The sequence below is a fragment of the Ovis aries genome, chromosome 3, assembly GCF_016772045.2.
Source record: "Ovis aries strain OAR_USU_Benz2616 breed Rambouillet chromosome 3, ARS-UI_Ramb_v3.0, whole genome shotgun sequence".
Classification (NCBI taxonomy): Eukaryota; Metazoa; Chordata; class Mammalia; order Artiodactyla; family Bovidae; genus Ovis; species Ovis aries.
In genome coordinates, this window is record NC_056056.1 from 21,218,749 (window position 1) to 21,362,927 (window position 144,179).

The 144,179-nt window shown below is 42.0% G+C and overlaps 2 long non-coding RNA genes across 2 annotated transcripts; one reads left to right on the forward strand and one right to left on the reverse strand.

The window, feature by feature from the left end:
- Positions 1–13,990: 13,990 nt before the first annotated feature.
- Positions 13,991–77,150, forward strand: LOC121819007 (uncharacterized). Its single transcript, XR_009600122.1, has 2 exons — positions 13,991–14,366; positions 72,052–77,150. It is a non-coding gene; the product is annotated as an uncharacterized LOC121819007 (long non-coding RNA).
- A 39,067-nt stretch (positions 77,151–116,217) lies between these two features.
- Positions 116,218–118,244, reverse strand: LOC132659567 (uncharacterized). The gene is made up of 3 exons (XR_009600123.1): positions 118,130–118,244; positions 117,487–117,612; positions 116,218–116,729 (listed from the first exon to the last, which is right to left on the reverse strand). It is a non-coding gene; the product is annotated as an uncharacterized LOC132659567 (long non-coding RNA).
- Between the last annotated feature and the right edge of the window lie 25,935 nt (positions 118,245–144,179).

The following is a 144,179-nucleotide window of genomic DNA, read 5'->3' on the forward strand; positions in this document are numbered from 1 at the left end:
CCCCTGGAGAAGGGAATAGCTACTTACTCCAGTTTTCTTGCCTGGAGAATTCTATGAACAGAGGAGCCTGGCTGGCCAAAAGTCCATAGAGTCCCAAGGAGTCAGACAGTGGAACAAATAACACTTTCAATTTCACTTTTTCTTTCATGTGTGATTGGCTTCTGTACAGCAAGATTCAGGGCAGGTGATCTTTTTAACCTGGTGGCTCAGGGCTCCAAGGTGGAAGCCGTGTTTCTGTTATGGTTTCCAGTCTCAGAAGCCATGCAGAGTATCTTCAGCAGTACTATGCGGTTTGAAGTATTCACAAGCATTCTCAAATTTAATAGGAGGGGGTGTTGATGGTACCTCTCCATGGAAGGAATGTCAAGAAATTTTGGAGTCAGTTTTACAACCCTCTATACATGAGTTGGAATTGCTTACCGAGATGAGCAACACAAGAGTGGGAGGGTATTTGTGGGAAGGATGAGCCAGATCAGATTTGGAAATTTTAAGTCTGAGCAGTCTGTGTGGTTTCTAGTTGGCCACAATGTACAGAAATTTTATTCTCCTTTGGAACTCAGGGTGGATATCAGGACTGAAGTTAAACTTTGAGAAAATGCATTTGAGATTTTAAGTCATTAGAGTGATGAAATTATCCACAGACTTCTGTAAACTCAGAAAAGCAGTCAAAATCATGATTTTTTTAAAAAAGGTGGTGTCCCAGAATTCAAATGAAGGAAGCATTTCAAGAAGGAGGAAGTTAGCAATGCAAACATAATAGGCACATGACTCCAAAAGGTTTAGATGTGAAAACATCCATTTGATTTAGCCACGTGGAGATCATTGGTGACCACAGGGGGAAAAGTTGTTTATTTTAAATGATAAAGTATATAAATAAGTGCAGTGCATAATAAAATAAATAAGAAAATTAAGCATCTTAAATAATGCCTCTCCTTGACCACAGCCTCTCATCATTCCAGCACATTGGCTAAGGCATCTCACCGGGAAGAGTTCCTACACCTAAGGGGGCCATTCCAATTTCACTGCCCTCAACAGTGTTTGGTTGTAAACAAACAAAAAACAATGCTCACCATGTTAGTATTGCTAACACGGTCTTACAAATACTTGTGTCTTCTGGCCCCTCTGTCTTTCCTCTGTTAACACTTGTGCTTGACAAAGCTCCATCCATGGGTAAAGTGGTTACTTACCTTCACTTTACCTTAATTGGCCACCTGATACTAAGAGCTGACATCAGAAAAAAAACCCTGATGCTGGGAAATATTGAAGACAAAAGGAGACAAAAGAATTTTTAGATAGTCACCAACTCAATGGACAGAAATTTGAACAAACTCCAGGAGATAGTAGAGGACAGAGGAGCCTGGTGTGCTACAGTCCATGGGACTGCAAAGAGTTGGACATGACTTAGCAGCTGAATAACAGCTACAGCCTTCACCATGATTATGCCTGGCAATCTTACACTTCCAATAAATTTGCTTTTCACTTTCTCATACTTCTCTCTTTCAGCTTCTGACCTTTCCTCTCCACCTTAGTCTGAGTGGAGACCTCTAACACTTCATAAAGAAAAAGGAAAGCCTCTTTCTAGTGACTGTATGTGACACATTTAAAATCTGAGCCATAATCTCTCAAGAACTATTACCAATTTATCATTATTATTAACTCTGTGTCAGAACATTAAAAGAGCAGCTATGTTTCTGCTGTGGAGGAAAAACAATATCTCAAAAAGACCACTGGAGAACAGGAGTGAGATAGATCCTAGTTCCTTACCCTGAACTCTGTTTGGATGTGATGTTAAGAAGTAGCCAGCGGAGAAGGTGACCAGTTAATACAAAACAGAGGATATGTTAGTAAGGAGGCTGAAGATACAGGACTTGGTGTAATAGGGAATCAAGATTCCAAGGTATACAGTGGAAAGACCTGAAAGTCAGGGAGAAGTGAAGACAGCTGTAGGGGACAAAAGGGAAGAGCATAATATGGAGACAGAGTAGGACAAATCCCTATATGGGCTGTTTATCTTAGAAAGTGAATAGGTATCTTAGCCACTGTGTTTCCATGGTGATGACCCAAACCTTCCCAGAGTGAAGGATGCGTGAGCCCAGAGGACTGGTACTTTTTCCTCAAAGATATGTGCTCAGCATTCCCTCTGTCTTCCTTTGCTGTTCTTTATGTCTTTTCCTTCTTTGCCAAATGAATTCATCCTCACGCTTCAAAGACTAGCAAAATAATACCCAGAAGTGAAAATGCTTCTAATTCTCTAGGCAGAGCTAGCAACTACATTGCAGTACTTATTACACAATAATGTAGTGAATTACTTACTGCCTTTCCCTCCAGTTTTTTTCAGAAATATATACTGCCTCTTATCTCTACATATTCTCACTCTGAGCACAGTTCTTAATCCATAGTAGGTATCTAAAACATATTTTCTGGATGATGCTTCCAACTTACAATGAAGACCAGTGTATTGGCCTTCTCCACTAGTGTGGGCTCTTTAATGTAGGGGATTTTTATCGTATCCATTCATTGATCACAGCTTGGAAAATTATCTGTCACAGAGTAGCTGCCTATTCAAATTTTAGAGGATAATAAATTTGGCTGTATTCTTCTCATCCATGCCACGATTTCAGTGGCCAAAATGGCTTGATGAGTGACAAATAGAACTGATATTGGTACAAATGTTTTTCTCCCAAAGGATCACAGATTGTCCTCCAAATATATAGAGCCCACAAAATGAGAAAGCAAACTGCATTTGTATTCAGAGATGCTGCAGCCTTCCCGATCTGATTCAGGCCGGACTCACACGACTGAGCTACAATGAGGTTTTGGAATTCTGACACTCTGTTCACACAAACTGCAGTGTGTTCCCAGGATGATACCATAGAAATTACAGAATTCCCATGCTTTCTGGCTCCTGTCACCTTTCCTGTTTTTCATCTTGTGGAGATTCATAAGTACCAGGGAGATTTCTCCTGAATGTAATTTTCTTTTCATTAAAATTAGAATTGTCTTGGTAATGAAAGGCTATCCTAACATTTCCACATATAAACCATAAATTTCCAAGAAGTCATTTTGCATTCCTTTACCTAAGAGTAACTTTAGGCTTAAAATCCTTTGAATCCAGTGCAGCAGAAACTCGTGGGTCCTTGACTCCGAGCCAAGTGTGTGTAAATTACAATGAGGCTCATCATGGAACTATATCCTGTGGGAAGCAGCACAAGTGTGGGTGTGGATGTGCATTTACCCCAGGCAAACCTGAGCTTCAGAGAAACACACTCCGACCAAGAGAACTCTATCAGGTACTGTCCTCTCTGGATACAAGGATCATGTCCTGACTTTTCTGGTAAGCTGACTCAATTTCAGTTCAGCTCAGTTCCTCAGTCATGTCTGACTCTTTGCGACCCCATGGACTGCAGCATGCCAGGCCTCCCTGTCCATCACCAACTCCCAGAGTTTACTCAAATTCATGTCCATTGAGTCAGTGAGCCATCCAACCACCTCATCCTCAGTCGTTCCCTTCTCCTCCCACCTTCAATCATTCCTAGCATCAGGGTCTTTTCAATGAATCAGCTCTTCGCATTAGGTGGCCAAAGTATTGGTATTTCAGCTTCAATATCAGTCCTTCCAATGAACATGCAAGACTGATCTCCTTTAGGATGGACTGGTTGGATCTCCTTGCTGCCCAAGGGACTCTCAAGAGTCTTCTCTAACACCACAGTTCAAAAGCATCAGTTCAAAAGCCCTCAGCTTTCTTTATAGCCCAACTCTCACATTCATACATAACCACTGGAAAAACCATAGTCTTGACTAGATAGACTTTTGTTGACTCAATTTAGATATTTCCTAAAGATTGTTCTTCAGAACATTAGCCTTTTAAGATGCTACAGGGGGAAGTCAGAGAGGCCAGTGAGAAACTGGGTTCTTTATGTTTGGAAATGCTGGCTACTATAAATTCATCCTAAAGAAATTTTTAAATGTTTCATGGAATTTTATTGTACACATTTTGAGATACATTATCTGGAAAGCTTCTCTTTATTCTGAAGGGTTGGGGTTTTTTTTGTTGTTGTTGGTGGTGCTTACTTTAAATTACTGGATCTATTACTTTGCCAACAAAGGTCCGTCTAGTCAAGGCTATGGTTTTTCCAGTGGTCATGTATGGATGTGAGAGTTGGCCTGTGAAGAAGGCTGAGTGCCAAAGAATTGATGCTTTTGAACTGTGGTGTTGGAGAAGACTCTTGAGAGTCCCTTGGACTGCAGAGATCCAACCAGTCCATTCTGAAGGAGATCAGCCCTGGGATTTCTTTGGAGGGAATGATGCTGAAGCTGAAACTCTAGTACTTTGGCCACCTCATGTGAAGAGTTGACTCATTGGAAAAGACTCTGATGCTGGGTGGGATTGGGGGCAGGAGGAGAAGGGGATGACAGAGGATGAAATGGCTGGATGGCATCACTGACTCGATGGACATGAATCTGAGTGAACTCCGGGAGTTGGTGATGGACAGGGAGGCCTGGCATGATGTGATTCATGGGGTTGCAAAGAGTCGGACACGACTGAGTGACTGAACTGAACTGAACTGAACATGCCATAATGAATGCAACCACTGTAGCTCCCCAAAACTTTCCCCACATGATTTTAGTATCCATCAGTGATACTTGCCTGAGTCAGTTATTATATTGGTAGTTAGAAAATAGTGATTTCTCTAATTACTATTATTTCTACATTTATCAACTGATTTCTTTCCGTTTCCCCCCTATCTTTTCTTTGCAATACTTATGGGAATATGGCTTTAAAAAATTCAATGTATTATAATTCATTTCCAAATTTAGGCTTTTTCTGTTCAAATTAGCACATATTTAGATAATAAGAGCCTCTTAAACATGGCTTTGGTGTTTCACCTGAGTTTCCAATTTTAGTTTCAATTTCAAGTTTATTTAAGCCATAGCAAAATCTAGTTCTTTAGCCATGGAATGAAGAAGCAGTGTCAAGAAAACATACATACCATTTATAGTCTTTTTCTTAAGAATTTATAAATTCAAGCATCATTTCCTTAAAAAGATAAGTGGCTAATAAGCAAAATTCCAGCATGGTAACGGGATCCATGATTGAACCTCCTGATCAGAATTTCGCTCTCTGCTTTGCCTACCACCTGTCCTCTGCATACTGGTATTCTGACCTTTCCTGGAAAGTCACCACAAACAGAACACAAGGGTTTTTCATGGCAAGTAGCTGGGAAGAGGCCGGGGAAGTGCGGCAGTGCTGTTTGGTGCTAGTTCTCACAGGACCTGAAAGTTATCATATGCCACGCGTTCTATTAGTTGAAAATTACCTCACTGAGTTATATCATTTGGGTTAAATCATTCAGGGTTACATCATTATTCTTGAATGTTCTCATGATCACCACTTTTGTCTCTTTCCTAGGCAAGGTGACTGTATGTTGTTTGGAGTTGCTAAGTCTCATTTGGGGTGACATAACCAGGGATTAAGGGCTGCCCAGGGGCACAGTGGTAAAGAATCTACCTGCCAGTGCAAGAGATACAAAAGGTGTGGATTCAATCCCTGGGTCAGAAAAGTCTCTTGGAGAAGGAAACGGCAATCCACTCCAACATTCTTGCCTGGAAAATCCCATGGTCGGGAGAACCTGGTGGGCTACAGTTCTTCCGGGCACAGAGAGCTGGACAGACTGAGTGACTAAGTACAACAAGACAATAACACAACCAGGAATCACAAACAAACGGATGAAGGAAACTTTATAATGTTTTGAAATACACCTGCCAACCACACTCCTACATTCCTTATTCATGATCCCTCTAGGCTTTGAGCACTTTTCTGCCTTATGGCCCATGATGTTGAAGATTTATCGCAGGTTCTCCCTATCTCAGGCCTGGAATTAGCCATTTCTTAGAGAAGTCTGACTCCCTGACACTTAGAAATGAAGACCTGGATGCCATGGATGCTCATCACTTCTGTGTCATCTCTGGCTCTAAGCCCTTTCAGTAGAAAAGCTAAGATATATTTATATCTTAAGTGACAGGTTCATATTGATATTTCCAATTCAAATTTCATATCATGGAGGTTCCTTTCATTTCTTTTATTTTGTATTTTTATTTTATTTCTCCTATAGCAAAAGCCTTGGATTCTTCTACTATCAACGTGCTTCCTTATTTGCTTATAATAGAAAGAAGTACTTCTAGATTTTTAGTATCAATGTTAATACTGACAATAAACCTACTAAGTAAAGAATAAACTTTTGGTCCTTAAATAATTTTATGCTACAAATGAACATTCAGAGTACCATGTTCTATTTCTTAAATTATTTAGTTTCTCTGATTATGTTAAGAATTAAATAGATTTTTGCAATTTTTATATTTTTCAATTGACTTTTCCAAAATTCCACAAATCAGTTTAATCCTGAAGATGCTTATTTCTTTAAAAGTAGAGAGTTGTCCCTCCTAATTATTTTCTGTATCTTGGTGGTTATTTTCTTTTATCTCTTTCATCTATTCTTTCCCATTGGTGGTGAGTTAGTCACTAAGTCAAGTCCAACTCTTTTGTGACCCCATGGACTGTAGCCCACCAGGCTCCTCTGTCCATGGGATTTCCCAGGCAAGAATTCTGGAGTGTGTTCCCATTCTCTTCTCCAGGGAATCTTCCCAACCCAGGGATCAAACACACGTCTCCTATATTGCAGGTGGATTCTTTATTAAATGAGCCACTAGAGAAGCATGGTTCTTTCCCAATAGAAAAGTAATAATAGAGTAACAATGATAAATGGATTGAGTACTCCATTTAACACTAAAAAGGCTCAAACTACCACACAGTTGCACTCATCTCACACACTAGTAAAAACAATACATGAACCGTGAGTTTCCAGACGCTCAAGCTGGTTTTAGAAAAGGCAGAGGAACCAGAGATTGCCAACATCGGCTGGATCATTGAAAAAGCAAGAGAGTTCCAGAAAAATATCTCTTTCTGCTTTATTGACTTTGCCATAGCCTTTGACTGTATGGATCACAATAAACTGTGGAAAATTCTGAAAGAGATTGGAATACAGACCACCTGACCTGCCTCTTGAGAAATCTGCATGCAGGTCAGGGAGCAACTGTTAGAACTGGACATGGAACAACAGACTGGTTCCAAATAGGAAAAGAAGTATCTCAAGGCTGTATTGTCACCCTGCTTATTTAACTTCTATGCAGAGTATATCATGAGAAACGCTGAGCTGGAAGAAGCACAAACTGGAATCAAGATTGCTGGGAGAAATATCCATAACCTCAGAAATGCAGATGACACCACCCTTATGGCAGAAAGTGAAGAACTAAAGGGCCTCTTGATGAAAATGAAAGAAGAGAGTGAAAAAGTTGGCTTAAAGCTCAACATTCAGAAAACTAAGATTATGTCATCTGGTCCCATCACTTCATGGCAAATAGATGGGGAAACAGTGACAGACTTCACTTTAGGGGGCTCCAATATCACTGCAGATGGTGATTGTAGCCATGAAATTAAAAGATGCTTACTCCTTGGAAGAAAAGTTATGACCAACCTAGACAGCATATTAAAAAGCAGAGACATTACTTTGCCTACAAAGGTCCATCTAGTCAAGGCTATGGTTTTTCCAGTAATCACGTATGAATGTGATAGTTGGGCTATAAAGAAAGCTGAGCATCAAAGAATTGATGCTTTTGAACTGTGGTGTTGGAGAAGACTCTTGAGAGTCCCTTGGACTGCAAGGAGATCCAGCCAGTCCATCCTAAAGGAGACCAGTCCTGGATGTTCATTCGAAGGACTGATGTTGAAGCTGAAACTGCAATACCTTGGTCACCTGATGTGAAGAACTGACTCATTTGAAAAGACCCTGATGCAGGGAAACATTGAATGTGAGAGGAGAAGGGGACGACAGAGGATGAGGTGGTTGGATGGCATCACCGACTCAATGGACACGAATTTGAATAAACTCTGGGAGTTGGTGACGGACAGGGAGGCCTGGTGTGCTGCAGTCCATGCAGTCGCAAAGAGTCAGACACGACTGAGCAACTGAACTGAATAACTTAAATGTCAAAATAGTTACCATATGATGGGCAAGATTCTAAGTGATACATACATGTAATTGTTCCTCAAACAACACAGGTTTGGATTGCATGGGTCAACTTAGACATGGATTTTTTTTTTTTTTTTTTTTTGCCATGGTGTATATGCAGTCCTTCATGATCAGGGGTTGGTTGAATCTGTTGTGATGTGGAACCATGGATGCAGACACAGAAAGCACAGATAATGGAATGTCTGCAGAAATGGAGGACGTACTAGGTTAAACATGGGTTTTGACTGGATGGAGGAATGGAGCCTCTAACCTCAATGTCATTCAAGGGTCAACCGTATGCTTACTTAGATCCCACAAAAGAAATGAAAAATAAAACGCTTATCTTCATTTTGCACATGAGAAAACCAAAGCTTTGTATTCAGTAAGTAATTTACAAAGGATATCCAGCTAAAAACTGACAAAGCTGGGCCATTTATTAGTAATATAAAAGATTTAATATTAAACCATGCTTCTAATCGACCTGGCAGTGAAATGTAATGTGAAATCTGGGATGAGATTCTGGAAGATAAAATGATATTTTTGGTAAAAACTGAGGAAATTTAAATAAAGTATACACTTTGGTTTGTAGTAAAGAGTCCAGCTGCCAGTGCAGGTATTGTAAGAAACAGGGGTTCAGTCCCTGGGTTAGGAATAGCCCCTGGAGGAGGGCATGGCAACCCACTCCAGCATTCTTGCCTGGAGAATCCCACAGACAGAGAAGCTTGGTGGGCTACAGTCCATAGGGTCACATAGAGTCAGACAAGATTGAAGCAATTTAGTACATGTGAGCTCACATTTTGGTTAATAATGTATCAGTATTGTTCTTTTTTTTTTTTTTTGACATACATTGACATGAATCCACCACGGGTGTACATGCGATCCCAAACATGAACCCCCCTCCCCACAACATCCCTCTGGGTCATTCCCATGCACCAGCCCCAAGCATGCTGTATCCTGCTTCAGACATAGACTGGTGATTCGATTCTTACATGATAGTATACATGTTTCAATGCCATTCTCCCAAATAATTTTAACAAATGAGCCACATCAAAGTAAGATGCTAATAATAGGGGAAACTGGGTGTGTAATACATGGGGTTATGTAGGAACACTCCGTATTATCTTTTCAATTATTCCGTAAATTTAAAATTGCTCTAAAAATTAAAGTTTATTTAAAACAAAAACTGTGTCCCTAATCTGTATATTACACTTTTTAGAGATTGTGTTTCTTGGTGAAAAACCTTATAAAAACAGATAAAACAAGGATAAAGACAAATGTAGTTTTGGACTGGAAGAACAGAAGCAGAAACTCTGAATAAAGGTGATTGCTATTGACCTCTGGGGAGACATAGCATATGCCTGGCATATAAAGTTCTCTAGAACATTAATGAAATGGCTGCTTTCATATAATTATCTGACATGCATGCATATGCGCTGTTGGTTCAGTCGTGTCTGACTCTGCGACCTGATGGACTGTAGCCCACCAGGCTCCCCGTCCATGGGATTCTCCAGGCAAAAGTACTGGAGTGGGTTGCCCTGCCCTCCTCCTGGCAATCTTCCTGACCTAGAGATCGAACCTGGGTCTCTTAGGTCTCCACCACTGGTAGGCAGGTTCTTTACTGCTGAACCACCTGGGAAGCCCCAATTATCTGACATAATCATCACCAGAGTTCCTTTAAAAGAGCTTTTATTAACCCCTAGCCAACCCCAATAAGTTAAAAAATGAGATTGCGTACAGGTCAGCCTGAGGCTCTTTTACTAGGATATTATTTCTATAGCTTAAAAGAATGCTGGTGGTCATGGGTGATGCATTTTGGTACCAAGAGAAAACAATAGATCATCTTTAGTAGGAGGGATTTGCACCTCAGTAAAAAGAGAGATACATTCACTACAAACTCGCTCATCTTGCCTACATAGACATGACCATATAACAAGCATCAAAACTTGGAAAATCAGATAATAATTCTCTTCTGGGCTTGAACCTGCAGAGTATACTGATTCTCTGCCAAGTTTTTTCAGAATGATCAGGGGAAGTTGAAAACAGATCAAATTTATTCATTTTAAGATCAAAAGGGTATGGCTATGACATGATTTCATTTAGAATTAAATAATCCACATGATTTCAAGGTTAAAAGCAAAACATAACTACTCCATATAATGGCTTAAGACTCCCAGAAGGAGTTTGAATGAGGAATGATGGCCTTTAACTAACAGCAGGCCCTTCTAGGTTTAATAACAAGTGATTTCTCTTAATTGCAATTGCCTTGAAGAAAGGTATTCAAGGTCTCAGAATCTGACAAGTTGTAGCTAGAATTCACTGAGGGATTTAACTTGGGGGGAAAAATGAATTTTAAAAAATATTCATCCAGCTCTAGGATCTCCTGACAGAACTGAGCAATTTTACTCTTCTTAGTGCAGAGCCTCAGGAGTATCAAGTCAAACTGAGGAAGAATAGTATGTGGGAGCTTCTGAATTCATTGTTTGCAATGCTTTTTCCCATTAGTAGAGGGTGCCAGTGGTAAGGAAACTACCCCCCAATACAGGTAGACATAAGAGAAGAGGGTTCGATCCCTGGGTAGGGAAGATCTCCTGGAGGAGGTCATGGCAACTCACTCCAGTATGCCTGTATTCCTCCAACTCATTCCAGTATGCCTGGAGAGTGCCATGGACAGAGGAGCCTGGCGGGCTACAGTCCATAGGATCGCACAGAGTCAGACAGGACTGAAGCGACTGAGCACGCACCCACAACCCAAGAGCCAGGCTAATGTCTCTGCGTGAGGGGGGCCTTATGGGAGCAGAAAGAGAAGCTTGAGGAGCTCAGATAACAGAGCCTGAGGGTGAGAAGTTCTGAGAAGAGGATACTGAGAGACCAGCGACCACTCAAAGCAGGAGACATTTGGGCAAGACAGATGGACTCTGAAGCAAATGCAGTGAAGATACGGCCACTTACTGTGAGCAGGATGGAGGTGGTTTTGAGCTTAACTCCTTCTAGAAAGCAAACAATCAAATAGATCATTGTCTGAAGTCTATGATTTTTTTTTTTTTTTTTTTTTTTATGTAGAGTGGAGGTGGGCGGCTGCTGCTGCTGCCACTAAGTCGCTTTGGTCGTGTCCAACTCTGTGCGACCCCAGAGACGGCAGCCCACCAGGCTCCCCTGTCCCTGGGATTCTCCTGGCAAGAACACTGGAATGGGTCGCCATTTCCTTCTCCAATGTATGAAAGTGAAAAGTGAAAGTGAAGTCGCTCAGTCGTTTCTGACTCTGTGCAACCCCATGGACTGCAGCCTACCAGGCTCTTCTGCCCATGGGATTTTCCAGGCAAGAGCACTGGAGTGGGGTGCCATTACCTTCTCCAGGAGGTGGGCGGAGGTTGTTTATTTTTATTTTTCAGGTAAGAAAATCATTTGAACATGTTGGGCCCACCATCTCTCTGAAAATCTGAGGAAAAACAGTAACTACTCTACAAAAAATAAATAAATAAATAATGCACATCTTTGTACTTTAAAAAAAATTTTTATGATATCAGGTATGTATAATCTAAAGATCATGCTGTGTACTGTTAAGAACCTCTGATTCATAGAATGAATACAAGCAAGGAACTCCATTCTGGAGGATTTACCATATGATACTCTTACATAAGGGTAGAGTGGGTATCTCTATCTCCATTTATCTAGAGGAAGAAACAAAGTTCAAATAATTAATGCATAAAGTTCATCTGACTAAAAGGATTTTGTTGTTGTCTAGTCACTAAGGTGTCTCTGACCATTTTGAATGACTTATACCATGTACATTGAATTTTGTGTGAAAGGAAAAAAAAATATATGAATAAAGTAACTTAAGCCTAATGTCTAGTCAAGGCTATGGTTTTTCCAGTAGTCATACACAAATGTGAGATTTGGACTATAAAGAACGCTGAGCGCTGAAGAATTGATGCTTTTGAACTGTGGTGTTGGAGATGACTCTTGAGAGTCCTTGGGACTGCAAGGAGATCCAATCAGTCCATCCTAAAGGAGATCAGTCCTGGGTGTTCATTGGAAGGACTGATTTTGAAACTGAAACTCCAATATTTTGGCCACCTGATGAGAAGAGCTGACTCATTTGAAAAAACCCTGATGCTGGGAAAGATTGAGGGCAGGAGGAGAAGGGGATGACAGAGGATAAGATGGCTGGATGGCATCACTGACTCGACGGACATGAGTTTGAGTGAACTCCGGGGGTTGGTGATGGATAGGGAGGCCTGGCGTGCTGCAGTTCATGGGGTCACAAAGAGTCGGATACGATTGAGTGACTGAACTGAACTGAAGGCTAATGTACTCTAATTTTTTCTTTAATTTTTAAAAACTTTTTATTGACTTTTCTATCAAAGTACACAAAATATGTTTTTTTTTACTTGGTAATTTTTATGAACTAAATATATCCATATAACTGGCATGCAAATTAAGAAAGTAAATATCAATATTCTAAGCAATCAACTTTTATTGTACTAAGCTGCTGAAATTTTAGGGTGAATAATTATCCATACTTGTTCTAACCCATCTCACATAATATATAATCCAAGTTGAAATTAGCAATTTATTTGTCTCCAAAGCCAAATAGGTCTTTCCCATTAAAAATGCATACTTTCAAATAAAATGTATGTTACCACTATTATAATAATCATGTTTATTGTTATCATTAAAAACATTTATTAACTGCTTAGAAGCCAGACACTGTGCCAAACATTTTACTTAATGATAATATACATAATAATAATAAAAAGAATGACACTTTTCTATATTTCAGTCACTGGGGTCGAGTTGTCATGGTTTTCTACAGTTCAGTTCAGCTCATTCACTCAGTTGGGTCTGACTCTTTGCAGCCACATGGGCTGCAACATGTCAGGCTTCCCTGTCCATCACAAAACTCACATCCATCGAGTTGGTTATGCCATCCAACCATCTCATTCTCTGTCATCACCTTCTCCTCCTGCCTTCAATCTTTCCCAGTATCAGGGCGTTTTCCAATGAGTCAGTTCTTCACGTCAGATGGCCAAAGCTTCAGCTTCAGCCAGTCCTTCCAATGAATATTCAGGATTGATTTCTTTTAGGATGGATTGGTTTGATCTTGCAGTCCAAGGGACTCTCGAGAGTCTTCTCCAACACCACAGTTCAAAAGCATCAATTCTTCGCTGCTAAGCTTTCTTTATAGTCCAACTTTCACATCCGTACCTGACGACTGGAAAAACCATAGCTTTGACTAGATGGACCTTTGTTGGCAAAGTAATGTCTCTGTTTTTTAATATGCTGTCTAGGTTGGTCACAACTCTCCTTCCAAGGAGTGAGTGTCTTTTAATTTCATGGCTGCAATCATCATCTGCAGTGATTTTGGAGCCCCCCAAAATAAAGTCTGACACTGTTTCCATTGCTTCCCCGTCTATTTGCCATGAAGTGATGAGACCAGTTGCCAGGATCTTCATTTTTGGAAAATTGAATTTTAAGCCAGATTTCTCACTCTCCTATTTCACTTTCATCAGGAAGCTCTTTGGTTCCTCTTCACTTTTTGCCATAAGGGTGGTGTCATCTGCATTTCTGAGGTTATTGATATTTCTCCCGGCAACCCTGATTCCAGCTTGTGCTTCATCCAGCCTGGCAAATCGCATGATGTGCTCTGTGTATAAGTTAAATAAGCAGGGTGACAATATTCAGCCTTAACGTACTCCTTTTCCTATTTGGAACAAGTCTGTTGTTCCATGTCCAGTTCTAACTGTTGCTTCCTGACCTGCATATAGATTTCTCAAGTGGTGGTCTGGTATTCCTATCTCTTTAAGAATTTTCCACAGTTTGTTATGATTCACACAGTCAAAGGATTTGGCATAATCAATAATGCAGAAGTAGATGTTTTTCTGGAACTCTTTTGCTTTTTTGATGATCCAGCAGATGTTGGCAATTTGATCTCTGGTTCCTCTGCCTTTTCTAAAACCAGCTTGAATATCAGGAAGTTCTCAGTTCACATACTGTTGAAGTCTTGCCTGGAGAATTTTGAGCCTTACTTTGCTGGCATGAGATGAGTGCAATTGTGCAGTAGTTTGAACATTCTTTGGCATTGCTTTTGTTTGGGGTTGGGTTGAAAACTGACTTTTTCCAGTCCTGTGGTCACTGCTGAGTTTTCCAAATTTGCTGGCATATTGAGTGCAGCACTTTCACAGCATCATCTTCCAGGATTTGAAATAGCTCAACTGGAATTCCATCACCTCCACTAGCTTTGTTTCTAGTGATACTTCCTAAGGCCCACTTGACTTCACATTCCAGGATGTCTGGCTCTAGGTGAGTGACCACACCATCATGGTTATTTTGGTCGTGAAGATCTTTTTTGTATAGTTCTGTGTATTCTTGCCACCTCTTCTTAATATCTTCTGCTTCTGTTAGGTCCATACCATTTCTGTCCTTTATCGAGCCCATCTTTGCATGAAATAGTCCCTTGGTATCTCTAATTTTCTTGAAGAGATCTCAAGTCTTTCCCAACCATTTTTTTCCTCTATTTCTTTACATTGATTGCTTAGGAAGGCTTTCTTATCTCTCCTTGCTATTCTTTGGACTCTGCATTCAGATGGATATATCTTTCCTTTTCTCCTTTGCTTTTCATGTCTCTTCTTTCTCAGCTATTTGTAAGGCCTTCTTAGACAATCATTTTTGCCTTTTTACATTTCTCTTTCTTGGGGATGGTTTTTATCAGTGCCTGCTGTACAATGTCACAGACCTCTGTCCATGACAGAGGAACTCTGTCTATCAGATCTAATTCCTTGAATCTATTTGTTACTTCCACTGCGTACTTGTAAAGGATTTAATTTTGGTCATACTTGAATGGTCTAGTGGTTTTCCCTACTTTGTTCAGTCTAAATTTGAATTTGACAATAAGGAGTTCATGATACGAGCCACAGTCAACTCCTGGTCTTGTTTTTGCTAACTGTATAGAGCTTCTTCATCTTTGGCTTCAAAGAATATAATCAATCTGATTTTGGTATTGACCATCCGGTGATGTCCATGTGTAGAATTGTCTATTGTGTTGTTGGAAGAGGGTGTTCATTATGACTAGGGCGTTTTCTTGGCAAAACTCTGTTAATCTTTGCCCTGCTTCATTTTGTACTCCAAGGCCAAACTTGCCTGTTACTCCAGATATTTCTTGACGTCCTACTTTTGCATCCCAGTCCTCTATGATGAAAAGCAAATCTTTTTTTGGTGTTAGTTCTAGAAGGTCCTGTAGGTCATCATTGAACAATTCAACTTCATCTTCTTTGGGATTAGTGGTTGGGGCACAGACTTGGATTACTGTGGTATTGAATGGTTTCCTTGGAAATGGACAGAGATCATTCTGTCATTTTTGAGACTGTACCTAAGTACTGCATTTTGGACCCTTTTGTTGACTATGAGGGCTACTCCATTTCTTCTAAGAGAGTCTTAACGACAGTTAGATATAAAGGTCATCTGAATTAAATTCACCCATTCTGATCCATTTTCTTAATATTTCTCCAAAAAAATCTATTCAGTCATTACTGTTATTATAACTATTTACAAATGGGGAGTTTGATGAAATCATCTTACTTGTTGAAACCAGGTGTCAAAGAGGGGTTTAATTTTGACAACTTTACTCTTCCATCGCTATTTTGCAGCAGTTTGTAGACGGTAGAAAGCCCATGGCAGTGGGGGTCAGGATTCAGGCTGACATGCTCGTCTTAGCCTTCTAGTGATGGGGAACGTTTAAATTCTTTCCCTATGGCTCTGATTTTTCTCCATCCAGAATTGGGCAGGCAGAGTCATACCCACCAATACTGCCGGCTTAGATCCCCAAATGCTTAGAGTTAGCAAAGTTGGAAGTTAGGGTTTTGTGAGCTGATTTCCCCCAGCTATTACTAAAAATTTTGGTCTCTCTCAATCTTCAGTCTCTCTCAATTTTATTCTCTTATATCCTAAAAGTGGCCAGTGGGAGCTCCACTGAGCTGACTATGCAGTCATCTTGTTATGACTACATTAATTTTTGAGAACTTCCTTTTATACCTGACATACCAAGATTTCTCAAGCTCGTCTTTTACTTTTTCTGGCCCAGACCTGGAAACTGCCATTTCTCTGAAGAGCCCTGGTTGTTTCTTGATTGGGAAGTGCTACTTGGCATCCAATATGGGTAGGAGAACTGTGTCTGTGAGCTATTGTATGTCTAACAAAATCTGTTAATAAAAACATTATCTCTTTTCTTTTGAATAAAATATCAAATTTTTGTGTATTTGGTGGATTACTCCATATGGATTAGAAAATCTGATGAGTATTACCATTGACATAGGTTAATTTATAAAAGAAAAAGGGGTCTTTATTTCACCACCACTGAGTAGGTCAACCTCAATCTCCTTTGTGTTCTACCTCGTTATTTGAAAAATAAAACCCCAGTTTTTAACTATCTTTAATAACATTTTAAGCTGCCATCTGTCTCAGGACTAAGGGGATAATAAGATTATGGTGAATAATCCTGAAGATTCAGGCCAACAGATTTCTCAGAGGGACGTGGACTATGCCAAACTCTGTTGCTACAAAGTTCTTGCTTGGAAAAAGGACCATAAGTTATCACAGAATAAGACTCAGTAGAACTGATTTGACAGAACATTTAGGATAGCCTCTTCTGGTGAACTATATATTTTTGATAGACTAGTATAGAATGGAATTTTATTTCTCCTTTCCTAAATGTTAATGTTTACTTATGAAACTTTAAATAAGCAAACATCTGTTAAATACCAGGTGTTTGATGCAACACTTTTACATGTAACATCATTCTTGACTTTAAGGTACCACCAATCATAATATAGCAATAAATTTAAGAAAAATGATTAAGGACAAAATGTTTTAAAATCAATAGGATGTATCTTAGTAACTGATATGACTATGCATTTAGTTATCCAGTTAGAAAACAATGTTTTTTACTCTCATAGTGAGATTTGATTTAAATCTCTTCATGAGAGGCTAAAGGTTCATTCGAATCAGTAGTGGCCATTGGATGACATTCATAGATTACTGAACACAATGGGACACTGCTTTTCAAAATCCATGCTCTGATTTAAAATGCTCAACAACTGACAGATCAATATCAAAGCATATTGAAGACCAACAGAGACTTTGTATACCTTTCCGCAATCTCATTGACAAATCGTTCACAGTGCTCAAAATGCAATTAAATATTGTCTGACATAAGAAGAACCAAGAAAATGAGACCATTCTCAAAAATCTTTCTGCTTCTGATCTCTATTCGAGATTTCTAAAAGTTGTCTGGTGTATTTTTGTACACGTATGTTGATCTTAAAAGCTTACACTGTCATATCAAAAGTGGTGCCACCTTAGCTAAAATTAAATTGCTGGAAGTTATAGTTTCAATAGTGGAAATCAAGATGAGGATGACTCATTCAAGTTTGCCTCCTGCAGTTGTCAGAGTAAGGACAGAGTGGAGGATCTTCTAACAGGAGGAGACCAAAGCTGGTAAGATAAGTGAGGAAGTTTTTACGGAAGGTGTGCCAGGCGAGGATAAGTACCTGAGATTGTGAAGAGTGGACAGAGTTGAAAGATATTTAAGAAGTAAAATTGACAAAGCTTTGGTGGGCTAGGATTTGGTGAGTAAAAGAAGGTGATATTTGAGACTGGGTTTCAGTGTGTTTTTGGTTGAGTGACTACTTGATTATAAAGAAAGACACAGAAGGAGGCTTTTTTCCCCCCTGGGAAGGAAGTGGGTATAAGGAATCTAGTTTTGGAAATTTTGAGTTGGAGAAGCTTGTGGACAACCAAAATGGTTATGTTTATCATATGCAATTTGACATGTGGGTTTGGACTTTTTACAAAGAAGTCAAGATTTAAGAGTCAACAGCACATACGTGGCAGTGGAGGGCTTAGAAGTCAATGGGGTTGCTTTCTGTGGGCAGCGGCAGCAGCCAGAGCCTTGTGGACAGGGAATCAATGGGACCTGGTGGAGAGCTTCATCTGGTTTAGTGGGGGTCAGCCTGAATGGGTTGGGTGTGAACTCGAGAGCAGATAGGCCAAGTAATAAACCTACTTCAATAACCTAAATGTGACAGCTTCGAAGGTGATATGCCTCAAAATAAAGAGGACGCAAGGAGGAATAGAAGTGAGACTTTCTGGAAAGTTAAGAGTGAATAGAACTTTTGAAATACTTGTACATTCTCTTAATGTATATTATTCTTTGGCTATGAAGGCAAAGAATGAAAGGAAAGTCTTTCACAGGTGTATCACCTGCTGCCAGACCCTACTTTTATAGCATTGCTGATCTGGTGATGGGGAGGGAGCCAATGGCCCCATGATGACAATGTAGTTCAGGTCAAACAGAACAAGGACTACACTCCTGGAGGCACTGCGGATTTCAAAGCAAAGGCCTAGGGAAACATAATAAACCTCTGATGATCACATTCAACCCTAGAAAGTCTTAAATTATTCACTCTTTTATCACTTGCAAGCTCTTTCCTCTGACAGGGTTATTTCTCTCCTCTGAATCCTTCAGAGCCTTGCTTTTATCACTTGCAACATTAAAAATAATCCCTTAGACTCTGGACCTGTCAGTTATTTATAGACAAATGGCAGGGCTGCCATGCCAAGGCTGCCGATATGGAATGTGTGAAGACTCCTTTACCCCTTGCATTATTCATGTCATGACAAGCCGAGTTCCTGAAGTTTTCTTCTCCAACTTTTTTTTTTTTTTTTACATTCTTGAAGCTCTCAAACTGAATTCTGTGGGCTAGAACAGTTCTTATCAGAAGGTGAGAGGGAAGACAATTTTCTTATCAGGAATAGAGCTACTTTTATTCATAGGCAACTCCATATAATGCATTTAGATCTTGCTGATGAAATGCCATGATGCAGTGAACTGAAGCTGCCTCTGCAATTTGAGAAAATGTGGGTACATCTGTGCCTTAAAACAGGGACATAGACTATGTTCCTGCTGATTTGTCTTCTGATGGATAATCAGATTTATCTTATGGAATATATGTGTGTAAGTAGGTAGGTAGGAAGGTAGGTTTTATCAAGCACTTATATAATGCATTCCCTATGGTCAAACTATCATTTAAGTGCTTTACAAACACTTACTTGGGAGGTAATGAAGTTCATATGTGGTCATGGTGCAGGACCTTCATGATGGGATTAGGGTCCCTATAGGAAGAAAAAGAGAGACCAGAGTTCATTCTCTTCACTTTGTGAGGATACAGGGAGAAGGCAGCCATCTATAATCCAGGAAGAAGCCCACATTAGAAACTAAATCAGTTAGCACCCTGACCTTGGACTTCCCATCCTTCAGAACTGTGAGAAATATATTAAAGTTGTTTGAGTTACCCCACCTACACTACTGTTTTGTAGCAACCTGAACAGATTAAGACAATGCCTTATCTAGATGAGAGGAAAAATATCACAAGATATAGTTTATGTAGATAATTTTTTGTATTTCATCAAGATAGGAAAAGGGGCTTCCCTGGTGACTCAGATGGTAAAGAGTCTGTCTGTGATCTGGGGGATGCAGGTTCCATCACTGAGTCAAGAAGATCCCCTGGAGAAGGGAATGACCACCCACTTCAGTGTTCTTGCCTGGAGAAATCCGTGGGTAGAGGAGCCTGGCAGGCTACAGTCCATGAAATAGATCCCTGATGCCAAAGTGGTTGGGGACTTTGGAAGGCATTTGGGTCAAGGAAAAGTGAGTGGTGTTTTGTGAGTGGACCTCATAGCTGTCAACACCTGCATGTCCACGTAGATGAGGGGCTCCCCCTGGTTCATGCTGTCTCTAGCCTTTCCAGTGAACAGCTAGTGGAAGTCATGGCAAGAAAGCTGACCATCAGTGCAAATTCTCCTTGTGTCAAGAGCCCATGGTGTTCTGAACTTAGACATCAAATCACAAATGACCTTTAAATTTATTAAAGTTCCAGTAGTTTTCTTTCCACTAGCCTATATGCTGCTGCTGCTGCTGCTAAATTGCTTCAGTCATGTCCAACTCTGTGCGACCCCATAGACGGCAGCCCACCAGGCTCCCCCATCCCTGGGATTCTCCAGGCAAGAACACTGGAGTGGGTTGGCATTTCCTTCTCCAATGCATGAAAGTGAAAAGTGAAAGTGAAGTCGCTCAGTCGTGTCTGACTCTTAGCGACCCCATGGACTGTAGCCCACCAGGCTCCTCCATCCATGGGAATTTCCAGGCAAGAGTACTGGAGTGGGTTGCCATTGCCTTCTCCAAGCCTATATGAGAGCCCCTTAAATCTCTTGTGTTCTATTACAGTGAGAGAATTTAATAGCCCCTTGGGAAGGATTGGCCCTAGTTAGAATTCAGGCTACATGGTTCCGCTCTCTGATGGGCTCAAGAAGACTGGTGATTTAGTACGATTGGTTTTCCTGCACTATCTGACTTACATTCTCTGGGGCACTCTATCTTAGGTGGAAGCAGAATCCCTCCCTTTCAGGAGATTGCTGCTAAGTTGCTTCAGTTGTGTCCGACTCTGTGCGACCACATAGACAGCAGCCCACCAGGCTGCCCTGTCCCTGGGATTCTCCAGGCAAGAACACTGGAGTGGGTTGCCATTTCCTTCTCCAATGCATGAAAGTGAAAAGTGAAAGTGAAGTCCCTCAGTTGTGTCTGACTCTTAGCGACCCCATGGACTGCAGCCTACCAGGCTCTTCCATCCATGGATTTTGCAGGCAAGAGTACTGGAGTGGGGTGCCATTGACTTCTCCAAGATTAACTATGACATAAGACTCTGAACTGAGAGAAAGAACATGGTAGAGGGAAGAAAGAAGGGAGGGAGGCAGGTAGGTAGCCTTTTTATAGCATTTTATCATTTATAAAGTACATTCCCTTATCTTGTGTTATGAAACAAATTCTACTGAGCTCTTACTGAGCTAGGTGCTTCTTAAGCCAGATCCTGCAGGTGTTAAGCATTTCATATATCAAATCTCATTTGATCACTACATGAATTTTCAACATGCAGGCTACCGGTATGCTCACTTTATACCTATTGAGACCTAGGAAGTCTATTTTGTTCAAGGTTGTCCAATCAGGCTTTTCATCAGCACCATTAAGCTCATTCATTTTTATGGAAGCTACCCCCAAATATCTGTGCTATAGGAATTGTTGCTTTATTTCACAGGAGAAGAGGCTGAGGTATAGAAACAGAAAGTGACTGCTACAAGATCATAGAAAAAAATGCATCAATGGTGAACACAGTTGGAAAATAGGCACTTGATTTTGAGCTATGAGTGCTCTCCATTCTCCAGAGATATTGGAAATGTATTGAAACGGAGTTCATGGACCATCATCTCTAAATTCTCCACAGTCCTCTGCACTCTGCACAACACATAATGAGACTTAAATTCTTGTTTAGTAAGAATGAAGAATGATGAAAGAAAGACATAGGGAAGAGACAGAGACACGGTGAGACATAGAAAGAGAAGGGGAGTTATAAAGACAAAGGGGCAGGAGGAAGAAAAGTTCCCTTTTATACAATGTTTTGGAATGAAAAATAAAATGTCCTTTACTGTGCTGTTAGGACACGCTTTTTTATTTGTAGAAGTCGTCAGCAGATGTTGCCTCCTCATGCAGCGGGTCTGATCACCATGACAAAGGCACTACCTCATCTATAAATAGTCAGATTGATCTCACATCCTGCCCTGGTTTTACCAACTGCTTGATGAGCATGACAACAGAATCGATGAGTGATTCCCGCCACCCCAGCTGCAGAAGCCTCACCTGCACTCTCTTCTGGAAGATGATGATCAGACTCATTTAATTTAGCACAAAGGAGCCTGAAAGACATGTGCTCTACCAGAGAAACTGATCCAGAGCCCACTTCCATTGTATCAAAGAGAACCATGATATAATCAACCATCTAGCCTGAATCTACAATTAGAAAGACCATATGAATCTTTCTTTTGCCTTTTTGGATCAATGTTAACTGGAACTTCACATGGCTGGGGTTGATGTCAGTATAAGAAAGCTATTCCACTGGGCACTTAATACTTACAGATTTCCATTGTGTCAGTCCTGAATATTCATTGGAAGGACTTATGCTGAAGCTGAAGCTCCAATACCTTGGCCACCTGATGCAAAGAACTGACTCATTGAAAAGACCCTGCTGCTGGGAAAGATTGCAGGTGGGAGGAGAAGGGGACAACAGAGGATGAGATGGTTGGATGGCATCACTGACTCGATAGACATGAGTTTGAGCAAGCTCCGGGAGTTGGTGATGGACAGAGAAGGCTGGCATGTGGCAGTCCATGGGGTCGCAGAGTCAGACACAACTGAGAGGCTGAACTGATTGTTAAGTGTTGCTGTGATGTATTGGAGACACTTGGAACTGGGATCCCAAGAATGGACGTTGGGTCCTCCCACAGGTCTTGACGTTAGGCAAGTCCTTTACTAATAATTACCCCCGAGACTCAGCTTTTCCTTCCCAGTGTGCTTAACAACATAGTTTATGCAATAAGACAGCACTGGTTAAAGCATCAACTCTGAAGTTCTGTGACCTTGGGCAATTTGCTTAACCTCTCTGAACCTCGGTTTCCTCACGTGTCAGTAGAGATGCTGGAAGCACATCCATTAGAAGTTGCTGTGAACCCTGTGAAGAGAGTGGTACATGGTTTCTATGGCCTAAGATGATAATAATGATGGTGAGAATGATGGGTAATCTCATAGTGTTGTGAGCATTAAATGACACATTATATATGGTGATTTTTAAAATATTAAGGTGCTTTTTTTAATTACCGTAAGGATGTTTAAGTATGAATACACATTCATTCATTTAATTAGATTTTTATTGTTGTATTGCAAAGAGTCAGACACGACTGAGCGACTGAACTGAACTGATTGATTGCTATTGCTCGATCGCTAAGTCATGTCTGACTCTTTATGACCCCATAGACTGCCACTCTCCAGACTTTCCTGTCCTTTACTATCTCCCAGAGTTTGCTCAAACTCATGTCCATTGAGTTGGTGATGCTATCTAATCATCTCATCCTCTGCCGCTCCATTTTCTTTCTTTCTTTCTTTTTTTCCTTTTATGGACACATGCAGTTGAGCCACCTACAAAACCAGAAAAGATTTTTGTTCATTGTAGCAGAGGGTTTCCCTGGTGGCTCAGTAGTAAAGAATCCACTTGTCAACATAGGAGATGGGTGTTCTAACCCTGAGTAGGGAAGATCGCTTAGAGAAGGAAATGTCAACCCACTCCAGTATTCCCGCCTGGGAAATCCCATGGACCGAAGAGCCTGGTAGCTATAGTCCATGCAGCCATGAAAGAGCTGGACATGACTTAGCAATTAAACAGCACCAGCAAAAGTCAAGAATCACAAACCCTTTGGGTATTACCTATTAGTCCAGTGATTAGGGCTCTGCCCTTTAACTGTTGAGGACACAGTTTCAATCCCTGGTCAGGCAACTAAGATCTCACAAGCTGCATAGAGTGGCCAAAAAAAAAAAAAAAAAAAAAAGACTCCTTAACTTATTACGATTAATTTATTTTCTTCTTTTTTGCATAGATCAGATCAATACATGCCCGAGAAGCTTCACTACCGTGTGCATGGTTAGATCAGATGCCATTTCCCCTTGTTAGTCTTTCAGTCATGTCTGACTCTTTGAGACCCCAAGGACAATAGCCCACCGGTCTCCTCTGTCCATGGAATTCTCCAGAAAAGAATACTGGAGTGAGTTGCCATTCCCTTCTCCAGGGGAACTTCCTGACCCAGCGATTAAACCTGGGTCTTCTGCATTGCAGGTGAATTCTTCACCATTTGAGCCACAATGAAGCCCTGCCACTTCTCCTGCTAGTCTTCAAAGCAGACACATTTGTTAATAAGAAAGATCTGGCCTGAATGGTTCCAGACAATGTGAAGAGCGCTGTATGCACTCAGGACTCCAAAACTCTTCCATTTAGCTGCACCCTGCTTTCTGTGTATGAATTCTTTGTATACTTAGGAATTTCTTCGACGCTATGCCACTGTGTTGACACTGTACTTGTTTGGCAATCTGTAACAGTATGTATAAACTTTCACTAATAAACAAACACATCTCAGTAAAAGTCAGTGAGAAAAACTGAGTCACATTTAGGGCTGGGGACTCATCTCTAACCAGAAGCTCCGTGAATTGTTTGACATAAGTGTCATCTCCCCAGCTGGTGAAATCTAAGATTCCCAGTGGAGTGTGCTGAGGTGGAGAAAGTCTGTCTGTCTATGTGCTGCTAAAGTCCTTCTGGATGGCAGCGCAGAGTCAGGCAGAGGATGAAGGAAGACAGGAACACAGCAAACATGAGCATGAGAACCATCACTGTGACAGTAACATGAAGGAGAGGCCAACAATTTTACCTTGCTGGGGGTGTTCAGAAATTTGTCAGCATCTGTCTCAGAATGTTACCAGGACCGCATTCAGTTCAGTTCAGTCACTCAGTCGTGTCCAACTCTTTTTGACTCCATGGACTGCACATGCCAGGCCTCCCTGTCCATCACCAACACCCGGAGTTCACTCAGACTCATGTCCATCGAGTCAGTGATGCCATCCAACCATCTCATTTTCTATCATCTCCTTCTCCTCCTGTCCTCAATCTTTCCCAGCATCACGGTCTTTTCCAATGAGGCAGTTCTTTGTATCAGGCGGCCAAAGTATTGGAGCTTCAGCTTCAGCATCAGTCCTTCCAATGAATATTCAGGACTGATTTCCTTTAGGATTGACTGGTTTGATCTTCTTGCAGTCCAACAGACTCTGAAGAGTGTCCAACACAACAGTTTATTTATTTTTATTTATTTATTTATTTTTTTAATTTTAAAATCTTTAATTCTTACATGTGTTCCCAAACATGAACCCCCCCTCCCACCTCCCTCCCCATAACATCTCTGTGGGTCATCCCCATGCACCAGCCCCAAGCATGCTGTATCCTGCGTCAGACATAGACTGGCGATTCAATTCTTACATGATAGTATACATGTTAGAATGCCATTCTCCCAAATCATCCCACCCTCTCTCTCTCCCTCTGAGTCCAAAATTCCATTATACACAGCTGTGTCTTTTTTCCTGTCTTGCATACAGGGTCGTCGTTGCCATCTTTCTAAATTCCATATATATGTGTTAGTATACTGTATTGGTGTTTTTCTTTCTGGCTTACTTCACTCTGTATAATCGGCTCCAGTTTCATCCATCTCATCAGAACTGATTCAAATGAATTCTTTTTAACGGCTGAGTAATACTCCATTGTGTATATGTACCACAGCTTTCTTATCCATTCATCTGCTGATGGACATCTAGGTTGTTTCCATGTCCTGGCTATTATAAACAGTGCTGCGATGAACATTGGGGTACATGTGTCTCTTTCAATTCTGGTTTCCTCGGTGTGTATGCCCAGAAGTGGGATTGCTGGGTCATACGGTAGTTCTATTTGCAATTTTTTAAGGAATCTCCACACTGTTCTCCATAGTGGCTGTACTAGTTTGCATTCCCACCAACAGTGTAAGAGGGTTCCCTTTTCTCCACACCCTCTCCAGCATTTATTGCTTGCAGAATTTTGGATCGCAGACATTCTGACTGGTGTGAAGTGGTACCTCATTGTGGTTTTGATTTGCATTTCTCTGATAATGAGTGATGTTGAGCATCTTTTCATGTGTTTGTTAGCCATCCATATGTCTTCTTTGGAGAAATGTCTATTTAGTTTCTTTGGCCCATTTTTTGATTGGGTCGTTTATTTTCTGGAATTGAGCTGCATAAGTTGCTTGTATATTTTTGAAATTAGTTGTTTGTCAGTTGCTTCATTTGCTATTATTTTCTCCCATTCAGAAGGCTGTCTTTTCACCTTGCTTATATTTTCCTTTGTTGTGCAGAAGGTTTTAATTTTAATTAGATCCCATTTGTTTATTTTTGCTTTTATTTCCAGAATTCTGGGAGGTGGATCATAGAGGATCCTGCTGTGATTTATGTCTGAGAGTGTTTTGCCTATGTTCTCCTCTAGGAGTTTTATAGTTTCTGGTCTTACATTTAGATCTTTAATCCATTTTGAGTTTATTTTTGTGTGCGGTGTTAGAAAGTGATCTAGTTTCATTCTTTTACAAGTGGTTGACCAGTTTTCCCAGCACCACTTGTTAAAGAGATTGTCTTTACTCCATTGTATATTCTTGCCTCCTTTGTCAAAGATAAGGTGTCCACATGTGTGTGGATTTATCTCTGGGCTTTCTATTTTGTTCCATTGGTCTATATGTCTGTCTTTGTGCCAGTACCATACTGTTTTGATGACTGTGGCTTTGTAGTAGAGCCTGAAGTCAGGCAAGTTGATTCCTCCAGTTCCATTCTTCTTTCTCAAGATTGCTTTGGCAATTCGAGGTTTTTTGTATTTCCATACAAATCTTGAAATTATTTGTTCTAGTTCTGTGAAAAATATGGCTGGTAGCTTGATAGGGATTGCACTGAATTTGTAAATTGCTTTGAGTAGTATACTCACTTTCACTATATTGATTCTTCCGATCCATGAACATGGTATATTTCTCCATCTATTAGTGTCCTCTTTGATTTCTTTCATCAGTGTTTTATAGTTTTCTATATATAGGTCTTTAGTTTCTTTAGGTAGATATATTCCTAAGTATTTTATTCTTTTCGTTGCAATGGTGAATGGAATTGTTTCCTTAATTTCTTTTCTGCTTTCTCATTATTAGTGTATAGGAATGCAAGGGGTTTCTGTGTGCTGATTTTATATCCTGCAACTTTACTATATTCATTGATGAGCTCTAGTAATTTTCTGGTGGAGTCTTTAGGGTTTTCCATGTAGAGGATCATGTCATCTGCAAATAGTGAGAGTTTTACTTCTTCTTTTCCAATTTGGATTCCTTTTATTTCTTTTTCTGCTCTGATTGCTGTGGCCAAAACTTCCAGAACTATGTTGAATAGTAGCGGCGAAAGTGGACACCCTTGTCTTGTTCCTGACTTTAGGGGAAATGCCTTCAATTTTTCATCATTGAGGATAATGTTTGCTGTGGGTTTGTCATAGATAGCTTTTATTATGTTGAGGTATGTTCCTTCTATTCCTGCTTTCTGGAGAGTTTTTTTTTTATCATAAATGGATGTTGAATTTTGTCAAAGGCCTTCTCTGCATCTATTGAGATAATCATATGGTTTTTATTTTTCAATTTGTTAATGTGGTGAATTACATTGATTGATTTGCGGATATTGAAGAATCCTTGCATCCCTGGGATAAAGCCCACTTGGTCATGGTGTATGATCTTTTTAATGTGTTGTTGGATTCTGATTGCTAGAATTTTGTTGAGGATTTTTGCATCTATGTTCATCAGTGATATTGGCCTGTAGTTTTCTTTTATGTGACATCTTTGTCAGGTTTTGGTATTAGGGTGATGGTGGCCTCATAGAATGAGTTTGGAAGTTTACCTTCCTCTGCAACTTTCTGGAAGAGTTTGAGTAGGATAGGTGTTAGCTCTTCTCGAAATTTTTGGTAGAATTCAGCTGTGAAGCCGTCTGGACCTGGGCTTTTGTTTGCTGGAAGATTTCTGATCACAGTTTCAATTTCCGTGCTTGCGATGGGTCTGTTAAGATTTTCTATTTCTTCCTGGTTCAGTTTTGGAAAATTGTACTTTTCTAAGAATTTGTCCATTTCTTCCACGTTGTCCATTTTATTGGCATACGACTGCTGATAGTAGTCTCTTATGATCCTTTGTATTTCTGTGTTGTCTGTTGTGATCTCTCCATTTTCATTTCTCATTTTATTGATTTGATTTTTCTCTCTTTGCTTCTTGATGAGTCTGGCTAATGGTTTGTCAATTTTATTTATCCTTTCAAAGAACCAGCTTTTGGCTTTGTTGATTTTTGCTATGGTCTCTTTTGTTTCTTTTGCATTTATTTCTGCCCTAATTTTTAAGATTTCTTTCCTTCTACTAACTCTGGGGTTCTCCAATTCTTCCTTTTCTAGTTGCTTTAGGTGTAGAGTTAGGTTATTTATTTGGCTTTTTTCTTGTTTCTTGAGGTATGCCTGTATTGCTATGAACTTTCCTCTTAGCACTGCTTTTATAGTGTCCCACAGGTTTTGGGTTGTTGTATTTTCATTTTCATTAGTTTCTATGCATATTTTGATTTCTTTTTTGACTTCTTCTGTGATTTGTTGGTTATTCAAAAGTGTGTTGTTCAACCTCCATATGTTGGAATTTTTAATAGTTTTTCTCCTGTAATTGAGATCTAATCTTAATGCATTATGGTCAGAAAAGATGCTTGGAATGATTTCGATTTTTTGAATTTATCAAGTTTAGATTTATGGCCCAGGATGTGATCTATCCTGGAGAAGGTTCCATGAGCACTTGAAAAAAAGGTGAAATTCATTGTTTTGGGGTGAAATGTCCTATAGATATCAATTAGGTCTAACTGATCTAATGTATCATTTAAAGTTTGTGTTTCTTTGTTAATTTTCTGCTTAGTTGATCTGTCCATAGGTGTGAGTGGGGTATTAAAGTCTCCCACTATTATTGTGTTATTGTTGATTTCCCCTTTCATACTTGTTAGCATTTGTCTTACATATTGCGGTGCTCCTATATTGGGTGCATATATATTTATAATTGTTATATCTTCTTCTTGGATTGATCCTTTGATCATTATGTAGTGGCCTTCTTTGTCTCTTTTCACAGTCTTTGTTTTAAAGTCTATTTTATCGGATATGAGTATTGCCACTCCTGCTTTCTAACACAACAGTTTAAAAGCGTCAATTCTTCGGTGCTCAGATTTCTTTATGTTCCAACTTTCACATCCATACACAACTACCGGAAAAACATAACTGACTAGACAGACCTTTGTCGGTTAAGTATTGTCTCTGCTTTGTAATATGCTATCTAGGTTTGTCGCAGCTTTTCTTCCAAGGAGCAAGTGTGTTTTAATTTCATGGCTGCAGTCACCATCTACATTCCACAAATCTGAGTACTGGCTTGGTATAACTCAATGATCAGGTGCATCTGTGAGACTTTTTACTGTGGCTGGATTGACTTGCGTTTACTGTAAGTAACTTCTGAGTTAGGAGAAAGCCATTTTAGGATAGATGACTGTGTGCTTGGTTGCTTCAGTTGTGTCCAACCATTTGCAACCCTATGAATTGTCACCCGCCAGGCTCCTCTCTCCGTGGGATTCTCCAGCAAGAATATTGGAGTGGGTTGCCATGCTCTCCTCCAGGGGATCTTCCCAACCCAGGGATCGAAAGTAGGATGGATACATATGTCCTTGTACTGAAAGTGAGAGTGTTTATTTTTCAAAGGAATTAAATTTCCCAGTGACAAAGCTACTGGTAGAAGAAACTGGCTTTGGAGTGAGTAACCAGGCTCAGTTCCTTCCCATTCCTAATTTTTTTGGAGGGTGGGTAGTGATTGGGAGTATATTTCTGGGAGAAATGCATAGCAGAAGAGGCAATATTGGCTCTATTAGTGAATTATTTGGAATATTTAATTAGATAGAAATCAACAGAAGTGTCTTCATAAATAAGAAACTTAATGACAAAGATGAGGGGTAATTATTGTTATTACTTCACTAGAAAGTAGGATTTAAAAAGCAAGCATAATTCCTCTGTGAGTAGCTGTTTTAGAGGCTCTCTGGAGAGGTAGACAGGCAGACAGGTCATTTGGCTATAGGTCCACAAAAAAGCCTACCTCTTGAGAGCCCAGGACAGGACTTCCCTGATGGTCCAGTGGCTAAGGTGCCACGCTCCCAGTGCAGGGGTCCTGGGTTCAATTGCTGGTCAGGGAACTATTTCCTACTTGTCCCAACTATAAACGATCCCACACACCACAACTAAGACACTGTACAGCCTAAATGAATAAATTAATTAAAAATTTTTAAAAAGCCCAGGTCAGAACTTCCCTGGTGGTCCAGAGGCTATGGTGCCAAGCTTCCAATGCAGGGGGTACTGATTCCATCCCTGGTCTGGGAAGTAAGATCCCACATGCCGAGGGGCCAAGAACTTTTTAAAAAGTCCAGGACAGGAAGCCCAGGGATGCCGCCATGCCTCAAGCAGCAGGGATGGGTGACAAGCCCTGGAAAGGCTCCCCAGAGAAGGAAAGGACAGCTGAGCTAAGCTACGGATGGACGAGAGTCCCTGGGCTGTTACAGGATTTGGAAGCAGAGAATTAAATCTGTTTTGAGTTGGTCTTCTTTCTAGAGAAAGAAATACAAGAAGTGAAATTTAGATTCTTGTGGAATTGGTTTCCTTTATTAATGGTGTCTAATGGTCTGTAATTAAGGCACAACTTGTTAGCTAAACCAACAATTACCATTTGTTTCAAGTGCAAAATGAGAATAATGAATGACCTTATTCAGCAGATTTCCTCTCTTTTAGTGGCTTTAGAAGGCCCTGGTTGAGTTTCAATATCTCTCCCTCCCCTGTCTCTCTTTGTCTTCTTTCCAGCCTTCCTCCCTACATCCTTCACTTTCCCTGGACATAGACATCCATGCTTATGTGAGTATGTGCACACGTGTATGTGCGTGCGCACGTGCGCGTGCACACACACACACACACACAGAGTTGAATCCCTTAATTCATACGGACATTGACCTTCACTCTTCAAGCATTTTGGGAAAACTGCAATTCATTTACATTTATTTCACAGCTTTCATGGCCATTCCCTCTTTGCCCCAGCGCCAGGCGTGAGTATCAGAATGAGTCTTAAAACTGGGAGAAGGACGGAGCTGGGGGGACAGGATGGTAAAGCAAAGTGACTATGGTTTGGTTAGATGGTAAAACACCTGAGAAACAGGACCACATGGACAGTTTTAATTCAGTTCCATTGTGAGATGGTGTTCTTGTTGGAGATGGCATTGCTGCTGTAGCATGGACAGAAGTGTGTGTGCGAGTGAGGAAGAGGGGAAGATTGAAACTAAAATGTGGAGCAGTATCTTTGGAGACAAGCACATTTGAGTTCAGGTCCTAGATCTGTCATTTATTTATTATCAGTCCTGAGTTTTCAACCTCTTCTTCATTTTCCTTACCTTTATTATTATTTTTTATTTTTTTTCCTTTTTTCCCCCTTACCTTTAAAATGAAGCTCTCAACTCACACTCATTTATATATCCTGAAAAGATCTTTAAAATATTGAATAAAATAATGTAAAAATCCATAGTGTCATGCCTGACATATAATTGCTGCTTCACATATAAAAATAGCTATTCTTTATTGCTATGAATTGAATTGTATACCTCAAATACTCATGCTGAAGACCTAACCTTCAGTGTGACTGTCTTTGGAGATAGGGCTTTTAAGAAGGTAACTGAGGTTAGGTGAAGTCATGAAGGTGGAGTCCTATCCCTATAGTACTGGTGCACAAGAAGAAGAAGAGAGAAAAAAAGTCATCTCCAAGAGGACACAGAGGGGAAGGCTAGGTGAGGACATAGGAAGAAGGCAGCCGTGTGCAACCAGTAAAGGAGGTCTCACCAGAAACCGAATCTTTAGGCACCTTGACAGCGGACTTCATGGACTTCCAACCTTCACAACTGGGAGATGTCTCTTTTAAGTCACCCAGTCTGTTATGTTGTCTTTTTGGCAGCCTGAGCCAACGAATAGACTTCAATTGCATATTATGGCATATGTTTCCTTCCACCCCAACTTCCTCTGAGTCACTCCCTGAAGGCCAAGAATAGACAGCCTCACCATGAAAGGCAATGGGGGAGGAGCAGACTCCTAGGGGGTGGGAACTGGGGCCATCATTCCCCAGAACATGGGCCATGAGGTCTCTCTCAGCCTTGATGAGCCCCAGAGACCCTTGCCTGCTGCCTTGTCTATCCACCCCTCTCAAGTTCTTGGGTGAGGTACAAAAACCTGCACACTTCTTCCAGGTGAGCAGGAGAATGTCTATTGCAGGTGGAGTCGTATGTTATACCCTAATCATGGAAGTGACTATCCCCTCACTTTGTCATATCTTATTGGCTAGAAGTCGCAGTTTCCACCTGCATTCAAGAGCAGGGGATTATGCAAAGGTAGGTTCACTGGGGCTCATCTTAGAGTTCTACCTACCACACTGCTTTAGGAGAGGTTGTGCCCCAAACATCTTCTGATAAAGATTGCAATTGATAGCACCACAGTGCATGGAATATTTCCCAGATTATTGCCAATCTCTCTGTGAAGAGATGACTACAAAGCCGTTGTCCAATAAGGGAGATACACTAAGTTCAAGGGAGAGAAGCGAGGTGCAGATCAAAGATTCTGTTGGCAAGATGCATATTCAAAATACCAGGGGTGCTCAGAATGAAAACTACTAGATGGAAATCCAAAAGCCTTAAGTGTGGCTGAAAAGAATGTGTCATCTTCAGTGTTTTCCTTAAATACCAAGGGACTTCATCAGAAGATTTCCAGTGATTGTTTTTTTTTTCTGGATCTTCCCAAATTAGCTTTAGTAACTGTATGACAATAAATCTAAACTGTGGAAAAGTAACTGTATACAGTGATGATTACTTCTGTGAACAATGTTCCAGGGAAGAACTTATTTACTTTTGTGGAAGCAAATTTTAATGGAGCGGCCACACGATGATAAGCAATGTCATATGAGAGCTGTATTTATTCTTTCCAAGGAGATAATTCTATTTCCATTTTCCATTATAGAAAACAAGGCCCAGAGAAGTAAACAATTCCCTCCATCCAGGCTGTGGTTGCCTTAGGAGCAGGGAATATGCCTTGATCATGTCTGCATATCCAGCACCTTCAGGACATAGAAATCATTCACATCCATCAGTGGATCAGTGGGTATCACACAACTGCTGAGTGGCATTGTCAGGATTCAATCCCTAGTACGTCTGACTTCAAATTCCATGCTATTCTACTGCCTTGGCATCCTTCTCTTCAAAGTAAGAGATTCTCCCTTTTGTCTTGGGTAAAAGGATCCTAGGTGATCATTGTTCGTGTTCATCATTTGAGCCATCAGTAGCAGAGTTTTTCTGTGTTTCACATGGGGAGTCATGCATCAGAAAATGATTACAAGAATGCCAAAGTGACCTTTCTGGGGCATATAGTAGGGAAGGATAGGCAGAATGGCAGGGATGGGACAAGGGTGTTATGAGTAAGATGCAAGCCTTGGGTGCAAATTATAAGCAGGCTTGAAAAGACTCAATAATCCTGATAAATATTTTAATGCAATATTTTAAAAAACAAAATTCATCCCAAAACATTAGGGATGAATAAAATATCTAAATTTTAAATAAAGACAGGGTCTAACCCTATGTTGACCTGGCTCATCTCACTGCTTCACCCTTACTGCCATCCTGTGGGAGGGAGAAGGAAGAGGAGAAAGAAGCTGCAAAATAAGGTGAGGCATACTCTGAACAGAGAAAAGAACCTCTCTCTCTCCCATCTCCCAAGCCTCCAAGGAACTGGGATGGGGGAGAAGCAAAAAGAGATAATATTCCAGAGAAGCAACTGTAATCCCTAGAAAAAGTTCTAAAGCACAAAAACGTACCCAGTAAGCTCCTGAATCCATGGTTTCACATGAAAAAATCAGGAGTCAGGAGACTATGCCCTAGCCTGGACTTTAGCACTGACTCACTGTGATTTGGGGCTGGCACTTTGCCCATCTCTGGGCCTCCATTTGCCCATCAGTAAAGTGGGTGTTTAGTGGACAGGTGCCCTCTGAGGTCCCTTCCAGCTCAGGTATTCTAGCATTCTAGAAGGCTGTGAACTAGCAGTTCCTTGGGAGGATACTCTCTCTTGTTCTCTGTAAAAGTGCAGCAGGAGAAAGAGAGATTTCTAACAGGTCAGCATGAACATCTGCTATCTATTGACCATCCTTAGCTCTTTCCTCTTTTGGTTGGTGGTCAGTGGGTCATGAGAAGAGGTTAGCAGTCCTTACCACTGGTTTCCAAATGTCAGGTCACAATGAGGGTTGATTGAAGTATTCAGTTTCTTGTGATCTTAGAACATCAGAGCTGATAATATAATGTTTCCAGGTACCTCTGGGTTTATGTTTAAGATAATGGAGACTATGTAAGGATCCACATCTATGAAAAATTGTTTTGAGGCAGTGTGCAGAGTTTTCCCCATCTGATTTCCAGTTCTGTCTCTGCTCCTCAGAAATGCATTGGTCAGGGCACAGCCAAGATGCAGAACACACAATTTACTGCAACTAACAGAATTTGCAAATGATTGTTAAGACGGAATAAAGTTGATTACTAGGTGACTGAAAGGGTGAAAAAGGGTAAGAAGTGAACTCTAAGATACCATAGAGGAACAACTGCCGGATGCATCTACAGTCCCTACCTCTGAGGGGGATGAAGATTTTATCCCTTTTAATCTTTACTCAAGTGATTAAATCATTGAACCATAACAGAGGACCCCTTAGAGCGAAAACAGGCTTCTGAGAAAACTGCCTGGCTGGTGTGTTTTGGAAGGCACACAGTAGAGCTTGCAGTGGTAGAAAAACAGCAAACTGGATTCGGCTATGGGAATAGGAAGAAACGGCTTCTGCCAAGGGAAGAAGAGCTCTAGGGGACTCATAGTAGCCAGCAAATGATGTAAGCTGTGGACAGGAAGTGATACAAATGGCAGACAGGAAGTGGTGCTAGTGGAAAACAAGAAGCAGCAAGTCCCTCAGCCTTTCAGAGACTTGTGGGAATCGGGGTGGCGAAGCAGACGTGTGATTTGCAAAGGCCCAGCTCAGCATCACAACGCAGAGGATTGGAGAGGGAGTTGGAGCTGAGAGTCAATAAACTTCACAGTTGGCACACTCTCTCTTTGATCTCAGGCAGATCACCTGACATTTTGGCACATCTTCTTGCTTATCTGTAAAATAGGAATAATAACAGAATCCTCTTCATGATGTTGCTAAAGTGATTAAATTAGATAATGCCTGAAAAGTGCTTACTGCAGTCCCTGTGACCAAATATGTGCTCAATAAAATTTATTGGGTGTCATTATACAAAGGAAGGCGATGAGGAAACATGTCTGCTCTGCTCCAGGCACCAGACTGGGATTTTTCATGCATTTTGTAACTTAATTTTCAGTGACTGAGATGTGAGTGCCATTTTCCTATTGCCACCTGAAGAGATTTGAGGAGTTCACTGAAGTCACGCTGGTAGAAGGATTTTGTCAAGCAGGACCTCAAGTAGAGGAGTGTTCCACTCCAAAGACCATACGGTTCCCATGGCAACATGCTGCTTTCCCCAGAACAGTAGACAGGAGGCAATTCTAATTCTTATTTCACCTCTCACTTATGAAAAGTGAGGTTTTACTCCTTCTAAACCCCAGATCGGTCACCTGTAAAATGAGGATAAATCACTTGCGTGGAACACCAGATCAAACTTTATAAAAAATAGCAACATTGATCTTCATAAATACCAGGTCCAGCAAGATAAAATTTCTTGCTTATAGCATAGACTCCTGTAGGGTAACACAACATATGTGTCTCTACAAATGACAGGGCCATGCAAAGTGTACGTAAACGCCACAGGACTTAGGGAAAAAGTGGGGGGCACGAAACTCAAAAACTTCATCAATGACACATGCTCACAAAGAGAGACAACTAATAAAAATGATAGAGTGGTGTACACATTAAATGATGAAGACACATATGCATACCACAATGAACCTGCCATTTTCCCTTGCAGAAGATTTGGAGTTTGCTGGTTGCCTGTGGGTGCTAGAGGGGACAGCCAGTGAACTCTAGTGAAGTCGAGGAAAGAGGGTGATCAGCAAACAGAGAGCAGATATGCATACCAGTTGTGCCTGGGTGTGGTCATCATACATTCTGCCTTCCGCAGTAGCCAGGAGTGGTGTGAGGTCTGTGTGTTTTGCGTATTTCTACAGAGCTCGGTCAGCTGGATGTAGTTTCCTGCAGCTGTGATCAGGCATACACAAACACAGATTCACATGGTGCTCCAAGTCTTCCCTAACAGATCAATCCTGCTGGAACAAATTCACATGTCAAAACAAGTGTTTTGAAACTGGCTGTTTTTAAATCCAAGCACTTAACCAGAACAATAAGATGGAAGGACTTGGGTCAGCACCCATGTGGGTGAGGGCGTCTCCTGAGTGGGCGAGCAGCGCCCTGTGAAAGCAGTGTGCTGGGTTAATGAAAACCCAGTGTGCATTAGTAAGCGATAGAGCAGGACAAGAACTGCAATAATACAAGTGTTTCATCTGTGCTGTCCTGTTGGGCCCCTCTCTTATCTTATTTCATGGTAGCTTATTGATTCCCCACAGTGCTGCTGGGAGACGTGGCTTTGAAGAAGAAATCATAGTGCATGGGTTTTACATCACTTGCCTCAAGTGCAGACAGGCTGGGATTTGATTCCGTCATATCCATGTCGCTCCTGTTTCTGAAGATGAAGAGCCTCTCTGGTGGCTCAGAGGTAAAGGACCCACCTACAATGCAGGAGACACATGTTCTATCTCTGGGTCAGGAAGATCCCTTGCAGAAGGAAATCTTAATCTACTTCAGTATTCTTGCCTGGGAAATCCCATGGACAGAGGAGCCTGGTGGGCAATAGTCCATGGGGTTGCAAGAGTCGGACATACTAAACAATAACAATGACTCTGAAGATGGTTCAGAAGACACTGGACAATCATGTTTTATAGAAGAGATACAGGTGTACAGAAAAAAATCTACTTACATGTGCTCAGGTGGTTAAAAATAATAACAATTATCACATGTAAAAGCATCTTGGAAAATTTAGAACCTTCTTCACAAACGATGTGATGGTTTTATTTTAGAAAGGGTTATTATAACACTTTATATTTTGTTCTACAATGCTGTCTTATATAGCATCTTAGTTACATTTCATAACAATTTGGTGAAAATCAAGCAGATACTCTATTCCCATTTCACAGATAAGGATCTGTGTGGGCAAGATTATGCTAATGTATTCAACACAACAAGTAGAATCTCTTCTGTGCCAGGGAGAGCCAGAACTATCCCCAGAGGTGATGCTGGTGTACTGTGATGACATACCCCAAGAAATGTCACTTGGAAGCGCATGGATATTATTGTCTCCATTAATCCTGAGGCCAGGATTTAAGGCATGGAATCCTGGTCCAAGAACAATTTCTATTAAATGATGCTGCTTCCAGTATCATCTGGTGAGAGAACCTGTATCCTTTCTGGTTTGTTGAGTATAGTTCAGCTCAGTTCAGTTGCTCAGTCGTGTCCCACTCTTTGCTACCCCATGGACTGCAGCACGTCAAGCTTCCCTGGCTATCACTAACTCTTGGAGCTTATTCAAGCTCATGTCCATCGAGCTGGTGATGCCATCCAACCATCTCATCTTCTGTTGTGCCTTTCTCCTCCTGCCTTCAATCTTTCCCAGCTCGGTGTGTGCTGTGTGCTTAGTTGCTCAGTTGTGTTTGACTCTTGCGACCCCATAGACTGTAACCTGCCAGGCTCCTTTGTCCATAGGATTCTCCAGGTGAGAATACTGGAGTGGGTTGCCATTTCTTTCTCCAAATAAGCTCATGCTAAATGCTAAGCCAGGCCAACAGCCAAGGTGCATGCCCAGTTGTGTCCAACTCTTTGCATTTCTTTGGACTGTAGCCCTCCAGGCTTCTCTCTCCATGGGATTTTTCAGGCAAGAATACTGGAGTGGGTTGCCATTTCCTCCTTGGAGGGATCCTCTCGACCCAAGGATCAAACTTGCCTCTCCTGCATTTCCTGAATTGCAGGTGGATTCTTTGTCCACTGCTCAGGCTTCTCTAAATGACTAACCAGGCCAGACTCTCTTGGGCAGAATGACATTATTTGGACTTAGACGCAGCATGGTCTATGTCTAGATATCAATACTTTGGACTAGAATAAAAAGCAATGTGATTTGAACTCTGCATTTGTTCTGCAGAAGCTCTCCATGTTCTCCACGCCCACCCTCTCAGATGTACCCCTTCTTCTCTGTAGGTGCAAAGCTTCCTTCTTTACCTCATGCTGTCCTTGTTCTTGGACCACCCACCCGTCTCCCTCACTAGCTCAGAGCTTCCAGGGAATAGAAATCAATCTGCTGTGTTCATCTCAGGATCACAGGCTCCAACCTCAGGTTTAAAGACAAAAGGCACCCAATGTCAGCTCCATGAGGACAAAGGCCTTGTCCCAGAGGCCTGTCCTGTCTTGGTCTGTCCCTGGCATCCCGGAGACACACATAAACATTGGTTGACTAACTGTATGATTGGTTTCATTAAATCAAATAATTAAATAAAAAACACATCTGTACAAAATTCTGTGATCAATCCAAGAACTTTTTAATGACATGGGAGATTTGCAGAGTATAATGTTGAGTGAAAAAAAAAAAATCAGGCTTAAATGTGCAAATTCGATATGACTACCTTTATGTTAAAAAAATGACCTCTGTTTTGCAATGGCGGTTCCTGGTTTTTGAGATTTGGGGTGACTTTCTATTCTCAGCATTATATCTTTAGGCCATTTTCTCCACAAAGTATCTAAAATAAATTTGCCTTACTTTGAAAATCGAAATCATTTTAAGAACAAATAATTTCAGGTAATGCTTTTACATGCTGAGTCATTTCAGTTGTGTCCAACCCTTTGCAACCCCATGAACAGTAGCCCACTAGGCTCCTCTGTCCATGGGATCATCCAGGCAAGAATACTGGAGTGGGTTGCCATGCCCTCCTCCCGGGGAACTTCCAAACCAGGGATTGAAGCCACATCTCTTACATTTCCTCCCTTGCAGGTGGGTTCTTTACCAGGGAACACTTTAGATGGTATGTTTATTCATTTGGATGCTTTTAGGGCCAGGATTGGGGTCTTCCTTTGTGGCTCAGCAATAAAGAATTTGCCTGCAATGCAGGAGACACAGGAGACTCGTGTGACTTCTGATAAGGGAAAATAGAACAAAATTGTTTTCTTTTTTTGGCTTGAAGAGGTCCAAACTATTTTTCAGTTTAGTGAATTGGAATTCTCACAATTAACTGGTGGTCACCACAGTGGACTCTGCCTGAGGTGGGGCATCTTTATTTCTGGGTTTCTATGACAGACGCAAGGAAGAATCTAGGAACACCAGAGCCTTCCAGCCTTGTTTCATTTTGCTTTGTTTATTCTAATTGTGTGGGTTTGTTTCAGTGCCTGGAGGTGGTGCAACATTAAAATACATCAGCATTGACTAAACTGACAATGATTCTCAGTTGTTTTTTTTTTTTTAAGTCCCTGAGTAGTCTATGGAAAAATTGTTGAAAACCTTAGTCTCATACCTTTATTTTTATTTCATCACAATATATGCCACTTTGAAAAGAAAAAGAAAATTACTGTCATAAATATGTCTTTTTCCACAATGAGTCAATCATTCTATATTATTTTTTTTAAAAAAGGAGGTCAGCATAATATCCTAATATTCAGATTTGGCATAGGCCAAATCTGGCCCACAGCCTGTTTCTATTTGGCTTGTGACTTAAGAATGTCTTTCACATTTTTCAATGATTGAAAACAAATCGAAAGCCAAATAATGTTTCATGACATGTGGGAAATCTATGAAATTCAAATTTCAGGGTTCATAAATATAGTTTTATTGGAATGGAACCACACCCATCCGTCTGCCTATTGTCCTCTGCGGCTCTTTCTCAACAAAGCAGAGTCAGGTGGTTATGATAGAGATCACATGGCCCACAGGCCTGGAATGTCAGCTCCCTCTCCCTCTACAGAAACCATTTGCTGACTCTGACTCTGGTGTCTGACCTATGTCAGTGGTGAAAAGAAACTTGGAACAACGTCAGCCTCTGTAAAGGGGTAAGGAGATCAGATTTTTTAAAAGACTCAGATTAAAAAAAATTATTTTAATTTTTTGCAGTTATATACTTTAACTCACACAAGAATTTTTTTTAAAATTTAATTGAAGTATAGTTTATTTACAATGTTGTGTTAGTTTCAGGTGTAGAGAGTAAAAGTGATTCAAATATATATTCTTTCTCAGATTCTTTTCCCTTACAGGTTATTACAAAATATTGAGTATCGTTCCCTGTGCCATATAGTAGGACTTTGTTGATTATCTGTTTTATACAGAGTAGTGTGTATAAATTAATCCCAGTCTTCTAATTTATCACCCTACTGACCTCTGCCCCATCACCCACTTTGGTAACTGTAAGTTTGTTTCCTATGTCTGTGAATCTATGTCTGTTTTGTAAATAAATTCATTTATATTGTTTGGTTTTAGATTACACATCTAAGTGATATCATATGATATTTGTCTTTCTCTGTCTGAAAAAGAGATTCTGAATTTTGAGTTGGCAGAAATTGGGAAAACATATAGAGCCCCACAGAGACTTGGTTCAGACCTTCCTCCTCTCTCACATGAATGGTTCCAGAAGCTTCTCACCTTGACCTCCGCACTGCACATCCACCATCTAACCCACTCCTCCCCACCGCCCTCCACAACTTCACCACGCTCATCTTCCCAAAGTGAAAATGTGATCACACCATTCTCCTGTTTGAAGCCCTCCCAAGACTCCCAATACTCTTTGGCAGATCTTCGCTCTGCCTTGAGGAGCCCTGGATTTTCCTGGAGGAACACAGAAGGTACAGAGATGGTGTAGGAGGGTCTGTTGTGTGGGCAGACATTTGGTTCCTCCTCTCTGGGTTCTCACCTCAGCCGGGAAAGCTCTACTTTTGCTGCATTTATATACTATATTTTATTTGAAGAAATAAATCTGATTTTTAAAAACTAGCTTGAAAACCCCTACTGGATAAACTTGAAGCTTTTGGCAATGGTCCTCTGTGATGTGCTGTGATAGTTGGATGATGCTCACCAAACATGTTATGTGCTCCTTTCTGTTTCCTGGTCTTCCTTGCAGAGAATGGGGTTATGTGACAAGTTCTTGCTAATGACCTGTGAGTAGAATTGACTCCAGTCATTCCTGGGTTGAGATACCTAAGGGCCATCTCTCCCCTACCTCTTTTCCTCTCCCTTGGTGACCTGGCAGGCCACTGGTTCAGGATGCTATAGCTAAAAGATGGCCAACCTGAGTCCATGAATGACCACATGGAAGATTATCCTTCACTCTGACCTATAATTAGACGTGTACATTAAATGAAAAGCAGACTTTTATAGCGGAAAGCCTCTGGAATATTGAGCTGTACATATTAGTAGAGAATAACATCCCTAGCCTGACAAATGTATCTGGCTTTGTATATACATCATTTGCCGTTGGCTGGTTGATGTATTGGTTGCTTAACTGATTGATTCACTCATTCATTTGACAACAAATACACATGAGTAGACTAATATGTATTATGTCAAGTGCTAGGGATATAAATATATATCAGCTATAGCTCAAGTTTTGTGACCCAAGCCGTAGTGCTCTATAGACTCCAAACTTCAATCATTCTGAACCATTTGTATATGCTTGAACTTACGAAAGTCTTACATACGTCTGTGTCCTTTCCTGCATTGCTTCTCTTCAATATGTTGAAAATCCCTAGGATCTGAGCAACTAATACCATAACCTGGCTAAAACATACTATAATATTTCCCATTACTCACAAATCTATTAAATGGTTATGGAAGAAAGTAAGCATAAAGTCTAGCTAAGTCTACTTGGCCTAAGTCAATTGGCCAGTGGACCATGTGATCCAAGGAAGAGTGAAAATTTCCCCTGTTCCTTGTGGTGCCTTTGTTTCATGATGTTCAATATCCAGACATTAAGAAGCACACATGGAGCCCTCCTGCCTAGAATGACGGGGATGCTCTCCATCGACTCTGGCAGGTCTGGCAGCCAACAGCCACATGTGGCTATTGAGCAATAAAGATGGGGGGTGATGTGACTAAGGAGCTGAATTTTTAACTTCAACCACTTTTGATTATAGAGAAGGCAATGGCACCCCACTCCAGTACTCTTGCCTGGAAAATCCCATGGACAGAGGAGCCTGGTAGGGTGCATTCCATGGGGTCGCTGAGAGTCGGACACGACTGAGCAACTTCACTTTTACTTCTCACTTTCATAAATTGGAGAAGGAAATGGCAACCCACTCCAGTGTTCTTGCCTGAAGAATCCCAGGGATGGGGGAGCCTTGTGGGCTGCCATCTATGGGGTCGCACAGAGTCAGACACGACTGAAGTGACTTAGCAGCAGCAGCAGCTTTGGATTAATCAAAATGTAAACAGGCCCATGTGACTAGTTGCCACATTTTTAACTTATGCCACTCTGTAAAATATTTATATCTTGTCAAAAAAGTTTGTTTTGTCACTATAGCCTATATGTAATTTAAACACACACAGACACACATGCACACAGACACAAACTGTAAACACATTAAGAAATAACCAAAGAAAAGTTGTTGCCAGTTAAACGCTAAGGCTTAATTGTTTCCACCAATGCTTTCCCAGGCTTCTTTTGGCCTTTCTTTCAATTACAGTTCTTGCCTCTAACTCAGGGCACTAGACCAAAATCCAAGGTTGCCAGAGACAAAAGAACCCTTCAGTTGCTGACACCTCACTCTGAGGCTGTCTTCCAGAAGAGCAAAGGAATGACATTGAATTACTCAACTACATTCAGTAGTAATATTGAAAGCATTCAAATAAAGATGTTTTTAAAATGTTTATGCATTCTACCAACAATAAAAAAAATTAGTAGCCAAATATATGGCAGGAAATACTATTTTAGACATTTGGGATATAGAAGTGAACAAAGCAAGGAGATCAAACTAAGTCAATTCTAAAGAAAATCAACTCTGAATATTCATTGGAAGGACTGATGCTGAAGCTCCACATGGAGCTTGGCCACATGATGCAAAGAGCTGACTCATTGGAAAAGACCCTGATGCTGGAAAAGATTGAAGGCAGGAGGAGAAGGAGATGACAGAGGATGAGATGGTTGGATGGTATCACTGACTCGATGGACATGAGTTTGAGCAAGCTCCAGGAGTTGGTGATGGACAGGGAGGCCTGGCGTGTTGCAGTCCTTGGGGTCACAATGAGTCAGACATGACTTACTAACTGAAAACAAAGTGAACAAATCAGAAAAAGATTACTGACTTTCTCATGCTTATGTTTTAGTAGAGAGACCCAGTCAATAAAGATAAATAAATAGAGTATATAGGGACTTCCCTGGTGGCTCAGATGGTAAAGCGTCTATCTACAATGTGGGAGACCTGGGTTTGATCCCTGGGTTGGGAAGTTCCTTGGAGAAGGAAATGGCAACCCACTGCAGTACTCTTGCCTAGAAAATCCCATGGACGGAAGAGCCTGGTGGGCTGCAGTCCATGGGATCGCTAAGAGTCAGACACGACTGAATGACTTTACTTCACTAAGTAGCATCAGAAGTACTATTTGGAAAGAAGCATAGCAGAATATACACTTCCTAGGCGGCGCTAGTAGTAAAGACTCTGGCTGCCAATTCAGGAGATGCAAGAGAAGCGGGTTTGATCCCTGGGTTGGCAAAATCCCCTGGAGGAGGTCATCGCAACCCACTCTAGGATTCTTGCCTGGAGAATCCCTTGGACAGAGGAGTCGGCGGGCTACAGTTCGTGTGGCCGCAAAAAGTCAGACAGGACTGAAAAGCAGCAGCAGTGCCAGGATAAGGAAGGGAGGAACAGTGGTATTTGAGCAAAGACGGAAAGAAAGTGAAAGTGACATCTGAGAATCTTGGGGAGGAGCCTTCTAGTTACAGCTTCTCTGAGAAGCAGTATAGCCTGCTCAGGACGCAGGAGAGGGGCAGGCACACCCCTAGGGAAAGTCCGGAGAGGGTTGGGTAGGGTGCCTCTATGCCTTCGTGGACTGAATAGGAAGTCTGAATTTTTCTAGGTTGATGGCATGTTTATATTGAATGACATTAACTTTTCCCCATGTATCTCCTCACTAACAGTACAGCCAAGTAGAAAAAAGGCACACCACCAGGAGCCAAGGCTTCTTAGTCAACCCCTCCCATCTAAATATTGGAGGAAGATTCCAGATACTATTTCTTCATGAATCATGAAATGATCACACTGAATGATTTCTGTGGGTGCCCTTCTCCTGTCACAGGCTTTCACTTCCAGGACCGTTAGGCACTTCCAAAGGGTATTCATTTTCCAGAGCCACTGTAACAAAGTACCGCAGGCTGGACAATTTAAACAATGGAGATGTAGTGTCTCAGTGTGGAGGCTGGAGGTCCCAGATGAAGATGCTGGTGGGGATGGGTCCCTTCCCAGGGCTCTGAGGGAGCCCCGTCTCTGAGGGAGCCCTGGGAAGGGACCACAGAGCCTCTTCCCTGGCTTCTGGTGTTCCGCTGATGATCTCTGGTGTTCCCTGGCTTGTTACAAGCATCACCCTAATCTCTGCCTTCATCTTCCCTTCTCCTTGTGAACATGTCTGGGTAAATATTTCCCCTTTTTATAAAGGCATAGTCATGTCGGATGTCGGCCCCTTCTACTTCACTATGACTTCATCTTAACTCGTTATATCTGTGATCGTAACTCGTTATATCTGTGAAGACTCTATTTCCAAATAAGTCCACGTTCTGTGGGACTAGGGGCTGATACCTCAACACATGAATTTGGGGAAGATGCAGCTCAACCTGTAACACAAGATTGTGTTCAGTCACTAAGTCGTGTCTGACGCTTTGCAACCACATGGACTGTTTCCTTTCCAGGCTCCTCTGTCCATGGAATTTTCCAGGCAGGAATAATGGAACGAGTTGCCATTTCCTCCTCCAGGGGATCTTTCTGACCCATGGATCAAACCCATGTCTCTTGCGTCTCCTGCATTGGTAGGCGGATTCTTACTACTGAGCCGCATGGAACACAAGGTTTAGAGTGTGAAACTGAAAAGCCTAGAGTGCTTGGCTAGACCTGGTCCATATTCTTTGCTCAGACATGAGCATCTCGACAGAATTTTTTTTTTTTCCCCAAAAGATACTTGCCTCTATACCAAAGGGTGGGCATGACAAGAGGGACTTATGGAACAGCTTCAAAATTCATGCTGACCTGAAAGACACTGATATTCTAATGCTTTTTAATTTTAAAGAAAAAAAAAATTTATTTGGATCTCTTTTCTTCTAGAAGTGGATGTCTATTTTCAAAATATTGCACTGGCAACTTCAGCAGAAGCAATCTATTGCCCGCAAAGGGGGAGCTGAGCCAACATTTGCATGCAGACATCAATGCAAGCCTAGAGGAAGCGAAGGGAGAGCCCACAGGGAGCCGGGCAGCCTGCCACTCAGGCGCTCTCTTATAAAAGGCAGTGTTCCGTTTCCCTGACAAAATACGGAGGGGTTGTGCTTGTTATTCATGGAAGCCGGGGCAAAAGAAGCCTCTAGTCTATTTGGAGAGATCTAGCTGGAGAAATCGCAGTTCTCTAGTTTTCAGAACTGATTGAGGTGGTGTGTTCTTACCGTAAAACAGGGAATGCTGTGTTTTGACTTCTATTTTATAGGTCAATAAACAAAAGGCCTCAGGGACTTACTCGAGGTGGCACTGCTTTTCACAGCAGAGCTGGGATTAAAAATGATTGCTTCACAGGGTCACAAAATTCATATTCTTTCCATTACCTACACTGGTTCCAGACTTGAAAACCGGATTTGAAATCTAAAAGTCAAAAGGAAGAAAACAAAAAGACGCTCTAGGAGCAATGCATGTCTAATTAAGAAAGGTACAACAAATCAAGTCAAAACCTTCCTAAAGACATGAAGACTGAAAAAAAAAAGAAAATCCGCCTGTGTGAACGTTTGATTACAGGATTAAGAATACTGAAGGGCCTTACAGTTTGCTAAGTGTTTTCACACATAAGATCTCATTTAATCCTCAGATGTTTATGGGAAGGTGACTTGATTTACAAGAAAATTGAGGCCTAGGATGGTAAAGGATGAATTTAACATGTCACTGACCGTATAGAGCTTAGTTGAACACAAACCTATATTTAAAGCAAAGACAAATGTTAATTCACTTAATATACTTTTGTTTATGGTTTGTTTGCTTTGCTTCTGCCCCTTTAACGAAGCAGGCAGGCCAGTGAAGGAAGCTTAGGAGGACCCATCAAGGCCCCTCTCTGTGCTATCCATCATCTGGGGTCCCCTTTCTCATTATTGCTTTCAGATTCATGTGGCTGATGACATTGTAGGCTCTTCCAGGGGTTATTCTTCCAGGGTGTGGGGTGCAGGGTACAGGATTGGGGTGCATGGGCCATCCCCTTCTCTGGGTTAGCTGCCTTGCTCCATTTTTCTCCAGCCCTTTAGCTTTGGTTAAGAGACAGCCCGCCAAACTGGCCCAGTTGCCTCCAGTGTCCCTCAGCCTTCAGCCTCCACACTGGGTGGGAACAGGGGCATTGGCTGGGTGGCCAGGAGACCCCAAGCTCACATCTGTCTCTCCCTTGTCAGGCTCGGCACAGACTGGATGATGTCTTCCCTCAGGGCTCACATCCACACTTCAGAGAACTCAAACCGGGGCTCTGTGACAATCTCGAGGGGTGGGAAATGGGGGGAGGAGGGCTGGAGGTAGAAGAGGAAGAGGACACGTGTACCCCTGTGGCCAATTAATTCATGTTCACGGACATCAGAAAAGAAATCAATATTGAAAAGCAATTCAGCTTAGTTCAGTTCTGTTGCTCAGTGTCTGGCTCTTGGCGACCCATGGACCGCAGCATGCCAGGCCCCCCTGTCCATCACCAACTTCCAGAGTTTACTCAAACTCATGTCCATCGAGTCGGTGATGCCATCCAACCATCTCATCCTCTGTTGTCCCTTCTCCTCCTACCTTCAATCTTTCCCAGCATCAGGGTCTTTTCACATGTCATCTCTTCACATAAGGTGGCCAAAGTATTGGAGTTTCAGCTTCAGCATCAGTCCTTCCAATGAATATTCAGGACTGATTTCCTTTAGGATGGACTGGTTGGATCTCCTTGCAGTCTAAGGGACTGACAAGAGTCTTTTCAACACTGAAGTTCAAAAGCATCAATTCTTCAGCGCTCAGCTTTCTTTATAGTCCAACTCTCACATCCATACATGATAGCTGGAAAAACTATATCTTTGACTAGATGGACCTTTGTTGACAAAGTAATGTCTCTGCTTTTTAAAATGCTGTCTAGTTCGGTCATAACTTTTCTTTCAAGGAGCAAGCATCTTTTAATTTCATGGCTGTGCTCACCATGTGCAGTGATTTTGGAGCCGTCCAAAATAAAGTCTGTCACTGTTTCCACTGTTTCCCCATCTATTTGCCATGAAATGATGAGACCAGATGCCATGATCTTCGTTTTCTGAATGTTGAGCTTTAAGTCAACTTTTTCACTCTCCTCTTTTGCTTTCATCAAGAGGCTCTTTAGTTCCTCTTCACTTTCTGCTATCAGGATGATGTCATCTGCATATCTGAGGTGATTGATATTTCTCCCAGCAATCTTGATTCCAGCTTGTGCTTCATCCAGCCCAGCATTTCTCATGATGTACTCTGCATACAAGTTAAATAAGGAGGGTGGCAATATGCAGCCTTAACATACTCCTTTCCCAATTTGGAACCAATCAGTTGTTCCACATCCAGTTCTAACTATTGCTTCCTGACCTGCATACAGATCCTTCAATTAAAAATTAATTAATTTAAGAAAAGAAAAGGGATCTAAAAAAATACTTATTTTCACGGGAATTCTCTGGAGGTCCAGTGAGTAAGATGTCACACTTCCCCTGCAATGGAGGAGGTGGAGCAGTTTGATCCCTGATAAGAAAATTAATATCCAAACTAAGATCCAGCTGTGTGGAATGGCATACAAAACAAAACACATAGGATTCAAACAAAAGGAGGTAGTGGAACACTCTGTGTGTCCTGGTCCCCACCGCCCCGCCGACCAGGCTGGCCACGCTTTACATCTCTGTAGGACATCTGGAATCCATGCTTCTCTTCCTTGGAAACCAGGACCTCCCTGCTCTTTCCTGTTTGGATGTTTAGCATCTAATGCTAACAGAGACTTGGGGATGTTCTTCCCAGTAAATGTGTGAATGGATCTGTAACTAAAAGGGTGGATTCTGTGATGTTTGGCCTGTTGAACAGGTGCTACTGGAAATCTTTTGAGTTGGAAAGCAAGGTGACATGGAGGGAGCTGGTATAGTGCACAGAGAAATATACAAGGAGTCTAGAGGTGGGGGTTGTCCTCAGGGTCTGGAGGACTGAGCAGGTAAATCCATTTTAGAATTTATTGTTAGGGGAAAAAAAAACCCCAAACTTCTCTCCCCCAAGAAAAAGTTATGTTTTTCTTTTTAAAGATAATAAAAAAATTATTATATCCATCATCTATTTCTCTCATCATTTTGCCTTATAAAATATGGTGTTTAAATTCATGTAACTAGTTAGTTCATTTTAGGGCATAGAAGTGAGAAGAGAATTTATTCTCCCAGTCTGCCTAAGGGTTTTTTATTTTTTAACCTTAAATACACTATAAAGATTCTTTTTTTTTTTTGACCATCCTGCGAGGCTTATAGGATCTTAGTTCACTGATTAGGTATTGAAGCCGGGCCCTAGGCAATAAAAGCACTGATTTCTAACTACTGGACAGCCAGGGAATTCCCAGAAAATTCTTAACTATATATATATATATAGATAGATAAATAGATAATTGTATATATTGTATGTGTTATATACATTATAAAAATCCTTAAAATATATACATATTTACCAAAAAAAACCTACATATACACACACACACATGTGTATGTTCTCAGTTGCTTTGTTATGTCTGACTCTTTTTGACCCTGTGGACTGTAGCCTGCCAGGCTCCTATGTCCATGGGATTTTCCAGACAAAAATACTGGAATGGGTTGCCATTTCCTCTGACCCAGGGATGGATCCTGTGTCTCCTGCGTCTCTAGCACTAGAGGTGGGTTCTTTACCACTGAGCCACCTGGGAAATCCCATACACACACACACACACACACACACACACACACACACACACACACGCACACACACGCACACATACATACATACATACACCTCAAAGGGCATTTAGCAATTTACTGTGTTTTCACACTTAAGATCTCATTTAATCCTCAGAAGTTTCTGGGATGGCTATTTTTTTTTTTTCAATAAGAAAATCAAGATCCGAGATGATAAAGAATGGATTTAACATGTCACTGACAGGATGTGGCTTAGCAAACCTCAAACCTGTATTTGTATATGGTAGCTCAGACGGTAAAGCATCTGCCTACAATGTGGGAGACCCGGTTCTATCCCTGGGTCGGGAAGATCCCCTGGAAAAGAAAATGGCAACCCACTCCAGTATTCTTGCTTGGAAAATCCCATGTACTGAGGAGCCTGGTAGGCTATAGTCCATGGGGTTGAAAAGAGTTGGACACGACTGAGCGACTTCACTTTATATATATATATATAAATATATGTAGGCTTCCCTGGTAGCTCAGACGGTAAAGTGTCTGCCTGCTGTGTGGGAGACCCAGATTTAATCCCTGGGTTGGGAAGATCCCCTGGGGAAGGAAATGGCAACCCACTCCAGTACTCTTGCCTGGAAAATTCCATGGACTGAGAGTCTTTACATATATATATATATATAAAGACTATACCTTTTTTGGAAGTAGAGTTAATAATTTCTAATAACCTTCTGCCTATGAATGCTAATTCAAATTCTAAGTATGAAAATAATTTAAAATCTTTGCATCACACATTAATGCCTTCTGGATGATTTTGGAATAATTCGTAGATGATTTGGTGGGTATTTCATTGATTTGAGCTCTTTCCCACCAAGGTCTTAGACTCACAAGCTCAGGACTGGAAAGCTCGTCTCCACTAAATATATCATCTCAAACGTTGGTTTGCAGCCCCCTGACATTAAGACAGGCACTGCCTCCTGGAACTGCCTGTCTTTAAGTATTAGGAAGGTTTTACTTTCGACTTAGAGGAGGAAATGGCAACCCACTCTAGTGTTCTTGCCTGGAGAATCCCACGGACAGAGGAGCCTGATAGGCTACAGTCCATGGGGTCGCAGAGTCGGACATGACTGAGCACGCACACATACCTTAGACAGAGCCATTCTTTATATCTCTCCAGATTAGTCATCTGCACTCGGTGTTGACACATAGCATCACACAGAAAATTCTTTTATCTTTACTACATTGTGTCCTTGTGGGTGTGTCTGGGTCTATTCAGTTCAGTTCAGTCACTTAGTCGGGTCCGACTCTTTGCGACCCCATGAACCGAAGCAGGACAGGCCTTCCTGTCCATCACCAGCTCCTGGAGTTCACCCAGACTCTTGTCTATTGAGTCGGTGATGACATCCAGCCATCTCATCCTCTCTCATCCCCTTTTCCTCCTGCCTCCATTCTTTCCCAACATCAGGGTCTTTTCAAATGAGTCAGCTCTTCACATCAGGTGGCCAAAATATTGGAGTTTCAGCTTCAACATCAGTCCTTCCAATGAACACCCAGGACTGATCTCTTTTAGGATGGACTGGTTGGATCTCCTTGCAGTCCAAGGCACTTTCAAGAGTCTTCTCCAACACCACACTTCAAAAGCATCAATTCTTCAGCACTCAGCTTTCTTTATAGCCCAACTCTCGCATCCATTCATGACCACTGGAAAACCATAGCCTTCACTAGATGGACCTTTGTTGGCAAAGTAATGTCTCTGCTTTTTAAAATGCTGTCTAGGTTGGTCATAACTTTCCTTCCAAGGAGTAAGCGTCTTTTAAATTCCTGGCTGCAGTCACCATCTGCAGTGATGCTGGAGCCCAGAAAAATAAAGTCTGACACTGTTTCCACTGTTTCCCCATATACTTCCCATGAAGTGATGGGACCAGATGCCATGATCTTTGTTTTCTGAATGTTGACCTTTAAGCCAACTTTTTCACTCTCCTCTTTCACTTTCATCAAGAAGCTCTTTAGTTCTTCTTCACTTTCTGCCAGAAGGGTGGTGTCATCTGCATATCTGAGGTTATTGATATTTCTCCCAGCAATCTTGATTCCAGCTTATGCTTCATCCAGGCCAGCATTTCTCATGATGTACTCTGCATAGAAGTTAAATAAGCAGGGTGACAATATACAGCCTTGATGTACTCCTTTTCCATTTGGAACCGGTCTGTTGTTCCATGTCCAGTTTTAACTGTTGCTTCCTGACCTGCATACAGGTTTCTCAAGAGGCAGGTCAGGTGGTCTGGTGTTCCCCTCTCTTTCAGAATTTTCCACAGTTTATTGTGATCCACACAGTCAAAGGCTTTGGCATAGTCAATACAGCAGAAATAGATGTTTTTCTGGAACTCTCTTGCTTTTTCAATGATCCAGCAAATGTTGGCAATTTGATCTATGGTTCCTCTGCCTTTTTTAAAACCAGCTTGAACATCTGGAAGTTCATGGTTCACGTATTGCTGCAGCCTGGCTTGGAGAATTACAGTGACATTTAACCTATGCAGAATTATCATCCTTAGATGGGATGGTTTTGAGTTCTTTCTACACCTTTTTACACTCCCCAAATGTATTTCAGTTTGTCTGTATGTTTGGGCACTGCAATTACTGTTTATTTTTATTCTATGCTTTTCCAAGTTGGCTAAGTATAGATTGGCAGTGTTTTTGAGTGAGACTCATAGTGGGAAAAACTTATTATAGCATCCATAAATTACATGGGAGAAGAAACTGAGGCTCCAGAAGGAAGGGGATGGGTGAGAGGTCACACAGCATGTTAGAGGTAGTGCTGGGCAAAGAGCTGAGTGCTCTGCCTTTTCTGTTCCGCTCTCTTCCAATCACAGGCAGCACCCCCCAGGGCCTTGGGGAAGCTTCCCTTCTCAGGCTGTGAAGATCCAGGACTCTGTCTCATCAAATAGGCCATCTTTTTATTCTCACTGTTACTCACACATTTTCCCCAGACCCCCACCAACCAATACTTAACTAGCACCAGACCCTGACTGAGCATCTGTTTAGATATCGTCTCACTTAGTTTGACAACAGCATCGTGGATTCAGCATCTTTCCACTTTGCTAACGAGGAAGCTAGAGATTCGGGAGAAAAACTGGCATTCCTCAAATCACAGCTAGGAAATAGTACATCTGTAATGCAAATTCAGTCTGTTTTCTACTCATGGCATTGAGGGTTCAATGCCAGGGACCATGACCTCTTCCCACTTGAAACACAGCTCCTGGTTTTACACCTTGAGTTTTGGTTTTTAAGTACTGAAGTAACACAGTAGCCATAGATGAGAAATGTGAATCTATGATGTGAGAATTCAGACTGATTCTTTTTAATGGTGTCTGGGACGAGACACAAGGGGCTTTTGACTACTTCCAATGTTTGTTTCCTATCTAGCTGACCTTGTGAAAATTAAATGAGCTTCTAGGACTTGCCAGAGAGGGCAATGGCACCCTACTCCAGTACTCTTGTCTGGAAAATCCCATGGACAGAGGAGCCTGGTACGCTGCAGTCCATGGGGTCGCTGAGGTTTGGACACAACTGAAGGACTTCACTTTCACTTTTCACTTTCATGCACTGGAGAAGGAAATGGCAACCCACTCCAATGTTCTTGCCTGGAGAATCCCAGGGACGGGGGAGCTTGGTGGGCTGCCTCTGTGGAGTAGCAGCTAGGACTTGCATATTTTTCTGCACTTATTTACATCTTTTTTAAAGTGAAAATTTTTAAGACGTATTCATCTGGATTCTAAGCATTTGGTCCTCATCTTTTGTTCTTTCTACCTCTAAGGACAACGTTTACTGTTTGCTGCTGTGTTAAGTTTTTAAGTTGTGTCTGACTCTTTGTGAGTCAGATACAAAGAGTCATGGATTGTAGTCCGACAGGCTCCCTATCCATAGGAATTCCCAGGCAAGAGTCCTGGAGTGGGTTGCCATGCCCTTCTCCAGGGGTTTTTCCCTACCCAGGGATTGAATCCACATCTCTTAAGTCTCATGCACTGCTGGTGAGTTCTTTATCACTAGCACCACCTGGAAGTTAGTTCAGTTTCTGGACAACAGACAACCAGGGAACAGACACGTAAACAGTTAGCTCTGCAACATGTCTATGTTTGAATAACACTATGCAGCTAAATCCATTTCATTGCTTGGCCTCTATTGCATTTATTTTTATTACCCTGCTGGTTATATGTTAAATTTCTCTGTTAGCAGAGAAAACTGAGTTTCAACACAAACAAATCTTTCACCAGGAGTCAGGATTTGAATTCAGGATTTTTTGTCATTGTTGCTCTTTGTTGGCTTGTTTTGGTTTCTAAAGCCTATTTTTTAATCCCTTTCTGAACCAGTAAAATAAGGGCTGCTTTTCCATCCAGAGAACTCAAATTAACTGTAAGCCAACATTTATAACAAGAGTAAGTCACCACTGTCTGTGACATTTTGTTCCAAGCTGTGACACCATTTTGCAAGCTTTGATGCTGGTAGGTCATTCTTCAGTGAAGACTATTTACTTCACAAATATCAAAATAATGCCTTACTATTTCTCTTTTTGTACACTCAAATGGCTTAAAAAAATTGCTGAATTATAACATAATCTCCTTTAGATATTTTCAAGGCAGTTAAACTCAGCATGCGGAATGCTAATAGCATATCCGTAGACTGAAATGGTGACTGTGCACACAGCTTTGACCCCACATTGACCACAAAGACAGCTACATCACAACTGCCACCCCCTGGCTAATAGCAGGTTTAACATGCATTCTGATTTCACAGATTGGCAGTTTGCTAGTTTGACAATCAGTGGGTCTGGCAACCAATGATAAAATGTTTACTGAGTTGTAAAGTTGAAGGAGAAAGGAGGAAGGGAAAGAGGGAAGGAAAGGAGGGAGAGAAGGAAGGAAAAAAATAAGGAGAAAAGAAGAAAAATAGAAAAAGAGGATAAAAACAAGAAATCTGTCAATAATGACTAAATCTTAAGTAACTGGATTGGAAAAATGCTGTATTTATAAAGGCAATGCTGGCTCTCTTCCAGATCTTACAAGTTCCAGAAAGTTCTCTAAACACCAGGTTTTGAAAACACAAAACAGCTCCACGGCCACCATTTGTTTTCAGGGTCTTGACAACGGAAGATTAATGAGTAATACAGTTGCTCATTGGCTTCCCAGGTGGCTCAGTGGTAAAGAATCTGTCTGCAAAGCAGGAGACACGAGTTGGATCCTCTGGGTTGGGAAGATCCTCTGGAGAAGGAAATGGCAACCTGCTCCAGGATTCTTGCCTGGGAAATCCCATGGATGAGGAGCCTGGATCACAAAAGGGTCAGGCATGACCTAGAAACTCAACAGCAACCAACAACAGTTGCTCGTGGTGAGCTGAGGAAATCAGTACCCAAGAAGGCATCTCAGTGGTTATCTATGTGAGACAGTGACTGCCACTCTCCCCACCAGAACTGGTTACAGGGAAAGCATATGCTTAAACTGGTAACTTATTAAGAAATTAGGTGATGAGACTCCCAGGCAAGGGCTTTCCAGGTGGCTCAAAGTATCCACCTGCCAATAGAGGAGTTTCCTGGGCATAATTTATCCAACCCATGAAATACTTAGGCTCAATCATTAATCCCACAGAACAGGTGGGAATACTCCTTTCAAGAGGAAGATAAGTTCTGAGCATTTTAACCAAGATCCAATAAAATGGGAGGTAGGGGCAGGAGTTGGGGGGTGGGGGAAGATTATAATCAAAGGCTAATATTTTCTTTCTTGATAATCTCCTTATTCAGTCATTCTTCTTCTCCTTTCAATTCTGGTTGTACTTCTCATGCAGGTCAGAAAGTTCTTGATATGCAAAAATTGTGATCCTGAAAGTATTGGAATATGGGCCAGAGAGCCAGGTTCTAGCCTGGGTCTTGTTACTCAATAAAGACTCTCCTTGCCAAAACTCCAGCCAGGCTCCTCCAAGCTTTCTACTGGCCTCAGCCTCTAGATCTCAACCTTGGCCTAAGCAGACTTGAACAAATACTGACATTGTTTCTCATGACTCAAAGCCAAATCAATAGGATGACACCAGCTCCCTTAAAGTGCCTTCCTGAGAAATCTCAAGGCTGCTGAAAGAACTGACTGTATTATTCTAGCCATACTGAGTTCAGTTCAGTTCAATTCAGTCACTCAGTTGTGTCTGACTCTTTGGGACCCCATGAACTGCAGCACACCAGGCCTCCCTGTCCATCACCAACTCCCAGAGTTCACCCAAACTCATGTCCATTGAGTCGGTGATACCATCCAACCATCTCACCCTCTGTTGTCCCCTTTTCCTTCTGCCCTCAATCTTTCCCAGGATCAATGTCTTTTCCAATGAGTCAGCTCTTTGCATCAGGTGGCCAAAATATTGGAGTTTCAGCTTCAACATCAGTCCTTCCAATGAACACCCAAGACTGATCTCCTTTAGGATGGACTGTTGGATCTCTTTGCAGTCCAAGGGATTCTCAAGAGTCTTCTCCAACACCACAGTTCAAAAGCATCAATTCTTTGGTGCTCAGCTTTCCTCACAGTCCAACTCTCACATCCATATATGACTATTGGAAAAACCATAGCCTTGACTAGATAGACCTATGTTGACAAAGTAATATCTCTGCTTTTTAAAATGCTGTCTAGGTTGGTCATAACTTTCCTTCCAAGGAGTAAGCATCTTTTAATTTCATGGCTGCAATCACCAGCTGCAGTGATTTTGGAGCCCCCAAAAATAAAGTCTGCCACTGTTTCCCCATCTATTTGCCAAGAAGTGATAAGACCAGATGTCATGATCTTATTTTTCTGAATGTTGAGCTTTAAGCCAACTTTTTCACTCTTCCCTCTCAATTTCATCAAGAGGCCCTTTAGTTCTTCACTTTCTGCCATAAGGGTGGTGTCATCTGCATTTCTGAGGTTATTGATATTTCTCCTGGCAATCTTGATTCCAGTTTGTGCTTCTTCCAGCCCAGCGTTTCTCATGATGTACTCTGCATATAAGTTAAATACGCAGGGTGACAATACAGCCTTGAGATACTTCTTTTCCTATTTGGAACCACTCTGTTGTTCCATGTCCAGTTCTAACAGTTGCTCCCTGACCTGCATGCAGATTTCTCAAGAGGCAGGTCAGGTGGTCTGTATTCCCATCTCTTTCAGAATTTTCCACAGTTTATTGTGATCCACACAGTCAAAAGCTTTGGCATAGTCAATAAAGCAGAAATAGATGTTTTTCTGGAACTCTCTTGCTTTTTCAATAATCCAGCAAATGTTGACAATTTGATCATCTGCCTTTTCTAAAACCAGCTTGAACATCTGGAAGTTAATGGTTCATGTACTGTTAAAGCCTGGCTTGGAGAATTTTGAGCATTACTTACTGGCGTGTGAGATGAGTACAATTGTGCCATAGTTTGAACATCTTTTGGCATTGCCTTTCTTTGGGATTGGAATGAAAACTGACCTTTTCCAGTCCTGTGGCCATTGCTGAGTTTTCCAAATTTGCTAGCATATGGAATGCAGCACTTTCATAGCATCATCTTTTAGGATTTGAAATAGGTCAACTGGAATTCCATCACCTCCACTAGCTTTGTTCGTAATGATACTTTCTAAAGCCCACTTGACTTCACATTCTAGGATGTCTGACTCTAGGTGAGTGATCACACCATCGTGATTATCTGGGTTGTGAAGATCTTTTTTTGTACAGTTCTTCCGTGTATTCTTGCCACCTCTTCTTAATATCTTCTGCTTCTGTTAGGTCCCCATACCATTTCTGTCCTTTATCGAGCCCATCTTTGTATGAAATATGCCCTTGGTATCTCTAATTTTCTTGAAGTTATCTCTAGTCTTTCCCATTGTATTGTTTTCCTCTATTTCTTTGCATTGGTCTCTGAGGAAGGCTTTCTTATCCCTCCTTGCTATTCTTTGTAACTCTCCATTCAAATGGGTATATCTTTCCTCTTCTTTGCTTTTTGCTTCTCTTCTTTTCACAACTATTTGTGAGGCCTCCTCAGACAGCCATTTTGCTTTTTTGCATTTCTTTTTCTTGGGGCTAGATGATCTTGATCCCTGTCTCCTGTACAATGTCACAAACCTCTGTCCATAGTTCATCAGGCACTCTGTCAGATCTAGTCCCTTAAATCTATATCTCACTTCTACTGTAAAATCATAAGGGATTTGATTTAGGTCATACCTGAATAGTCTGGTGGTTAGGGCTAGGAGTTAGGACCCCCAAATCCAGACTCTGTGAGAGGTGGGGGAGGCCTATTTTCCCTAAGCACCCACCAGGAAAGTGCCAGTTAGCAAACCTCAATGGCTTTCACACGCACCAGTGTGTTCCTTTTTGCTTTTTGTGAATTTTCCCTTTCTGCCTCTGTTGAGCCTTTTTATTCCATTCCCTCCCCTCTCCTGCCTTTTAAATGCTCAGACACCATGGTTCACATGGAGGTCAAGTTCAGTTCACGCTGGACTCATTTCCCTATTGCAATAATGCATTACAACCTGTCCTTAGGATTTTATGTAGACTCTGCCTTTGTTTATTGCTGACACTACAAACTTGCCACATGACCTTGGGCAAAATGCTTCATTCTTCTGGGTTCCCTCAAAGTCAAGGATGTTAGGCATTGAGAGATTCAGGGACAGTGATAAACAGGTAATGTTCTTCTACAGTTTCAGTATCTGTGGGTGGTAATGCATCACCAAGCTGAACTTTCTATACTGCCAGAAATAACATTTTGTTTTTAAATAACAGGTTTTAATTGAAGTGTACTATGATACAGATTCCTTGGAGAAACTTTGGAAAATATGGGGGGCCGGGATGTAGAAGAGAAAGGAAGAGAATCAGGAAGGAAAACCTGGAAGGAAGATTAAAGCATGCAGCAGAGATAATTGTTTTCAATATTTGGGTTTCCCTGGTGGCTCAGACAGTAAAGAAAGAATCTGCCTGCAGTGCAGGATCCCTAGGTTGGGAAGATTATTTCGAGAAGGGAATGGCGACCCACTCCAGTATTCTTGCCTGGAGAATCCCGTGGACAGAGGAGCCTGGTGGGCCACAGTCCATGGGGTGGCAGAGTAGGACATGTTTGAACAGCTTTCACTTTTACTTTTCATTGTCTCTAGTATTTTTTGTGCACACAGATTTATAAACATTGCTGAGATATTGTATATGCTTAGCTTTTTTCTTTTCACTTACTATTTTGGACAAGCTCATATGTCATCAATCTTTGAAAAATCTGACTTTTAGTAAGTGACTAGTGAGAACTCCATCAAATGAATTAACCATAATTAATCTAAATATTTTTTCCATTGTTGGTCTTTCAATTATCTTGTTTATTTTCTTTTCACAAAAATGATGCTCTGAACAACTGCATACATTGATATACGCATATATTTAGGCTTTTGCAAATAACAAATTGGAAGGATTAAATGACTAGTTTAAAGGTCTCAGTTCAGTTCAGTTCAGTCGCTCAGTTGTGTCCAACTTTGCGACCCCATGAATCGCAGCACACCAGGCCTCCCTGTCCATCACCAACTCCCGGAGTTCACTCAGACTCACGTCCATCGAGTCAGTGATGCCATCCAGCCATCTCATCCTCCGTCGTCCCCTTCTCCTCCTGCCCCCAATCCCTCCCAGCATCAGAGTCTTTTCCAATGAGTCAACTCTTTGCATAAGGTGGCCAAAGTATTGGAGTTTCAACTTTAGTGTCAGTCCTTTTAATGAACACCCAGGACTAATCGATCTCCTTTAGAATGGACTGGTTGGATCTCCTTGCAGTCTAAGGGACTCTCAAGAGTCTTCTCCAACACCACAGTTCAAAAGCATCAATTCTTCGGTGCTCAGCTTTCTTCACAGTCCAATTCTCACATCCATACATGACTGCTGGAAAAACCATAACCTTGACTAGATGGATCTTTGTTGGCAAAGTAATGTCTCTGCTTTTGAATATGCTATCTAGGTTGGTCATAACTTTCCTTTCTAGAAGTAAGCGTCTTTTAATTTCATGGCTGCAGTCACCATGTGCAGTGATTTTGGAGCCCCCCAAAATAAAGTCTGATACTCTTTCCACTGTTTCCCCATCTATTTCCCATGCAGAGATGGGACCAGATGCCATGATCTTTGTTTTCTGAATGTTGAGCTTTAAGCCAACTTTTTCACTCTCCTCTTTCACTTTCATCAAGAGGCTTTTTAGTTCCTCTTCACTTTCTGTGTCATCTGTGTAAGGCCTAGGGCCTAAATGGCAACCCACTCCAGTGTTCTTGCCTGGAGAATCCCAGGGATGGTGGAGCCTGGTGGCTGCCATCTTTGGGGTCGCACAGAGTCGGACATGACTGAAGTGACTTAGCAGCAGCAGCAGACAGGTTGCAGCAATTTCTCTTACCAGCAGGTTACCAGACAGTTCTTGCTCACTAACATCAAATTACATGTAATAATTACAACAGAACTCCATAGCACATTCTCTTTACTTACTAGAAGCAAATCTTATGTTACAATACTAGGATGAATATTTTTATTTCATATTTACTTCTGATTTATAAATCTTCTCTTGTAAGTTCCCATTTTGTACTTACACTTTTGGAGGGTGAAGGGAATGTACATTTTTCATTGTAGATCTAAAGTCTTTAAATGATAAGGATATAAAACAATGCTATGTTTGCTATGGATTTTTTGGACCATATCTTATTTTTATTGTTTAAGGTGTTTTTTTTTTTTTTAAATAATAGCTAAGGAAATCTATTTTTAGGACAGAAGTCAAGCTCCCTGAAGTCATGGAAATATATCACTTCCCACCAGAAATACATTCTTTTGGTATTAGCACAGAACCTTTGAAACAATAAACATGAGATTCACATCCGAATTGTCCCTTTACTTTTTTTCAACAAAACTTACTCTCAACTCACAGTAACAACAAAACTTAAAATTCCATTATTTTAATTCTCTAGCTATTTTTTAAACCATGAAAACTATCCAAAAAGAAAATGCAAAAATCACTTTAAAAATAATTTTTCCAGTTCTTCTCTTCTGTAGTAGTCACCACGAAGACAGAACGTTTCTTTCATGAGAGAATATCACTAATCCACAAGAGTCTAACAGGATGTAACTGCAGAAATGGAATCTTCCTCAAAAGTGGCAAAAATAAGGGATGAAAACTTTGGGCTAAAACTCATGAGCCAAGTGCAGTTAAAATTTCAGTCTTTTAGCATCGCTGATTTTCTTTATTAGCCTTGTCTCCTTTGAAGGCTTTAGTAATATAAAGTTATTTATGGATTTCCCCCTTCTTGTCAGTATCCTGAGTAACTGTGTGTCTTCCTCCTCTTCTGCAGGTTTTCAAGCTGCTACTATGTCCTTCAGTCTGAACTTTCCTAAGCATATGCCCTCATGGTCTTTTCTGTTCATAGTTTAAATCTTGAACTATAATGTAACCAACTCCTACACACAACACACCTGGCCCTGATCCTTCCTTCAACTGATCTAGTGCCTCATTGTCCAATAAAAGTCACATATAACATCCTACCAAGATAGAACTTCTGCTAATTCTGGCATCTTCCCCTCGAGCATTTTGTTGTGCTTATGATAAATATGGCATTTACTACTGCTTCTCACTTTTTTATTTAAAATTAGGTTGTCACCATTTTCCCAAACCATAATTTTTAGTGGCTACAGGGTAATCAATTCAATGACTCCCCAGTAGATAGAAATTTAAGATGCTTCTCAGCTTTCCCTTGAGAAATGAAATTTTTCTGCCATATCAGTAAACAAAGGATGTCATGTCATCAGTGATTACAACAACCAATGGTGAGCTGGTGAGACTTGAGTAACTCAGGAAGGAAAGAATACCTGCCTTTAAGCAAACATCAGACTGCAGCCACTCCCTCTGGTGGGCCCTGAGGAAACTCAGAATGTTAAAGCACAGGATACTGGCCCTAGATATGTGAGGTGTATATCAAAGGAATGATTTCAGTGAGCCCAGACTCTTGCATCTTTCCATACATACAAAAGCTCTTAATTCTTTCACTTGAGATACCTGGTTTTCCTTTCATTTACAATGTTCTTTTGACTTTCAAACTACCTGCCCTTTGCTGAAAAACTTCTATGTAATCTGGTTCCCTTCCTCCTCTCCTCAGAGCAAGGTTACTTGAGATGCTGCCTTCTGGGCTTGAAGACCTAAAAATTACCACTGAATAAAATATAACTCAACTTTTACATTGTGAATATTTTTAAGTTGACACCCTACTTTCAGTAATGTTTGTTGAATAATGGAACTTTGACTACACTCTAGTTACTTTCTTAGGGCAAATTCTTAGAAGGAGGGGAATTGTGTAAAAAATATGTCTATACCAACCTCTTGGCATATGTATTAGAGTGCAAAAGAAAGCTAAACATATATGTAAAAAACATCATATATGTATGTGTGTGTGTATATATATGTGTCTGCATGAATATATATTTGTGTGTATATATGTACACATATATGTATTTATGTGTATGTGTATGTGAAGAAATTCTACATTGAAAATGGGAAAGTGTTTTAGTGCATAGCCATATTCTGGCTGTGTTCTTTAGGATCTGTATCACTATTTGCAATTTTAAAAGGGATAATCATTACCTAATTTCATACAACAGGAGTTAAGAGAGCAAACACAAAAAGAAAGCTTGAACACGATTTCTAATGCAAATGTCAAGAGACTCCAAATTGAGAATTGCTCTCACCAATGTTGCTATCCCTTGATTTCCAGGCATCTTTGTTCTCTTAGCAGGACTTCCCCCACTCTGAAAATCAAGGAAGAGAAACATCTCTCTTTAGCTGACAGGTAAGGAGAGGCTGACTATAGACTGATAGGGGAGCTGATGGATGGCTTAGCAATGAGATGCTGAGGGGACAGTCCTGTGTGAGAGGAGAGATTATAGGAGTAGCTGTCAGCTCGTCAACAAGGTCAAGGCCTGGCAGGTGCTGTGGGGGGCAAGGATAATCAGGATAGAGGCTGTTTTCACCATTGATTGGAAGAACTCTTTAATTTCAGATCTTCTTAGGTTTCCAAATAGGGCTTTTCTCCAAGCACTACCTATGACCTTCATATAAAAATTGCAAGGCATTGGTGAATTTCCTTGACAAACTACTCCCAACTTATCATCTCTTATCATCAATTTTTTCTCTTGCTTCATCTCCCTACTTCTGTCTCTCGTCAAAGCCCTCTAGTCAGCTCTGTGTTTCCTGGAGGTGTCAATCACGCAAGTCCTTATGTCTGCATTCTTGCTTAATGCTGTATTTCCTGTCTAGAAAGTCTTTCTTCCTTTGACTGTCTAGAATCCTTACCTTTACTTCTAAACTCACAAATCAGTTTCCTTCTTATAAACTCCATAGAAATAATTTCTCTCTTTAATGTATTCTGATGGTGCTTCTATCTGCTAGAGCAACAGCTTCATTGAATCACTGTCCTTCTCTTAGTTTGGGGACTCTTTGAGGAAAGCTTCTGCAGTGTGTCTTAAAATGATCCTTATAATTCCAGGGCCTAGATTAAAACCCCAACAACACGAAAAGCAATAAATTTTTTTTAAAGGAAAGAAGGAGAATAAATGAAAGGAGGATGTGTGGGCTGAATGTGTACATCAGCCTCAAATATATATGTTGACACCTTAATCTCCAGTGCAATGGTATTTGGAGGCAGCGTCTTCAGAAGGTATCATTGAAAAAATGCTGCCTGTCATTGAGGAGACAAAGGATGCTGACGCTATAGCCCAGCTATACATATAGCTGCCCAGAAGGTGAGCCCCGAAGAAACTTGGAATAGAAACAGGACACCTCTCATTGAGCCATCAGTCCCTGTAGCCAATCCCCCAACAATCCAGCCAGATGAGACAGAATGAGATGGCACAGTTTGCTGGCCCCAGATAGCTGAGGTGCACATCAAAGGAATGATTTCAATGAGCCCAGAATTTTGCATCTTCCCATACATAGAAAAGTGCTAAATTCATTAACTTTTGATGCCTAGTTTTAATTAACAATAATCTTTTGATGTTCCTACAAAACGCTGGACTGGAAGAAATACAAGCTGGAATCAAGATTGCCGGGAGAAATATCAATCACCTCAGATATGCAGATGGCACCACCCTTATGGCAGAAAGTGAAGAGGAACTAAAAAGCCTCTTGATGAAAGTAAAAGAGGAGAGTGAAAAAGTTGGCTTAAAGCTCAACAATCAGAAAATGAAGATTATGGCATCCAGTCCCATCACTCCATGGGAAATAGATGGAGAAACAATGGAAACAGTGTCAGACTTTATTTTTTTGGGCCCCCAAATCACTGCAGATGGTGACTTCAGCCATGAAATTAAAAGACGCTTACTCCTTGGAAGGAAAGTTATGACCAACTTAGATAGCATGTTCAAAAGCAGAGACATTACTTCACCAACTAAGGTCCGTCTAGTCAAGGCTATAGTTTTTCCAGTAGTCATGTATGGATGTGAGAGTTGGACTGTAAAGAAGTCTGAGCACCAAAGAATTGATGCTTTTGAAGTGTGGTGTTGGAGAAGACTCTTGAGAGTCCCTTGGACTGTGAGGAGATCCAACCAGTCCATTCTGAAGGAGATCAGCCCTGGGATTTCTTTGGAAGGAATGATGCTAAAGCTGAAACTCCAGTACTTTGGCCACCTCATGCAAAGAGTTGACTCATTGGAAAAGACTTTGATGCTGGGAGGGATTGGGGGCAGGAGGAGAAGGGGATGACAGAGGATGAGATAGCTGGATGGCATCACTGACTTGATAGACGTGAGTCTGAGTGAACTCCAGGAGATGGTGATGGACAGGGAGGCCTGGCATGCTGTGATTCATGAGGTCGCAAAGAGTCGGACACGACTGAGCGACTGAACTGAACTGAACTGAACTGACACCATCTCTGTGGCCAAAATGTCTGTCTATATATCCTGGCTCCTCTCTCACCTCTTCAGAGCAGTCTCTTTGAGAGACTGCATCCTGGACTCAAGTCCTCAGGTTTGTCTGCCAATAACATATAATTCAGGGCTTCCCTGGTGGCTCAGAGGTAAAGAAGCCACCTGAAATGCAGGAGCTCCAGGAGATGTGGGTTCGATCCCTGGGTCTAGAAGGTCCCCTGAAGAGGGCATGGCAATCTCCCCAGTATTCTTGCCTGGAGAATCCCCTGGGCAGAGAAGCCTGGCAGGCTACAGTCCATAGAGTTGCAAACGGTCAGACACAACTGAAACAGCTTAGCATGCACACACCTAACATGTAATTCTCAACCTTTAGGCTGTACAATTTTTTTTTAGGTAATTAGTTTAGATATGGTCCCTGGTTGCTCAGTGGTAAAGAATACACCTGCTGACGCAGGATATGTGGGTTTGACCCCTGGGTCAGGAATATCTCCTGAAGAAGGAAATGGCAACCCACTCCAGTGTCCTTGCCTGGGAAATCCCATGGACAGAGGAATCTGGTGGGTTACAGTCCATGGGATCACAAAGAGTTGGATGTGACTTAGTGACTAAACACCAAATATGGTCATGAAAATAGTACTTCCAGGATTGGCTCACTGTCCTTATGAGAAGAGGAAAAGAGACCAGAGTTCATTCTCTCTTTCTCTTTCCTTCTCCCCACTTCCTTCTCAATGAGAAACCATGGAAAGAAGGAAGATGTCTGCAAGCAAGAAGAAGGCTCTTGCCAGGTGCTGAATCTGCCACCACCTTGACCTAGGACTTCCTATCCTCCAGAAGTGTGAGAAATTGATGTCTGTTGTTTAAGTCGCCCACTCTCTGGTGTCTTGTTATAGCAGCCTGAGCAGACGGACCAACACAGAAGGGAAGAAGTAAGGCAGAGAGAAAGGGAAAGAAGAAATAGAATAAAATGTTTACCATGTTGAATTTAAGCTGCTATGTTAAAAGTATAAGTATAAGCATTTTGAAGGCGGTGTCTAAGACCTGAAGCTGTACAAAAGTGTGAAAAAAATCTCTTAACTGAAGATCAATTTAACTCTCTGGAATCTGGCCAAGAATCGGAAGGAAGTGGAAAAGACCTATAAATAGCACGCAGACATACATGAGCGCTATGCACAAAGCCTGTGCTCAGGAGAGATTTCCCGCTGCTCATCACCCTACTCATGGTGGCTTTTTCTGCTTTATTTATTTCCTTGTTTCCTGTCCTGAGAATTCAAGATACAGTGTGTTTCCAAGAGCACATATATTTCTTTTCTTAAGCATGAAATGCTAGTTGAATCATTATATGAAGGGGGATACCACTTCATTTTGAAAATGGCACTCCAATTCCCAGAAATGTTAGCAGATGAAACTAGATTAAAATTCAAATTTATAGTGTTTTTCAATAACACACCATTTGGGGGGAGTGTCTATCTTTCAAAAGCCACCTGGGAGACTCTGGAACAATGGGATATGTATGACACCTCCACCCCCAAATTATTGTGAAGTGGCCATTTATCCTCATGAATAGTCAGTGAAGATGTCAGATGTGTAGATGATGGAAGGGAACTTTGTTCACCGAAGCCACTTTGGAAGGAAAGTAGGTATCTAGTCAGATGGCCAAACAGGTGCCTGAGGACCACACAGCTCAGGAGTCCTCCCGAGGTTATCTCACACCTGGGATCATCTCTTCATCTTTCAAGTATGCACTGGCTTTAATCATCCCCTTAGCAAAAGTGACCATAAAGCAACATCTCTATCAAGGAGATGAAATTACTGGGAGATGAATGGAGAGCTCTGAGTGTTCAAAAGCTGACCTGTTGAATTTTCTTTAATTTTATTCATTTACGTTTTGAATGTAGAGAGAACAAAAGGCTACAGAGAGCAAAATTTAATAAAGCGAGTCTGAGAACTGGAGCTACTGCTTGTGAAACATGGAATACAGTCCATGGGATACAGAGGCACTCAGGAAGCAACTGCTGTTAGTCACTCAGTCATGTCTGACTGTGGCCCCCATGGACTGCAGCCCACTAGGCTCCCCTGTCCACGGGATTTCCACTGCCTAGGGAATGGCGTGGATGAAAAACTGGAAGAAAACTGGAGTGGACGAGTTGCCATTTCCTTAAGCTGCTGTTCTTTATAGAGGCAGACACAACACCACTTCTTCTTCTTTTCATCATTTTAAGTGCTAGCATGTAACAGGTGCAGGCAGTGAAATCAGCTGTGTTTCGAATGTACTAAGTAGGAGAACACTGCAGAAAGGGTATTTCAGGGGCAGGGCAGAGACCCTTAGGCAGTCCTGCCCTGTTAGAATAGCTTCTGAAAGCTGCTGCTGCCGCTGCTGCTAAGTCACTTCAGTCGTGTCTGACTCTGTGCGACCCCATAGATGGCAGCCCACCAGGCTCCCCCGTCCCTGGGATTCTCCAGGCAAGAACACTGCAGTGGGTTGCCATTTCCTTCCCCAATGCATGAAAGTGAAAAGTGAAAAGTGAAAGTGAAGTTGCTCAGTCGTGTCCGACTCTTAGCAACCCCATGGACTGCAGCCTTCCAGGCTCCTCCGCCCATGGGATTTTCCAGGCAAGAGTACTGGAGTGGGTTGCCATTGCCTTCTCCTTCTGAAAGCTACCTGTCGGGAATTTTAGAAGACTCTTAATTACATTCATCTTGAACGCAGTGTGATTTCATCCTAGGTTCCAGCAGCAAACACAGTCCTGGGGAGCAGAGACTGGTAATCAAACACAGCCTCTAGAATCAGAGAGGAAAAGTATTGAGCATCACTTTGCTCGCCTCCTGCCCAGGCACTGAGTTCCACGGAGCACATTTTAGAAACCTCACTTTTAAATACCCTGAGGAATACATCATGAAAGGGAATAGAGCGTATTAGACTGGGAAAGGCCTATGGGGCCACCCACTTATTACTCATTCATTAATTTATGCAGCCAGCAAATATGACTCAGGTTCCCAGTGACTTAGCATCTACCATGAGTCGGGTGTTATACTAATCACCTCATGTTTATAATCTCCAACCTTTCAGCCACTCATCAAGAAAGGTACAGTTACTCAAAGATTTTTTTTTTTTAATAACTCTCAGTTCAGTTCAGTTCAGTCTCTCAGTCGTGTCCGACTCTTTATTTATTTATTTATTTTTGGCTGTGCTAGGTCTTCATTGCTGCTCGGGTTTTTCTCTGGTTGTGGCCAGCAGGGGCTACTCTCTAGCTGCAGGGTGTGAGTTTCTCATTGTGGTACAGCACAGGCTCCTGGGCAAGAGGGCTTCAATAGTTAGACGTTCAGACTCAGCAGTTGCAGTTCCTGGGCTTTAGAGCACAGGCTTAGTAGTTGTGGTGCACAGGCTTAGTTGCCCTGTAGCATGTGAGATCTTCCCAGACCAGGGATCGAACCCTTGTGTCCTGCACTGGCAGACGGATTATTATCCGCTAAGCCACCAGGGAAGCCCTTTTGATCCAGTTTTACATTCAAAGAGCTACAGGTCAGAGAGTGTAAGTAACATGCCTGGGATGACATCATTCACAAGTTGGGGGAACTGGTGTTGGAAGCCAGGCCTGTCTGGGTGAAAAACCCATAAACTCTCTCTGGACCCCATTAAGAGGTCTATATGCCAAAGGACTGTGCACTTTCTTGGCCCATTGACGAGTAGTGACTTGGCAAGTGATCCTGAGGCTCCGGCAGGATGAGTGACCGCTCAGAAGTCCTCCTTCTGGACCTGCCACTTGAGAGCTATGTGACTTGGGCCAGCCCCTCCATTGAGCCACTTTGACCTTTAGAGTTTCAAAGGAAATGAACCCATGCCATTCCTTAGGCAGTGGAAGCCAAAAGGTTCTTGGGGGGTCTCAGGGAGGGGCTTGTATTCTTCTGGGTCCCTTTTTGCTCTAATGCATTTCCCTCAAGCAAAGTTGAAGGTTCGGTTCAGTTCAGTTCAGTAGCTCAGTCCAATCTGACTCTTTGTGACCCCATGGACTGCAGCATGTCAGGCCTCCCTGTCCATCACCAACTCCCGAAGTTTGCTCAAACTCATGTCCATCGAGTCAGTGATGCCATCCAACCATCTCATTCTCTGTCATCCCCTAAAAGGTAATCTTACTCTTCTACAGCAAGAAGACCCTTTGAGTATTGCATAGATCATCAACCAAATGATAGTGTCAAATGCACAGATGGGTCAGTTCAAGTTTCAAATTGGTGGGAGCTGTCCACAGTGAACTTCCCTCGTGACTCAGATGGTAAAGAATCTGCTTGAAATGTGGGAGACCAGGATGCAACTCCTGGGTCAGGAAGATCCCCTGGAGAGGAGCATGGCTACCCACTCCAGTATTTTTGCTTGGAGAATTCCATGGACAGAGGAGCCGGCCAGCTACAGTCCAGGGGGTTGCAAAGAGTCACACGTGACTGAGCGACAAACACCTTCACTTACAAGGACTCTCAGAGTGGCTTTGAGTTGTTCATGGAAATCAGAGCTCTGATCAGCAAATCTCTGCTTTTGCTGTTACCCTGGTCCCTTTCTCCAGCAGCCCCCACTGCCCTCCCTTCTGTCCCCATCCTGGGCCCTCCCAGAGATGAGACCAGTCTGTCTCACCTAAACCTCTGCAGACCCTACAGCAGGTTCCTGTCTCCAGGTTTAACGAGGAAAACCCAAGTCAGGAAGGCTGGGGCCAGGGTTTTATGGAGGCTCTGGGCCAAATGGCTTAGCCAGGAATTCAACCAGCACGGCCCTCTCTCCCCTGGGAGCTGCAAAATGCAAACAGCTCTGGTAAATGCGAGAGTGATTTCCCAAGCAGGAGACAGGAGCCTTTAACGAGCTGGAGTGAGCCTGCCCTGTTACTCCGAGGTCCTCCAGTCTGTTTAATTAGATTGCCGGCTATCAGGAGACCTTCGGCCCAGAGACAGCATAAGGGTGGAGGCTCAGAGGGCAACAACAGGATGGAGTGGACAGTAAAGAATGAGTGATAGGCTGGAATCTTAGGCATTTGAAAATTTTCTCTTCCTTTTCAACTTCTTTCTTTTCTTCCTCCAAGTCATTCCTCAAAGCCTACTACTGGCACAGTTTGGGATATTTTAAAGAAGGAAGGAACAGTAAAATGAAGCATGCAAATTTCCTTACAGGAGGATGGGATCAGTTCAGTTCAGTCCAGTCGCTCAGTCGTGTCCGACTCTGTGACCCCCATGAATCGCAGCACGCCAGGCCTCCCTGTCCATCACCATTTCCTGGAGTTCACTCAAACTCACGTCCATCGAGTGGGTGATGCCATCCAGCCATCTCATTCTCTGTCATCCCCTTTTCCTTCTGCCCCCAATCCCTCCAAGCGTCAGAGCCTTTTCCAATGAGTCAACTCTTTGCGTGAGGGGGCCAAAGTATTGGAGTTTCAGCTTTAGCGTCAGTCCTTCCAAAGAACACCCAGGGCTGATCTCCTTCAGAATGGACTGGGTGGATCTCCTTGCAGTCCAAGGGACTCTCAAGAGTCTTCTCCAAAACCACAATTCAAAAGCATCAACTCTTCGGCACTCAGCTTTCTTCACAGTCCAACACTCGCATCCATACATGACCACTGGAAAAACCATAGCTTTGACTAGACAGACCTTTGTTGGCAAAGTAATGTCTCTGCTTTTCAATATGCTATCTAGGTTGGTCATAACTTTCCTTCCAAGGAGTAAGCATCTTTTAATTTCATGGCTGCAATCACCAGCTGCAGTGATTTTGGGGCCCAAAAAGATAAAGTCTGCCACTGTTTCCACTGTTTCCCCATCTATTTCCCATGGAGTGATGGGACCGGATGCCATGATCTTCGTTTTCTGAATGTTGAGCTTTAAACCAAACTTTTAAATCTCCTCTTTCACTTTCATCAAGAGGCTCTTTAGTTCCTCTTCACTTTCTGTCATAAGGGTGGTGTCATCTGCATATCTGAGGTGATTATATTTGTCCCAGCAATCTTGAATCCAGCTTGAGCTTCTTCCAGCCCAGCGTTTCTCATGATGTACTCTGCATATAAGTTAAATAAGCAGGGTTACAATATGCAGCCTTGACGTACTCCTTTTCCTATTTGGAACCAGTCTGTTGTTCCATGTCCAGTTCTAACTGTTGCTTCCTGATCTGCATACAGGCTTCTCAAGAGGGAGGTCAGGTGGTCTGGTATTCCTATCTCTTTCAGAATTTTCCACAGTTTATTGTGATCCACACAATCAAAGGCTTTGGCATAGTCAATAAAGCAGAAATAGATGTTTTCCTGGAACTCTCTTGCTTTTTTGATGATCCAGTGGATGCTGGCAATTTGATCTCTGGTTCCTCTGCCTTTTCTAAAACAAGCTTGAACATCTGGAAGTTCATGGTTCACGTATTGCTGGAGCCTGGCTTGGAGAATTTTGAGAATTACTTTACTAGCGTGTGAGATGAGTGCAATTGTGCGGCAGTTTGAGCATTCTTTGGCATTGCCTTTCTTTGGAATTGGAATGAAAACTGACCTTTTCCAGTCCTGTGGCCACTGCTGAGTTTTCCAAATTTGCTGGCATATTGAGTGCAGCACTTTCACAGCATCATCTTTCAGGATTTGAAACAGCTCAACTGGAATTCCACCACCTCCACTAGCTTTATTCGTAGTGATACTTTCTAAGGCCCACTGGACTTCACATTCCAGGATGTCTGGCTCTAGGTGAGTGATCACACCATTGTGATTATCTTGGTCGTGAAGATCTTTTTCGTATAGTTCTTCTGTGTATTTTTGCCACCTCTTCTTAATATCTTCTGCTTCTGTTATGTCCATACCATTTCTGTCCTTTATTGAGCCCATCTTTGCATGAAATATTTCCTTGGTATCTCTAATTTTCTTGAAGAGATCTCTAGCCTTTCCCATTCTGTTGTTTTCCTCTATTTCTTTGCATTGATCACTGAGAAAGGCTTTCTTATCTCTTCTTGCTATTCTTTGGAACTCTGCATTCAGATGCTTATATCTTTCCTTTTCTCCTTTGCTTTTCACCTCTCTTCTTTTCACAGCTATTTGTAAGGCCTCCCCAAACAGCCATTTTGGTTTTTTGCATTCTTTTACATGGGAATGGTCTTGATCCCTGCTTCCTGTACAATGTCATGAACCTCATTCCATAGTTCATCAGGCACTCTATCTATCAGATCTAGGCCTTAAATCTATTTCTCACTTCCACTGTGTAATCATAAGGGATTTGATTTAGGTCAAACCTGAATGGTCTAGTGGTTTTCCCTACTTTCTTCAATTTAAGTCTGAATTTGGTAATAAGGAGTTCATGATCTGAGCCACAGTCAGCTCCTGGTCTTGTTGTTGTTGACTGTATAGAGCTTCTCCATCTTTGGCTGCAAAGAATAGAATCAATCTGATTTTGATGTTGACCTTCTGGTGATGTCCACATGTAGAGTCTTCTCTTGTGTTGTTGGAAGAGGGTGTTTGCTATGACCAGTGCATTCTCTTGGCAAAACTCTATTAGTCTTTGCCCTGCTTCATTCCATACTCCAAGGCCAAATTTGCCTGTTACTCCAGGTGTTTCTTGACTTCCTATTTTAGTATTCCAGTCCCCTATAATGAAAAGGACATCTTTTCTTGGTTGTTAGTCCTAAAAGGTCTTGTAGGTCTTCATAGAACCATTCAACTTCAGCTTCTTCAGCATTACTGGTTGGGGCGTAGGCTTGGATTACTGTGATATTGAATGGTTTGCCTTGGAAATGAACAGAGATCATTCTGTCATTTTTGAGATTGCATCCAAGTACTGCATTTTGGACTCTTTTGTTGACCATCATGGCTACTCCATTTCTTCTAAGGGATTCCTGCCCACAGTAGTAGATATAATGGTTATCTGAGTTAAATTCACCCATTCCAGTCCATTTTAGTTCGCTGATTCCTAGAAAGTCAATGTTCACTCTTGCCATCTCCTGTTTGACCACTTCCAATTTGCCTTGATTCATGGACCTAACATTCCAGGTTCCTATGCAGTATTGCTCTTTATAGCATCAGACCTTGCTTCTATCACCAGTCACATCCACAACTGGGTATTGATTTTGCTTTGGTTCCATCCCTTCATTCTTTCTGGAGTTCTTTCTCCACTGATCTCCAGTAGCATATTGGGCACCTACTGACCTGGGGAGTTTCTCTTTCAGTATCCTATCATTTTGCCTTTTCATACTGTTCATGGGGTTCTCAAGGCAAGAATACTGAAGTGGTTTGCCATTCCCTTCTCCAGTGGACCACATTCTGTCAGTGGAGGATGGGATACATGCTCTCAATTCCATCATTCACTCATGCATTCTTTTTCTTTTCTTTTCTTTCTTTTTTTTTTTTTTGCATGACTAGCACTAGAGATTCAGATCCAGGTCACAAGGAGCAGACACGTTCGGAGTCGTGCGTGGTTCTAACATCACTCTTCTCCCTCTGCATTAAGAAGAGCATGTTCCACACAGGGACTTTTTCTTTAACCCAGACCCCCAAATAAAGAGGAAAACATGGACCCCAGTCACAGCTGCTGTGGACTACACAGCGACTGCAGCCAATATACAAGGTGGGAGAAACGTGAACCTTTGTTGCTGCGGAAGTTATTACAACACGGCAGAGAGAACACCGCGAACCCTCCCACCTCTTACTATGAGCACCAAACAGTTGGTGGTCCCAACAATACACGTTATATCAATACAAAGTCACATTACTTTCTTTGTCTTCCAGTCTACAGGCTTCTCCGCACAGCCCCTCCTTCTCTCCTCTTTCACCAGAGGGGCTTTTTTCTTGATTTTCAAAATGCAGCTCAGGTGTCAGTTCCACGAGTCGATCTTCCCTGAGGCTGTGGATGAAGCATGCAGCTGAGCACCTCCTCTGCTGAGCACAGCTCCATCCTTGCCTCCACCAAGAGCAAACGAAAGACCCTGACTCTGTATCTCTCTCCCCAGCTAGACTTCAGAGGGCGGGGGTCTTGTCTACATCACCACCCTCCACAGTATCTGCCTAAAGGGTGGCACATAAGGGTGGCTGAAAGATGAGACATCTCCATGCCACCGACATTCCCATCCCGAAATCTTTGCCCTGGTGGACCCAGTTCATTCAGGAACTTGTTGGACTCTCAAGGGCTCAGTTCCACATGGATGGAGAAAGACCGGCTGTGCTCAGGAAGCACATTGTCATAGGAAGAGCAGGGAGTGGATCCATAAACATAAAAGAAGAAATCAATATCCATGGCTGGGGCTATGGTCATGGACAAGTGTCATGGACAAGATGAGCCTGCCCTCCAGTGCACAGACACTGCCATGTCTACAGCTCAGCAGGCAGCCTGACATGCTTTCCAGGTGATTGTGTGATGGTGAAGAGGAATAAGGGAGGAGAATGAGGATTACATTGGCAAGCAGGTGGTTCCTCCAGCCCACAGACTTCCTCCATTTCATCCTGATAGTAAGCAAATACATACCATACTCCCACACATGCCTGGGCACACACATATGTATGGGCACACATGTACATATGAGGGCACACATATACACACACATACACACTTCTTACAGATTGGAAGATTAATATGACCGAGGTGAAATGAAATAATCAAAATTGCCATATTCAAACCAGCAGAGGTTGAGAAAGAATTGCGCTGGCACGTAATATAGACTCAGCAAATAGTGTTGTATATGTTGGACTTGATTTTAATTCCCTATAATAATCAAGCCAGCAAAACAAGGTTGTTTGGGAACGCATGTAAGAATTAAAGATTTTAAAATTTAAAAAAATATATATAACCTTATTTATTAAAAAAAAATAAATTGGATCGAATGTTATGTTTAAAAAAAAAATACTTGTGTGTTTTCCCTGTGCTGTTGCTGTGCTGGAGAGTGAAAATGCAGAGATTAAAAGACAGAGTCGCTGTCTTCAAGTACCTCTGAGTCTAGTGAGAGACAATCCTCAAAACAAATAATTCAGACACTTGTTAGAACACTGCTGTCATTGACTTTTCTGGAGGAAACAATCGAGGTACAAAGGGAGCCATCAATTTGAGCATGGTAGACCGGGAAAGCTGGGGAAGAGAAAATAAGTAGTGTGAACTTTGAAGGATGAGTTTGTGCTCAGTGGAAAATATCAGCACACACACACACACATATATAGATTGATTTGTGACATAATATGCATAGATTGTATTTGTAATGAATAAAATATCTCTCAATAAATGAATTTCCCTGGGGATGTGGAGAAATTATGCTAGAGAATATATCTGATATGTAACACTTGATTCAATATAATTGATTCATTAAACAAACAATATTCACTGACATTTTCTGATTTCACACTCTTTATCCAATTAAATATTCTCCTAGACATAATATCAGTGGACAAGGAGAGCTTCCCTGTAACCCCACAGAGTGTGAATTTCCCATTTGTCTTCCAGCTTCATGATTCAACATAAGAGACATTGTAGTTCAAAGGAAAGAGAAACAGACTTGATGTTTGAAACACTCGGATCTCTACCTTTTCCTAATTATGTTTCCATGGGCATGTGTGCCTGCTAAGTCACTTCAGTTACGTCCGACTCTGTGCGACCCCATGGACTATAGCCCACCAGGCTCCTTTGCCCATGGGATTTTCTGGGCAAGAATACTGGAGTGGGTCATCATTTCCTCTTCCAGGGGATCTTCCCGACCCAGGGATCGAAGCTGTGTCTCTTATGTCTCCTGCATTAGTGGGTGGGTTCTTTATCACTTGCGCCACCTGGAAAGCCAATTTGAGTGGGGAGTTACCTGAGATTCAGCCCCCTATTTGTGAAATGGGAAGAAAGATAATATTATAAAATAAGATACTGGCCACATAATAGGCAGATAATACAATGGCATGAGTGACTTTGACCTTCCATATTAATAAAGCCTGTTAGGAACTGAATGACTTTTACTGTTTCCAGAAATCCAATCCACAAATTATTTGAAAGTTATGAAGAGTTACTGTTCTTTAAGAACATTCAGAACAGCCTGTCTAGACTTTGACAGTAAATTAATAATCAAATTTTAAATATTGTATCCCATTTGAGTCTTAACAGCTTAGTATAAGGAGTAAAAGCCTTGACTTTTAAAAACATTTTGGTGGGATCTTGGATCTAGGATTGTATAGCTGTTTATTCTTAGTAAGTCATTTCCAATTTCTAGGCCTATTGGGTCATATATGTATTAAATATGTAATAATAGATGGATAGGTTTATAAGAAGAACAAATCAGTGATTAGCTCTTGGTAATTAAGCAGTTACTACACCAACATAGTGATGGTATTTTTATCAATTTTCCCCATCTGTCAGTAAAATGAGCCCCAAATGAAAAGCTCACACCTTCATACAACTGGTCGTCAATGTCATCCCAGACAAGACAGTCTTTGTCTGAAGCTCCACACTCTTCCTCTACCTGCAACCTTCCCCAGTGGGTGAGGAGTCATCACTGTACCCTCTACTCAGTTTTGAAGAGCCAAGGATCCTGCAATTCCTCCCCCAAGTTGTCCAGAGCTCCCTTCTGGAACTAGCATAGACTTCTTCTCATGATCCATGTGGGTGCAGGTTGCTTGTGCCACTAGTGTGCATGTTCTTTGACACGAGGGATGGTCAAGAGTCAACCTGGGGGAGAGTGTACTCAGGATATGTCCGTGAGGGGGACATGTGGGGTGGGGGGAAGGAGGAGGCTGGACTGTGGTGTTGGTGGTTCTCCACAGCCTTCCAGTTCATTCTGAGGTTCTGTCAAGGTAATAAGCTTGCTGGCAAAAAAATGTTCCTTTTATTGAACTGATTTTTAACTTGGTTTACAACTCTTAAATCTAAGTAGAGCGTATGCAGGGCCTCCTTTTTGGATATTTCCAAAGTCTAGCAAATGTTAGAGGATGTGACTCTTTCCAGTGAACTTAAAATGTCTGCTGTGCGCCTTTCAGTCCTGACCCCTTTAGCATTTATGACCGTGTATTTTCTGAAAGGGGGAGAGGAGATGGGAGCTTAAAGAAACTGTTGGCAGACAGGTGGAAGCATTCCTCAGATATTTTAAAATTATTTGAGTTTCTCCAAGAATTGCTAAGATTTGGGTTACCTAAATGTCAAAATGGACCCACTAGATGGTCATCTTATCTTCATCTTTGTGACTTCTTTATTACTCATAGAAATATAATGGACTTCAAAATATTTAGAAATGAAATAAATTTTCTTTTGTGCTATGTAACCTTAAACAAAGATTTAAAAATAACAAATCCAAAAAACTGTATAATGTATCTTCTACTTTGATTATCAGATTTAACGTCAGGAACCCATGTATGACATTGCTACTCTCATGCTCAAATTTTTTTCAATAAATCTTTCCATGTCAACAAGGTCAAGCCAGAATACCTAAACTTCATGTAAGACTTCATAATCTGGATTCACTTTCATTTGTTTGCACATATATCTTTAATCAGACTAAACTCTTATCCTCTCTTTAGTTCTGCCATTTTCCTTTGTGCTGCCTTATATTTGTACATATGAATCTTTCTAGCACAAGGGTTCTTGATCTGGCATTCACATATTTCCAATAGATCTGCAGACAGAGAGCTTGTGAACTTCGATGAATTTTTCACTCATACCTATTTCCCTGGTGGCTCATACGGTAAAGAATCTGCCTGCAATGCAGGAGACCAGGGTTCAAGCCCTAGGTCAGGAAGATCTCCTGGAGTAGAAATGGCTACCCACTGCAGTATTCTTGCCTGGAGAATTCCACGGACAGAGGAGATTGGCAGGTTACAGTGCAAGGGGTCGCTAAGAATCAGACATGACTGAGCCACCAAAGCTTTAACTTTTCACTTTCGTTACATTTTTTATTTCCTTCTACTAGAAATTTAGCCACACAGCACAGCAATTATATGTTAGCAATAACTTGTAATTTTTGCCACTATCAGAGAGCATAGATTTTTTCCCCTATTATATTGCAAATTGTGGATATCTTGAAATATGGTTTATGCTAACCACTATTTTGAAAGTATAGTAGTTATACCACTGCTAGAGTTTTATGTTTAACAAGATCTGTTAATTCATTAAGAAAGAGGTAATACATTACAAATTTTGAAGTGTTTTAAAGTTCCATTTCAATATAATATTTTAAAACAGAAATTGGTTTTCTTCATAAGTCTATGTGTTTGATTTTATGCATTTTAGTGTCATCTACAAGGGTGGGAGAAGGGATAGCTAGGGAGTTTGGGATTGACCTGTACCCACTGCCATGTTTAAATTGGATAACCAACAAGGACTTACGGTATACACAGGGAACTCTATTCAATATTATGTAACAACCTTCATAGGAAAAGAATTTCAAAAATAATAGCTACATGTATACGCTTAACTGAATCACTTTGCTGTATACCAGAAACTATCACAACATCGTTAATCAACTACACTCCAATATAAAATAAAAAGTTACCAAAAAATAACAAAATCTGTCCCATGTAATGTTCTTTCTGCCTTCTAGCTGTGCTTGAAGAAGTCCTATCTTCCTTGAATAAATCTTGCATTTTCCAAATAAATTTTTTAGCTTGTGCCCTCAGAAGTCTCCTCCTCTCCCATTATTACCGGGAAGACTGTTCAGTGCTTGGGAAATTCATGACAAAAAAATCTAGCTTATAACAGGTTCCTGACAAGGGCCAATTACGTTCTTTTATATCTTGGAATCTTTGATTAGGCGCTTTGACTTTTATCAAAGTTATTTATTTTATTTTGTCCGCTTTTAGCAGCATGTTTATTTTCTTAAAGTATTTTAATCACACTTCCTCCTCCTCCCCAGAGTTACAGTCAATTCATAGAGGAAAAGGGTGACGTTTTACATCTTTGTATTATCCACAATACGTGTGTTAGAAAACACTGACTCATTTGTTTTTAAGTGAAAAATGCCAGCATCCTAGATGCTTTTTAGTGGTCCACCTCCCAGGGCCCTCACACGTGGTGAAAGGGTGTTCCTGCGGGTCCCTCATTGCCCCGGAGGGCAGATGGAGGAGGGTGGTTAGGCGGCAATTAGATGTCACAGACACACGTCAGGAAGAAGGAGGGATGCGAACAATACAGTGCAAGGTGACAGAAGGTAGAAATAGAACGAGATGTAAAAAACAAAGCCACTTGCAGACATTAAAATTCATGCCTACAAAACAACAATACACCCAGCATATGTGTAAAGACATACAAAGACAGAACCCAGAAGAGAATTAGTGCTGATAGTGGAGGCGGGTAGGAGAAATGAGAGTGAGGAACAACGGAGAGAAAGGAAAAGAATTAAGTAAATAGAAAAATAGATATGAGAATGAAAGTAAGAATGGATCTGTACATATATACACACATTGATCTTAAATCAGGAGCTGAGAAGTCTGATGAATTCCTGCCTCTGCCTTTGTAATCCCCAAGCACAAAGGGACGGTCAAAACAAAGCAGCAAACAAAGCTAGCCTCTCCAGGAAACATCCTCCTTATTTTCTTTCTTTCCAGCTCTGTCTGGGCTGGAGGTGGGGTGCCTATTCTCTGAGCATTTAGAGTCCCGCTGTTCACTTTCATGACAGACCTTATCTCATGAAATGTCAATCTTCTCTGTACCTGTTTGTGCAAACTTGGGCAGAAAATGACTGTTTCAATCTGTTTTATTTTTCCAGCAACTTGTTGTTTAGTCACTAAGTTCTCTCTGACTCTTTGAGACCGCATGGACTGCAGCACGCCAGGCTTCCTTGTCCATCATCAACTCCTGTCTATCAAGTCAGTGATGCCATCCAACCATCTCATCCTTTGTTGTTCCCTTCTCCTCCTATCTTCAATCTATCCCAGCATCAGGGTCTTTTCCAGTGAGTCAATTCTTTGCATCAGGTGGCCAAAGTATTGGAGCTTCAACTTCAGCATCAGTCCTTCCAATGAATATTCAAGGCTGATTTCCTTTAGGATTGACTGGTTGGATCTCCTTGCAATCCAGGGGACTCTCAAGAGTCTTCTCCAACACCACAGTTCAAAAGCATCAATTCTTCGGTGCTCTGCTTTACTTATGGTCCAACTCTCACATTTATACGTGACTCCTGGAAATACCATAGCTTTGACTAGATGGACCTTTGTAGCAAAGTAACGTCTCTGTTATCTCCTGAAGTTTGCTCAAATTCATGTCCATTGATTCAGTGATACTATCTGACCATCTCATCCTCTGTTGCCCCCTTCTCATTTTGCTTTCAATCTTTCCCAGCATCAAGATCTTACCAAGGTCCAGCAAACTGCCAAGCATGAGATATATAGTAAATGTTCAATAAATAATCACTAACTACATTAATTGCTGATAGAAAAATAAAACTAGGTGTATTGGACATAAGTTGATATAACTCCTCAATCATAGTCAAGCTGGGCCACTTTTGCTTGTTTTGGTCTCTAGATAGAGATAAATTTTATGTATTCTAAAATTTTTCACAATTATCTTCAAGACAGCCTTTAGAAAACTCCCTTCACTTGAACTTCTTCAAATAAACAAATCATACTAAGATCTCTTCCTCAAGTTTAATTCCAAGAAATCAAACTATATCAGTTCCTTTCCAAATTAATAATGGAATTCAAAAGCACACTGTCTAAAGGCAGGTTGAACCTGGTGTTACAAGGTCAGAAGAGTGAACAGTGAAAATATTTCACATACATAAGCACACTCCAACTGTACACATGAACTTGGAGTCTCTTGTTTATCTTTTTTCTCTCACTTGAGACTGTGCCAAGCAGGACCACTTGAAAATATTTTTATCCCAAGGTTATTTCTGCAGATGTCAGGGCAGCCTTGCAACTTAAGCTTAATGCCCTGGCTGTAGAAGATAAGTTATCAAACAGTTCAAAGGCAGTTACGTCCCCTCCTATGTTCTTTTGTCTGCAGTAAATGTATTTGCCTTCAACCCTTAATCTGAAACTACTTATCAGTGAAACAGCAGGCATGGAGTTGGAGCAATGGCTGATGAACAATGGTTTTACAAAATGGCATGTTGACATTTCTGTCCTGTCCTAACTACACCCATTTACTACAAGAAACACCTTCTCATAGCCCAGCGCCTCTCGATCTTGTCTTCCTAAAGCTGCAAGGCTTTAGATGAATTAAATACTACATGTTTCACTACACTCACCAAGACCGAGGATGTTTTGAAAAAATCAAATAGAAAGAGTGCTACCTCTGAATGCGATGTTTATTTCAAATGTGCAGGTCCATGGACTGTCCTTCTATATTTAAAGAAGGATGTCTAGCAATTATAATAACTTGACTCAAGAATCAAATATTTAGGGCAGCAAAACCATGTCTATTTCAGGCTGTGCAGCTGACGTACATTCTTAGGCTATACAGGATAAACACAGTATTTCATTTCAAGTTCCTAAAAAGGAAAATGGCCATGAGCAAAATGAAAAGGCTTTGTTTCTACACATCACATGCATTTGCAGTGAGCGGGAGTTTGGGCAGCTGAAGCAGACCATTAATAAAGGTCTGACACTGCCTGCAATGGAGGATGTTTAAAAGGTTAACACATTTCAGTCTTTCACAGAGGCAGAAAGAAGTGTACATCGACAGAGTTATTAATACATGAGTCGAGTCTGTCATTATTATCCTAATGGTTCTTATCAAAAACAGCAAGAGGTAGGCAAGAAATGGGTAATTGCAGGATGAGCATAGGGAGATGGCCTTTTGTTTTTTTCTTTTCAAAAAGCTTTCCATCAGCATAATGACCATAGTATCTGGGACGCATGCTGAAGTGCATTAACCAGATGATGTGATTACTAAGTCTCTTATTTAATTAGCTTTTTTCACCAAAGATGAGCACAATCCAGGCTCCTCCATCTCTCTGCCCTACGTACCCCTAAGTGGAAACTGTTCCCCCTCTCTCCCAAAAAACAGACACCCATCTCTTCTATCCAGCTTGGCTGTGCCGTGGCTTCTGTGGCACTTTCCATTATTCCCTCAAAGGGAAATCTATCTTGACATTCATCCATCCATCTATGTATCTGCCTTCCCATCAGCCTAATTTCCTATGTCATCCCCGAATGGGTTTGAGTTGGCCGATAAGCAACTCAAGTATTGTACGAACTAGCAAATATTGTAGTGTTTTACAACTTCCAGTTTAGTTATCCATAAAACTCAATTCCTTGGGATAAAGCATTACATACAGTAAGATTATTAAAAATCTACTGCAGGAAAAATGGTGGTAGGAAGAGAGAAAACAGAGAGAGAGGGAGAAAGAAAGAGAGCATCTTGGAGCATAGTCAGTATACAAAACGGATACGGCATGGTTCAGAAGGAGTGCCAGAGGTGGTCCCCACCTTTGGATTTTTCTTCCTTCATAGCCAAAGTGAAGTACAACTCCATACATAATCACTTAAGAATTAACTGTGTTCTTCTGGAAAAAGCTAACCAGTTGCTAATGGCAAACTACAGTTATTTCGTTTTCTGAGTTCAAGATGCTTCTCACACTAGGTCTTCATAGGTTCTGTATGCTAGGTACAACAGGGTGCTGTAGGTGACAGCCTCACTCTGCCCCATCAACATGGTGGCATATTTCTTATGACTGCTTCTTCTAATGTCCCTTGGTGCAGCCAGTGGCATAGCACGACTATGAAAATTGATGACAGGCCAAAATGACAGGGTCCCTCAGCACCCTGGGTTGTAGTTCTAGCAATTTTTCTAGTGTTTTACAACTTCCAGTTTAGTTATCCACAAAACTCTATTCCTTGGGACAAAGAACAGTATTTTATTTTCCTGTGAATCGGCAGAGATTAGCACAGTGCTTGGAACAATGAATATTTCTGAACGAATTAATTTATATGTTGTATATATATGTTGTTTTTTTGTTTGTTTGTTTTCAGAAACAGCCCTTTATCAGAGCAACCATAAAAGAAATTGAGAACATATTTTAAATGAATCAGCAGAGAGGACTGGAGAAGTACAGAGCATGCTCATGCAAAGAACATTGTGATGGTTAATTTTGTGTCACCTTGCCTCAGTTTACAATGTGGTCAAACTTTCCTCTGGATGCTTCTATGAAGATTTTTTTCAGATGAGATTTAAATGTGTATCAGTGTTCTTTAAGTAAAGCAGATAGATAGTCCTGCACATGTAGGTTAAGTTCAGTTCAGTCGCTCAGTTGTGTCTGATTCTTTGTGATCCCATGAATCACAGCACGCCAGGCCTCCCTGTTCATCACCAACTCCCGGAGTTCACCCAGACTCATGTCCATCGACTCAGCGATGCCATCCAGCCATCTCATTCTCCTCCTCCTGCCCCCAATCCCTCCCAGTATCAGAGTCTTTTCCAATGAGTCAATTCTTCTCATGAGGTGGCCAAAATATTGGAGTTTCAGCTTTAGCATTATTAGTCCTTCCAATGAACACCCAGGACTGCTCTCTTTTAGGATGGACTGGTTGGATCTCCTTGCAGGCCAAGGGACTCTCAAGAGTCTTCTCCAACACCACAGTTCAAAAGCATCAATTCTTCGGTGCTCAGCTTTCTTCACAGTCCAACTCTCACATCCATACATGACCACAGGAAAAACCATAGCCTTGACTAGATGGACCTTTGTTGGCAAAGTAATGTCTCTGCTTTTCAATATGCTATCTAGGTTGGTCATAACTTTCCTTCCAAGGAGTAAGAGTCTTTTTAATTTCATGGCTGCAATCACCAGCTGCAGTGATTTTGGAGCCCCCCCAAAAAGTCTGACACTGTTTCCACTGTTTCCCCGTCAACTTCCCATGAAGTGATGAGACCAGATGCCATGATCTTCGTTTTCTGAATGTTGAGCTTTAAACCAACATTTTCACTCTCCTCTTTCACTTTCATCAAGAGGCTCTTTAGCTCCTCTTCAATTTCTGACATAAGGGTGGTGTCACTTGCATATCTAAGGTGATTGATATTTCTCCCGGCAATCTTGATTCCAGCTTGTGCTTCATCCATCCCAGCATTTCTCATGGTGTACTCTGCATATAAGCTAAATAAGCAGGGTGACAATATATGGCCTTGACATACTCCTTTTTCTATTTAGAACCAGTCTGTTGTTCCATGCCCAGTTCTAACTGTTTCTTCCTGACCTGCATATAGGTTTCTCAAGAGGCAGGTCAGGTGGTCTGGTGTTCCCATCTCTTGAAGAATTTTCCACAGTTTATTATGATCCACAAAATCAAAGGCTTTGCATAGCCAATAAAGCAGAAATAGATGTTTTTCTGGAACTCTCTTGCTTTTTTGATGATCCTGCGGTTGTTGGCAATTTGATCTCTGGTTCCTCTGCCTTTTCTAGAACCAGCTTGAACACTTGGAAGTTAATGGTTCATGTGCTGTTGAAGCCTGGCTTGGAGAATTTTGAGCATTACTTTGCTAGCATGTGAGATGAGTGCAATTGTGTGGTAGTTTGAGCTTTCTTTGGCATTGCCTTCCTATGGGATTGGAATGAAAACTGACCTTTTCCAGTCCTGTGGCCACTGCTGAGTTTTCCAAATTTGCTGGCATATTGAGTGCAGCACTTTCATAGCATTATCTTCCAGGATTTGAAATAGCTCAACTTCCAGGATTTGAAATTCCATCACCTCCACTAGCTTTGTTCATAGTGATACTTTCAAAGGCCCACTTGACTTCACATTCTAGGATGTCTGACTCTAGGTGAGTCATGATTATCTGGGTTGTGAAGATCTTTTTTTGTACAGTTCTTCTGTGTATTCTTGCCACCTCTTCTTAATATCTTCTGCTTCTGTTAGGTCTGTACCATTTCTGTCCTTTCTTGAGCCCATCTTTGCATAAAATGTTTCCTTGGCATCTTTAATTTTCTTGAAGAGATCTCTAATCTTTCCCATTCTATTGTTTTCCTCTATTTCTTTGCATTGATTGCTGAGAATGCCTTTCTTATCTCTCCTTGCTATTGTTTGGAACTCTGCATTCAGATGCTTATATCTTTCCTTTTCTCCTTTGCTTTTCACTTCTCTTCTTTTTACAGCTATTTGTAAGGCCTCCTCAGACAGCCATTTTGCTTTTTTGCATTTCTTTTCCATGGGGATGGTCTTGATCCCTGTCTCCTGTACAATGCCACGAACCTCAGTCCATAGTTCATCAGGCACTCTATCTTATCAGATCTTGTCCCTTAAATATATTTCTCACTTCCACTGTATAATCATAAGGGATTCGATTTAGGTCATACCTGAATGGTCTAGTGGTTTTCCCTACTTTCTTCAATTTAAGTCTGAATTTGGCAATAAGAAGTTCATGAAATGAGCCATAGTCAGCTCCCGGTCCAAGGAGCAGCAGCTGTATGGGCACAGGAGGGCCGAGAGGAGCTACTCCCTGTTCAAGGTCAGGAGGGGCGGCAATGAGGAGATACCCCTCGTCCAAGGTAAAGAGTAGTGGCTGGGCTTTGCTGGAGCAGCCTTGAAGACATTCCCCACGTCCAAGGTAAGAGAAATCCAAGTAAGACGGGAAATGTTGTGAGAGGCATCAGAGGGCAGACACACAAACCATAATCACAGAAAACTAGTCAATCTAATCACATGGACCACAGCCTTGTCTAACTCAATGAAATTAAACCATGCCATGTGGGGCCAGCCAAGATGGACAGGTCATGGTGGAGAGATCTGATAGTATGTGGTCCACTGGAGAAGGGAATGGCAAACCAATTCAGTATTCTTGCCTTGAGAACCCCATTAACAGTATGAAAAGGCAAAGTGATAGGATACTGAAAGAGAAACTCCCCAGGTCAGTAGGTGCCCAATATGCTACTGGAGATCAGTGGAGAAATAACTCCAGAAAGAATCAAGGCAAAGCAAAAACAGTACCCAGTTGTGGATGTGACTGGTGATAGAAGCAAGGTTCAATGCTGTAAACAGCAATATTGCATAGGAACCTGGAATGTTAGGTCCATGAATCAAGGCAAATTGGAAGTGGTCAAACAGGAGATGGCAAGATGAACATTGACGTTCTAGGAATCAGTGAACTAAAATGGACTGGAATGGATGAATTTAACTCAGATGACCATTATATCTACTACTGTGGGCAGGAATCCCTTAGAAGAAATGGAGTAGCCATCATGGTCAACAAAAGAGTCTGAAATGCAGTACTCGGATGCAATCTCAAAAATGACAGAATGATCTCTGTTCATTTCCAAGGCAAACCATTCAGTATCACAGTAATCCAAGCCTATGCCCCAACCAGTAATGCTGAAGAAGCTGAAGTTGAACAGTTCTATGAAGACCTACAAGACTTTTTAGAACTAACACCCCAAAAAAGATGTCCTTTTCATTATTGGGGACTGGAATGCAAAAATAGGAAGTCAAGAAACACCTGGAGTAACAGGCAAATTTGGCCTTGGAGTATGGAATGAAGCAGGGCAAAGGCTAATAGAGTTTTGCCAGGAAAATGCACTTGTCATAGCAAATACCCTCTTCCAACAACACAAGAGAAGACTCTACAGATGGATATCACCACATGGTCAACACCAAAATCACATGTAGGTGGGTCACATCTAATCAGTGGAGGGTCTGATAGATCAAGAGGCTGGCCTCCTGGAACAAGCAGAGATTCTCCAGCAGACTGCCTTTAGTCCTCATTTGCAACGGTGGACTTTTCTTGTCCTACAGTAGACTGCCTTTGGACTTGGGGTGCAGCTCTTTCCTGTTTCCAACCTGCTGGCCTCTCCTATCAAAAACTGAACTCACCAAATCTCCATAATCTATCTTGTAAGCTATTAAACAACAACAACAACAAAAACCTCTCCTCTACATATATATGGGTGTGTAAGTATATGCATATAATCTTACATTTATTGATATTTTGATTACATATTTTAAAGTATTAATTTAAATATGGATAGTATAATGACATGCTTAGATATAATGATAACTGAGAAAGGTATAAGGCTGCTTGACAATGATGTGGAATTAACTTTGTAGTCATGCAGAACTGGGGTTGAATCCCAGACTCATGCTTTGCTCAGGGAACTTTATTCAGATATTAACATCTGCTATATTCATATCCGTATCTGTAAAATGGGAGAAAATCTGTTGACAGACCTTGGAGGATTTTTGTCAGAGATAAATTCGATTATCAACATACATTACTGAGTCCAGTTTGTAACCCCATAATGCTCCATAGGTGGTATGCTTCTTTTATTCTGCTCCACAGCATAAACTATGAATAAAAACACTTCTTTTGGGGTGATAAAAGGAGACATGATCAATCTTTTTTTCAAAATTTTCTGTAATGTTACATCATCTTTTCAATAGAAAAGAACATGTTAGAAAATGTTCAACCTCCGTATCAAGCCCTGCAGTCCACAATGCAAACATTAAAGTGTGTCTGTCTGTCCCTGCATTCAGCTTCTGCCTCTGTCCCTGCTACGTCCACAGGGCGAGGTGTGTGGGAGGAGGAGGGCTGGGGTTGGGCGGGGGCAGTAGAACAGAACACTTCTCTCACTCGCTTCCTAGTTAATCTCAGCCAGCTTGAATGATTACAACACTCTGAAACCGCTTGCTTTGCTGAGCCTTTGAGGATCTTGCTGAACTGCCGTCCAAGGGCACATTTTTATTTTTTTCCTGTCCAACAGACCTGCAAGGTTGCTAAGCGCATACAAGGATAAAGAGCAATTTGAGTTACTCAATACTTGTTTTGCAAAGTCTGTTTTAAAAAAATTGCATCATATCCCATTTGACGATTGTGCAACACAGGGTGGATACCTAAGCTGAAAGTTAAGTAAGTCTGAGCTCTGGGCACCTTTGCAATTTAGACATTCATTTGTACCAACGTGGAAAATAGCCAGTTGTTCTCAGTTTGAGAAAGAAAAAAGTGTGTAGAAAGGCAATGGAAATAGACCCCAATGTTCCTTCAACATATCAAATACACATAGAAAATTTCCTATCCTGTTTTTCTCTCAGGTACCATATTACATTCATGTGATAAATGAGATTAGTCCTTGATCTTAAGAAAGGAAATTCCTCCTAACCTTGCCAGTTCACTCAGGGTTGTCTTTTAGTACAAAGAGAACTGATTAAGGAATTGCCTAGTTTAGGTTCAAATCTTGGTGCCGCCACTTACTAGTTAGATGCCTTTGGAGATATGGCCCAATCTCTGAGTGCAACTGACTTCATCTTGAAGATGGGGATGATGATATTTAAAGCAGAAATTAATGAGAGTAGTAATGTGCTGGAGCCACAACCTGGCAAGCAATGGGGATCAACACCTATTGGTTTCCTTTCCAAACCGCAATATTTTCCATCCTTAAATCTCTCACCATAATCAGTGCATTTCCACACCCACAGTGGACATCATTCCATCCCAGGGTAGACACTGGCCTGGGACATGGGCCACAGGCTCCAGAGAGGAGTCAGACTTGGGCACTGCCTTTGTGGTGCTCTTGGTTTACAAGGGAGCCAGGTCTATCTTCAAAATGAGTCTGATGAAGGCAGATGGCAGTGAACATCGAGCCAGAAGTTCGTGGAACCAGGTCTCTTTGAGAGTAGGAAGCACCAAGAGAGAGGGGAGAGGAGAAATTCTTCTAAACTGAGTGATCCCAGAAATGCAAGCAAGAACTGGGCTTGCATCTGATGTGTACTCTGAGATACCATTCGAAGGAATCTGAGCTGTGTTTCTAAAATAAAACAACTCAGCCCATGATTTTGCACAAGCGTTCCTCTACTGGGTATTTCTCTAAATGTAGAGTGTCATTTACCCTCTGTAAGCTTGCATTTCCGCAGTCCCTAAAATAAGGCAAAGACTCCATGCTTCTCAGGCTTCCCAGGTGGCTCAGTGATAGAGAATCCACTTGCCAATGCTGGAGACGCAGTAGACTAGGGTTTAATTCCCTGGATCAAAAAGATCTCCTGGAGGAGGAAATGACAAGCCACTCCAGTATTCTTGCTTGAGAAACCCCATGGACAGAGGAGCCTGGCAGGCTACAGTCCATGAAGTCACAAACAGTTGTACTTGACTGAGCACAGACATACACATACTCCATGCTTCTTGAAAATGTTTTCTGGGTGAAAAGTGAGTGGTGGAAGGGGATGGAACAGAGAGGAGGAGATTAAGGCTTAATGACATAACTGGTATGTGGGTTTGTCCAACTTGAAATCTTGCAGGAATGTGAGAGATTGTTATGGTGAGTAATTATGCACGTGCGAGCTAAGTTGCTTCCAACTCTTTGCAACCCCGTGGACTGTAGCCTCCCAGGCTCCTCCATGCATGGGGTCTTCCAAGCAAGAATATTGGAATGCCATTTCCTTTTCCAGGGGAATCTTCCAAACCCAGGGATCGAACCCGGGTCTCCTGCATTGCAGGCAGACGCTCTACCCTCTAAGCCACTAGGGAAGACCTAATTTGCTTCAATCAGTCCAACCCTTTTCAACGCTATGTGTTGTAGCCTGCCAGGCTCCTCTGTCCATGGGATTCTCCAGGCAAGAATAATGGAGTAGGTTGCCATTTCCTCCTCTGGAGGATATTCTCAGGGATCAAATCCTCTTCTCACGTCTCCTGTGTTGGTAGGTGGGTTGTTTATAACTAGCGCCACCTGGGGAACCCATAATTATGCACTTGTTGCAAAAATATTGGATTTTTCAGTTATATAAAGGACCCAGTGTTTTGTGCAGATCCAGCATTGGCACTTTGAATAAAATGGGTGCCCCCCCCCTTTTTTTTTTTCACTGGGCTCATGGGGAGAAACTGAGGCAGTCCCTAGCCTGGAATTTCCACAAGCAGCGGGAACATATCACTCAGCTACCATCCAGTTTTCCCACACAAAACACCCTCTATTACACTCTCCAATGTCTTGGCATAAGAAACACACACACGTACCCTCAAAGGGCAAATGCCATGCAAACGACACATTTCCCACAAGATGTGGGATCTGCTGTGGCCAGGATAAGCCCGAGGGCTCGGGCTATACCCAAACTGGAACGTTTCAGCAGAGCGGAGTCTTTCATTCCTGAAGTGAGTTCGGAGACAGGAACACTTCAAAAAAAAAAATTGTTGTAGCACAGATAAAACTGGGAGGAAGCTTAAAGTAAACCTAACAACACCTAGAAACTGAGAATCTTTGGCACCAGTCCAACAAGGTGGTACTCTGAGGACTGAATGGAAGTTTAAACCTAAAGTTAGTTTAGTAATTGTATTTCCAGAAACAGTACAAGAAGGCTGCTATTGGACTTTGAAAACTGAACCTGAGAATTTCAGGAGCACTTGTTATAGAAAGGATAATTCTGATGATGTTAACATAATTATTTGGTGTTGGGTACTTTTTCATTTATTCCTTTGACTTGGTAATATCCCTCTGGGGCTTTATTTGGAGAATGTTCTCAAAATTGTGAGTTATAGGAATACTTGTCCTCGTTACATGAATGGTGCAGCATATTTCCATGCAGCATTTGAAAAAATAGATACAAATTCTCTCTATGAGATATATGTTCTCATACAATGAGGAAAAAAAATACATTAAACTTGCTACTTTGAACTAACTTTAGTCTTACCGAAATGTTTCAAACAAAGTACAGAGAGTTTTTACATACCTGTCAACCAGTGTCCCTGATACATCTTACGTAATGATGGTACAATTAACAATGATCAGATCCAGGAAGTTAGTGTTTCCAAACTGGCGTTTGATTGAATTCTGCTTGTTTTTCCATGAATGAGCCTATTCTGTTCCAGGACTCCATCCAGAATCCCATTTTGCATAAAGCTGTTATTTTTCCTTAATCTCTTCCAAGTAGAAGTTTCTCAGTCTTTCCTTGTCTTTCATGATAAGGGAAAATATTCATGGCCTAGGTTGGCTGAGGAAAGAGGACACAGAAGGGTCCACACACAGACACACACACAATGAGATCCCACCCACACAAAGAGAGATAAGACTGAAAACATATTAGGAAGAGATGCTCGAAATATTAACAGTTCTTAGTTTATCTCTGAGTGAGGGCTTATAGGCCCTTAGTACCCTCTACTTTGGCTTTCTCTATTCAAACATGATCACCCAATATTTAAAACAGGAAAGGGAGGGGGATAAAAAAACAACAACAACTCACAGAACATAAAACAAAAACCCTAAGGGGAAGAATTTTACCATCTCAAAGGGTTTGTTCTCCCATTTAATCTGACTGAACTCTCCTTCATCGCAGGTACAAACAAAAGTACCCAAATATGAGTGGTTCAGAAGTACAATGTAGTGAATCTCATCATCTGGAGTGTCAAAAATGTAAAAGCTCCCCAGATGAGATGAATGCAGAGGGAATCCACCTGAACTGATCTTCTGGAAGGAGGAAAGGACATCCCCTTCTGTATATCCAGCCCCTCTGGGAAATTTTGAGGGGGACACTACATTGACCTGGCAGGATAAAGACTGAGAAGCATATTTACTGCTGTCATCTTCTGTTTCGAAGGTTCTAGAGACAGAAGACAGATGTCCCTGATCAAGTGCTTTATAGGAAATGTACTCTTGGCTGACTCTTCTTCTCAGCTATCTTTGTCACACTAGCTTGTCACCAAAGTGAATGACAGTGGAGTCCTGGAGTCCTGCCTTGTCTTTGCAGGCAGGAAGGAAGAAGAGCTCCAGTGACAGGGGCCCACTCCATCTATTGCTTGGGAGAGAGGACCTTCGGTGGAAAGAGGCTAGGAGGGCAGGCTCTGTGCTTGTGGTCATGGAAAAAAAAGATAGTGAGCGAGGTTTGTTTGGCTGGACCCCAGAGGAGACTGAGCGGTGAACAGGAAGCACCTGCTCTTTTGAAAGACTTGGATCTTTTTTATTCACATATAACAATGTTTGTCATTTATTGAGCACCTACTATGTTCTTGACTTCAATGTCAAATCTGTGATTATGTTGCACAATAGGCAACAAAAATCCATTTTATCCGCAAGGAATATGAGACTCTTACAGGGCATGTGACCTTGAATTCTGTCATCTGAGATCCCATTTCCTCCTCTGTATGATGAGAATAAAAATCCCCGTGCCCCAAAGCTGTCGGGATTAAATGAACCACATAGAAAAAAAATAGCTTCCTAGGTGGTGTTAGCGGTAAAGAACTTGCCTGCCAATGAAGGAGGCTTAAGAGATGTAGATTCGATCTTTGTGTTGGGAAGATGCCTTGGAGGAGAGCATGACAATCCATTCCGATAAAAGCGCCTGGAGAATCCCATGGACAGAGGAGCCTGGAGGGCTACAGTCCATGGGATTGCAAAGAGTCGGACATGACTGAAACAACTTAGCATGCAGCACGTGTAAAAAAAAATATTGAACACATTTTCTAAAACTCAGTAGGTTCTTTGCTGACCAGATCCCTCAGTAATGTTCTTTCTGGGACATTTCGCTTCAAGTGTGATCTGGTTTAGATTTTTTAAATTTAAGCCCAGAAACACGAGAACCTGCCAAGGACAGAAACTCTTTTTGGAATCTTCCTGAAATGCAAACAGTTTAAAGGTCACTGAAAACTTCATCCAGTATATATTTATATTTGTCTCGTAAACTCTTGAGGAGAGTTTTCCAGCAGACGGTGGTGTCTCAGGAGACCTCGCTAAGGCTCCCGTAACTCATTCTTTGTTTTCTTTGGCTTCTGCTTCTTGAAAGGAAAGGGGAATTCAGTGAAAAATGTTAAACAAAGCCAAAGATATAAATATGTTTAAAAATCACTAAATAAAAATGTTTGAAAGCATTGAGGCAGGGGGATTTCTCAGTCATTGGTGCCAAGCTGAAGACCAGCTTTAGTACCCACGAATCTTCTCCTTCCAGGCTTCTGAAAGTTCTGGGCATCTAGAATGTTTTCCTACTGACATGTGGGTAGAGGAGTGTAAAAAGTGGGAAAACCACTTGACTGCTCTCAAAATGTTTTAGCAGGTAAATGTGGGGTGTCTACAGATTTCTGTACTGCTTCATCCTTTTGTAGAGATATGTTAAAAATGCACAGGTTGAAACTCGGAGGGTGATGGAGATTCATCTCTTACCAGCTGTATGCTTCTTTATTTTTTTTTAACTTAGAGTAAAGCTAATTTTAAAAATTTGGTTTAGTATTCTATGAGATGCTTCTATGACCCATGTAAGCACCACCACAATCAGAATATGGAACATTTCTATCACCTCGACCGGATCCTTCATTGCTGTTCCTTTGAGGTCACTCCTTCCCCTACCCTTAAACCGTGGTGACCACTCATCTCTCTGTCATTTCAGATTTGTCTTTTTGAGAATGTCATATAACTGAAATCATACAATACATGACCTTTGGAGATTAGCTTCTTTCATTTAATATAATGAAATTCATTATTCATCCAAGAGATTCATCCAAGCTGTCTGTATCAATAATGCGCTCCTTCTTAATTGCTATAATCACCCTGGTATGGACTGAATATGTGTGTCCCTCTGCAAAATCAGGTATAGAAGCCCCAACCCTCAGTGTGACTCTACTTGGAGATAGAGACAGTAAGGAGGCAATACAAGTTAAATGAGCTTATCAGGATGGGGTCTTCAGGGTCTGTAAGCTTGTAAGATTAGACAGGGACACACGGAGTGCCTATGCTCCAAGTAAAGTCTTTGTGAAGACACGTCCAGAAGGCAACCATCTGCAGGCGAGGAACAGAGCTCTCACCCAGAAGTGCATTGGTCAGTACCTTGGTCTTGAACTTCCTAGCATCTTGAACTGTGAGAAATACATTTTTCTTCTGTCATCTCATCTGTGCTATTTCATTATGGTAGCTGGAGCAAGCTAATGCATTCTTTAATTTCATTCCTTTTCAGAATGGTTTTGGTTCATTTATTTGCATTTCCATATGCATTTAGAAATTTGTTAGGATTCTTTTTTGTTGTTGTTAGGATTCTTATATGATTGGTATCGCATTCAGTCTGCATTATCAGTTTGAGGAAAACTGGCATTTTTACTATGTTGAAAATTGCTATCTGTGAGCTTTGCATGTCTTTCCAATTGTTTGCCTTTTATTTGAATTTATAATCAGCATTTTTTAGAATGTAGAAGAATACAGATCTTTATAAGTTTCTCTAAATTTATATGTAAGTATTTGGTAATGCTATGGTGAATAGTGTTGATATTCTAATTTTTATTCCCCAAAGTTTACTGCTAGGGTGGAGAAATACTCTTCCAATGTGATGATCATACATTGTATGAGCTTATCTAACCGACTTAATAGTTCTAGGAGTTTATATTATACAAAAAGGAGTTTTCTCAGGATATCAACTTGACTTCCCAAGGGGCTCAGTGGTAAAGAATCTGCCTACCAATGCAGGAGACTTAGGTTTGATCCCTGGGTTGGGAAGATCCCCTGGGCAAAGAAATGGCAACCTACTCCAGTATTCTTACCTGGGAAATCCCATGGACAGGGGAACCTGGTGGGCTACATACAGTACATGGGGTTGGACATGACTAAACAACAAACAACAACAGATATCAACTACTTTATTGCTCAGTATGAAGCAGACATCAAAAATCTCTCTCTTTTTTTTTTTTTTTTGCCTATTTACAAACTGCAGAAGGTAATTAATGTCCTCTAAAACACATTTTGGAGAAGGAAATGGCAACCCACTCCAGTACTCTTGCCTGGAGAATCCCAGGGGCAGGGGATCCTGGTGGGCTGCCATCTATGGGGTCACACAGAGTCAGACACGACTGAAGTGACTTAGCGGCAGCAAAACACATTTTCCCCTGGTGGCTCAGGTGGTAAAGCATCTGCCTACAATGCTGGAGACCTGGCTTCAATCTCTGGGTCGGGAAGATCTCCTGGAGAAGAAGTGGCAACCCACTCCAGTATTCTTGCCTGGAAAATCCCATGGGTGGAGGAGCCTGGTAGGCTACAGTCCATGGGGTCGCAAAGAGTCGGACACAACTGAGCGACTTCACTTTCACTTTCAAAACACATTTTTAACAGCAAAAGAAGTACCATAGTCATTTATTGAGGTAGAAATGGTGAAGTTTATGGTGTTGGGTGTGTAAACACCTATGCTTGCAATATATTTCAAGGTATATTAATAAAAAATTAACTCTTAATCCAAAAACCACTTAATGTACTTGCTTTGTGCTCATGATATTGGGTTGAAAGAGAACACATTACTTGCAATTCACCACTGCTTTATAGCCTCGTGTTCCTGTACGTCTTTTCCTTTGGTTTATAATCTCTTCCTTTGCTATTACCTATCTAATTAAGCAATGGCTATCTAGTGTGTACCACTCAGCAACTGAAAGTTTGTACCACCAGGAATAACTGCTGAATAAGCAAGAAATCACTGGGGTCATCAAAATAATAGTGTGCGATCTGTGCCAGACATGGAAGTTGTGATTTCAGGTTTTTTCTTTAATTCTTCTTAAAATAAAATTCATTAGGTAGACACAGTTACCATTGTTTCACAAGGAAATGAAATGTTCAAGATGCTCAATAACTTGCCCAGTGCTACAGAGTAACAATGATGAGAACTGAGGTTGCCTGTCTTGAAACCAACGCCTGTACCTCTCAGCTATGAGGCTGCCCTTCTCAGCCCCATTCCAGAGACTGGAGAGCCTCACTCTACTATGACCCAAGCAAACCTGTTCCCAGGAGCTGAGGCTTTCAGGACAATGCCAGAGGATAAAACAATGATGGCACACTATTGGGAAATATTTTATAGATCATTAGAATATATATTTTTCTTTTCTTGTATCTCTTAGCTTCCCAAACTTTACTGTCAATAAACATTTCTTGGGTCTCAAATGGGAACAGCAGCAATGATCATGATATAAATGGAGGTCATCTTGTAGGCTTCATCCTTTGTGACTTAATTTAACAACCATGTGCCAGTCCAGACTCTGTGACAGAAGCTATTTCTAGGCATTCAACCTGGGTTAAAAATCCAGGCTCCACCATGGTCTGTAGGATCCAGCAAAATCCTACTGTTTTTCTCTATCTACATCGATGAAGTGAAAGGTTGATCTTTGTGGATGGGCAGTTAAGGCAATAAAGGAAAACGGTGCAATACTCAGGAAAGTAGCTGGCATGTAGGAGCTCTTCTTTTTTTTTTGAATTTGAATTCAACTCAAAATGTTATTATACTACTTATGTATATCTCATGACTCTGATTTATGTTTGTGAAATACAAAAAATATAGCAAAAAATAATGTGTTGTCTTTGACTCTCATCATACATAAGAATGATTCTTAATTTTTTAAGTTATACAAGTTACAATTAGTTGAAAAATTAATACTACCACTTCATACTGACTCTAAATAAAATGTGCTTTTACATTCCAACCCAACACATCCACCTATAGACGGATCTATGTAGAACTGGGTTTTCTTTGCCAGTATTTTCCTTACTTTTTACTTTTTTAAAAAAATTTTACTTTATAATACTGTATTGGTTTTGCCATACATTGACATGAATCTGCCACGGGTGTACATGAGTTCCCAATCCTGAAACCCCCTCCCACCTCTCTCCTCACATCATCTCTCTGGATCTTCTTAATTGATTGCTTTTTTACTATTAATTTGTGATTTTTGTATTTCTCAAACTTTAGTGGAGGAATGGGATAGTATTCATGTTTAAAATCAGTTTTAAAAAGGTGAAAGTGATTATTCATTATTATCCAATTTTCATCAAGAACTAACTACATACACGTATAGAATTAAGTTATAACCTTGGCTTTTAAGCAAAGAAAACATGAGATAAAGATGCTTAGCTTTGGATATTTACTCTGAAAATGGGGGTAAAGATTTGAATGCCATGTCACTCTATTCTGAGAGAAGGGCTGAGAAGCCTTGTATGCTGATTAGATATGAATTCTCAAGGAGCAGGGAGTCAGGCTGACTGGGCATTTCTGAGTTAGGCCAATCTGGAAAATAAGAAGACCTTAACCTTGCAAATGAGGAGTTGTAGGAGAAACAGTGATATCCCACCTCCCACCCCCACCCCCAGAAGAAGCTAATGAGTTCAGATTTAGACCTGTAGACTGGAAAATTTAGGCATGTCTCAACATAATGTGTCATTGCAAAACTAAATTGTAAGTGAAGAAATAAATACAAGTATGTCATGTCTTCATAAGAAGAAGCTAAAATACATTTATTAATTGTCCCATCTAAACTTCCAACAGTTTAAAAAATGACTAATAAAATGATGGCATATTTTGCATGCTAGAATTATGATATATAAAATAAGGTAAACAAAGTTGGTGTGATAACATATGAAACGTGAAGCATAACAAGTAGAAAGTGTATAGTACAAGATGATATATATAGAACATAATTTTATTTTTGTGAAAATACAATATAACGAGGACAAAAAAACTAGGAAAAACTAAGCCCATAGCTGTTGCTTATGGATTGTTGGACTTTGGATGACTGTTTTTCCTAAACATTTATAATGGTGTTTCTCATATTCTATAATAAAAAATTGCTAATTTTCTAATAAGTCAAAAGGGGTAAGGATGACTATGACATTTAATGGGAAGAGTTTAAAGTCAGCCAGACAACAACATCAACAAGAGTACATGGGTGGTATCCCTGGACACAGACAGCTGCTTAGTTTTGGAAAATGGATTAGTATGTGGGAGTGTAAACACTTTGTAATTAATCAAAGTATGCCTAAGGGTTTAACTAAATCCTCACAATGAAATTAATAGGTGAGTTTATTCTATATTGGTTCGTGAACCACAGTTCCTCTGAAGAAGAGCAGACTATAGTCCTACCTTGGTATTTGAGTGGGATTTGCTCCAAGACCCTCACTGATACCAAAATCCATGGATGCTCAAGTTTCCTTTAGTATGCTTTTGCATAGTATTTGCATATAACCTACAGTATATTTTCAGTCATCTCTAGATTACTTAATAATACATAATACAATGTCAATGCTATGTAAATCATTGTAAATACAATATAAATGCTATGTAAATAGTTACCAGCACATGGAATATTGAAACTTGGGTTTTGAGAATTTTCTGGAAGTGAAAAAAAAAAGTTTCCATCTATGTTGATTGAATCCATGGATGAGCAACTAGCAAATATGGAGGACCAACTGTAACTCCGTGTGTGGGAGGCAGGACACAGAGCAAAAAGGAAATAATAGAAATGAAAAGATTGCAAATTCATCCTTGCACACTGACTTGCTATGTGATCTTGCTAAATCATTTGCCCTTGCTGTCCCTTTTTTCTGAACAATAAAACGTGAACAGTAATACTTATAAGCGTATTTTGAGGATTGAACTAAAATGCAAGTTAAAAGCATCTTGTGTAGTGCCTGGTGCTGGTCTCTGTAGATGATAGCCATGGTTGTGTTTCTGTGTAAATGGTTATCTGTCTGCCAAGCTACCTAGTCTATTAGTATTATTTTTACACACAATACAGAGTGTATAAATTCAGCATGGGCAGAGATTGCGTTGGCTTCATTCAACACTGTATTCCCATTGTACAGCGTCTGACAGCGGAACCCCTCAGTGACTAAAGCACACAAGGAAGAATGGAGAATTGGAGTACTGATTAGTCCAGGGCGAGATGTCCTTCCATGGAGATTTACACAGAGATTCGCACCGACCCAGTGGGGACCTTGGGGAAGAAGGTGCCAGTAGCCCATGGCTTTGTTGCAGCCACCTGCCTTCCAAAGCATGAAGGGAGTCACGTGTAGTGAAGCTGACATGATAAAAAAAGCAATATGAATAGACAGAAATAATGAGGTGCTTGAAGACCCCCTGGAGCTGCTGGGTCAGCCTTCTCCAGAAGCCCTACATATGTCTGTCTTTTTCAGATCCCTGTCCTGTCCTTTATAACAGGCTTCCCCGGTGGCTCAGCGGATAAAGAATCTGCCTGCAATGCAGAAGACCTTGGTTAGGTCCCTAGGTCAGGAAGATCCCTTGGAGAAGGAAATGGCAACCTGCTCCAGTATTCTTGCCTGGAGAGTTCCCTGGACAGAGGAACCTGGCGGGCTACCGTTTGTGGGGTCGCAAGACATGACTGAGTGACTAAGTACGCGTGCGCATTCTTTATAAGAGCTGGAGTCGGGTTTTCTGTCATGTCCAGCTAAAATACACCCTAGATGATATGCCCATGGACCTGGAATTTTCCCACCTTTTAAAATGATAAGAAAGATAATTATTACACTGTAGATTATATGTTCATTGGTCTCAGTCTGCTTTGCCCCATTAATGTTTTAAAAACCACCCTTAAATCACAGTCATTTATCAGTAAAGGTCTGTTCTTGTGCTCTTACATCTGCAGGTCGTCATCAGCTTAGATGATATCGGATGGGCTTGGTAGGGTGTAAGGCTGCCCTGAGATGTATGGACAACAGACAGATGTCTTGTTCAAAGCCCTGACTAGATAACCAATTTGAGTCATTCTAAGTCAGCACGTCAGCACCTTTCTGGCAACCCAGCCACACACCCCACAAAACAAAATAATGGCAACTCTCTGAGAGCTTGCCTGCGTTTAAGGGCAGAACCTGTGGACAGCTCTGCTTCAGAACATGGGTGCTGGGTTTGTCTCCAGGCTGTGGGATCGAGGTCTGCTAAGGTTGGTTTATTTTGATCCCAGACTAAAGAAGCAGTGGCCACCTGGAGGCATCTGTTCCTCTCAGGGGTTACTGTACCATTGTCAACATTATCAGAGCACACCACACAAGCCAAATCATATAAGCACATCTACGACCTCTGAAACCCAATGGGTCAACCCAAACACATGGAAAATTATACTCTGCCTGAAGTAGGTGATATCTGAGGCTGGTAATCTGCTGAGTGATGATCTAGACTAATCACATCAGTCCGTCAGTCATCCATTGAAAAAACATTTAGTGAATTCTGATTTGGTCCTAGGCACGGTTTTAGAGGCTGAGCACGCAATGATGAACCAGATGTGGTCCTGGTCTGCTAGGAGTTCAGCCTAGAAAAGCAGTCATCACGTGAACATACAACTGGAATATGATGAGTTCAGTGCTAATAATAGTTTACTGATCACGTAGCATAACTAGAATTAATTCTAAATGGCCTGCCTTCATTTATTTAATCTACTCAATAGTTCTATTAATATGAAGCATAATTGATCCAGGGCTGACACAGCTAGTTAATGACACAAGACTCAATACCAGAAACCTTCCTCTGGAAGCTTTCAACCACAATTGCCATACTGCATGTACAATGAAAATAGCACCAAGCAAACGTTTGGATGGGGAGGCAGCCCGTCAACTATAAAAAGTACCATACAGAAGCCAATTGTTATTTTCATTGTCTATTCCTCCAAATAGATTTGTAGAATGTCAAAGTAGGAAAATACCTTTGAGAGAGTCTGGTCCACTTATCAAACATTTTATGGATAAGGAAACAGAGATCCAGAGAGGAGGAGGGACTTCCCTGGTCACACATCTGGTCAATGTTCTCATCTCCAAGCCCCGGGCTCCAAATGCCTTTCTAGAAGATGTCATGCTACTGCACTGAGAGTCTGGGTTGATGCTGTGAAAAGAGATGTGCCAATTCCCTTAATGGGGCCCTGGGCATAGAGGACAAGTGTGCATTTATCAGTCTTCGACATAAGACCATTGGCTCCCTAGAGGACTTCAGCCCTCTGCCTACCAGGCGTGCATCTCTCAGTTAGCACCAAGGGGGCTGAAAAATGTTAGGTAATAGAAGCAGGTCCCTCTCACCCCTTCATTCCATAATAAAATGGCTTTTGGAGAGATATTTGCAAGCTCACAGATTGCTGGAGTGCAATGGATTTCAAATTTTTTGATGTCAGAATGCGTTTGCCCTCTTTAGATTCATTAAATTGAATCTCAAAGACTTTCTGCTTGTATGAGTTATATCTATTGATATTTATCATTTTAGAAATTAAAGCTAAGTAAAAATATATATTCATTCATGCAAATGTAACTATAATAAGTCATTTGCATATTGATGTATTTGATAAAATAACTGTTTTTAAAATAAAAGTCATGAGTAGAAAGATACTGTTTTACATTTTGGTAAATGTCTTAACGTCTGCTTTAATATAAGTTGGCTAGATTCTGTTATCTGCTTCTGCCTTCGGTGGATGTGATGAATTGTTTTGACTGCACCACCCGAGGTAAGGTAGCAGAATGAGAGATCACTTTGCGTTCCTTGTGGTTTCAGATTCTACACTGCAACAATAACTTAAGAAACTACCAAGTGTCAAGTCTTAGTGCAGTATCAAAGTTGTGCTCGGGAAACAGTGAGAAGGAACAAGGTCATTGTCATTTCATCTCTGCCATCAGTGAGGTTAATGGAGGTTTGTATGTTACAGGGCTCCCCCTGACCTCTGGACAGTTGAACTAGGCACAGGTGAGGTCAGAACTAAGATGTCTCAAATACAATGAGATGTTAACCTCCATCAACCTCACAGAGAACTACCAGGACAGTTGTCCCTTCTCGGAATCTCCCCTGCCCTGTGCAGAGCAGGGGTTCCTGTTCAGAGGGGGCGGTGGTGGGGGAGAGGAGTGGGCGGATGGTGAGGGAGCCCTGCTGTGAATGACTAAGGCTTGAAGATATAACCCTGAATCAACTCTCACAAAACAGTGTCCTCAAAGTTTCTTAGCCGGCAGTTCCCAGATGGTTCTCAAAAGACATCTGTGAATACTCCTAAATTTTATGCAAAACTTTCCTGGTGCCATTTTAGGGGGAAGAGGGGATTTGTTTTCCACAATTTAAAAAGATCGCCATAACCTCAAGTACTTGAGATGCATAGGAAGAGATGTAGGAGACTTGGAAATAAATGAAACCTTAGTCTGTAGAACCACTTTCCCAACTTGGCAAAACCACGTGTAAATCTGAAAAGCAATTTCTTAATTTCACATCCTAGGCTGAAGCGAACTCAGTTACTTATTAACTGTGTGACTTCAGCCAGTTACTCAACCTCTCTGTTTCCTGTCTTGTAATCGCACCAACTTAGATTTTTGAGGGGGAGGGAGGAGAGTGAGGTTTGAAGTAAAATAATCTATACAAATGTCTAGCACATAGTAGGCAGTCTCATATCACGGGGAACTATTTTTGCTATTCTTATTACTGATATGCTGAGGGTACCCGGGGAACAGAGAGAGATTTTCTGACTGAGTTTTTTTTGGCAACAATATTTAGAGAGAAAACACTGTCTGGCTGGAGGCCTCTGTCTCCGTGTGTTCTGGTAGTGTTGTTTTTGGCTGTTCCTGGCTGGTGTCTGTCTTTACCTTGAACTGCCCCAAGATTAGAATTTCTTGTAAATAGTGACTTAGTTATTCATCTACATCCTTTTCCAGGGCTGGGCTGCTTCAGGAACGGGGCCTTACGCCTCCTGCCGCTGCTTCTCTGGGGACTGGAGTGAACGTGTGTGATCGCTGTCTTAAAGGGCACTACCTCTAGCACCCTGTGGAGGAGGGCAGAAGGGCCCACAGGTTCCAGGTCCCCCCACTCAGCACACCTGCCTACTCCCAGGGGCCTCGTGCAGGGACCTGAGTGGGCTCCACGCAGGCGATTTCGGGCAAGGCTGAGCAGTCTGAGGGAAGTATGTTAGAGAAAGAAGCCAAGGGGTCCGCTGGAAGAGTGTTAGCAAGCAAACTGAGGGACTAGCCACACATAAAAGGGAATTTCCGTCTGACTCATCACAGGTCAGGGTGGATTCTTCTGCTTGGAAATTCTGCAGCCAAGTTCAGAGCTTAGGCGAGTCCTTCACCCCTAGAGATTCCCACTCGCCCTCAGAGCTGATGTCCTCTCCTTCCAGAGGCCTTACCTGACTCCTCAGATAAAGGGAGATGTTTCTTCCTCTGTAGATTGAAGTGAAAATAAGCTCCCACCCCCGCCACCTCTCATAGCAGCTGATTCCATGTTTCTCCTCTTTTAGAACCAGACCCTGTGCCCCTCGGATTCCTCATCTTCAAAGCCGAGAATCCGTTGGACGGTGATGAGAGAGACCAGGCAGAGAAGGAGGGAGGGCTAGGGGGCAGGGAAGTGGGGAGGAAACCTGTCCTGGTTCTGAAGAAAGACGTGCATTCTCTTCCATCTCCGCTACGCACTTCAGGTAAAACCGGAAGCAAAATTGTTGACCTTCTCAAGGATTCAGCTTTCCGAATTGGGAGAGGTTGAGAGAGAGGAGTCGGGGCTGGGGGTATGCTCCTTGTCTTGCAGGATTCTTGATCAAATAAGATGTATCCGTCAAAATGAAAGGAGATGGGATTGAGGTACTTAGGATGCAGATTCCACTGAAGAAATACTGTGTTCTACCTTCCAGAATTCTATTGTTCGATAGCCTTTGGTTGAGACAGAACATCTCTAGACTTCAGTGTCCGCCCACATGTGTTCAGCATCTGCAGACTTATCTTCCCAGTGCTTTTGGTCCGGCCCCCAGAATGTCCTCTCAGCAGACTATGGTCGTCACCCTTGCTCAGACCCTGCCATCTCTCTCCCATGACTGCTAGGGGCTCCCCCAGAGCGCTAGAACTCCAGTCCCTGCTGTCCTGGGCATCCTCTACCAGGCATGCCGAGTGGTCTCCTGAGAACCCAAATCCACTCAGGGATCCTGCAAGGTCATCTCCGGTCTCTGTGTGAAGGGGGTCCTCTCCCTCCCACACCCCTCCTGAGCTTCCTGAAATCACCACGCTCCTTCCTCCCTCCCTGCCTTGCTCTCCCCGGGCTGGGCTGTGCCTTTCACTGGGACACCTTCTCTGCCCCCCTTTCCCCATGTTCCCACCTATCCACCAGCAAGCTCCCTTTCTCCTTTGAGACTCACTTCAGAGCTCTCCTCTGCTTTCTTCTTAGACGGAATTCACAGCTCTGCATCTGAGATCCTGTAACCCCATCACCATTTGAGCTCAGACCACCTTGATTCCTAATTATTTCCTGATGCCTCTGTCTCTCCCAGTAGCCCCTGCAAGGAAAAGGTCTGGGACCCAGTCTTGGTTGAGTTCCTAGTTACATGCTACATGAGTGAATGAATACACGAATGCACTTTGAAGGCATTTGTCCTTTCCCAAGACTCTGAGGGGCGTGCTCTCCGGAAAGGATCATTAGCTGATGTGTGAATAAAGGCCTGGTTACTCGTTTATTTCATGGCCTTGGCTCCCCGCTTTCTGATTCATGTTGTCTTGCTCTTTCAACCTGGGAGAAGCTCTTTTGTTCACACTTCCTTTCCTCCCACCCTTTCACCACTAGACTGTAAGCCTTGTGAGTTTGGGGCTCCATCTTATTCTTTCCTGCACCCCCGACCTCCCCTTTGTCCAGGGAGGGACTGGAGCCAGGTTATCCTTCTTCCCCACCAAAAAAAAGGCTATTTCCTGCCTTCAAGCATCCTCAGGGAACAACAGAACTAACTCATAGGAGACCCGTGTATGAAATGATGAGCTTGCTCATCAAGTATGGTGCCTCCCTGCCCCGCTTCCTTCATCACCAGCCTTAAAATGACTCCATCCACATTCACACCCCTCTGAGGTGGCTTCCCCCCAACCCTCCCTTTTCACAGCAGGCGACCCAGGGAGCCCCCCTCTCCATTTTTCTGCCTCTCTCTTCTCTTTCATTTCCTTCTTTTTTTTTTTTTTTTTTTGAAAAAAACGCAGTCCCTGCAATAAATTAAACTTTCATGGCTCCATTTCCTTCTTTCCCATTGTGGAACCCTGACATATTTCCTCAAGGAAATACTTTCCAAATCATAATTGAAATGCAATCATTCATAATAGAAAAGGGAGGAGGGGCGTCATAGATTTAGCTCTCGTTTCTGGTGGCAGACACGTTAATGACATTCTCTATTTCCCCTCATTACCATGGAGCGCGTCTCTAGCAGGCCGGATCCACCAGCCTCTCCCTCTTTCTCTCTCCCCAGGCTGAATCCACTCTCTCACACTCACAGCAGCCTGCAGGCACTCTCAGGAACACAACATCCACCATGTCACCCTGCTGGTTTGAAAGCCATCTGCACAAGTCCTTGGTGGGGCTGTGACGGTTCAGGGCTTTACTCTTTCATTTTAAGGGCTGGCCACACTGAGCTGGTTTATTCCCATGAATGCCCTTGATCACTTCCTTCTCTGAGCTATCCACAGGCTGCTGCCTTTTCCAGAAATGCCTTTCCTCTTGAGCACGTCAGGAAGACCACCTCCAGCCTACGTTCTTCTCCCTGTTTACCTGCTCTCCTGACAAGGCCACTCCCTGCCTCATTCTGGCCACACTGACCCTCTGCACAGGAAGGCTGAATTCTTGGTTTCCTCTGTGTCCAGTGGCTCAGATGATAAAGAACCTGCCTGCCAAGGCAGGAGACACAGAGTTTGATCCCTGGGTCAGGAAGATCCCTGGAAATAGGAAATGGCAACCCACTCCAGGATTCCTGCCTAGAAAATCCCATTGACAGAGGATCTTGGCAGGCTACAGTCCATGGGGTCAGAAAGAATTAGACACAACAGAGCAACTAACAGTTTCACTTACACTTTCTGTGTCCCAGTAGTTGCTGAGCTTAATGCTGTTGTTATACTTTTGACAGCAACTAAGATTGTCTTTCCACCTTCTGCCTCCTTATCTCCTCCCTGCTCTCCTCCCAGTAATGCACAGTCAGGCACAATAAACTGTCAAGGAATTGAGAGCAGGACCTTTGATGATCTATTTCTGAATTATCAGGATGTAGCCCAGTGTCTGTTCAGACTAAGTACTCTTTGAAATAACTGAAAAATGTAGACCAAATAAAAAAATAATCATATTTTACTTATAAACAGAGATGAACAAAAGATGATAAAAAGTGGCGGTTATGAAGCAATTATTAAGACTAATTTATTTCTAACTTAAAAAGAGGAGGAACTGATATTTCCTGGGGGTTCTGAACCAACTAGGGTGGGAACTGTGATTTGAGATCTGAGAAAGGATTACACAGGTCTTGGGATGGACAGACTTCTTGGATAGAGAGCCTCTCATGGGCAGGAGGTGGGGAAGTGTCCTTAGGGTCCTTTTCAACTGAGTTAAGTTGTCCCAATACTGTGATCTTGGTGCCAGTGCTGCCTCTTCCTGGAACCAGAGCCTGGTGAGGTTGCGGTGGAGCCCAAGACCAAAGGAGAATCTGCAGATGCTCACTTTTGTACATCCCTATCAAAACAATCCCCTGCATCCCGATCCAAGTAGAAAAATAGAATGAAAACTGACTACCTATTCCAAATATACGACTGCACATAAAACCCTGGGTTGCCTCATCTGTGTTCACTTCCTGGTTAACCTTCTTAAGTCTCTCCAGTGGAGCTGCACAGCTGATTGAAAATGACCGTCTCCATCATTGTGTAACGCACAATAACACGGGGTTGTAAAACAAGAACACAGACACCAGTTTCTCCCTTTTTTTAAAAGTGAAAGTGCAAGTATTAGTCGCTCAGCTACATCCGACTCTTTGTGATCCCATGGACTGTAGCCTGCCAGACTCCTCTGTCCATGGAATTCTCCAGGCCAGAATACTGGAGTGGGTTACTATTCCCTTCTCCAGGGACTTTTCCTGAACCAGGAATGGAACCTGAGTCTTTCACATCGCAGGCAGATCCTTTACCATGTGAGCCACCAGGGAAGCATTTAAAAAAAAAAAGAGAGAAAAGAAGTTTTAATGTTTTGTTCATTAAGGATGTTTGAAATAATTTTGATTTTTTAAAGATATTGCATTCAGGAACTTCCCGGGTGGTCTAGTGGTTAAGAATCTGCCTTGCAACGCAGGAGTTGTAGGTTTGATCTCTAATTGGGGAACTAAAGGAAATCAACCCTGAATATTCATTGAAAGGATTGATGGTGAAGTTGAACTCCAATATTTTGGCCACTTGGTGTGAAGAGTCAGCTCACTGGCAAAGACCCTGATCCTGGTGAAGATTGAGGAAGAGAAGAGAAAGAGGGGACAGAGGATTAGATGGTTGGTGGCATCATCAACTCAATGGACATGAGTTTGAGCAAACTCCAGGAGACAGTGGAGGACAGGGAAGCCTGAGGTGCTGCAGTCCATGAGGTTGCAAAGAATCAGACACGACTGAGCGACTGAACGGCAACAACAATAATAACAACAATAGTGCCATGAAGCAACTAAGACCTGTTGCAACTAAGACACAACCAAAGAAATAAATGATGAAAATATTGCATGCAAATATTTATCTTGACTTTGGATTTTTTTTTTTTTTGCGGGGGGGGGGGGTGCATACTTAAATGTTGCCCTGGCCTCCATGTATCGCACTTCTGCCCATTACCTTCAAAGACGTCGGTCCAGGTCCCCTTCCTCCTTTGAGCTCCTTTTCCTCAAGGAGCATTTAATTCAATGGGGAAGGTACAGTTGTTGAGAATTTTTTGCAAGGCAGAATGAACAAATGGGACAAAAACAAACATAACTGAAGCTCATCTGAAAGGGCATAACTTAGCACAATGGTGGGTTTCAGGGAAGACTGGAGACAGAAAGCAATACTGGCATTGAAAGAAAAATAGATCTTTGATAAACCAAGATGGAGAAAAGGGCATTCCAGTTAGAAGGAATAGCATGAACAGAAACGCTGTTCAGGAAACTCCTATGTGGGCAGGCAGTGTGGAAAGCTCCCTTACATAGATGCGGAGAGCTGTGTAGGAGGAAGATGCTTGGCTTGATTGATAGGCTCCAGACAGAGAAGATTCCATGTTTCTAGAATAGACTTCACAGGTTAGCACTGGTTCTCCTGGTGGTGAGCTCCTCCAGAAAAGAAGGGGCACTTCACTGCTGACAAGGCCAGCTCCCCCCTGCAGGCGCCAAGGGTTGACACTCTCAGCCACACTGGGCTTCTTTCTTTGGGCTCCAGGTCCCTCGCTGTCCCAGTCAGGCGCTACCACTATGCCTCAGGCAGCAAGGCGGGGAAGGAAGAGAAGGTTCTGCTTCTCAGGACGATGCTAACAGGAATGGGGCTGCCTGAAGAATGGACCTTTCGTGGATTGAGAAGAAACCTGCAATGCACGGAGCATTTCGCTATAACAAGTAGAGAACTTCCAGCTGCACCACCCACTGCACTGTGACATCTGCATGTCAAGGCAGCATGCAGGACCCCAGGACGGGGGTGCCCGCTCAGCACTTCAAGACCTCTGTGCTCTCACTCACCCAGAGTCATGCTCTAACCAGGAGCTGAATCTTCTCCCCTTCAGAACTTTTTTTTAAAATTGCATTTTATTTACAATATTGTTTTAGTTTATGCTATACCTCAGAGAAAGCAATGGCACCCCACTCCAGTACTCTTGCCTGGAAAATCCCATGGATGGAGGAGCCTGATAGGCTGCAGTCCATGGGGTCGCTAAGAGTCAGACATGACCGAGCAACTGCACTTTCACTTTTCACTTTCACACATTGGAGAAGGAAATGGCAGCCCACTCCAGTGTTCTTGCCTGGAGAATCCCAGGGATGGGGGAGCCTTGTGGGCTGCCATCTATGGGGTCACACAGAGTCGGACATGACTGAAGTGACTTCGCAGCAGCAGCAGCAGCAGCATACCTCAAAATAACTCAGTTATACATACATGTATGGATAGAAAGATTCTTTTTCGTATTCTTTTCCATCATGGCTTATTACAGGATCTTGACTATAGCTCCCCATGCTATACGGTAGGACTTTGTGTCATTTATTTTGTGTTCAGTATCTGTTAATTCCAGACTCCTAATTTTTCCCTCTGACACCCCCTTTTGCCTTTCATAACCCTTCCTATGTGAGTCGGTCTCTATTTTGTAAATAAGTTCATTTGTATCTTTTTTTTTTTTTTAAGTCTCTCAGTAGTGTCTAACTCTTTGCAACCCCATGGGCTATACAGTCCATGGAATTCTCCAGGCCAGAATACTGGAGTGGGTGGCCTTTCCCTTCTCCAGGGGATTTTCCCAACCCAGGGATCGAACCCAGGTCTCCGCATGGCATGCAGGTTCTTTACCAACAGAGCTAGGAGGAAATGATTTTTTTTTTTAGATTTCACATATAAGTGATTTTATAAAATATTTGTGTTTCTCTATCTGGCTTATTCACTTAGTAGAACCTCTAGGTCCATCCATGTTGCTGCAAATGGCATTATTTCATTCTTCTATGGCTGAGTAGAAGCACAAGCTGGAATCAAGATTGCCGGGAGAAATATCAGTCACCTCAGATATGCAGATGACACCACCCTTATGGCAGAAAGTGAAGAGGAACTAAAAAGCCTCTTGATGAAAGTGAAAGAAGAGAGTGAAAAAGTTGGCTTAAAGCTTAACATTCAGAAAACGAAGATCATGGCATCTGGTCCCATCAGTTCATGGGAAATAGATGGGGAAACAATGGAAACAGTGTCAGACTTTATTTTTGGGGCCTCCAAAATCACTGCAGATGGTGACTGAAGCCATGAAATTAAAAGACGCTTACTCCTTGGAAGAAAAGTTATGACCAACCTAGATAGCATATTCAAAAGCAGAGACATTACTTTGCCAACAAAGGTCCATCTAGTCAAGGCTATGGTTTTTCCTGTGGTCATGTATGGATGTGAGAGTTGGGCTGTGAAGAAAGCTGAGCGCTGAAGAATTGATGCTTTTGAACTGTGGTGTTGGAGAAGACTCCTGAGAGTTCCTTGGACTACAAGGAGATCCAACCAGTACATTCTGAAGGAGATCAACCCTGAGTATTCTTTGGAGGAAATGATGCTAAAGCTGAAACTCCAGTACTTTGGCCACCTCATGCGAAGAATTGACTCATTGGAAAAGACTCTGATGCTGGGAGGGATTGGGGGCAGGAGGAGAAGGGGACGACAGAGGATGAGATGGCTGGATGGCATCACTGACTCAATGGACATGAGTCTGAGTGAACTCTGGGAGTTGGTGATGGACAGGGAGGCCTGTCGTGCTATGATTCATGGGGTCGCAAAGAGTCAGATACGACTGAGTGACTGAACTGAACTGAACTGATGGCTGAGTATGGAGAAGGCGATGGCACCCCACTCCAGTACTCTTGCCTGGAAAATCCCATGGATGGAGGAGCCTGGTGGGCTGCAGTCCATGGAGCCACACAGAGTCAGACACAACTGAAGTGACTTAGCAGCAGCGGCAGCAGCATGGCTGAGTAATATCTCATTATGCACATGTACCACCTCTTCTTTTCCATTCATCCATCATAGACGTTTATGTAACCTCCATGCCTAGGCTATTTAAGTAGTGCTGTTATAAATATTGGGGTGCATGTATGTTTTCAAATTAGAGTTTTCTGTAGATATGTACCCAAAAGTGGGATTGCAAGATCATATGGCAGCTCTATTTTTACTTTTTAAAGGAACCTCCATCCCATTTTCTATTTCCAGGGGAAATACATCATTTTACATTCCCGCCAACAGTGTAGGAAGGTTCCCCTTCGGGACCCTTAGTGAACATCAGGACCACAGTGACCCAGTGTCACTGGGAGGGTGTCTCTCTGCTGATCCTCTCCGGTGCCTGTGGGACATTCCTCTCCCAGGCATTTGGCGACAGGCTGCTGCATCTGACTCTTGGCCTCCACCCCCCGTCATACCACAGAGGCTTTCAGAAAACACATTCCACATCTTTCTCATCTCTTGTGCAAGCGGTGGCCTCCTCTCTGGCCCTGGCTGATGGCTCAGCCCTTGGCTGGCATCCTGTGGGGACAGCACCCCAGGTGTACAGGGGAGGGACATAAAGCCAGATTTACCAAGTCCTCTTTGGGCTGGTCTCTAGCTATATTCTTTTTCCTGTGTGGTTTATTTAAATGACATCAGTACTATCCACTAGAAAGTTTTAGTCCTTTTGGACAAATAAGCCTCTGCAGAGGCTTGCAGAGGAAGTAATTTGCCTAAAGCATCCACTTAGAACCAGATTCTCTGACTCCTAAGCCAACAGGTTTTCTTTTTTTAGGGAACTCTTTTATTCCTAGGTACTTTGGTCTTTCCTGGAGGGAGGCTGAGACAGATAAGAAAAAGAGAAAGAATATCATAGGAAACAGAAACCACTCCAAAAGCCAGTGTGGCAGTCGCCTATCATATCATTGAAATCATACTTAAGGGGCATCTCTCATAGCCCCGTCTATGCTGCAGCCCCTACACCACAATTTCCACTTAGAAACTCCTCCTTCAAGAGGTGCTTGAAAGTGAACTCTCTGAGATGTTTTCCCTGACACTGCTCAACAGGAGGCAAAATAAATGACTTCCTCTTCTTGGCCCTCTAAATGGGTTGTATGCATTTTGCACTATAACTGTTCTATTATGTGCTGTCAACTAAAAATGAAAGAGAAAGACAGATAGACAGATAGAGACAGAGTTAACTTTATACGTCAACTTGACTGGGACATGGGGTTTCCAGATATTGGGTTAAACGTTTTACAGAATGTGTCTAGGAGAGTGTTTCTCCATGAGATGAACATTTGAATCAGTGTATGAATAAAGCCCATGGCCCCTTTGAATGTGGCTGGACCTCATCCAATCCATTGAAAGCTGGAATAACAAAAGCGTAGAGTCAGAAAAAATTTTGTCTCTGCCTGACTGTCTTAGTGCTAGGACATAGGTCTTCTCCTGCCTTTAGACATGGACTTGGTTTGAAGCACACCCTCAACTGTCCTGGTCTCCAGCTTGTGGACGGCAGATCTTGGGATTGTCAACCTTCCTAAGGAATTAGCTCTCATGATGTGAGATAGATCTTGCTGGTTCATTTTATCTGGAGAACTGAGACTGAAAACAGAGAGAGAGAGAGAGAGAGAGAGAGAGAGAGAGAGAGAGAGAGAGAGAGGCTTGCCCACTGTTTTACTCAGGAAGCGGATGTCCCAGGGTGAGTATGAGGGAACCAACATCTCCCAAGATGTTGCCATGGGTCTGAGGTCCCAGGGTCTCAGTTGAGGCCCTCATCTGTTGTGAGTCCCTCTGAGCCCATAATGTTTTCACACACGGGCTTCAAAACAATGTAACTGCTTAATTAAAGGTCCAATCAAAAAAGGATGACCCAGTGTCATTTTGAATATTTGTGTTTTTTGCTACATATGCATAATTTTAGAATATTGTCTTCATATATAATGTTCTACTGTGTGTATATGTGTATGCACGGATATGATTATAGCAGAGTGTGGTAGGTATGTGTGTGACCCACTGGAATTTTTTTCATTGACATTGAAAGCAAAATTGGCTCCTTGAGAGAGTTTACTTCCCAGGTAGCTCAGTGGTTAAAAATGCAGGAGATGCAAGAGATGTGGGTTTGATCCCTGGGTCAGAAAGACCACCTGGAGGAGGAAATGGAAATCCACTCTAGTATTATTGCCTAGAAAAATCTAATGGACAGAGGAGCCTGGTGGGCTACAGTCCCTGGGGTCACAAAGAGTTAGACACAACTGAGCAACTGAGCACACATACAGTGACATATTATATGAGTGATACTTCCGAATAGCTCTGTGTGTGTGTGTGTGTGTGTGTGTGTGTGTGTGTGTGTGCGCGCGCGCGCGCGCGCCCTTAAAGGTAACTTATGCCCCAGGACCAGCCCTTCCCATACAAAAGCTCTCTAAGAAGTAAAGTGTATACATGGGAAGAATATTGTCTGTACTTGTCATCAGCCTAATCTCCTTTACCAGGCTTTCTAAAGCCTGGACTAGAAATTGTGGTTTAGGCTTGAGGTTCATTTTAGACTTTGTCTCTGAATCTAAGGGCTTCCCTGGTGGTTCAGATGGGAAAGAATCCACCTGCAATGCAAGAGATGCAAGTTGAATCTCTGGAAGACTCCTTGGAGAAGGACACCCACTCCAGTGTGCTTACCTGGAGAATCCATAGACAGAGAAGCCTGGTGGACTACAGTACATGGGAGTCACCAAGAGTCGGACACAACTGAGCAACTAACACTTCTGAATCTAAAGTCATTCTGACCTCCCTCCCTGATCCAAATCAATGGGAGAACATCTGTGGATACCCTGCCCATGGGATCATGCCTCAGACACAACAGACCTTGTGAGCTGGGTCAGGGAGTCTAGATGCAAATCGCTGGCAGTTACGAAACAGCATAGTTATAGGATCAGTTTTGCTTTTTTAAGTCATGACTCTGATTATGATTTTAAAATACTTGTTAGAGGAGTAAGAGGCAAAATCAAGATTCTGTTACAAAAATTTAGGGACAGGTTGACCACGGTTTGGTCTGAGACAGTGGTAGTGGGACAAGGGGAGAGGGGAAGGGGTGGGTGTGAGAGGTCTTTGAGAAGTGTCTAGAATGAGTCAGAGAGAGGAGTCCTGTGATTGTCTATGTTTCTAGATTGAGCAACTGGGTGGATGGTGCTGGCACGATGGCTGAGTTGCTGTTTTGGACAGCAGGAAATTATGAGATCAGTAGCAGAGACACCGGGTTTTAATTAACTCTGAGTCATCCCAAAGAAGTTGCCTTAACATGATTGGATATATGGGTATGGATTTCAGGAGAAAAGACTGGGCCAGAACCCAACACCAGAGAGATGTCCACATATACATAATAAACATATCCAGGGATGAATGGTTTCCGGGGAAGCAGGACTCTTCATGCTCAAACCGGGAATATTTCAGGCAAACCAAGATGAGTTGTTCATCCTATTCATAAGCAAATGTGCTAGAGAATGAGACACAAAGGATACCAGGAGAAAGGGCTTCTCTAGCTAGTCTCAAAAATGAGACAGCACACAAAAGAGTGGGGGAGGGAGTGCATTTACTTACTGTCAAGAGAGTAGTAGTCCCAGTGGGGCAAGATCTCCCAGATTTCTGGAAGCTCTCTGGCTCTGTGGCCATTTAAATGCCTGGCTACTGTAATTAGTCTTTATTTGCTCACATGGGTGTGTTATTATTTCATTTGAAACAATAGTTTTAGGGTCTCCATTGCTTAGAGCACAGTGTTCGAATGTCTCCTTTTAACTCCTGTTTCTCCACGATTATAATCTATAGCCCTTCCTCATTTCCCCTTCTTTATCCCAATGTTCTAGCCACACAGAATCACTTTCCGCCCATGGAGGGTCCATTCCCTGCCCCTGAGGACCCAGTGTCCAGAGCCCAGCTCAGCACTGCTCCGTCCCAAGGTCTCCCTTCCCCAGCCTGTGCTCCTCATCTTCCCAACACACATTTGTGAGTCTCCCAAGTTTCAGGCCCTGTCCAAGCTCTGTAAATAAAGATATAACTGCAAGGACAGTCATGGTCCTTGAGAGCAGACTTCTGGGTTGAGCCTCCCTGTTGGTGCCCTAGAGCCCTTACTTTCTATCTACCATCAGTTCCGTTGCTTTCTGAGCATCTAAAGGAAGGAGAAGGGTGTTTTGGAAAAAGCATTGGATTCAGGAGCCCAGGAGTCTGCTCCCCCAGCTCCGATTCCTGCTTCCCTCCAAACACCTCCATTTTTAAACCATTAGCTCCCCATATCAGCCCTGGGATTTCTTTGGAGGGAATGATGCTGAAGCTGAAACTCCAGTACTCTGGCCACCTCATGTGAAGAGTTGACTCATTGGAAAAGACTCTGATGCTGGGAGGGACTGGGGGCAGGAGGAGAAGGGGACAACAGAGGATGAGATGGCTGGATGGCATCACTGACTCGATGGATGTGAGTCTGAGTGAACTCCAGGAGTTGGTGATGGACAGGGAGGCCCGGTGTGCTGCGATTCATGGGGTCGCAGAGTCGGACACAACTGAGCCGACTGAACTGAACTGAACTGAAGATAACCTCACAACGTTGTAGTAAAGATCTATCCCTGGGTCAGGAAGATTCCCCTGGAGGAATCGATGGCAACCCACTCCAGTATTCTTGCCTGGAGGATCCCATAGACAGAGGAGCCTGGTGGGCTACAGTCCATAGAGCTGCAAAGAATCGGACATGACTGAAGCAACTTAGCATGCAAAATAATTGATTTAAACATGCCTTCATCACTAGGGAAAATACCGTTCTTTCTCTTACCTACTGCCCAAAGCCAGAGAGCACAAGTCAGCTTCACATCCATATATAATAGCAGACTTGCGGTAGCTATTTCTGATACAGATTTGGTCACTCCATGAATGGTCAATAAAATCTGAGGGGGTCAGGATGGGAAAGAGGGGGGCATGAGGTACTGAAATGAGATGCAATCAGGCCAAAGGACAGACTCTGTTGCTTTCCTTATTTAAAGGGAGACAACCTGGAGATTTTCCTTGGGCTTCAAAAACAAGCTGAAAGAGAAAGAAAGAGAGACGTTCTGATGTGTCTGACACCTCATACCTACGGGCAGTTAATTCTTCTGTAGAAATGGGGGGGGGTGTTTATTTATTTATTTATTTATTTCCTTTTTAAGCTGGGTCTTAGATTTATAGACCTGCATATCCGCATAGTTCTAGGGGCACTAGAAAGACTCTCTTTCGATGTGCAGGTGATGAAACCAAAGCCTGAAGGAGGCACTGAATAATCTGAGCTGGAAAAATGAAAGGAAGAAAAAGACCAGAAGGTTAGGCTGCCAACTCATATCCCAGGGCGTCTTCTCTCTGCCCGAGCTGTGCCCTCATCTCCAGGCATCCTTAGCTGCCTCCCAGTCAGCATTGTCTGATATATCCATGGGCAGCTCTCTCATTTTTTGGTCTGGAGCCACATTAAATGTGATCAACAGTTATTAAAGAAAAAAATCATGTCATATCCAAATAAAGACATCTCCTGTCCTGTCCAGACTAATTGGAGCACATCTCTGTCTCAGGAGGGAGAACAGGTACTTCATGTCAGAGATGATACATTAAATAAGTGAAAACAGGTCATTTTAATGATCATTGTCTAAAGCGGCATGCATGCGTGCGTTCTCAGTTGCTTCAGTCATGTCTGACTCTTTGCGACCCTATGGACTGTAGCCCACCAAACTCCTCTGTCCATGGGAATTCTAAAGGCAAGAATACTGGAGTGGGTGGCCAGGTCCTCCTCCAGGGGATCTTCCCGACCCAGGGATTGAACCCATGTCTCCTGTGACTCCTGAATTGGCAGGTGGGTTCTTTACTTTTGAGCCACCAGGGAAGCCTGTCTAAAGCTGAGTAGGATGCAAATATTTGTTGATGTGATTTTTTTCCTCTGGTGAGGTTTTTGTATTACTGATGGACACTTGCATGTAATCAGGTACTTTTGAGTTGTTAAAAGGAAAAGAAAAAAATTAGACAGGAAGACAATTTAAGAAGGAGAAAAGATGTTTTCAAGTTGGGTATCAGAGTCGAGGCACATAAGATGCACAAAAGCTCTCCCCTGTTGTTCTCAGGCCTAGTAGCTGGGGCAGGTTTGAGGTCTCTGCTGTTGTGCAGGAAAGGGTGGGAACTCCCCTCCACCCTTCCCCTTCCTGCTCCTCCACTGGCTGAACAAGCAACAGGAGGTCAGGACAACTCATACCGAAAACCGAGGGACCCAGAGCTCTGCAAATCAAGGTCACCCAGCATGACTGCTTCTTTTCTAAGCCTAGGTCAAACCAACGGTACAAAAAGTCAACAAAGTAAACACAGAGAGGATTTAGAACCAGGTCAATGAGGCAGAAGGGTGCATCCAGTCGTTAAAAATACACTGTAAATAGAGGAATTGTATGGTATATGAATTATATCTTAGTAAAGCTGCTACCCCCCTCCCCCCAAATGCAACATCCTCCTCCCCACGTGCACATAGACAACTGTTCCACCATGTGCAGGGGTTGTAATATCACCTCTCTGGTTATCAAAGCTGCTGTGCATTTGCGCAGCTCCTTCTTGTTTACACAGAGCTCCATAAACTTGCCTCCACGGTTCCTCACTTTTGAATTGAACAGGGAAACAGGGACAAGGAAACAGAGGGTTGATTTTCCTGAGGCCACACAGCAAATGAATGGCAGAAGCAGAGCCTGGGGTTCAATCCCCGTGTTTGTTCCTCCACTTGATGCTATTGCCTGTATGGAGGTGAAGGTATGGCTTTCATCAATATTTAGATCTTTTTTCACAGCTACTATGAACTCTACCGGTAAGAGGGAGTTCTTGAAAAGAATGAGAAATTACTTCTTTGAAGCAGATTCTAAATATATAGTTTCTATTAAGAACTAGAAGTAGTCAACATGATTGAAGAAAAATGTGGAGTCTCTATTACAGATCAAATCTATACAGCCCTCAGTTAGTAAAATTATATATAAAATTAGAGCATACTGAGGGGACCCCACACAAGTTAAGATCTGTTGAATCCAAAGTTATTTTTTTTAATTGGAATATAGTTGATTTACAATGTTGTGTTAGTCCCAAGTGCACAGCAAAGTGAATCAGTTTTACATATATGCATTGTTTTATGTATACATATACACAATATATAACTATATATATAACAATGCATATATGTGTGCATATTATACATATATAGCATATATACATATGTACATAGTTATATATATGTATACAGTGATATATTTATATATATATATATACATACAGCTATATATGTATACAATATATAACTTAGTCCTGTGCCTGGTCTATATTAAGTAGTTACACTTAGCCCAGTGCCTGGTCCATAGTAAATAACTGATAAATGCTAGTTGTAGTCATTATAGCTCTGGTTCATCTATTGCTGAATCCTCTCATTGCACACACAGAGTGGCATACTGTAACTGAATAATAACTCTTTGATCTCTAAAAGAAGAAATGAATTTGAGTCCTACAGACATTACAAGAACTTGATATTTTATGTCACAGTTTATTTAACTTTCCCAAAACACTGATGGTGGATATTATTTCTCTTACGTCCTTGAGGAAGCCAAGGCTGTGTTGGAATACTTGAAATATATTTCTCTAAATAATACACGTGGTCACTTTAACCCATGAAAACAAACATGTCCACGTACTATAGAAAAACCAACAAAAGTCAGTTTACTAAGGTAGAGAAACGATGGTGCTCACCCCACCTTCAGAATCTGTGAAAGTTTCAGGAAAATTGTTGCATTTTCCTGAGAAGTGTGTTCCAGAATGAACGCGTTGTGTGCTCTTGGTGCCAGACACTGTTCTAGTGCTTTCTCACGCCACCCTTGCAAGCACCCAGCACGACCTGGGAGTGGGTACTCTTGCACCTATTTGACAGAGAAGGGAACTGAGGCTCAGCGAGTCAGCCAAATGTTTCCATCTTACGCTGTGGGTGAAATTTCATACCCAGGTCTGGGTGACTCCAGTGCCCTTTTTCTCTTCCACAACAGCACACTGCCTCCCACGAGTTTCCTGAAATAGAACCAGAAAAGAGTCTGACTCATAATCCTCCTTGTCACAAAGCCATCTCAAAAATCTCTGGCTTGAAAAAGACTTTCAGGACAACAGGTCAGGCAATCCTCCCCGAGGTTGGAATCTCCTTCATGACATCTTCCAAATCAACTTCACTGCCCTCAAACACGTCCGCGACAGATAGCCGGCCACTTCCATGGAGGGTTAGCAAGACCAAGAGGCACAGAAGGTCTCTGGCTCAACCCTTCATTAGCTGGATAATGACATTGAGGCACAAAGAAAGCATACATCACCCAGGATCACACATAGAGTAGCAAATCCTCAGATGACTGAGGGTCATTTTCTAGAACAACTTTACCAGACCTCAAAGCCAAACTGAATAAATGTGAGAGACAATGCTACTCCATCATAGACTATTCAGCTCAAGTATTCATTAAAATAAAAGATTCTTCCAACTCATCCTGGACAAGATCTATGCTTTCCAGAGTGGTCTCCCACTGTGAAATGTAATTCCTCTGAAATGATTTCCTTTCCTTGCCCAAGTTCCTATAAGAAAAGGCAACAATAAACTCAGATGGGTTAAGAATGTTACGGTTGACAAAACCTTAACCCTGGGAAGCAGGCAGTACAGGAATTAGAATCTATTCATCAGATAAGAGACAAGCTGGACCATTGTATTGGTCAGTGTGGCAGGCAAATATAAGTAGAACCTTGAACACATGAAGCTACCGAGGTGTGAGCTCTTTATCATTCTTACCCTACTCTGATGGGGGCTGGCAGTAGGAAGGTAGAGCGGGTTCTTCTCCATGTGTTCAGAGATCCTGGCTCCTCCTCTGTAATGGTCTGTAACCACCTAGACCTTGGAGTCTTCGCTCATCCCTGTCTAGCAGATGACAGAAGAAACAGTATGTGGAGGATCCCATGAAAGATTTGAATGGTTCAGGAGTGGAAGCAGAAAATAAAACTTCTGCTCAGGAGTACATCAGTCAGAACCCAGGCTTACAGTCATATCTGGTGGAAGGGCATTGGGACAAGTAAACTAACAGTGGGCTCAGGAGGAAGGACACATTTCTTTGGGTGATTTTAATAAACATTGGATAGTTTCTGTCAGAGTCATCTTGATTTCCCAGTATATCAGGTAGGGATCTGAGCTAGGATTTCAACACAATTATTCTAATGATTATTACAAGATCCTTTTCAGGACTCAGTGCTGAAGCAACATTAAGTAACAACTTCAAGGTAATGAGTCAGATTCCTATGATTTTTTTTTCTCCTGCTAATCTTGCTAATTGGTGAAGAACCCACCTGCCAATGCAGGAGACACAGGAGATGTGGGTTCGACCCCTGGGTTGGGAAGATCCCCTAGAGGAGGAAATGGCAACCCACTCCAAGATGCTTACCTGGGAGATGCCATGAACAGAGGAGCCTGGTAGGCTATAGTCCATAGGGCTGCAATGAGTTGGACACAACTGAGCTTGCGCGTATGCACACACACAGAGCCTTGCTTATTACCACCTTTGGTGGCTTGCAAGTTATACAGACACTTCCTGTCCCACAGACAGGGTTCATCCCAGGGCAGTGAGGGCCCAGCACCTTTCTTTCTATTCAGTGTCCTCAGTCAGATTTCTCTAGCATTTGGGGGAATCTGTCTGAGATCATCTTTGTTAAATATTTCATGAGTCAGCATTTTACCAAGTGCCTGCTTTGCATTAGGGGCCACCAACGTCCTGGACACTGGAGATCTCGAAATAAATGAAACACAGGATTGGTGCTGTAAGAGCTTACACAGTGCCTAGAAAGAAGCTGGGAAGCTAAAGCATTAAAAAGGAGGTTGACAAGTATTGTAATAAATTTGGACACAAAGAGTAATGTAAATATGGTGGGAATGAAAGTAAACGTGCCTGGGGAAGCTTTCAAGCTGGAAGCATTTTTTAAGGTGAAATTTGAAGGATAAGTAATGATTCCCAAGGAGAACACACTGTGAGTATGCCTGTACATGTTCAGTCATGTCCAACTCTTTGTGACCCCATAGGTTGCAGCCCACCAGGCTCCTCTGTCCATGGAATTTTCCAGGCAAGAATACTGAAGTGGGTTGCCATTTCCTCCTCCAGGAGATCTTCCCAACCCAGGAATCAAACTTGAATCTCCTATGTCTCCTGCACTGGTGGGCAGCTTCTTTACCAATGTGCCATTTGGGAAATATTTCATAGGCAGAAGCAAAATGTTGTGTCCATCACAGGGACCAGAAAATAACAAGAATTTTTATTTTGGTGTTGTTTTAGGGGTTTGATGGTGGGGAATGGCAGGAGATTCATATTTTGAATTGACTTTGAATTCCTAATTTGAACTCAGACTGCAAAAATTTGAATGGCAAATAAATAATTTCAGATTCTTGCCTTATAGCATTAGAGGAGGAGAAGCTGAGTGATAATCCAAACATTGGTTTTCCAAACTCACTTTCTGATCACTGTACTCATTGGTTCTTGCTTTCCTCTTGACTTAAAAATAAGTGAAAAATTCTATGCTGGGACATTAGCTAAGGGCACGTACTGATTCATCCAAAGTTTCCTTTCTCTCCCTCATCCTTTCTCTCTCTCTCTTTTTCCCTAAGCAATCTTCAAAGTACTGCTGGAACGTCAGGTCCTGAACCCACATATTCAGAGATTTGTATAAAGTCATCGCCTTCAAGGAGTTAATAATCTGCTGCTAAGTCACTTCAGTCATGTCCGACTCTGTGAGCCCACTAGGCTCCTCTGTCCCTGGGATTCTCCAGGCAAGAATACTGGAGTGGGTTGCCAATTCCTTCTCCAATGCATGAAAGTGAAAAGTGAAAGTGAAGTTGCTCAGTCGTGCCCAACTCTTAGCGACCCCATGGACTACAGCCTTCCAGGCTCCTCCATCCATGGGATTTTCCAGGCAAGAGTGGGGTGCCATTGCCTTCTCTGTTAATCTATTAAGGGAGGCAAATAAGTAGACAACAACAGTGCAGTACATAGTCTGGAATATTACTCCAAGACCCTAGGGGAGCAGCTTGAGATGGGGCCCTGATCAGAGTCTGCAAGACTGGAAGACATGAGGATGTGATACTTGAGCAACTTAATCCCAAAGGAGCCTTGCTTCATTGAATTCCCCAGTGGGCTGCTTTTATTTTGAGAGATCCTATTTACACTGCCCGAATACATTTGCAGGTTACATTAATCTAAGACCTTCAGGCAATTTAAGTTAGAATGGCAAATGAAAGGGTTTGGGACATTCTAGTTTGGACTTCCCTGGTGGCTCAGAGGGCACAGCAGCTGCCTGTGATGCGGAAGACCCAGGTTCTATCCCTGGGTCGGGAAGATCCCCTGGAGAAGGAAATGGCAACCCACTCCAGTATTCTTGCCTGGAGAATCCCACGGACAGAGGAGGCTGGTGGCCTACAGTCCATGGGGTCTCAAAGAGTCGGACACAGCTGAGCGACTACACTTAGTATAGCAGTGAGGGTGCCTTTTTTTTTGTTAGGGGGTCCTTATGCTGCCTTTTAAATCATTGATAAGTACACATTGTACTAATTTCAAGAAAGTCTGCCCTTGACTGCTGGCCAAGCAGATACAGAGGAATGGTCTGGTGGGAGGACTCGATGCTTTCTGCAGGAGGAACACTCCTCCGAAGCCACAGAAGTGATGCTTCATCATCGTTCAGCCTCCCACGTTAACGGTGCCTCCTGGTCCCCAGGCATGTCTCAGCAGCAATGACACTGAGCCTTTTTGTCTGCAGTGTGCGCCAGCCATGTCCCTGTGGTTAGCAGATGCATTGGTTTTGCAATGAAAGACTAAATGAGCCTGAAAGGAAACCATGAGTCTAACCTTAGAGGATTTCATGTTCTCAACCTCACTGAGTCATCAGTGAATTTATGAGCCAGGTGAGGAATTTCCAGAGAGGAAATGTCATGCGATGATTCCTCAAAACGTGACTTTGGGGAAAGGGGGGAAGAAAAAAGTTAGAATGACCAGTCATCAGATCTGGAAACATTCTCCCATATTCCCATCTCTAATTTTTTACCTCGTGAATTTTTCACAGATTCTATATTCCCTGTTACAATTTTCAGCCTATCCTGACAGAATTTGGATTTTATTCTGGCTGTGATCTGACCCTTCTAATTATAGCCGAAATAAAAATCTTTGACTTAAGAGTGATTGGCAACTTTAACTTGGACTGTAAGGTTATCCTGTGTTGCTGAAGCAAGAAACACTTTGCTTAATGGACTATCAGTGGGAGCCAGCTGATTTTCTATGCCTATAGCTTCCATTAATGTGTTTATACAACTATGCAAATTTCTTCATGTGTGCTATATGTCTTCGTAGAGCGCAGCTTCCCGAATCTCATTTCTTTTTATTTTTTTAGATTTTTTTTGTGAGGCGAACCCTTTTTTAAATTTTCACTGAATTTGCTACAATATTGCTTCTGTTTTATGTTTTTATTTTGTTTTGTTTTTTTTTGGCCACAAGGCATGTGGAATCTTAGTTCCCTAATCAGGGATCGAACCCATATCCTCTGAATCCAGAAGGTAAAGTCTCAACCGTGGGACTAAAAGGGAAGTCCCCCGATTCTCATTCTCATTTCTAGCAGAAATATTTGTAAATCTCCAGTTTACCACATCTACCTAATAGAAACTGGTTTATTCTTTATCTTGTCACCTTGTTAATTATGTACTCTCTAATAGTCTTTTAGTGACTATCCTAGTATGGGCTTCCCTGGTGGTACAGAGGTTAAAGTGTCTGCCTGCAATGTGGGAGACCTGGGTTCGATCCCTGGGTCAGGAAGATCCCCTGGAGAAGGAAATGGCAACCCACTCCAGAATTCTTGCCTGGAGAATCCCATGGACGGAGGAGCTTGGTGGGCTACAGTCCATGGGATCACAAAGAGTCAGACGCGACTGAGCGACTTCAATTTCACTTTCTCTTTCTTATCCTAGTATTTCTCTATGCATCTTGCCATATTGCAATCTCATGCAAAAGATGACTCTTCCTACTCCCAAAGTACTGCTGGAAACTTAACAACTCTCTCACTTCCTCCCTACTCCTGCCTTGTACATTAATGACTATTAGGCCTTTGCATTTAAATTCCCAGGGCAGCCCAGCTACTGTATCTCTTACAGTCAATATTGACTCATTTACCTCCACATTTACCCTCAACAATCTTCATCATTCCTTCAAACATTTTCATATTTCTATTGAGAACAATTTTCCTTCTTTCAGGTGATAAATCTCCTCCAGTTTTGTGTATCAGAAAAACTTTATTTCATCCTTGTGTTGGAGGGACACTTTTATTGGTATGAAACTCTAGGTGACTATACATTATCTTTGCAGTTATCCTGCATGAGGTTCATTGAGCTACCTGAATATTTGGATTCATGTCTTCCATCAGTTTTGGAAATTTTCCAGTCATTACCTCTTCAACTATTTCTCTGGCTAGTTTCCACTTATGCTTCTCAGACTTCAATTACACAGATGTGAAAGATTCTAATCATACCCTACCCTCTCTTACACTCTTATTCTATTTTATTTTTACTTATTTTTCTTTCTCTCTCTCTCCTCTCCACTCGAGGTGGGTATTTTCTGTTGACTTGGCCCTCCGGTACTCAATTATATATTTTGTTGTGCCTAATCTGCTGTCAAGCCCATCCACTGAAGTTCTAACACTGCATGTTTTCATTTCTAAATGACCCCTTGGTTCTCTACTATAAATCCCACTTTTTTTTGGTGAGATTCTCTATTATTTTATTTTGTTACCTTTTTTACTCTCTTCTTTAAATACTAATCATAAATATTTGAAAGCTTTTCTCTGATAGCTCTAAATGTCTGAGTTCAGTTGTAGGCTTATGTCCTACACAAGAGGCAAGCGTAGCTCCTTCACTCACCCCCAGAGCCTGCAACACTCCCACACAGCCAGGAGGGAAGGACAGCTGTCATCAGCAGCTCTGTTCTAAATGACCCTCTGTTTTCTGGAATTTTAGCTCTTTTAGTTCCTATCTTTTCTGCAGCTTTTTGACACCTAAAATATGTGGGATTTTGGAACTTGCTTGTGTTTTTGTCATCATTTCCAGAGGGAACATCAGCTAGGTGACTTACATCACTTACACGTCACTGTTTCCCGTGTGAGTTCATGGAGCTGCTTCCTTGCTGTCTTTGCTTCTTCTCTAACCTCTGCCTGGAAATCTGAAAGGTAGTTTTTGTGCTTATGCCTCATGTTGATCAATCAGCTCAGAATGACTGGATTTAAAGGATTAGCTGGGTTGCAGAACCTTCAGTGTTAGAAAATAATAGCAAATGAAGCAACTGACAAACAACTAATCTCAAAAATATACAAGCAACTTCTGCAGCTCAACTCCAGAAAAATAAACGACCCAATCAAAAAATGGGCCAAAGAACTAAATAGACATTTCTCCAAAGAAGACATACGGATGGCTAACAAACACATGAAAAGATGCTCAACATCACTCATTATTAGAGAAATGCAAATCAAAACCACAATGAGGTACCACTTCACACCAGTCAGAATGGCTGCGATCCAAAAATCTGCAAGCAATAAATGCTGGAGAGGGTGTGGAGAAAAGGGAACCCTCCTACACTGTTGGTGGGAATGCAAACTAGTACAGCCACTATGGAGAACAGTGCGGAGATTCCTTAAAAAATTGCAAATAGAACTACCTTATGACCCAGCAATCCCACTTCTGGGCATACACACCGAGGAAACCAGAATTGAAAGAGACACATGTGCCCCAATGTTCATCGCAGCACTGTTTATAATAGCCAGGACATGGAAACAACCTAGATGTCCATCAGCAGATGAATGGATAAGAAAGCTGTGGTACATATACACAATGGAATATTACTCAGCCGTTAAAAAGAATTCATTTGAATCAGTTCTGATGAGATGGATGAAACTGGAGCCGATTATACAGAGTGAAGTAAGCCAGAAAGAAAAACACCAATACAGTATACTAACACATATATATGGAATTTAGGAAGATGGCAATGACGACCCTGTATGCAAGACAGGGAAAGAGACACAGATGTGTATAACGGACTTTTGGACGCAGAGGGAGAGGGAGAGGGTGGGATGATTTGGGAGAATGACATTCTAACATGTATACTATCATGTGAATTGAATCGCCAGTCTATGTCTGACGCAGGATGCAGCATGCTTGGGGCTGGTGCATGGGGATGACCCAGAAAAATGTTATGGGGAGGGAGGTGGGAGGGGGGTTCATGTTTGGGAATGCATGTAAGAATTAAATATTTTAAAATTTAAAAAATAAAAAACTAAAAAAAAAAATAAAGCTACAATCTTAAAAAAAAAAAAAAACTGGTACAGTCTTGTACAAACTAGGATGACTGGTCCTCTTATGCCTTGCCCTCCTCACATTTGCAACTTTAAAATATCTATTCACACTTCAGATCAAAAGTAAACATCATTTCTCTGTGATACCCTGTCTACCCTCCAACATATTTTCCAAAGCTGCGTAAGATACCCCTTTGGCACCTGCCCTGGTGGTTCAGAGGTTAAAGTGTCTGCCTGCGATGCAGGACACCTGGGTTCGATCCCAGGGTCCAGAAGATCCCCTGGAGAAGGAAATAGTAACCCATTCCAGTACTCTTGCCTGGAGAATCCCATGGACAGAGGAGCCTGGTGGGCTACAGTCCATGGGGTCACAAAGAGTTGGACATGACTGAGCAACTTCACTTTGGCACCTCTATCATGACTCATCTCAACTATTTTGATGATCTGTTTCTGTTTGTTTCTAGGCATATTATAAGCTGCTTGAAGCTGAAACTTTTATTTTTATTCTATAGTTTCACTGTAAAGCTTTATACCTAGCACAGAATATGCTCTTATTAACTTAATGAATATATCTGTGTACTTATGCATTACTTATTCATTCATTGAATTTATGGATTCAGTGCTTTATTACTGAATATTTTCTATGTGCTTGGGTTTGGGGCAATTGAAAGAAAACAACTGTTATCTTTCATATACTGTCAAGCGAAGAAACAGTTTGAATAAATGACTCTCATTTTCACTATTGCATTCAGTAAGCATATATTTTCTTTTCCGTTATTTAGAAATCAAACACAAGAATTACAAAAGGGTTAGGAAATTTCCCCAATACTTTTTGGTAAGTTATGGACCAGAGTCCAGTTTCAGTGGCATTATTTTATATTTGAGCCTAAATAAACTGGTTTAAAAGGGGAATGCCTATTATAGAAATGATATCACTACTTTAAAGGCATTGAAACATGTATAATATCATATATGAAATGAGTCGCCAGCCCAGGTTCAATGCATGATACTGGATGCTTGGGGCTGGTGCACTGGGATGACCCAGAGAGATGGTACAGGGAGGGAAGAAGGAGGGGGGTTCAGGATGGGGAACATGTGTATGCCTGTGGTGGATACATGTTGATGTATGGCAAAACCAATACAATATTGTAAAGTAATTAACCTCCAGTTAAAATAAATAAATTTATATTAAAAAATAAAGAATGTCATGTCACCTTAAATACAAAAAATAAATAAATAAATAAAAATAAAAATTGCTCTCTCCATGATTTCTTATGGCTTCATGTTTTAGTGTATATCTGTGCTTTCAAAAGGACTCTCTGCTGTGATGAAAATGTCCTATGCCATGCCATGCTAAGTAGCTTTAGTTGTGTCTGGCTCTTTTGTGACTCTACAGACTGCAACCTGCCAGTCTCCTCTGTTCATGCCATTTCCCAGGCAAGAATACTGGAGTGGGTTGTCGTGCCCTCTTTCAAGGGATCTTCCTGACACAGGGATTGAACTAACGTCTCCTGCAGCTCCCACACTGTAGGTGGATTCTTTACCACTGAGCCGACTGGGCAAGCCTCTGAACATGTCCTCCATTGGCACAATACAGTAAGGCAACAATTTGTCACATGTGTCTGTTGAGCACTTGAATTGGGTCTAATGTTATTGAAGGAATGAATTTCTCATTTTATTTAACATTACATTAAGTAACTGGGTAGCTAGTGGTGACCCTATTGGATAGCACATGTCTAAACTCTTAAGTGAATGTCACTTTGTTTATATCAGTGACCAGATCTGGTATCAAAGAGTCAGCAGACAAACGATATTTTTTTATGCTAAAAAAATACCCAAAAACAAAACAAAAACTCCTCACTGGGAGTCTGATTTTTCTCAAAACACAGATTGTCTTCTCATTACTTTAAAATAGTTTATCAACTGAAGGGTCAGGAAATCTTAGATCTCTATGTTTAAGGACCTGATTTCAGTCAGCCTTATGCTACGTAGAGAGATTTATGTACCAGATACACATTATGAAAGCCAAGAGGAAGTATGTCTAGAGCAAATCCTTAGAACCTAGAGGCCAGGGCTGAATAAAAGAGGAAATACACAGATTCTACCTTTGAATTAAAGAGAACATGCATCAGTTCAGTTCAGTTGCTCAGTCGTGTCTGACTCTTTGCGACCCCATGAATCGCAGCACGCCAGGCCTCCCTGTCCATCACCAACTCCTGGAGTTCACTCAGACTCACGTCCTTCGAGTCCGTGATACCATCCAGCCATCTCATCCTCTGTCGTCCCTTCTCCTCCTGCCTCCAATCCCTCCCAGCATCAGAGTCTTTTCCAATGAGTCAACTCTTTGCATGAGGTGGCCAGAGTACTGGAGTTTCAGCTTCAGCATCATTCCCTCCAAAGAAATCCCAGAGTTGATCTCCTTCAGAATGGACTGGTTGGATCTCCTTGCAGTCCAAGGGACTCTCAAGAGTCTTCTCCAACACCACAGTTCAAACGCATCAATTCTTGCATAGGATAGACTATCTCTGGACATGAAGTAGTCCAATGTCTTGGACTTTAATGTATTAACACTTCCTATCAGCTGTTTTCATGAAAAGTGAAAGTGAAGTTGCTCAGTCATGGCTGACTCTTTGCGACCCCATGGACTGTAGCCTATCAGGCTCCTCTGTCCATGGGATTTTCCAGGCAATAGTATTGGAGTGGATTGCCATTTCCTTCTCCAAGGGATCTTCCCAACCCAGGGATTGAACCCTGGTCTCCCGCATTGTAGACAGATGCTTTACCGTCTGAGCTGTTTTCATACATCTTATCAAATACACATTTTTACCTTTGTATTTTGGGCAGCCATAACACTAGTGGATGAGAATCTTATTTTTTTCATATAAACACAGTCCAACTAACACCTTGATGAGAATAAATATCAATGTTTGTACATTTATATCATTATTGGTCCTACTTTAAACATAAGAAAATTGTAATTCAGAGAGTTTAAACTGCTTGTCCAAATTATTCATGTGTCATCTGTTCTTACAGATTAAAAAAAATTTTTTTTTTGGCTGTGCCACATGGCATGTGGGATCTTAGTTCCCCAACCAGGGATTGAAAGTGCAACCAGGAGAAAGAACCATGTGTTCCAAGATAGCATGGTATTCTTGCACTAGACAGCTTGGTTTGAGGCTGTCTGCAGAATACATGGTGATGCCAGAAGACTTAGTGTCCATTCTATCTAATTCAAGTTGACATCTATCAGTGACATCATGCCTACATATTTTACTTTGATCTCAGTCACTACCTATACTGAATCACAAAATCTGATTGTCTCTGCCTCCTAACTATTCCCCATCTCTCCTTTCTCTCTTGTGTCCTGGAAAGCACCAACCTATCTAGCCGCTTTTTCCTCTTGCACAGGCTACCACATACACATACCACTCTTTCCCTCCCTTCAACCCATTCTCCACATACTAACTAGATAAATCTTTCTAAAGCATAAATGAGATAATGTCTTGATTAAAGCCTTTCAAAGGATCTTCATCATTTGTAAGGATCTTCATGATTTGGCCCCTTGCTAGTCCTTTAACCTCAGATATTACCATCATTTCTTCCCTACCTACCATCCAGCTTATCCAGCTCAGCTTCATAATCATCTCAAACTCTCTCTTACCTTCTGTCCTTCACACATTGTTCCCTGTTCTTGAAATATATTTGACCACTTCCTTTGGTGTGCTGACTTATCATCTGAAGTCTCAGCTTAAATGTCAACCCTCCCAGTTTTCATTCTGTGGACTCTATAGATTAAATCCACAAGTTGCTACATGGTCTTAAAACACATCCCCTGCTGTGGCACTTATCCCATTTGCTTATTTAGTTGCCTCTCGTTATGTCCTCATTGTGCTGTAAGCTCAGGGTAGGACAGAGACTCTATTGGATCTCCATCACTGGACACAGGGCTTAAAATATCATCTCTTCTAGGGTAAGGGATATATATAGTTAGCATTGTCCCTGTTGTCCTGACCTACTACACAGCCTAGCACAGAATCATACGCAGTAAACTCTCATCACAGTTTGCTGAATGAAATAAATGGAAACATTAGTTGCTGTTGTTGTTTGAACCACTGAAATATGGCATCACATTAAATGCCAGAGAGCATGCAAATGATCCAGATGCACAAAAAAACAAACCTCTGTCCAAGGCATCTGCATTTGGCACAGATAATTTTCAACTTCAAGAGCCTTGATTCAAATGGAGAGTGAACCGCTAATCCACAGAGTCAGCTGGGGATGCTGAAATGAATCAGTGGAGAGAGATGGGAGGTCCAGGACAGCTTCCTGAAAGAAGAAAATCAGAGAGAAGACTTGAAATCTGACTTCAATCAGACACATGCAAGTGGACAGGCTTGAAATGCTGTTTCTTCTTGGGGGCTATATGATGGAAGGGCTTTGTCACCAGAGCTGAGCTGTCCAGGGCCAGTCAGCATGAGGACATGGTACCAAAATCTGGCGGGAGGTTTAATGGAATCCATCACTTTTACTAGAATGTGTTCAAGGATCAAAACATAGAATATCCTTCAGGAGTGCTTGATGACTTTAACTGATGCTGAGACAGAACATTCAGTTCCTTCTCTGGAAGATGTACCCTTGGAGCAGAGCAGAGGAGGAATGCAGTGTGTGTGACTGTGTGTTTCTTTTCCTGTCTTCTTCATGCTCCTACCAGTTAAATTTCATTAATTGCCAACAAAGAGCTTCTGAACTGAGAGATACAATCAAGCGTCACACTCCATGTGGCTGGGTGGGCAGTGTCCCTCCAGTTTGGCAGTGGCTTACATGAACTGTGATGTTCCGAGGGATAACTGTTCGGAGGAAACTGACAGTTAAAGATGAAGGTCAGCTCCCAGCAGCTATCTCTGATGAATGAGATAACCTCAGAACACCCTCAGCACTGCAGGCAAGGGTGAGCCCCAGCTTATCATGGAGACCGACAGAGAAACCTCCCAGCAGTTGCGGGAATATCTGGCCAGAGAGACAGTAATATTGGAGACCTAATAGTTGCAGATACCATACATTGATTTAATCCAGATAATCATCCTATTACCATTCTTTTGCAGATGAAAGATCTGAGAGGATCAGAGAAAGCAAGTGACTGGCCTCAGGTCAAACATACACTTCTCAAGCTGAAGTCAGGTTTATCCATCCAAGAAGCCTCCTTTTCCTTTTGCCAAAACTCTAAGTGCTCACTGACCCCTGGCTGACCCCACTCTTCTGTGATGTGTGAGCTTCAAGGTGTTTGCTGGAAGGCTGTGATGAGCAAAGTGCCTTGCACATCATAAGGCACCTGGAACAACCCCACGCTTTTGCTTAGAGGCACTTTCCTTTCCAAAAAATAGCACAACAGACATAATAGATTGATAAATGAACTAAGGCTCAGAAAGTGAAAGTGTTAGTCGCTCAGTCATGTCCAATTCTTGCAGCGCTATGGACTGTAGTCCGCCAGGCTCCTCTCTCCATGGAATTCTTCAGGCAAGAATACTGGAGTTATTTGCCATTTCTTTCTCCAGGGGATCTTCCCCACCCAGGGATCAAACCCTGGTCTTCCACATTACAGGCAGATTCTTTACAGTTTGAGCCACCAGGGAAGCCACAAGGCTCAGAGAGGCTCATTAAGCCACTTGCTTAGTGTCACACCATCAGGACTGAACTCAACTGTAGCTGAGAAACAATTCTGTTCTTTTTCCACCACTTTTTGCTTTTAAAAGACATAGAATAAGTTCTTCTGAATTTTTGTAATTTTTTAATCATAAGCCTCTGTGTGTGTGTCCATGGTACTTATGTTTATTCCAGTCACACAGGATACTATTTCACTACTGATTAGCGCTTGTAGCTATTGTTGCAAAGCTGTCTGCAAACCATTTAAAAGTAGACAAAGATCTCCCAGAGAAGGTTCTGACTTTACTCCTTTATATCCTCATTCCTTCCATGGGTCAGGAAGTTCCCCTAGAGAAGGGAATGGCAACCCACTCCAGTATTCTTGCCTGGAGATTTCCATGGACAGAGGAACCTGGTGAGCCACAGTCCATGGGATTGCAAAAAGTTGGACGTGACTGAGAGACTAACACTCTCACTTCACCTCATTTATCACTGACTGATCATGGAGAAAGATAGTCCTTTCTCCTTCATACCTCTTCTACCATCTGTGTCTGTCAAAATTCTACCTGAAGGCTCTACTGAGTTCAAATGACAATCATTTATCAAGTCAGAGAACTCCAAAACTACAACTTGCTGCAGAATGACCATTGACTGAAGAATATTGGATCCCACCAAAAAAAGATACCCCACATCCAAGGGCAAAGGAGAAGCCCCAAAAAGATGGTAGGAGGGGCAAAACTGCTTTTAGAATCAAACCCCGTACTGGCTAGAGATGGTCCTCGTGCATACCAGGACCCAGAGACTGAGCCAGAACTGTGCTTGAGTGTCTTCTGCGAAGGTATGGGTCAGCAGTGGCCTGCAGAAGGGGCAGGGTCACTGGGTGCAGCAGACCTGGGTATGGCATAAGCCCTCTTGAAGAAGGTCACCATTAACCCCACTGTAGAGCTGACAGTATGTTCACAGGACTGGGGAAACAGACTCTTGGAGGGCACAAACAAAACTGTGTGCACATCAGGACCCAGGAGAAAGGAGCAGTGACCCCACAAGAGACTAACCCAGACTCACCCGTGAGTGCCCAGGAGTCTCTGGCAGAGAAGAGGGTCAGCGGTGGCCTGCTGCAGGGCTGGGGGCACTGAGTGCAGCAGTGCATGCATGGCACTTTTTGAAGGAGGTTGCCGTTATCTTCGTTACCTCCACTATAGTTTGGTCTCAGGTCAAAAAACAGGGAGGGAACACAGCCTTGCTCATCAACAGAAAATTGGATTATAGATTTACTGGGCATGGTCCCACCCATCAGAACAAGACCCAGTTTCACCCTCAGTCAGTTTCTCCCATCAGAAATCTTCCATAAGCCTCTTATCCACATCTTTCAGAGGGCAGACAGAACAAAAACCACAATCACAGAAAACTAATCAAACTGACCGCATGGACCACAGTTCTGTTCAATTCAGTTGCTTAGTCATGTCCGACTCTCTACAACCCCATGGACTGCAGCACACCAGGCTTTCTTGTACATCACCAACTCCCGGAGTTTGCACAAACTTGTGTCCATTAAGTCAATGATGCCATCCAACCATCTCATCCTCTGGTGTCCCCTTCTCCTCCTAATACTTTCAATCTTTCCCAGCATCAGGATCTTTCCCAGTGAGTCAGGTCTTCACATCAGGTAGCCAAAGTATTGGAGATTCAGCTTCAGCATCAGTCCTTCCAATGAATATTCAGAACTGATTTCCTTTAGGACTGACTAGTTGGATCTCCTTGCAGCCCAAGAGACTCTAAAGAGACTTCTCCAACACCACAGTTCAAAAACATCAATTCTTTGGCTCTCACCTTTCTTTATAGTCCAACTCTCACATCTGTACATGACTACGAGAAAAACCATAGCTTTGAGTAGATGGACCTTTGTTGCCAAAGTAATGTCTCTGCTTTTCAATATGCTGTCTAGGTTGATCATAACTTTTCTTCCAAGGAGCAAGTGTCTTAATTTCATGATGGTAGTTACCATCTGCAGTGATTTTGGAGCCCCCCAAAATAAAGTCTCTCACTGATTCCACTGTTTCCCCATCTATTTGCCGTGAAGTGATGGGACCAGATGCCATGATCTTAGTTTTCTGAATGCTGAGCTTTAAGCCAACTTTTTCACTCTCCTCTTTCACTTTCATCAAGAGACTCTTTAACTCTTCTTCACTTTCTGCCATAAGGGTGGTGTCATCTGCATATCTGAGGTGACTGATATTTCTCACATCAATCTGGACTCCAGCTTGTGCTTCATCCAGTCCTGTGTTTCTCATGATATACTCTTCATAGAAGTTAAATAAGCAGGGTGACAATATACAGCCTTGGTGTACTCCTTTCTCAATCTGGAACTAGTCTGTTGTTCCATGTCCAGTTCTTACTGTTGCTTCTTGATCTGTGTACAGATTCCTCAGAAGGTAGGTCAGATGGTTTGCTGTTCCCATCTCTTGATGAATTTCCACAGTTTGTTGTGATCCATACAAAGCCTTGGACATAGTCAATAAAGAAGAAGTAGATGATTTTCTGGAACTCTCTTGCTTTTTTGATGATACAACAGATGTTGGCAATTTGATTTCTGGTTCCTCTGCCTTTTCTAAATCCAGCTTGAACACGTGGAAGTTCATGGTTCATGTACTGTTGAAGCCTGGCTTGGAGAATTTTGAGCATTACTTTGCTAGCGTGTGAGATGAGTGCAATTGTGCGGTAGTTTGAGCATTCTTTGGCATTGCCTTTCTTTGGGATTGGAATGAAAACTGACCTTTTCCAGTCCTGCAGCCACTGCTGAGTTTTCCAAATTTGCTGACATATTTAGTGAAGCACTTTCACGGCATCATGTTTTAGTGTTTGAAATAAATCAACTGAAATTCTACCACCTCCACTAGCTTTGTTCTTGGTGATGCTTCCTAAGGCCAGCTTGACTTCTTATTCCAGGATATCTGACTCTAGGTGAGTGATCATATTATCGTGGTTATCTGGGTCATGAAGATCTTTCTTGTACAGTTCTGTGTGTTCTTGCTATCTCTTCTTAATATCTTCTGCTTCTGTTAGGTCCATGCCATTTCTATCCTTTATTGTTCCCATTTTTACATGAAATATTCCCTTGGTATCTCTGATTTTCTTGGAGAGATCTCTAGTCCTTCCCATTCTATTGTTTTCTTCTATTTCTTTGCATTGATCATTGAGGAAGGATTTCTTATCTCTCCTTGCTATTCTTTGGAATTCTGCATTCAAATGGGTATATCTTTCCTTTTCTCCTTTGCCTTTAACTTCTCTTCTTTTCTCAGCTATTTGTAAGGCCTCCTGAGACAACCATTTTGTCTTTTTGCATTTCTTTTTCTTAGGGATGGTCTTGATCCCTGCTTCCTGTACAAGGTCACAAACCTCCATCCATAGTTCTTCAGGTATTCTATCATTTCTAATCCCTTGAATCTATTTGTCACTTCCACTGTATAATCATAAGGGATTTGATTAAAGTCATGCCTGAATGATCTAGTGGTTTTCTCTACTTTCTTCAATTTAAGTCTGAATTTGGCGATAAGGAGTTTGTAATCTGAGCCACAGTCAGCTCCCAGTCTTGTTTTTGCTGACTTTATAGAGCTTCTCCATCTTTGGCTGCAAAGAATATAATATAACAAACTGTGGAAAATTCTTAAAGAGATGGGAATACCAGACTACCTGGCCTACCTCTTGAGAAATCTCTATGCAGTTCAGGAAGCAACAGTTAGAACTGGACATGGAACAACAAACTGGTTCCAAATCAGGAAAGGAGTACATCAAGGCTATATATTGTCACCCTGCTTATTTAACTTCTATGCTGCTGCTGCTGCTGAGTCGCTTCAGTCGTGTCCGATGCTGTGCGACCCCAGAGATGGCAGCCCACCAGGCTCCCCCGTCCCTCGGATTCTCCAGGCAAGAACACTGGAGTGGGTTGCCATTTCCTTCTCCAATGCATGAAAGTGAAAAGTCAAAGTGAAGTCACTCAGTCGTGTCTGACTCTCAGCAACCCCATGGACTATAGCCCACCAGGCTCCTCTGTCCATTGGATTTGCCAGGCAAGAGTACTGGAGTGGGTTGCCATTGCTTTCTCTGTGAGGAGTACGTAATAAGAAACGTCAGGCTGGATGAAGCACAAGCTGGAATCAATATTGCTGGGAGAAATATCAGTCACCTCAGATATGCAGATGACACCACCCTTATGGCAGAAAGTGAAGAAGAGTTAAAGAGTCTCTTGATGAAAGTGAAAGAGGAGAGTGAAAAAGTTGGCTTAAAGCTCAGCATTCAGAAAACTAAGATCATGGCATCTGGTCCCATCACTTCACGGCAAATAGATGGGGAAACAGTGGAATCAGTGAGAGACTTTATTTTGGGGGGCTCCAAAATCACTGCAGATGGTAACTACCATCATGAAATTAAGACACTTGCTCCTTGGAAGAAAAGTTATGATCAACCTAGACAGCATATTGAAAAGCAGAGACATTACTTTGGCAACAAAGGTCCATCTACTCAAAGCTATGGTTTTTCTCGTAGTCATGTACAGATGTGAGAGTTGGACTATAAAGAAAGGTGAGAGCCAAAGAATTGATGTTTTTGAACTGTGGTGTTGGAGAAGTCTCTTTAGAGTCTCTTGGGCTGCAAGGAGATCCAACTAGTCAGTCCTAAAGGAAATCAGTTCTGAATATTCATTGGAAGGACTGATGCTGAAGCTGAATCTCCAATACTTTGGCTACCTGATGTGAAGACCTGACTCACTGGGAAAGACCCTGATGCTGGGAAAGATTGAAAGTAGGAGGAGGAGGAGATGACAGAGGATGTGATGTTTGGATGGCATCACTGAATCAATGGACATGAGTTTGAGTAGGCTCTGGGCTGTTGGTGATGTACAGGATAGCCTGGTGTGCTGCAGTCCATGGGGTTGCAAAGAGCTGGACATGACTGAGTGATTGAACTGAACTCAACTTTGTACTCACCTAGTACATCTTAGCAGGCCCTTTACAAAATATATATACACTTATATATACATATATATATTCATATGTATATGAATCATTTTGCTGTATACCTGAAACTAACACGAAATTGTGAATATAATTAATTCAATAAAAAGGGCCTTTTGCAAAATACTCATTATTGTTATGCTATTAAAACTATTTATCCACAGTCTCACTTCTATGTAAAGTTCTTTCTATTGTTTTTCACACAACCTCTGTGTATTTTAATCAAATCACTGTGACCTGTGCATAGTATGAACTTTGTAAACTTTGTTTAAAAACACCTTTCCCACTTTTTAAATGATTACTCACCCTGTGTTTTCTTTGCTTACTACCATACTTTGAAAAATCCAATGCTCCGATTTTAAGTACACCTAAAAAAGAAAAAGCATTTAGTCATTTTCTGGTGATTTAACTGTGGCACAATGTTTTTTGTCACAGAAAATTTGTATTCTATATTTATCACAAGGGTTTTTTAGACATGTGAGACATTGTTTTTAAGATTATAACACTTACACAAATATGAAAAAGAAAATATGAGTCAATTTAATTTGTTAGAGGAAAGTGTTAATCGCTCAGTTGTGTCCTACTCTTTTGCAACCCCATGGACTGTAGCTCCCCAGACTCCACTGTCCTTGGAGCTGTCCAGGCAAGAATATTGGAGTGGGTTGCCATTCCCTTCTCCAGAGGATCTTCCCCCCCCCAGGAACTGTACCTGGCTTAGTTGGTTAAGAGGCTTCAATCTACTTCTTGAAAGTAGCTCCTCCTTTTTAAAACCTTGATTCTAGGCATGATTATTGATGATGTGTCTGATCCCTTGAATCCTATTGTTCTAGTGCTGGTTAGCCTGTTAGTGTGATGCCATGTGCAATCTTTTGATGTTGTTGTTCAATTACTAAGCTGTGTTTGACTCTTTGCGACCTCATGGACTGCAGCGCATCACGCTCTTCTGCGCGAAGGATTTCCCCAGGCAAGAACACTGGAGGCGTTGCCATTTCCTTCTCCAGGGTGTCTTCCCAGATCAGGAATTGAATCTGCATTTCCTGCACTGGCAAGTAGATTCTTTACCACTGAGCCACCAGGGAAGTTAATCATGACAAAAGTTAAGTTGCAAATGAATCGAGTTTGACCCTACAATACACAGGTCAATTTTTTTTTAAAGAGACCCTATTTGAACATCATTGATTGTCATATGCCTATGTTGTGTTTGTCACTCTATATTTTCAGATGCAAAGAGAAAACTAACTTTGTTTCCAATTCCTAAGGAAATTAAGAGATTTTTAAAAACTAAAAAGAAGGGTTTCAATGTATAGAGGGTGTATTCTCTTCCTCAAAGTGAAATACCTACAGTACTCTTCTTCCAGTGAAATGCTCAGCTTATTTGAAGAATATGAGGATAGTTTACCATTTCCTTTTCCTCATAATTGCATAGATATTTTCACCACAATAAAACCATTAAAGGACCATGGCATCACCTTTGACGGCAGGAATTAGATGGTGGTACAAGGCAAGAGTCTTTGCATTTTGGCAAAGGCACCTTCTTTTATGACACAGAACCACTTTCAGGAAAGACTTTCAAATGCTTCAAAACTAACAAACAAACAAACAAACAAAAAAAAAAGACCTACATAAAGACCCACGGACTACAGCACTCGGGTTCATCCTCAAGATGATGGTTCATCGTCAAGTCCTTGCTTTGACAGTTCAGACGGTCAGAATGATGATGGAAAAACAAAACTGGTGACTTCACTTTCTAACAGAAAAAAAAAAATCCACCTTGGAACTTACTCTGAAGATGTCCTGGTTTCACTGAAATGAAGAAGGAAGCCTAGAGCAACATGCTTGGCCAAGTTTCCCACAAAACCAACGGTTGCTTTTCTGAAAGGCTTTCCTTTCACTGGAATAGCTTAAGGACATGTCATCACTGACTCATATCTCATAAACATGATTTACAAAAAAGACTCAGTGTCAGCTGGGTTTTATTAAACTGTAAATTTTAAAAAAAATTTGCACCAGAATATCCAACAGCTCAACACCCACAAATTCACTGGCTCCCCTCTCCCAGGGAGAGGTGGAACATCTTTTGGTGGTCGGTAACCCTGAGGAAAATACACACCTCATCAACTCCCATCAGCCACTCTCTGCACTCATGGGGAAAGCGTCACACTCACAGAATTCCTCACCACAGACACACGGGTGAGCATGTGTGTGCACGCACACCACCAGCACAAGCAAAAAACGAGGATTTATATAGTGATTCCAAAGAAAATAAGCTGCTACATTTATGCATGACAAATGAAAGAAAAGGTCATGCTATGTCAAACTAGAAATACACATTTTTAAAAGCCAGACTTGTAACTCAAAAAAAAGAGAAGAAGAAGAATGCTTTGGCTGAACTTGCCAGGGAGACATAGTGAAAAACTGTAAGAAAATAGGATGCATGGTCAATGCAATAATTCAATTAAAATGCGTCTTTCTGACTCTGGGAAGCATTCATTTGCTTGCAAATCTCATATAAAACTCTATTCTCATTGGTTCTCTGAGTTCATGGAAAGCATCACATCATTTCATTGAATTGTGTTATATTTTAAATGATCATTTTAAAGGGCCCGTGGGAAGATGGAAAGGCATTGAAAAGCCTACAGACCTCTTCCCTTTACTGTATATAATGGTGCTTATACAATCATTCAAAAGAAAAAAAAATTACTGTGAGCAATTAGTAGCAGAACCTGAAATAAGTAACTCAAATTCTGCACTTCAGGTCCTAAAAAGCATTTTGCAGCTTCTTACACCAACAGATGGGCCTGAATTTGAATAAAAATGATAATAAATTATCTAGGATTCATGAAGAGACTCATTTAAGCTATTGTGTTGATGGTGTGTGTGTGTGTGTGTGTGTGTGTCTGTTTAGAGTAGCACGCCTTGTAACAAACAGAAAAAGAATGAATGGAGCAACGTGAGAGAAATCTAGTTTTTGGTTCACATAAATCTCCACATTTATGTTCCTCATTAGTCGAGAGGACTTTCTGAAACCTGGTCTGCTGTCTTCAGTACATGCTTCCCAAAACAGTTATAAGAGCCATCTGTATGAAGCTGGAAAAGACAGAAAGAGCATAGAAAATGATACGTAGTATAGCAGTGATCTGGGGACTAGGATGAAGGTGGCCTCATTTCTGTATACAAAGTACCAGCCAGAGCTCCCCTGGAAATGCCTCCTTGCTGTGTGTCCAGGGAAAAAAGGAAGTAAAATTGGTAAATAATTAGCCAGTCTCTACTGCCTAAATGAGAAAATAAAATCCTCAATTCTGCCATCCCTCCTCTAGTTAGGAGGCATAAAAATTATCGGTCCCTTTGTATTCAACATGAGATTGACATTTAAGGTAGATTTTTTAGTAGTGATTTCAAGGACTGGGCTAGCTGATCCTCCCTTAGGGAATTCCATTTCCAGGGAGTGAGTATCAGAAATGAGATTTCCAACCAGTATACCATGGGCTAGGGTTTGGGTAACACGAGTAATAATTGCTATGACCCTCTGTTCAATGGCTTTAGAACGGATGTGGCACATTGGAGAATGTCTTTTTGTGATTTCTTTTTTTTTTTGCCTTCAAATCTATGCATATTCAATCATGTAGAAATTCACTTACATATTTTCCATTTCTTTCAAAAAGCAAGTTGAAGCATACTCTAAATATAATAAATAACGTCCAGTAAGAAGATATTAGATCCAAGCCTTGAAAAGGTAATTTTATTGACAGTAAAATTAAATGAAGCTAGAGGTGAGCACACTGCACTTCATGTATGCATGTATATTTTCAAAAGAAAGGGTTAAACAGTGGGCTGTCAACAAGCTCATTTAATGGTGACCAAAATAAGGAAGGAGGCCCCCCTCGCTGGCTGCATAATTACCTTCCGTGCTGGTCTGCTGTGATCTTTTCTGCCAGAAGCTCCCAAGTGTCCCCAAACCCATTAATAATGAGAACAGAAGGGAACATTGCTGAGGCGCATACTTAGCTGAGGGATGAAATCAAGTACTAAATTTAAAGAGGAAGGGATGAGCTGGACAATTATTACAGCAAGAAGAGAAGAAGGCTTAGTGAGGAAGAGAGAAAGAAAGCTCTGGCAATATAACTCATTAAATGGTTGGATTAGAAACAAATCACAAGCAGTAAGTTCCCCCCCTCCTCTTTTTCTTTAGAGGGGGGAATGAAGTTAGACCAGTGCTCTCTCTCTCCTCCCCATCCCAGACTAAATTAGTGAAGAATGGGAACAGAGAAAGAGTGGGGGGAAGAGCCCAAGTGCACAAAAATCCATAAAAGGGAGCCCAGTGTTGGCGTGTTTGACTAGAGGGGTATAAATAGAAGATCACAGTATTCGGAATGTTTGCTGGAATGTCTTAAGATAACCACAAGCATCCTATTAAAAACAGTGGACTTACCTTCCAAATTCTATCAAACTGCAAGACGACCTAAGCATGAGCCAAGTACTGAAAGGCATAGTACAAATGGAGTGAATTATTATATATATTTACATGAATATTTTATCGCAAAGTGGGAACTTCACTGAGAAAACAACAGAGAAACGGTTCAATAATTTATGGTGTGTTCCTTGAATAAAATATTATGTAGCTATTAAAATGAACATTGTGGAAACACCATAGCAACAAGTCGCTTTGTTTAGCACACTGCAATAAAGGAAAAAGCAATGGGGCAAGAGGATGTCTGTGCTATGATTACCACTGTGTGAAAAACAGTTGTGGGAAAGAGGTAAAAGGAAGTTGTGCAAAAATGTTATCTATTGAAGGTGATGGCAATAGGGAGGATTTTTCATTTAGGTAGCTTCACTGCTATATTATTGTTTCAATAAGAATACACGCAGAGGGAGGGGAAGAAATAAAAACTCTCCTTGATTTCTTGCATGTGCCCTGACCTGTCCTGGTTCAGGTGGCCTGGAGCCTGGCGGGCAGTCCTTAGAGGGAGGCCTGGGCACCAAGGGCCCTGTGCCTGTCCTCAGCCCTGTGGCCAGCCCTCGGGTCCCTGCTTTAGCCTCTTCTCATGCCAGAACTTGTGAGAGAGGTAACTCTGTCCCCTGGGCCTCAGATTCCTCCTGTGTCAATTCAGCAGGGCTTTGGAGCACGGCTGGGTGGGGTGAAGCATTTGGTAAAATATCCTGCAGGTAGGAACAGGGTGGCGCCACTGCGGAAAATCCTGTGAAAACTGTCAAATGCCATAAAAATGTTTCTGCCTTCTTACTTTATCCTCCGTGCCTCCTCTCCTTCCTCCTCCTTTCCCTGACCTATTTCTCTCTCACTTGGTCTCTCTGTCTCTCAGTTTCAGGCTTTATCTGTGTTCATCTCTCTGTGTATCTCTTTCCCTCCTCTAACCCTCCCTTTATCTCCTGTTTTCTCTCTCTCTCTCTTTCTCTCTTTTACACATGAACACACAGGCTCGCACACACACATGCGGGCCTTTATACACACTCACGCATGCTTCTTGCTCTAGACGCTTTCAGCTCTGCTGTTAGTGAGCTCACCTCGCTCTCTTGTGCCTCCAGGAAGCACGTGCTCATTTATATCATCTTCCAAGTCTCCTTAGGTTCCACTGAAACACTGCCTTCATGTGTGCATCTAAGAAGGACTGGAGATGCACGCTTTTTGTTGTGTCACTGACAAGACATATGGATATTGCACTGTGCTCAGGTTGTCCTGTGTTTCGGATGTCCCAACATAGCACGTGAGACTCATATAGGAAATCTTTGTAGTAAGGCTTTAACACCATGCGAGGCACTCTCAAGGTTTTAAAGCCCCTTAACCAACATTTATTCAATGTATGATGAATACCATAAGTAATAATTAACTCAAGGAATTAAACAGAGCAGCTTATATTACTCTCACCTTTTGACAGATGAAGACAGTGAGGCTGAGATACATGGCAAAACACACCTAAGATAAATATCTAATCAATGGCAGAACTGGTATAGAATCCAGGACTGTGTAAAGCCCCAATCTCAAAGTCCCTGAAGGACCCTTGTGTGTGTCTAACGCTTATTATGATGGTTTTAACAAGATAGGCAGACAAGATCCACCGCAGTGTTTGGTCATCAAGACATGGATAGCTGGCCTTTCCTATAATTTCTGATGAGTTTCTGACTTGGCAAATCTGTTACCTTTGCATTTCTAACACATTTCTCATGCAGGGGAATGGTGCTGACCAGGGGTCCACACTGTGAACACCACTTTTCTCTACAAATCTTCTGAGGTGCTTCGTATTAACTCCAGGCAGGACACCCATCAGGCCACCGGTTCCTTCTGCGTAAGTGACATTTTCCAAAATAGCATCCTGCACAATTGTAACGGTGCCACACTTTTTCCGATCAGCTTTTCCAAGTTGTGAAATACCTTCGGAAATTGTGTTTAATGGAGTGGGTGGTGGAGAAGGAGTCACCAAGCGCATGGGTCTTTGGCCCTCATTAATATTTAGAGCTTCCTGAATCTCGAGGAAAGCGGGGCTCCGTGGCGGGGTGGGAGAACATGCTGAAACAGACAGACCTATTCAGGGAGATGGATGGGGCTAATGTGCCAGTTAAATGTTAACTCCCTTGAAAAATAAAAATAACACAGAAACCAATCTTTGCTGGGGAAATAGATCATTCTAGATTAGGCCAATGTTGTTGTTTCAGGTGGCTAACCTTATTGCTCCCGACCTGAGCTTGGAGTTGAAAAACAAAACCACAAACCCAAGGGTCAGTCCACAGCACAGTTGTCTGAAGGCAGCACTATTAACAGTAACTTAATACTGTGAGTTTGGGAAGTTTATGCTGTGGCTCTCTTACTGCTCAGGAGAACTTAAAAATAAAGCTAACTGTGCAGGGAACACGAGCAGTTTGCTGTTTTCCATCAGGTACCTGATGGGAGGTGTTTATTTCATCTGTTTTCTCCTGGATGGTTATTTGTGGGGTCCGGGGTACAGTCATGAACTGAGTACACAGGACAAAGGTCAGTTGAGGGGAAGGGTGAGCCTAGGATAGAAGTTTGGACAAACTATTCGGAAACAGTTATGCATAATTCATTCCTCTGGGACTTTGACTTTACTAACATAACCATTAAGTGAAAGTCACTCAGCCATGTCTGATTCTTTGCAACTCCACGGACTGTAGCCTTTCAGGCTCCTCTGTCCATGGAATTCTCCAGGCCAGAATATGGGAGTGGGTACCCATCCCCTTCTCCAGGGGATCTTCCCTACCCAGGGACTGAAGCCAGGTCTCCTGCATTACAGGTGGATTCTTTACCATCTGAACCACCAAGAAAGCCCAGTATAACCACAGTCATGCGGAGCCTTCACCCAGGAGGATGATTGTTCACTGGAGAGCTTTCCCAACTGTGCGGCCAGCGACACCAACACTATCACAGCTGATGTGTTTGCTGAGAAAATTATGACCAATCCAGTGGTTGAATCCATAATCTTGGCTCTGGGAAACGTGACAGTTCTTAGTGGCAAGGACAGGAAATAGTCTTCTGGGGAGAGGACCCAGTAATTCAGTTTGATGGCCTTCAGTTCAGTTCAGTTCAGTTGCTCAGTAGTGTCTGACTCTTTGCGGCCCCATGAATCGCAGCACGCCAGGCCTCCCTGTCCATCACCAACTCCCGGAGTTCATGCAGACTCACGTCCATTGAGTCAGTGATGCCATCCAGCCATCTCATCCTCTGTCGTCCCTTCTCCTCCTGCCCCCAATCCCTCCCAGCATCAGAGTCTTTTCCAATGAGTCAACTCTTCACATGAGGTGGCCAAAGTACTGGAGTTTCAGCTTTAGCATCATTCCTTCCAAAGAACACCCAGGGCTGACCTCCTTCAGAATGGACCGGTTGGATCTCCTTGCAGTCCGCTGATGGCCTTAGTGAGAAGCAAACACACAACAGCAAAGCACGGCCACGGCCACACCCTCACAGTCTCCACAGTTAGCCCAGCACCCACACTGTCTCCCAGGGGTGTGAACTTTGGGGACCTTCATTAAGACGCTGAACTGTGCTGCCCTCGTCAAGTTCTTTGTGTTCCATGAATGAGTCTGAAATGTACAGAGTATCTTCTGTATACCCAGCATGCCATTAGTGAAATTCCATAATATCATTTTGTCTCTATCAAGACCTTTTTGGTAGATATTATTAGAATCGATTTCCACATAAGGAAACTAAATGATAGGTCTAGTAATTTACCCAAAGTGAAATGGGTAGTAAGGAGTGCCATCCAGAACCAATCAAAGCATCTTGGTTGACACTTTAGCTGCTGTTATCTCTGCCTATAAGTCCCCCCACCCCACCCCCCACTCCCTCGCTTTTCTACTTGGGAAACATGATTTCTTCTTCCAGGGTCCTAGCCCAATGCCATCTCTTCCATGTGGCTTCCACTAAATCCATCCACTGACCAAGCACAGGTGCTTATACTGTTCTCTTCTGGGTCCTTATAACCCTTTGCTTGTACACTTAGTATTTATCACAGTTAAGATATTTTTTATGTGTTCATCTTCCTGACCTCAGAAACTTTGCCCTTTTAAAATTTTGATACACATAATATCTGATGTTCAACAAATAGTTGTTGAATCAAACTAAGTTATATTTGTAATTAGAAAACCATTCAGAGTTGGCTTTTAATTACATTTACTGAGCAAAATAATCCCTCAATGAGGCTTCAGTTTAAGTTTAATTGTGTGCCACCTAAATATGGCAGACCCAGAGGTGGTATCACATGGAGTCCTCTTTTAAGGCATTGACTTCCACTGAATATGGCCCGGACAGAAAGCAGGAGCCTGGCGATCAGGCACAAGCTGAGTGATGCTCACTTTGGGTCCATTTTTGGGGAGTTGCCATCACAGTGATAGTAACTGGCATGTATAATACACACAGTGTTTATACCTGCTATCATAGTGTCCTATGTGATGCTCACCGGAGCCCCAGATGCAGATTGTAGCATGTCTCTTTTAGAGATGAGAACACTGAAGTTCAGGGATATTAAATAGATCATCTGGTGCCAGATAGCATATATGTAGCAGGGTGCCTTTAGAGTTGATGATGACCTGGCATGTATTCTGAATCTAAAGTTGACTATTGGACTTTCCCAAAGGTCTGGTGGTTAGGGCTCTGCCTGCCAATGCAGGAAACATGAGTTTGATCCCTCATCCAAGAAGATTCTACATGTCTTAGGGCAAGTCAGCCCATATGTCACAAGTACTGAAGCCCATGTGCCCAAGAGCACATGATTTGAAACCAGATGAGCCACCACAGTTAGAAGCCTGTGCACCACAACTGAAGAGACCCCACTCACTGCAACCAGAGAAAGCCCACACACAGCAGCAAAGACCCAGTGCAGCCAAAAATAAATTTTAAAGAAGAAAAAAAAACTTGATTATTTTTGCTTTAGCTATAGAATTACTCTTATGACTTGGGGGAAAAAAAAGGAGTATGACTTTAACCCAGGTTTTTACCAACCCTCACACT